This window comes from Semicossyphus pulcher, unplaced genomic scaffold (genome assembly GCF_022749685.1).
Source record: "Semicossyphus pulcher isolate SPU_LCO1_2020_fin unplaced genomic scaffold, fSemPul1.0.p SCAF_5, whole genome shotgun sequence".
NCBI lineage: Eukaryota > Metazoa > Chordata > Actinopteri > Labriformes > Labridae > Semicossyphus > Semicossyphus pulcher.
In genome coordinates, this window is record NW_027211726.1 from 1523536 (window position 1) to 1645431 (window position 121896).

Here is a 121896-nt window from a genome sequence, read left to right on the forward strand (position 1 = left end):
AACCAATCTCAGAATCAGCTACGATCTAACTACTATGACCTCTGGAAGCAACGGCCAACTTCTGAAGGCTTCCAGTGAAGCCAGAAGTTAGCGATAAAGGAATTCCAGCATAGATCAGTCCGATTGGAGTTTAGATACGACGTCCAACACGGACAATTAGCTACACTTGCATGAAGATGTCTGTTTATAGAAGGCTTAATTGTGGGTGATGACCACCGACAGGATCTAGAAGGCATTACGCCTGACTGGGTTTCCCCTTTTTTGCTCTCCGTACAGACAGCAGGCTGCGAGAAAAGACAAGGTGTTAGCAGGTCGTCTAATAATGATATTATTGGCCAGTTTATATAACGTCTTTAAAAAGTATGACAGTGAATTGTATCTGTGTTATCTTGGCACAGACGCAGCCATGATGATGGTCTGCTCTGAGAGCGTGTTGAGTAGTAACGAGTACGACTGATGAGGCTTCTCTTTGGGGGCTTTGATGTTGATTGTTGCCATAGCGAGGAGTTTGACTGACAGCCAGCCATCCAATCATGACAATCACATACCGGGGAGCTTTTTGAGTCGTCCAATCATGATTCCCAGTTTGCACTGCGTAAAGACTTAATTAGACAGAAACATTGAATTTTATCATTTTATATTTAACAGCTAACATTCAAACTTATGAACACAGCAAGTCATCCGAGTAATCATGCCTCAAGTCAAGTCAAGTCCCAAGTCATCAAAACAGTGACTCGAGTCCAAGTCACCAAGTCTCAAGTCCACATCTCTGGCTGATGGGCGATCAAATGTGTCCCTTTCACAGTCTTTTCAGTTGCGGATCAACCTGGTAGCGGTGAAAAGACAGTAATTAGTCACAGAATTTTATCTTCCTCCCGTCCCTGTCTTCATGCAGTGAAGTGCCACCTCCTCCTTTCTGTGGTTGGATTACACTGAATAAACATCTCAAACCTTTAAATCCTTAGAAACACCGCGTGTACGTTAAACTGTCCGTCCTCTCCCTCTGCAGTGAAGGAACCTGACGTCACCTCTGGTTCTGAGTGTGGGTAATGAGCGCCTGGCAGGATGGGATCAGGATGACACCATTTAGCCTTGGCACGGTTTCTCCCGCTATAAAAAGTAATGCCCACACCTATTAAAAAAGACACTGAGTCAACAGTTTGCATGACAGTGTTTTATTACAAATCCGACTAATGTTGGACACAAATCAAACACAGTGACTCTACTTCATATTTCATATAAAGAGGACTTTTATTTTATTTAATTCTTTATTATGGACGGTCTCTGTTCTGTAACTGAGTATTTCTCCTTCCTCAGTAAATAAAGCAGACGAAGTGACATTTAATGACCTTAAAACAACATCTCTCTGTCCGTGTTGAAGCTGTCAGACACCCGTCAACCTGCCAACACTGCACAACAAACCCATCAGTCCCAGTCTGCTTGTTAGCAGTCTGTCTGTAGCAGTCCTCTCTCCTGTCCGTGAGTTTTCATTCCCTCCATCCTCTCATATCTCTCGGTTTGTTCGTGTCAAAAGTTCCTCTGAGATCTCACCTGAAGTCAAAGATTCAGTCTCAGAGTGAACAGTTTGCTTTCAGGTACAGTTGCAACTAGCATCATTGCTGCAAAGCAACACAATAACGACAAACTGAAAGAGGTGCTTTTGTACGTTTTTAAGCAGAAAGAAAGACACATCAGCTGCAACAGTAACTTTCTCTATATTCACGTTAGCCTAGCTTAGCATAACAACAGAAAAAAGCAGAAAACTGCTTGCCCGTCTTTGTCAAAATGTCACAAATACGCCTACCAACACTAAGCTCGATTTTTACAACAGAAGTGACCATATTTGGACAAAAGGGTGGGGCTTGAATGGGGAATGAACTCTGAGCTAACGGCTAACTTCAGTAGCTTGGTTAGCATGCTGCAAGAAACTGTCATGTGGGATGCTAATTTTGGAATATAAATAAACTTTATGTACTTCAGAAAAGAACAGCAGACTCCTCTGAGTGTCTGTACCAAATTCTGATTGGTTCATGGATGGTACTTGTCAATCACAGGTAGCCCCGCCCTGAACCCTCCCCTCTTCCTGGTCTGTGTGACTCTAAATGGGAGCGTCAGTGACTAAATGAACATCATGCTGTGCTGAAGAAGACTTGAAACCAGAGACTGAGACCATAAACTCATGAGGAACATGTTTACTGAGGGAATACATCAGGAGAGGAGGAGGAGCATTTTCTCATAGACGTCTATAGAATCAGACTGGACATTAGAAAGACTGAGGTATAAGGCACTTCTGCATTAGCTCAACTATTTTCCATACAGTCAGTTGTTTAGTCGTCGCCTCATCACCTGGACAAACAGAAGCAGGAAACACTTTGAATTTCAAAATAAATCTCTGTTCATCGCCTCGTCCTACATTCAGATCGGCTCAGTAAACACTCTGACTCATCAGTCTGTCTGTTACTCACTCTGAGGAGGAAACGGAGGCCTGACAGCTCATTGTGGATTTGTACAAAGTACGTCAAGCCAAACCACTCTGACAATTGTCCTTACTTTATTGTGCTGCCAATAAAATCAAGGGGATTGTTGGTGAGACGGATTACAGCCTGAGGCGTGAATACTTCCCTGCACAAGAGAAAGAAAATAGAGGCCAGACATCAAGCTTTTTATTCCTCATAATCAAACCTGAAAGAGGAGAAAGAGAGATCCCCAAATTAAGCTAAACTGACAGCTTAAAAATGATGTTACATTATGATGAGAGTCTGAAGCTTTGAGGTCGAGCTTCCTGTTTATTTTTTAGCAGACTGGTGAGTTTTATGTGGGAAACGTCGGTACTATTTAATTATGTATTTTGAAATCCTCGCCTGAAGTGTAATTATTCTCCTTCAGCCTGGACTGTGCTGAACTGAGAGTATTCAAATGTGCTCAGTCTTTAAACTCAGCTCTGACATGAGAAAATCCAAAGACTGCAACAGTTTTGACGTGATTCTTTCAGTTTTCTAAAAACAAAAGATATTCTTAGATTTATATAATCAAGTTTAAAAAGCTCCATAGGGCATGTAAATAAAAGCTTCACCAGTTACTGAAAGGATGGACCCTTTTAAACCAGAAACAGCTGTTTCTCTCTTGAAAGCCACCAGACTCCATTCACAAAACCAGTAATTTTAACTTGAAGATCGCGGGTGTTTTCCAGGCTAATGCTGACTCGATCAGATAGTTTGTTTATTTTGTTATGTAACATGTTGTGTTTGTTATATGTTCTTTTATATCCAGTACAACAAAATAACACAAAAAACTAACCCTCTGATGCAGCAGGACACCAGCAACTCCAGCGTTCCATGAGGTAAAATGACTGTTTTTGTCAATGGAGTCTGGTGTCTTTGAAGAGAGCGATGTAGCATCTCTCTCTCTAACAAAATGGTCTGTCTGTGCAGGGGTCCTAATTTGATCGAGCACATTTGTCCCTAAAGAAGACATGAAACATAACGTAAAGAAAAGTAGGACACACGTTTAAACATATCTGACTTGTCCTTTAAATCCGTATCATTTGGAAACTTTGAGCTGTTGTACAGTGTCAGATATATTTAGTTTTATTTTTAAAAAATATGAGCCATTATGAAGTGCCCTGTTGAGAGTCCCTGTGCGTCTCTGCAGCGTATAAACACAACAGTGCTTTGATTGAATGCAGCCTCTGACAGGACTCTACATTAAGTCGTTTAATGCTGAGTTATTTAGATACATGGCTGAAGATAATTCAATTCATATAAGCAAATTTAGTCTCCGCGCACACACACACACACACACACACACACACGGCTCTCTACGGGATGAATGAGACGACACAGTTAATGTCTCAGCTGTATGTGGCCATAAAATTGGATGAGTCTTTACGGCTGTGTCATCCTATCACATAATAGTCCTTCAAGCTCCATTTTTCTCCTCCGAGCCGAACCGCAGCTCTTTCAATTTAGCCGATTCAGTCGTTTCAATCCTCTCTGTGGGAGGATGGGACGCAGAGAGAGAGAGGGACCTCCACCCCCCAACTCTCTGTGCTGTTAATATCAGTGGTTTATCCTCTGGGGGGTCATTTATCACAAACAGGGCACCAAACGTCACATCAGACAAGCTTGGACATGAAACAGATTTAACGACACAAAGCACTCGCCTTTATCTGGCATCTGTAGCAGAGTTAAATCACATGTTGCAGGGGGAGACAGGTGTGTAAAGGTGTTTAGGCTGCGCTTATGTGAGTGCATTAATGTCTGTAGCAGTTGGTTAACCCTCTTAAAGCCAACTTCATGCGAGCGACCAAGAGGGAGCTGTTATCAAATCCATCCATCCGTCATCTACCGCTTATCCTGTTCAGGGGCGCATGGGACAAGAGGCGATCTCAGCTGTCATTGAGCGAGAGGCGGGGTTACACCTGGACGGGTCGCCTGTCAATCACAAGGCTGACACAGAGACAGACAACACTCACGCCTACGGGCAATTTAGAGTCACCAATAAACGTAACGAGCATGTCTTTGGACTGTGGGAGGAAGCCGGCGTACCCGGAGGGAACCCACGCATGCACATGGAGAACCTCCACACAGAAAGGCCCACTACGCCTGAACCGGGATTCAAACCAGGAACCCTCCCGCTGTGAGGCGCCAGCGCTAACCACTGCACCTCCTGTTTAAAGGTTTTCTAAAGTTGTTTGCGCTCATGAGAAATGTGATGGAGTGTGTTTGCTGTACTGACTCGTTGAATAAATGTAACAGCTTCAGTAGTTCAAACCTTCGTGGACCCAGTTAGACAACAACATCGTTAGTGTGTGTGCAGAGGCCCTCAGTGTGCCGCTCTGTGTCTGCAGCTGCACACAGGTAAACACTGACCAGCTGCCACTCAACTTCATCCTCATGTTGAAGCTCATGTAGCAGGTGGGATTAGCGCTGACTTAGAGTAGTGTGTATAGAACAGAGATGCACAGAGGAGGTGTTTGTATGGGGCCCAGAGTGTGTGAACACAGAACAGGAGGCACAGGCATGTTTGTGTAAGATATATTGTACTGCAACTGTTTCAGATCAACATAAACACACACAGGAAGCCTCTTTTGTTCCAGGATAAATGTACAAAACTTCAGAGTGGGAAGAGAATCAGAGTTCAGTTAATTTCTACCAAACACTGTCAAAGGTAGGGACGCTCCTTTCATCTCTATAAACACACATCTTCATCTGGATGGAAGTCTGTGGGAGAGGGACTCGACCTTTGGTGTCTGAAGCAGGGCTGTCAAAGTCCGTCCGACCCGCAGGAAGGGACAGGCCGAAGTCGACTGTATGCGTGTCTGCTCCGCCCTCCGTCACACCTGCAGCTCTCATACAACAACGACACAGCGGATTGTTCTCAATCACAGAACGACACATGAAGACGTTTGTGACGTCCCTTTAACGTCTAATTAAATAACAGTGGTGTCTGTTGCAGAGAGACGGAGAGCAGAGCAGAGAGACGGCCATGTTTTCATGTAGTCCCGACCTGCAGACTGTTGGCTGAGCTCCTGCCCAGCGATGGACGTCCAGAAAACACAGCTGAAGGGCAGATCCTCTGCAGCTCACACTTCTCCTGGATCATTAGGAGGGAATATTTGGGTCTATACAGTAGTTTTGGGAAAAAAATCATTTTTTGTTCCTTGACTTTTATTTTAGTTGCCGTGGTAACAGACAGGTATTGAATATAGTTTTTTTATCGTATCAAAGTTTGAAATTCTGGTTTCGTGGGAACTCTATTCTGGAGTGTTCTGGTTTCCACTTGTAGTCCGAGTAGTGTTGACCAATCACTTTTGAGCGTGTCTTCAGTTGCGTGCAATCATCAGATGACAATTTGGCTCAACAAAGCAGACATATGAATTCAGTAAACCAGTTGTAGAAGTCCAACTCCGTTCTCTCTGCTCTACAAACAGTCTGGAGTCTTATGGAGGACCATTCTTGGTCCTGATATCTGGCATTTCTGAGTATGTTGGCTTTACACTGAAATAATGAACATTTTCAGAGGAAAATAAAACAGCCAAAGGATTTCTTCTCGTCGTGACATCAGATCAAGGACAGTCTGTCGTGTTACTCGCCTCCAGTCTGCTGCTCGTCTCATCTCAGACGTGACATTTCCTCCACAGGAAGTCTCTCAGTCTGGGCTCAGCTGAACCTCGTCCTGCCTCCCGGAGAGCGAGGTGTGATGATGCACCGCTCAGACAGGACGAGGAGGATTTCGTTTTTTAACCTGTGATATTTCTTACAGTGCAGGCGTTTGACAAAGACCCAGAGCTGGCAGAGACGGATGTGGGGATAATTTGCCATTAACAGCTTGATCTCGTGCACCAGCTGGTCTGGAGGAGCACCAAATCGCCGCCGTCTCGTCCTGACTCTCTGGCTGCGCCGCGCACAACAAACTGTTGAGAGGACGGCGGCCAAACGGCGCTCGACCAGGCGGCCTGCTGCTCGAATCATTCCACCACTCACACACACACTCACACACACACACGCACACACACACACGCACACACGCACACACGCACACTAATGATTGTCTGTGTTGTCATTCAGAACAGCTTTTAGTTTCTGCCCGTTCCTCTCGTCGGCTGAATTACAAACAGCATCACAGCTCAGCTCTGATGAGAAGTCACTTTGGATGTTAATGTGAGGAAAGTGTCTGTGCTCGTATGGAAACAGTTTATTATGTTGTCCTCTCGACTGTTTACAGCTTGTTTTTTACTTTAACTGTCGCAGTGCTTATCAATTTTAGACCGATCTCATCGCTGCGAGACATCCAGGTAAAGACTTAGAACTGAATGAAACGATCCATTTTCGGCACGTCAGCATGTAAACGGTAAACTATTGACATATTTGCAGAGTAAGTACATAAGAGCACCTGCAGTGGACACTCAGGACCTTTAACAATAAATATTACATCGTCCAACCATCGACTACAGCGGTGTCCCACTTAGGAGGCATCAAAGGACGTGGGCTTTTTCCACATCCAACAGGAGGAAGAGCACAGGTGTTAATCATAACTTTAACAATGGTTCTGTTCTATTCAGGTGTCTGAGAAAGCCATGGCAGGCAGGCAGCATGCACACTACCAGGAGCATGAAATTGAAGCAGCTAAATGGAATACAGCCATCATCAATTCTCCTATAAACACCTGTGCCTATTGAAGGTTGATGGCGTCACAGCGGCACGCCACGGTCTCATTTCGAAGGCTCCTTCAGATGCGGCCAACGATGCGTCCTCCGAAGGATCAGGTGCATCCTTCACGGCCTAGCGTATCCCAGGATTCATTGCGCTCCGATTCAAACAGGATGGCGGACTCTCAACCGCCCGAGGAGTACACTTTAAATGTAAACGTTTTTGGTTTCAACTCAATCGAAGAGCTCGCGACTGAAATGTTAAAATAAAATGAAGATGCCTTGAAACTAATGATCTTTAAAATAATAGGTTAAGTTACGTGACGCGAGCTATGTTAGCTAGTCTATCTGTTGCCAGGCAGGAAGCAAACAGTAAATCCTCCACAGACCAGACCGTCTCATTTCAGTTCAGCTTTAGCGTCACAGGCTATCCACGACTCGTCCTCGCCCCTGAAATGAGACACAGCTAATGTACATTCTCTGCTAGCAGCACCCTGTTGGTCTCTGCTGTCATAGAGTCGTAGTTTACCTGTTATTTCTTCTTCTGCTTCGCTGTAAAAAGGTAGTTTAGCTGTTCAGAAAATTCAGAAATAGCCCGGTTGCTAGCGGCAGCTATAATGATATCATGGCTGTTGCTGTGTAGATACAGTTGCGTTTCCGATGCTTGAATCAGTGTTGGAATAACTTTAATCTTTACATGTTTTCAGTCATATTCCTCCTTTAAACTGTTTCCTCCTCTTCACACCAACGTGTTGAATCTGGGAGCAGCTTGAGCTCCTCAGCCGCTGTGTGTCACAACAACGTGAGCGTCGACCAGCTCTCTCTTGGTACTGGTCCTCGTCCAGCTGTGATCAAATAACTGGAAGTTAGCGTCTCTCATCAATCCACGGCTAATGGGCTGTGGAAAGTGCAGCAGAGACCCTTATCACACCGGAGACGGAACTGGAGGATTTCTGGGCTCAAACCCAGGCATGGACGGCTATTTGGCTTCAATGTGCATCACCGTGTGCCCCCGTTCAACTGATGGCCAATGAGAGCTTCATTTTTCACCACAACAGGCTCAGAAATAGCAGAAAAAGTAGCTGAGAGCGACAGAACGATTCCCCCGTGAGCCTGAATTTACCCGGATCTGTGTTCTGTCATAAAACTTTTCACTTCTAACTTTAGAGGAGCTCGGCTCGCAGCCCGGTAGTGACTAACGTTCACTCCTAATGCATTCTAGGCCTGATTTCAACCACAGATTAGTCACCTCTGTGCTCAGCTACAAATTCAATTTTGGAAATGAAGCCAGAGCCGAAGAGAAACAGAGAAACAGAGAGTTAAAATAAGGACACCAGAGGGAGAGGCGATAAAGGAGCGGCAGGTAACTCACAGGTTAGAGAAGCTGGAAATGAGGAGGAACTTTTAATCCACACGAGAAGCAGAGATTACTGTGAGCAAGTTCAGCACCTTCGCTTAAAAAAAGAACTATGAAGAAGTCACATTTTAAATGAATTTTGAGACAAATCTGCAGCCAGTTTGTGACGTTTAATTTCTTACAAATGTAATCGAGGCAGGGTGATAGGTGGATCCATTAACTGGACAGATAATAAGATTTCTGCCATCAGAAGCTGCGTCATCTTCCGTTTTTAAAAGACACATTAAATGCTCCAATCCATCAGCGCAAAGCGACAACCTCCAGGGCTGAGGAAAGAAGCTGAAGCTGCAGTTCCTCTGGTGTCCACTTGAGGCTGTCTCCAGCAGTGAGTCAGTCCCCATAGAGCCCCATGTTAAACTTTACAGCAGAAATAAACATGTTTACAGCCTGGTACAAAAAACAGTTTGGGTCTCTATAGCTCATTTCTCTCTTCATGACAACTGTACGGGGAGAATCTTTATACAGCTCACCTGTTTACATTATATTAAGGCTTAAAGTGATGCAGTATTAGGGGCGGGGCCTCTTTGAGTGACAGGTGGGAGCTGCTAGCTGTCTGCTAGGTGTCCCCTCAGCTAACTCAGTCACTGAACGTAACCTCTGGGCCGTGTTTGTGCTGTTGGAGCCTTTTGGAGATTTGTTCATGTAAATATCAGACAGATAATCTTCTTCTTCTTCTTCACCCTAGTCTACCACTATTATTGGCATTGTAACCATCAGTATGTGTCTGTTGTTGTTCATGTAACAAGGACATATGTTGTTGTTGCTCTCTCTGTCTGTCTCTATCCTGCATCTCCTTCTGTCCCATGTTCGGCCCATCCAGTCTCTTCATATGTTCAACATGAGTCTGGTTCTGCTCGAGGTTTCTGCCTGTTAAAGGAAGTTTTTCTGCCAATGTGCCGAATGTTGCTAAGTGCTACTCATGGTGATTCATGTTGGGCCTCTCTTTAAATAACATAACAAAGAGTCGGTCTAGACCTGCTCTTTCTGTAAAGTGTCTCAAATAACTCTGGTTATGATTTGGCGCTATACAAATAAAATTTGATGATGATGGTGATGATGATAATCTGTGTGTGCGCTTTACTGGAGTAACAGACCGTGTTGGCTTTCCCCGCAGAGAAAACGGCGGGCTGTAGCATGCCTTTCATCGCCGCTCGCTCTGCCACATGTGTGCTACGTTCAACAAGGTCAGCTAGCTCCACAAATCAAAGCTCATCAATTAGCCACATCCACAGACTGTTTAGCTTTTATAACTTAGCCTTTGCTAACCCCTCCCTCCTCTCAAGCTCCACCCTCTTGTCCTAATATGGTCACTTCTGGCACCAGAAAACCAACATGGCGACCAACCAATGTGTGACGTCACGGTGGCCATGATCATTATTAATACAGTGAGTTTTTTCTGTGGTTTTGATATAATTAAAAATATATGAACACATTTTGTTCTCTCTTCACACTTGCTTCTGGTGCATCTCCATGGCAACATTCATTAACAGTCTGTGTAGCCTCTTGAAGTGAGCGTGAACATGCACACTGCTCGGCTGAAATCCCTCACAGTGACAAAGGTCAACAGCTGGAACACGATAAAACACGACCTCCTCTCCTCTTACTCTCCTCCTATCTCATCTTCCTCCTCTTATCTGCTAATGAAGGCTTGAAGAGGAGTGCCGAGTGAAGTCTTCATTAACACAATTATGCCTAAATAAACCGGTAGCTATGGATGTGTGTGCGTGTGAGCAGCGGACATCGGCCCGGATGCAGGGAGCATGTGGTGCACAGGCGGATGGATCCGTATGCAGGGAAACAGGCGAGCGGCGAACAGCTGCAGCAAAGAGACGAGCAGACAACAGAGGAGAGCCGTGATGCTGCAAACACAGAGAGCAGCACGCTCGTCAACAGGCGCTAAAAGGACAGAAACTAGATCCTTTGAATTCTGGGATAAAAACACACTTAAACATAAATAAGTGAAACTATTTTACTTCCTGCTGGGTTTTGTACAAATATTATATTTGGAGATATTTGTGTTGGGTGTTAAATTCACCCTGCTGAAGTGCTTTTCAGCAGCTTGTAGTCCTCTGACCTCTGTGTGACCTTTCAGAGGGAGACTTTAAAGCGGTGACAAACGTGTCGCTGATCTAATAAACCGCAGGAGGGGATGAGCGACGTTTACAGCCACGACGGGTCAGGACCTGCAGTAAAAACCAGGAACATGCAACATACACACATGCTAGTAAAGCAGGTTAATGGGCATCAAACACACAAACACACAGACCGTTTACAGGCTCCGGGCTTTAACATGACCTCACGTAAACCTGCTGTTTACTGTCTGTGTCTTTGTGTTTCAGGAGCACTGACACAAACGAAATGTAATACAGCCATGAAAACAACAAAATAAAACCGTGAGACATAAGATGTACTGATGTGTCCCTGTAGGGAAATTAGCTTTGGACTTTGTCCTGAAGTTTCTGCACGCTGTCTTTGAGCTTATTGTCAGGAGGTCAAGTGATGTGGTACGAAGAGCGTGGAAGTCCACTTGTGCTGGAGGTCGGGGAGTCGGATGAGTTGAACAAACACGAGATTCTCAGAGTCTGAAAATCAGATTTAAAGCAGAGAGAAGTTGACTTCTTTCTAAGTTACATCAGGTGTGTTATCTTTCAGAATCAATTTGACTCCGGTTTAACTTTGCTCTCTATGTACACTTAAACATGAAACTAGTATCTACCAGCCTACATACAAAGTTTAACATGAATGTTAAGTTTGCAGTTGTAGAGACGGCTGTTCTTATTCTTATCAGAACAATTACATGTCATCCATGTTTTCTGTTGGATTTTTTGCCGATATTCGATATTTTCCAATCCTTTGTGCCGATTGCTTTGATTTCGATACCAAAATGTGAGGCGCATGTTTTTTTCACCTAACTGCAGAGAACATCGAGTCTCTCCTGTAGTGGAGTTGATATCATGCCTGCTCTTAATGTAGAGGCCAAAAGCTGCCACACCGCAGACATCTTGCACCCTTCTTCACGCTTGACGGAAGAGGCGTTGTACAAAAGGTCACGTGTCTGATCACTCACGTCTACAGAGACATCAGTGATCGCAGACAGACTCTTCTTATCGTGTGTGCGTCCATGAATATGTGAGTTAGTTTTGCACTGATGTTTATGTTACTCTCTGTTAGCGTCGGCTTTGGCCGTGAGTGTATTTTCGACGTGTTTGTTAAGTCGGTAAAATGACGAGTGTGAGCTAACAGTGAGCTAGTTCAGAGCTGTGAAAGTTGTTTAACTTCTGATCATCAGCTCGAGTTTCTGTGACTTTTGAGATTTTATCTGAATGTTGTTGATAACTTTGCACAGGCAGTGCACATGCACTCGCGTTAATGTCGTAGCATTACGTCAAGCTGTTTGAGGGAATCATCGAGCGTATAGGCAGAATTACAGCGTTGTTTTATCGGCGTAAAATCTGCCGATGCCGATATGTCATTTGCAGGCCATAATCTGCAGATACCGATAACCTGCCGATAATATCGTGCAGCCTTACTATATTTTATAAGCTGAAGTTTCTTGACGAGTATTTAGGACTAGTTTCAAAACAAAGTCAATTCAAGTTATTTGTTTTTAAAGCAGGTTTTTTTGTTTTTTCAATTTCATGTGAGTGTACATGTTAATGTGAACGTGTTAATGTGAACGTGTTAGTGTGAATGTGTGTGTGTTTGGGCAGGTAGGGGCTAACAACTGTGATTCTACTCATTAGCTTTCATTGAGGGTTCTCTGATTGTATTACCCCCTGAATGCATCAGCTCGGGATACACATTCACAACACACACACACACACACTCACAGCTGTTGTTCAGGCAGTTTGATGGACAGCCGTGTGTTATCATCAGAGTTTAAAAAGGACCTCAGCATCACCACCGTGCTAATGGAGCAGCTGGGAGGGAACCAGTCGGGCTAATGCACGAGGAACAAAGAACACACAGGAGGACAAACGGAAAACCACATCACAGAGGATAAACACATGAACACAAACAACAAGAGAAAGAAAGGAGGGAACATCTACCGTCCCTGTTGTCTTGGTTGAGTTCATGTCTGAAGAACACTCTTAGTTTAGGTATCAGCTAAAGCTAGCTTGGTTAGCAACGTGTAGATGTGTCACATGCTAACCGTGATATTAATTTAGATGCAAATTTTGGCTCGAAGAAAACAGCATTTACACAATACATATGTGCTCACTGAAAACATGAGTCTACGTTCACTTTTTGTCCACACTCACCGATCCTGCACCTGGAGTCAGTCTGTGCACGCTCATGTGTTTGAAGAACACTGGATATAAAGATGGCCGCCGCGTCACCACCTCCTCTCGTTGTACAAACATGACGTTGCATCCAGAGCGTGTGCAGCAGAGATCGGCTGGTGGAGCCGCAGTATTAACGTCCCGCCCCTTCCTCTACCCGACACACACCTTTATCTTGTGTCCTTGGCGTGTTGGAGCCCTCAGGTGTCCTCGCCGTGTTGGAGCCCTCAGGTGTCCTTGGCGTGTTGGAGCCCTCAGGTGTCCTCGGCGTGTTGGAGCCCTCAGGTGTCCTTGGCGTGTTGGAGCCCTCAGGTGTCCTTGGCGTGTTGGAGCCCTCAGGTGTCCTTGGCGTGTTGGAGCCCTCAGGTGGGCTCAGTCTGCAGCAGAACAGCTTCTTGTGTCGGTCTGAAGCAGATATTCACGCTGATGGAAAGTTCACTGACTGTAGTGTTAGTGTTAGTTACGTCTCCTCTCGCCGTTCCTCCTCTACTCTGCTACTCGGGAACAGAACGCTGCAGGAGCCCCATTTGTCAACAGAGCTGTCAGTCAAGAGGCCACGCCCCCTTTTTATAGCATCAAATAACCAATTAAAAGTAAACTTGTCAGAAAAATGAACACTGTGACATAAATCAGCACGATAAGAACTAACTATAATGACAGAAACCATACGTGAGGTGTGTGTCACTTCAGTGTGTTTGTGTGTAATCTAACTTTTCCTCTTCTTGTCATTGTGAGTCGCTCTGCCCGGAGTGTTTCTTTCCTCCTTTTTATCATACAAACATTAGTTCTGTCCATAAATCTGCCGGCTGGATTTTCATGTGGAACCAAAGCTACAAGATTAAACTCTTCACACAGCTTTAATCTGCGCTGTGTAATGACCGTCACCTCTGCTCTCCTGATTTTAATAGAAAGATGATCTTCAAAGAGAAATCTGTCATGGCTGAAATGTGCAGCTGGCCGGAGGGAGTCACCACCTGCTCCTTGTGCAGCTTTAAAGAAAATATATATAAACCTCTGAGAACAAAAAGTCTTTCCTTCTTCAAACATCAAAGCGGAGAAACAAAGTGGAAGCTGGACACTGGAGTCAGAATCAGCGCTCCCCGGTCAGCTCCATGTGCTAATTACTTCATTACCTTCAGCTGCAGAGAGCCGGCGGTTCAAAGCAGGACAGAGTTTATCTTTCCTGTAATTTGGACGAGATTGAGAAAGAAATTGCTCTTTTGTTCTCTTTAATGCTGCTTCCTCCGACTCTCCTCTGAGCAGAGAGAGTCGCTGCTGGTAATCAGAAAAGTCTGAGTTCAGGGAAACGTTCACTGTACTCTCAACGATCGCTCCAAAACGTACAGTACCAAATAACAGTCAGACAAAAGAGCCGCTCACGTATACGTCAAGTATAAAATATAGCTATAGCGTGTAAGGGTTAATGCATTGAAGTGACTGTTCCTCCACCTTTCACTGTCAGTCCTTCAGCGTGCACGCCGCACGTCTGCACAGCTCAGAGAACCACAGTGTGTGTTGTTCTTTCAGGCACAGAAACCATTCAAATGTCAAAATGTGCGAGGACTCTTCAAGGCCGTGTGAGCTTGTGTTCGGAAGAATCTTAAAATCCTCTTCAACATGTTTCTCTTCCGCATACTTAAAAGGGTCACAAGACTCTAAACTACTCAAGTTTTAATTCAGCTTTTGGATTTTTCCCAGAATGATCACACGTCGAACACTGACAGAACCACAGTTTTTTAGCTCCTTAAGTTTGTGCCGTTCAGTTTTCATTTTCAGTCATGTTTTCAATGATTTCAGCTGCAGCAGAAAATGTACGACTGCTTTTCAGTCCTAAAGTTTTGTTTGAAAATCAGACATGTTGTCATGGAGGCATGGAGTTAGCTCAGTGGGTAGAGTGCCAGCTCCGTGTACTGGAGAGTGCACTTACATGCTGGTTCGATTCCCCCCTCTGCCAGACCATCAGTCATATCTGTATGGAGGTGCAGTGGTTAGCACTGTCGCCTCACAGCCAGACGGTTCCTGGTTTGAATCCTGGTTCAGGCGTAGCATGACGTGCATGCGTGGGTGTCCTCTGGGTACTCCGGTTTCCTCCCACAGTCCAAAGACATGCTCGTTAGGTTCATCTGTGACTCTATTGCCCGTAGGTGTGAATGTGAGCGTGAACGGTCACCTGTCTCTATTAACCCTTTCCCACCTAAATTTAGCGCGTTGACACAGGTTTTTCAGACCCGGGCAGATCCACTTATAAATGCGGATTGTCTTTTTTCCCATGGCCAGTGAAGTATCCTCCTGTCGGTCTCTTTTCTGCTGCGTCGCCGTCTGACGTCACAAACTTTTTGATTTCTATATTTCAAAGCATTTTAAGTGTTGCTTGTTTTCCTCTTGAATCTGTTTTTGTTTGCTCTGTATGAAGTTTTTCTTTTAACCTTTTTCTTGTGTTTTATCATTCAAACCTGTGACGTGTCAGAATGTTCTCTGTGACGGAGGCCAGAGCATCAGTGTACACCTTTATTACTGTAATCTGTGGTGTCAGTGATCCACTCTGTGCTTTGTGAGCTCCGGACTCACAGTTTGTTATTCAACTCACAGAACTAAACAGGGATTAAGATCCTCCTGCTCAAATCCCCCGAATGACCAGAGGAACACACTCGGTGTGTCAGCCTCACACTCGGTGTGTCAGCCTCACACTCGGTGTGTCAGCCTCACACTCAGGCTGAGACACACTCGGTGTGTCAGCCTCACACTCGGTGTGTCAGCCTCACACTCGGTGTGTCAGCCTCACACTCAGGCTGAGACACACTCAGTGTGTTAGCTTCACACTCAGTGTGTTAGCTTCACACTCAGTGTGTTAGCTTCCCACTCACACTCGTCGCTGCAGCTAATAAATAAAATCCAATCAACCTTTAAAAACGGAGCCGCCGGCTCAGAGCTGCTTTAAATAATGCTTCAGTGTTGAGGATGATTGATGGCCGTGTTAGGCTAAAGGATTTATTAAATCTATAACAGAGTTAATGTTGCGTCCATAATGAGCTCTCACTGCTTTTAAAAAAATAACAACATCACAGGGAGGAGGGGGAGGAGGGGGCGGGGCCACAGCTCACCCATCTGACCTTCTGCTGCGGCTCAGCCCCGCTCTAATCTGTTCATTTAACCTTTATTAGCTGCAGCTCCGACTGACACTGCTGTGTGTGTGTGTGTGTGTGTGTGTGTGCGTGTGTGTGTGTGTGTGTGTGAGTCTGTGTGTGTGTGTGTGTGTGTGTGTGTGTGTGTGTGTGAGTCTGTGTGTGTGTGTGAGTCTGTGTATGTGTGTGTATGTGTGTGTGTGTGTGTAAAAGCAGCTCAGGAGAATTACAGCCTGCTCTGTTTCAGCAGCATCAGAGAGCCAATAAACACGAGGAAACATTTTATTCTGACAAACCGAGCTGCTGCTGCGAACGCGGCGACATCCTCTCCTCCTACACAGCGTTTAACTCCAGCTGCAGGTTTCATGCTTCTAAGTTGGGAACATGTTTCAGCCTCCTTATCAGCACCAACAACATGTCACCCTGACAAACAAGCTGCACACGGAAAACTCAACATGTGTGCTTTCATGTTTAATCGCTAACATCCACAATCACAGTTTGTTTTAGAACAGCAGGTGAGTTTGTGTTCACGAGGCGCTCACTCGGTTCTAATATAGAACGTATGGATGTAAAATCTGTGAAATATATATAACTCTGAAATATAACATAGGATATTTATGAACACATGAGGCTATTAAAAGGATGCAGAACGTGTTGATTTGAATTAAAACAGAATTTCTGAACAGGTTTGTGTCCGAGTTGTCTGACGCTCAGAGCGCTCAGGAGCTCTGGTTACATTTTCCTGAGATGTTTGCAGCTTCCCGCCTGCACACAGTGACACGAGATGAATCACTGATTCCACCTGCAGCAGTTTCTGCAGTTTTGAACGGTGACGAAGCTCCACCTTTTCAATTATCCACCGTTCAGACATCCTCTGTGGCAGAACGGCCAGAATGCATGTCTACTCAGTTTATTCCAATGCTTAGCTACATCACACCGCTGTGGGCTCTGATTGGATATTGGAAAAGTAAGTGCAAAAACAAACTAGAATAAAATGACAAATTATTTCTGCATGACCTCCTCTCCTTCTCCATCTATCCCTCCATTTATCTGTTTGTTTATTAGTCATCTATTCATCTATCCATCCTTCTGTTTGTCTGATTATGTTTCATCTGTGCAGTCATTCAATCATCGTCTATTGTGCTGTAATTATGCTGTTATCCTCTCTCTCTCTCTCTCGCTCTCTCTCTTTCTCTCTCTCTATCGTGACGTTCCTATTGACGAAGCAGATGGTCGTTCACTGTTTGGCGAACCCATCCCTTTCTCTTTAACACACGCACACACACACACACGCACACACACACACACGCACACAGTCTGTGCTGTGTACGAGGTCACACAGACAGATGCTGCTAAATGTATTTCTACATTTGTGTGTGTGTGTGTGTGTGTGTGTGTGTGTGTGTGTGCGTGTGCGTGTGTCCTGACTGTCGAGGAAACTAGAAAACAAACATCTAAAGTGGATAAAGAGACGAACTGTAACGATGTGATGTTTTATAAAGAACTGACAGCATCATAATCTGCATCCTACATGCATTAACAGCAGAGCGCTGCTCACTGTTACGCCCCAGCTCGTAGGGAAAGTAAGCAACATAAACGCAGGTGTTTTTTATTAACATAGAAGTGATGTTTTGAAAAAGGGCCAGTGGCTGCTGCTCGAATCATTAAATACATGAAACAGAAAAAGAACTAAACAAAACCAAGTGAGCCAGCGCCCTGCTCCTGGTGTCAGTGTAGATGCTAACTCATCCAGGCTCAGTCCAGGTGGCAGGCTGTACCTGTAAGACACGAAAAACTCACGACTAGCTTGTGTAGCTTTGTTGAGTTCAGCGGTTAATCACGCATCACCTGTAGTGAGGCTACAGTCCTCGATGCAGCGGCCCCGGGTTTGACTCCCACCCTCGGCCCTTCGCCGTCTGTCGTCCCCACTCACTCGTCCCTCGTTTCTGACACTGTCCTCTCACTCCAAATACAGGCGTTAAAAAACACAGAGGCACAGTGGTGAGCTGATGGGAGTCAGGGAGTCTTGAAAGTGGAGTCGGTTATTTCTTGGGATCTCCAACACTCCAAAAACATGAAACCACACATGGGGAGTCGAGGCGGCAGCAGCAACATCACCCTTACACACTAACTCTGTTTCCACGGAGACGTGTCGACGGAGTGAGCGGTGATTTTGGCTCGTGACGTCACGCTGTGCGCCGTTTATCTCGACATTGCAGCCCACCAGGTCGTCTTCCAGCAGGACAGTTTTTCTCCAGTTTTTCTGACTTCTGATTGTCCGAGATTTTCTTTTTTTTCTTTGCATGACCGGGTTATATCGCCACCTGTTGGTGCGGCGTTCTCATGACAGCGTTTCTGTTGTGTTTTTGCGCTTTCGTTTGGACAGGGATTTCTTTAATAAGAAATACCCATGTACGTGTAGACGTGAGTTCCCCTCCGAGGACAGTCAGAGATCAGGTCCGAGTCCTCGTTGATCCACAGCGCTTGAACGCCTCACTGATGGCGGCTTCTGCGTCTGAGCTGTCAGACAGGCTGCTCGGTGTCGCTCCCCACGCTGCGGCCAACAACACAACTCATTAGAAATAACCTTGGAGAGCAGAAACGTCGTCTCTGAACTCTCCCTCTGTTTGTCGACAGGAAACATCAGAGTGGACAGTTTGATGATTTTTACCTTGACTAAACTCGGCAGCAGCAACAGAAGCAAAGACTGAGGGCCTCACAAAGGAAAGAGAAAAGCCTTGAAGCTGTTGGCACTGAAAGCGACGGGTAAAGCAAACGAACAAGGAGGAGGCTGGAAGATGAAGACCTCGTACTTTAAGAGAAAACGCTTCAAAAGCTGCAGGTTTGGCTGATTTTCACAGAAGGAAAGGGAAGCAGTAAGAAGAGAGAGAGCGAGAGGCTGCACAGGTGAAGATAAAGAAGGAATTTATCAAAGACTGCAGAAGACGGAAAAAGATGAAGACGAGAGTTAAAAGTGTAAATCAGCTTTCAGAGTTCAGAGGATAAAAACAGGCTGAGGATGAATGAGGAGGTCGCTGTCAACAGGTGGAAGAAGAGCATCGTATGTACAGTGTAAGCAGCTGATAGAGGCCGTGTGTGTGTGTGTGTGTGTGTGTGTGTGTGTGTGTGTGTGTGTGTGTATGAAGCAGCAGCTGATGGAGGAGGTGCAGCAGCTGAGTGAGGAGGTGCAGCTGATTGAGGAGGTGCAGCAGCTGAGTGAGGAGGTGCAGCTGATGGAGGAGGTACAGCTGATGGAGGAGGTGCAGCAGCTGAGTGAGGAGGTGCAGCTGATGGAGGAGGTGCAGCAGCTGAGTGAGGAGGTGCAGCTGATGGAGGAGGTGCAGCAGCTGAGTGAGGAGGTGCAGCTGAGTGAGGAGGTGCAGCTGATGGAGGAGGTGCAGCAGCTGAGTGAGGAGGTGCAGCTGAGTGAGGAGGTGCAGCTGATGGAGGAGGTGCAGCAGCTGAGTGAGGAGGTGCAGCTCTCACACTGAACAGACTATAAACAGTGAAACGAAGATTCTCTATTTTGTTCTTAATCCTCTAAAAGCTTCTGGAGGAGCGGCCAAGTTCTCTCTCTCTCTCTCTCTCTGTCTCTCTCTCTCTCCCTCTCTCTCTCTCTCTCTCTCTCTCTCTCTCTCTCTCTCTCTCTCTCTCTCTGTCTCTCTCTCTATCTCTCTCTCTCTCTTGCAGTATGCAAAATATAAATAAATAAAATATGCAACAGGATGAAACCTGTTGTCGGTCAGCGTGCTCACACAGCAGGGCTCTGAAGGTTCTGGAGTCATTTGAAAACGGGGCTGCTGATTTTCCCTGAGACTGGAGGCGAAGCCGACTCAACATCATTTCGCATCAATGTGCAAATCAAGACTGAATTTATGGTAAATGAACGGGACAATAACCAGAGAGGGACGGAGCGTGGAGAGGAGGCGTCTCGTGAATGTGATGTCTGTGAGCGTCGACATGAAAGTGAAGCAGCCAACATGGCCGACGAGCAGCAGCGAGATGTTCCCCATCAGACTGATTTACACACCACAGCAAAGTTAACGTTCATTGTTTTCACCGTCTTGTTCTTTGTTCTGAAGTTCCGATAATCGTCTCCAGATATGAGGTTAGCGTCAGTTAGCTTAGCACAGAAACAGGTGGAGACGTCCTTCAGAGGGAACCTTTGTTGTTCATACTGAGGACGTTTCAGCAGCTGCTGTCGTCCTTGTCGCCTCGCAGACTCTGAGAACCTCAGCTCAGCAAATATCAAGATATCTGCAGCTCACCTCTGCCAACAATCACTTCTTTACACCTGTGAGGTCATCCACTTCATGTTTGCAATGCATTGTGGGGCAACAGTCTTCATCCACTGTCCCTCCCAGCCAATCAGGGCTCCTGTGTGCAGCTCTGAAGCTGATGTCAGAGACACACAGCAGATTCTCATAACATCCTCTGATTTTACTCTTCAGGCCCGACAAAGTGACGTTCAGCTGCAGCTAAAAATAACTTCTTTGATCCGTCTTTTGTTCTTTAAAGAATAATGAAGCATGAAGTGTAAAACACGCAGGGCGGCCTGAGCGAGGCTTTGACGTCCTTCTCAGTGTGACTCAGACATTCTGGAGCTACTTCTTTATGTCCTAATGATCTCGGCCTGTCGTCTCAGCTCTGAAGAGAATAAAACACTAATAGTTTTGTGTATCATCTTGTTCCAGCTCTTCAGTGAAGCTTCATAACGTTTAAAGTGAGTTAAATATTCAGACTCTTATGTGAAGCTGCTGCAGCAGAGTGCAGACCTGCAGGGAACTCTGGGTAATGCTGCCCTCTGGTGTGCTCACCGTCACACTGCAGCTCATCAGTCATGTGACTCTCTCTGACTCCTGATGCCTGCTGATCTTCAGTTTACCGGCAAGAAATAATCCTGTTTCTCTGAAAGCAGTTTGATGCTTTTAATTTGCTAACCTCGAGTAACCACACGCTCTTATTTTGAAATAAAGGCAAAGCATGATCAGGATCCAGGTGAGTCTCATTTAATGTGTTCCTGCATATTTTGAGGTGTCATCTTGCTCAGACATGTTCCCTCAGTTTAAACAGTCAAACACTACGAGCGACAGAGTTCAGTCTACATGTGCTTCGTGGAGCACACTTCTGTGTCTCAGCAGCACGGAGGCTGTTACACCCTGAAAACACCACCAGGGGGCAGCAGACGACTACAATTCAGACTGACGAGCAGCAGCTCAAAAGAAAGGTGTTATTTAAAGGGAAGGAAGCTGTTTGACTTTTTTATCCTGCATTTAACCATCCAATCATTTCTCTTCAGCTCCCCCTGAGGCTCACATGTGCTGCAGCTAAGAGGTGCAAACGTGTGACATCAGAGATCATGAAATCAAACTTCCTTGTTTAATACGCTGAACAATCAGAAGAACAAAGTTTAACAACAGAATCAGTTTTATTGGCCAATGGGCACGTACAAGGAATTTAACTCCAGTTTGTCTTTACTCTCAATGTCCAGAATACAGACTGTATAAAAAGATGGCCGACATGTCAGCTCCCTTAAAGTGAAGCCAAACCCTCTCTATCGCCCCCTGCTGACTGGCTGCAGTATAGCTCATAAAGCCCGCCTCCTCCATGTTAACAGATGGGACATGAGTCAAACTATAAAATCAAAATACATTTTTCTCCAACATGGTTTCTGTCATTGTAGTTAGTTCTTATCATGCTGATTTATGTCCACGTGTTCATTTTTCTCACAAATTTACTTTTAATGAGTTATTTGATGCTGTCAAAATGATGATTGACAGCTCTGTTGACAAATACGGCTCCTGCAGCCGATCAGTTCCAGATTAGCAGAGTGGAGGACAAACGGTGAGAGGACTGCACTTCAGACACGGACAGGTTAGACAAGGTAACACACTTAGGCACTAAAAACTAAAACTATATACAGGCCTATGGATACAAATATATATATATCAAATTATTAATATATAAACAGTACATTATTAAAACACAACACTACTGAGACAATAGTGCGATGAACAGTGCGAAGGTGCAGAGATGTTGTTATGAGTCAGGTTGTTAGGAGGTCGATGTTGCCGTGTTTCTTCTGTGACCTTGTTGAAAAACTATTTTAACTTTTCTGCTCGGCTTCTTTTTATGACTCTGGTGACCCTCCCTGCTTTCTGACGTCTCAGCTGAGGTCCCACCCTGTGTGTGTGTGTCCTGGTGTGTGTGTGTGTGTGTGTCTCCTCTCACACCCTGTCGTGCCTCTCAGGTGTGTAACCAGCAGCAGGGCAGCTGAGGACGAGGTCACACAGATGGCTGGAGACACGCCTCCACCCACAGCTGCACACTTACCTGTGAAATATGACAAATATGTTCCATGAAGGTGTTCCTCAGAGAACAGGACATTCTGCAGGTCTATTTACAGCTGACAAACAGAAGTTACCACAAGATCAAAAGGAATGAAAAATAATTAGATTTTACTTCATTCTGTTCCACTTTGACCTTTGACCTCATTCAAGGACACGTTTTGTGTGACCTATTTTTTGTGTGACCAAATTACACAGATGACTTTGAAACCACAGCCTGGATGAATAAAGGACGTAGTCACCGTGACGCCACCTATCGGTTTCTCCACTGCGTAAATGAAGCCTGCAGTTCGGGATTTGTCCGCCATGTTGATTTTTTCTGGAGCCTGAGGTGACGGTGGAGCTGGGGAGGAGCGAGGGGTTAGCAAACGCTAAACGTCGTGGCTGATCCATTAGCTGGTGAATGAGCTGGTTTAACTTCGTGTTTCTCACAGAGGAGATTCTGTTTGTGCCGGAGACTGACTGCAGCTGTTTCTCAGACTTAAAAAGTAGCGGACTGGCTGCTCGCTCACACGGTGAATAACCAGCAAACAACTCCTGACTCCTATGCGCTGGCCGGCCGATAAATAAATGTTTGACAAACACTGATCAGGCTAACAGGCCAGCTATAGCGAGCACAGTGTACCTGCTACTTAGTGCTAAATTGTAACTCACCAAAAAGCTGGAGCGCAGACTTCTTGCACGGCCAGATAGTTCCATAAACACACAGAGAGACAGATTATTGTCTCTGTGTCCAACCCCTGGACCAAAGTGAATCATGTAGTTTAACATGGCAGCTGATCATTTAGCAACAGAGACAAGCTTCCGTATTATTTATTGCTTGTTTTTAAGGTTTTAAATCAGCTGCTGCATCAGCACACTCCAGCTAGAGCACGAAGGTCGACAAACCAGATGCTCCTGGATGTTCTCAGATCTGAACTAAAAAAACGTGGCAACCGAGCATTTCGCGGTGGCTGCCCCTATCATCTGGAACAGCTTACCTGCTCAGACCCCAGAAACCTTTAAGTCACAGCTGAAGACACACCTGTTCTCGTTGGCGTTCCACTCGAGTCGAGTCGAGTCTGACACCTTGTTTTTATTGTTCTTCTTTAATTCTCATCTGTTGTTTGTACTTTGTACAGATGAAGTTTGACTTGACTTCCATGCTGCTAATTAGCAGGTACTGTTCCAGGACATACGGACCATTATTGTTTATGCAAAGTGAACGTTTAAGTGCAGAAAGAAACCAACAGTTTGCATGAGACATTATTAATATGGGGGACAGGGGGGGGGCACAAGGAGAGAGCTTGGTGGCTTCCTCAGAGGGTTTACAGTTTTTTGGGACTGACCGGCTGGCAGGTCAAAGGTTACGTGTGCGAGGCCTGCCTGGGTTATCAAAGGAGAAGCTCAAACTGAAGGTGAAAAGAGGAGATTTCTGTTCAGCTTTGAAGGCCTCAAACGCAGCGTGCTGTCAGTGTGGAGGTTAGCAGAGGCAGGAGAAGAAAAGGCCTGCAGACTGCTGACTTCCTCTTTGCTCTGGAGACTGACAGGATGGTCGGGGTGGGAGATAAAATGAGATAGTTTAGAAGTGAACAGAACCTTTACATCTGATCTGACAGAGAAGTGACGTCAGAAGTTTCTATCTTCAGCTTGGATCCCTGCTGCAGCGTCGTGAACAGGAAGTAGATCTGTAGAATGAGCGCTTGATGAAACCACTCAGTAAATGTATTAAAGCAAAGCTCAGATTTCACACTTCATTAGGTTTGTTTAAAGAATCCTTTCACGTTAAAGTAAACACAGTTGTTGACACAGTTGTTCCTCGTGAAACATGCCGGAGAATAAACTGTCGCTGTCTCGTGTGGAGACGTCACATATCTGTGCGACAGCTGAACAAAAACCATCAGTGATGCTGGAGGAACAGAGTCTGCCAGGCATCAATTACAGCATTTATCCATTTAAGCAAAGCTCCTCTGAAAGCATGACCTGCAGATCCAGGTCACGGAACAAGGAAACCAGCCATCACAGCGCCGACGGCGAGAGCGAGTTGCACGTGTGGCCCAGACTACGACTTCAGGTTTCCACTTGTGGTGACGGATCGTTCAACAACATGCAGACATATTCTCTGTTGGCTCTATTCATCGTATCCATGCAGAAGCTTCCTCTGAACAATCAAGTCATCCAAGAGCTTTGAGAGCTTCTCATCAGTGTCTGAATCGATGACCTTTGACCCCCTCTCCCACTGGAGGTGGGATTCTGTATGTTTTGACTGTATACAAATAAAAGCTAAAGACCACTGAGCTTCTCTGTTCACGGCCTCACAATGAAGCTTAAAGCTCCAGGAAAACAGCGCGAGGTTTAAAATCCTCCCAATCTTCGCGAGATGCAGCAGAATCTGTGTGGGAAACACGATCCGAGTGTGCGAATGAACCAGTTTGTTTCTGCTTCAAAATGATCCAGTTAGGAACTTTTTCTAACAGCTAAAGTTAGTAAAAAAAATCGTACCTAAAAAGACCTTTTTGTTTATTCTGGCAGTGGCTGAGGAAGCACGAAGTTACCTCATAGACAAGATTCAGAATTAAGTCACAGAAATACATAAATATATTCCTAACATCATTTTTATTATCTCTGTAACTTCTTTAAAGAGTTTAATGAACAGTTCAGTGAACACAAACAAGAGGAAGCTGCTTCTCGGTTATTTTGTGTCACATGCATCCAGGAAAAGCTCCACGAGATCCTGCGGGACGGAAGAAGAGTCCACTGTGTTCGTCAGACTCTGCAGAATCCTCTCACTGAACATCGAATGAACTTTGCTCACTGGAGTTTGTTTACGAGTTCACAGATCAGATCAGAGCGGCCGACCTGAAAATGAATCCACTTATCCTGCAGAGACGCAGCGTGTAATTACAGCAATTATACAGAACAGTGAAGCTTCAAAGTGTTCCTCAGAGGAATGCAGCTCAGACGCAGCTCAGTGTCCAACCTGTGACACCTGTGGAAGGATTCCATTACACCTGAGCCCGGTCACACCTGAACATGTTTCCTCTGTGACACAGTTAGAGTGACTTTCTCCCCCCTCCAGCTGCAGCTCTTCATCTGCAGCAAAGTTTAACAGTGTGTAAATACAAGCAATGCTTTCACCTCCATGCACAAATGACAAAAAGAACTACAGAGGCACGCAGGACAAATACAGTTATGAAAAATGGCTGCAAGGAGAAACTAAATAACTACAAAAAAGATGCAAAACATCTCAAAACAGACATAAAACAACTACTTAGACATGCAAAACAAATACAAAGAAACTACGTCACTAAAAAGAGACAAAACAGACAAACATGAACAACAAAGAATTCAGAATTACTACAAAGAGACACCACGCCGCTGCAAAGGAACGCAAACAGCTACAAAGACACACACAGCAAATGCAAGGAAAATACTAAGACGCAAAGCCACCTGTTAGAGACACAAACAACAACAAGGTGCAAATCTACATGAAAGATGCCAAGGACCACAAAGAGACACCGTCTCATCACATCGCCTTCTCTGTCTCTGCTGTCGATCAGTGCAGCAGTGCGGTAAGAAGGACCGTGTACCGCATCACCTGCCTGCACGTTTGTCCTTGTGCACATGCGAACGAGATTAACCCTTAATTGACACCAGCCCCACTTCATTCACCCTGCCCAAACACCTCCTGAGCCTCATACGGGCCCTGTGTATTTACTGCAGTCACAAGGCCCTGAACCACCCACTGCACCACACCACCCGGCTCCCTGAGCATACAGACTCACAGGTCCCTGAACTACCTGTTGGCTCTGTGTGTTTCCTGATAACTGCCTGCACTCAAAGAGGGCTGAGGAACCTGCTGACTCTGGAAACCTTTCTCCCAGCTCTACAGAAAAACATCACGGTGTCTCTGTGTGGTTTCTAGTGATGCAAAACCCTCTGAGGTTGGAAGTGTCCAGACTCCAACGACCCCCAAACTAGTGTATTCACAAAAAACACTTTCTGGCCCCATCAGCTGTATGTAATTGCTGGGGACATTCCCCTCTCCCAGGCACCCTGAACTACTCACCCTGCCCTGTCCACAAGAAGCATGAAGCTGCACTCTGTCTTATTATGTCTGTAATGTGCTCAAGGCTGGGACCGGTGCCAGAGGCTTCTCTCTCGGCTCTGTTTGTGTCCATAAACATTTGCATACAATGACTTAAAAGCAAAACTCTTTAAGCTTCTGCTCGTCTGGAAAGATTAACCAAGCATGTCGCTCTTTTATTAGAAACAGATTGACACACTTTTACTTGGCAGGTCTCCAGGATTCGATGTTCTCTTGCTGCAGGGCTTCGTGTTGTCTGTGAGGCGCGCGGTCGGAAACAGCATTGTGCTAAAGAACGATCAGTGCTTTGGGACGATTCCTGTTATTGGACAAATCATTTTTAAAAAACAGCAAACAGGATGTCTGAACAAATCTTTAACAATCCAAGTAGAAGTTGTAAATGTGCAGAAAGCTTCAGGTGTGCAGGCCCAGAGGCTCAGGACGGCTCAGGACGGCTCAGAGGCTCAGAGCTTCAGAACGATCAGAAACGTTAACAAACAACTGCAAGAGACAAAAAAAATGCGATTAATTAAGACATGAAGCCTCCAACAAGAGACACGACATGGCTACAAGACAAACAACAACACAAAGCTGCAAAATGACAGCAGAGATGATAAACCACTGACTGAAAACTACAGACACAAAACAACTGGGTGATTTCAGACAACAACAACAAGGTACAGGAAAGCTACACAGCGACGTGAAACCACCACAAGGAGACACAACAGGACACAGATACAAACCAAACAATTACAGATGCAAAGCCACGAAGAACAAACAAAACCATTAACAACACAGCCGAGCAAAACATCAACAAAGAACACAAAAACATCAAAGACACAAACAACTACAAAAAACAACTAAAAAGGGAAACAAAGTAACTTTAAGAGACGTGCAAAACAATTACAAGTGGTGCAAATCACAAAACAACACCTCAGATAAATGTTTGTATGCATTCTGTATCACCTTCAGTCTGTAGTGGCCTCCGATCTCCAGCAGGATCATTAAAAAGGTCACACCCAGATACAGCTGAGGAGATAAATGTCTTTATTTGCGGTTTGATCTGTTGCTCCTCGTCTCTCTGATACGCGGTTGGAAACACGGCTTTAACGTGCCGAGTGTCAGTCAGAGTCGTGTATGACCATCACTCCTCCAGCAGAGCGCGCTGCTGCTCTTCACACTGCAGGATCATGTGATGAAGGAACCTGTCGACGTTTCAGGCGAGGCCCTAAAGTCCAGCAGCAGATGTGCGTGTGTGATTTATTGTTTGTTGTTGTCATTGCAGAGCAGATCTCACACACTGCCTTGGTGGTTTGGTTTGTTCCTTTAACATTTTATGTCATTAAAGAACTCTTTTTTTCCCCGTTCTATTGTCTATAAAACTGATTTGCACACCACAGTCCTGTAGGCCAAACATGTATACACCTCAACTACCCCCCCTCCATCTCATGAGGCGCTCTGTGTCCCTGGCTCTGATGTGAGTCGCCCCCTGCCTCCTCGCCTTCTCTCAGATATTTGAATAAGCAGTGTTTCCGAATTAAAGACAAGGACATGGTAAGTTTGCCCCCCCGAGTTTCCATTCAACACTAAAGTCAAGACTTTTATTTTGGCGGGCAAGATAAACCCAAAGACAAAAATGGTCGTTATCAAACTCTGACCACCATGTTATACAGATAATGTGTTCTTCTGTAAAATGTGTTTTAGTGTTCACATATATTTTAAGAACAGAAACAAGAAATTTTAATTCATTTTTTAAACCATCAATTTTGAAACACAAATGAAAAGAATGAAAAACTCAAACACCTTCCGGCTGTGCGTCGTTTGATTGGACTGAGAGGAGAAAGAGTGAGAATCAGGTTATTGGCGACAGAATATCTACCTGTTAGGTTCCTGAGGTCAGCGCTAACTCCGAGCAGTCACAGTGTTTGGGGTAATAACGGCAGCTAGCAACAGTTGCTGGACAACAACCCCACAGTCTGATGGAAGCAAACTGAAGAGAGAACGATCACCACGCCAACCGAAGTGAAAATAAACCAGAAACCAACCATGACAGCGTCCGACGGCTCAGAAGGACACACGTAAAAGCTCAGATGGCTCGGCATCTGAGAGAACATTCAGTTTTTTAAGGTCTTTATTAATCAATCAGTTTTTATTCATTTGGCGCCAAATCTTCTCCAAAGTTATCTCCAAACATTTGCAGAAGAGCAGGTCTAGACCGTACTCTTTGTTAATTAGGGAGGGACCCAACATGAATCCGCCATGAGCAGCACATTTGGCAACAGATCCCCCGGCAGTCTGAACCGATGGCAGCATACCTCTGGGCTGGTCCGAGCCTGAGCCAGCCCTAACTATAAGCTTTATCACAGAGGACTGAAAGTAGAGAGGGTGTCTGCCTCCCGGACGCTGACCGGTAGATTGTTCCAGAGGAGGGGGGCCTGATGGTTGAAGGCTCTACCTCCAACACTGCTCTTAGAGACTTTAGGTACCACAAGCAGGCCTGCATCCTGGGAGCGCAATGTTCTAGAGGGGTAATATGGCACTATGAGCTCTTTAAGATATGATGGTGAGTAAGAGCTTTGTAAGGAAGAAGAAGGATTTTAAATTCTATTCTAGATTTTACAGGAAGCCAGTGCAGAGAGGCTAATATGCTGCAGCATTTTGTTCCAGCTGCAGAGTCTTTAGTGACTTATTATGGCAGCCTGATAGTGAGGAATTTAAGTTATAGACCTAACGAATGCATGGACTAGTTTTTCTGCATCGTGTTGAGACAGGATGTGTCTGATTTTTATGGGAAGGTGAAAAAAGGCGGTGCTTGTCATCTGTTTTACGTGGGAATTAGAGGACACATCCCAGATTCCTAACGCTGGTTAACAAATATCAAATGAATTTCTGACAATTTCACATTGTAAAAACTTTATTGCTCCTTTTAAAAGTGATGCTGTGCTAATACACACAAAATATTGACATGACATCACAGGTTCCTCCCATCACAGACGTTTGGATCAATAATAAACACCTCCGGGATGGACAATCATCCACAGACACCATTCACACAAGCAACACAATAAATAACGTCATTAACTTATTTACAGCGTTCAAAACCATCATGCAAATCCTTCACGTTAACCATCCTTCCCTCTTCACGCTCTCAGCAGTATGAGCGCAGTACGTGTGTCAGCACAGCCACCACGGCTGACATGAGACTGATGTTGTGGACGAGGGCGGAGGAGGCGGCAGTGGTTGAAGCAGCTGTAGTTGGAGCAACTGCGACTGTAGTTGGAGTGGCTGCGACTGTAGTCGGAGCAGCTGTAGTCGGAGCAGCTGTAGTCGGAGCAGCTGTAGTTGGAGCGGCTGCGACTGTAGTCGGAGCAGCTGTAGTAGGAGCAGCTGCAGCTGTAGTCGGAGCAGCTGTAGTCGGAGCAGCTGCAGCTGTAGTCGGAGCAGCTGTAGTTGGAGCGGCTGCGACTGTAGTTGGAGCAGCTGTAGTAGGAGCAGCTGCAGCTGTAGTCGGAGCAGCTGTAGTCGGAGCAGCTGCAGCTGTAGTCGGAGCAGCTGTAGTCGAAGCAGCTGTAGTTGGAGCAACTGTTGTAGTTGGGGCGGCTGTAGTTGTAGTTGGGGCAAGTGTAGTTGTAGTTGGGGCAGCTGTTGTAGTTGGGGCGGCTGCAGTTGTAGTTGGGGCAGCTGCAGTTGTAGTTGGGGTAGCTGTTGTAGTTGGGGCCACTGTGGTTGTAGTTGGGGCCACTGTGGTTGTAGTTGGGGCAGCTGTAGTTGTAGTTGGGGCAGCTGCAGTTGTAGTTGGGGCAGCTGTGCTCGCTGTCTGAGCGTGCCCAGAGGCTGTTTGCAGAAAAAATGTTGGATCAGATTTAATCAAACATTTCAAACGTATTTTACGATATTTTGAAAGTTCAAAGTTTTCTTACCGAGACACAGAAGAAGAACGACACAAATCTTTGCAATCATGGTGACGCAGTTGTCGTTTCTCTTTTCTGCTTTCTGAAAAATAAAATTGGTGATTTTCATCAGATGAACAACAAGCTGAAAAAAAGTTATTAAAATATTAAACAGAAGAATATAAGCTGACTTTAAGAGTCCAATCTAAAACAAACAGTATGGCCGTATTCTTCATCTTATCACAGCCCATACTGGAGTTAGAAGGGGAAAGGCGGAGTTAGGTGACGTGGCTTATACAACATATAGTTGTCTGGGTTGCTGTCAGAGGCTGGTCAAACAAAACCGGACTATCCAAGAGCTCTAAAAAGTTCTTGTCACGTACACAGCTTAATTCTCCTACATGATTGATTTAACTTAATCAGGACGTTAAACCAAAGCTCATTTATTTTTCACTGTATTTTGGAGCTGATTTGTTAAAACCAAACCGGTGCGTCATGTTAGAAGGTACAAACGATCTATAAAGTTAATTGGTTTGAGGAATTGTAGTTCCAGAGCATCCGCCCTAAACTAATGGACATAATAAAAAATCATTCTAATCAGGACTTTGATAAACAGAACTATAAAACGCCTCTAATTGCGGTTGGTTCCGCCCCGTTAATGACAGGTGTGGAAATGACTATAATTTGACAATTGATTTATTACTTCATGTTTTTAAAACTGCGCCTTGAGCAGTTTCAAGACAACTTTTACAGAATAATAAAATCTGAATTGTTTTAAAAACGTAACATTGTAATATTAAAGAGTATTTTATTACACCGCGTGTTGAAACGAGTGCCAAAATAAAAGGAGTCTTCCTCTGACTCATTTATTTGGATATTCATGACACACGATTGTATAGAAATGCACATCAAATTATATAAAAACATTTAAAAACTATTAACAAAATCTTCTATGTGCTCGTTTACTTTTAAAGAAAGTAACGCCACTCGAATGTTTTTTGTGAAAATAATTGGACAATAAAAAGTTTGTTTGTGTTTCAAAATAAAATGTATAAAACAAAAATCTCCTTTGTGATAAAAAATCTAAACTGCATTACTTCATATTAAAGTAGAATAATAATTGACATGAGGTACTCACTGGTTTATATTCTCAGGTTGAATGTCGTCCCCTGTGCTGAATGAAGCTGTGGTGTTCTCTAACCTCACCTCCACTTTTATACGTGAGGAACGTGTCATGACAACAGGCAGTGGACACTGTGAGTAACACCGACTCCCGTCATTGTTTTGGGTGTGTGAAAGAACCCTAATTACAACCTTTCCCCCTGCATTTGTTCTACAGAAATAAAACAAATAAATAAACTGGTAAATGATGTCAGACATGTACTGTGACATTTTTCTGACACGACATGTTATTATTTTAATGCAGTGACAGTGGGCGGGGTTAAGGGCCCCTTTGTTTCTGCAGGACATGACTGAGGTCATTACACTATTACTCATGTAAAAATCTGCATATCATAATTTCTAAAACACAGAACTCACATGAAGGAATGTGTAAATAAAAACAGGATTATAGTTTCCACTTCCCTTCATCAGAAAACAGTGTCATGGTTTGGCAGAAAAACTGAATTTAATGTCAGTGCTCATATCTAAAATCTCAAATCAGATTAAAAATATTAAAGTATATCCTCCTTTGAGTCACATCTCAAGGCCTTCTTCAGCATTTCACAAGTTTATTTAAGTTTTAAACGTGAGTTTCAAGTCACCCTTTACGATCTATTTTCAAGGTACCCTTTAACGCCTGTTTTCTTGGTTCACTTAAGCATTTGTTTTTTGGTACCCCTTAAAATCTATTTTCTGGGAACACTTAACAATGAAACAGCTGATTCAAACACCCTTTTTTTCTGGGTGCTCTTAAGCATCTTTTCAAAGTTTGTTTCAAAGTTTTTTGGACAAACTTTGGCTTCTGTTTCAAGGTAGCCTTTCCTGTTTCATTTAAACCCCCTAGTGTCTATTTTGAGGCCTTGTACATTCCTGTCTAACAACCGTCGTGTTATATTTAGGCTGAGAATCTGGGAAACAAAATAAATGAATGTGGCTTTTTTTTCTTTTCACACGGGACTATCCGCATGGTATCTCTTGCTTCCCTCAAACAGCCACATCTGTGTTTTTACATCGTCAACAGACTCCCCACATGCTGGGTGGTTAATATTGCTGTGGATGGGTCCCAGTTTGGCTTACAGTTGCAGGTGTTATGTACAAATCAAGGTGCATGACTGAAGTTTAAGTGGAAAGAGTGAATGAAATTAATGCTAGTGCAAGTCAAAGGTTGATGATGTTTACTTCATGCCATGTGCATCTTTTTTTCTGCGACATGGACCCAGGAGAAAAAGAGAGACAGTAAAATGCTCTGGTGCTGGTGCATGTCTATGAGACAATGAGAGGCGAAAAGACCGAGGAGTTCACTGAGCAATCAAAAGACATAACAAGGAGATCAGTCCAACAAACAAATCCAAAGAACCAGGCAGGTATCCTCGACTGAAATCCCTGAAGCAGAATCAAAACAGGCAGATCGGGAGACAAACAGCAGAGAGCTTGGTGGAACACACGAGATAATCTGGCAAAGAGAAAGTGGACAGGTATATGAGGGACTGATGAGGGAATGAGCTGCAGGTGAGGAGAGGGAAACAAGGTGAGAGGAATGAGCTGATTGCAGGGGACTTTAACATACAGTATACTGATGGGTAACACAGTCAAAGCTGTCTTTTAAGCCTGTCTGTTTGTACAACCAAACACTGGACAAGGCCTTTTTCATGACACAGTGGTAGCTACTGGTCAGTCAGAGGTCGCCCCACCCTAAAGCATCCTCTGCTTTATGGTCCATTTGACCCAAAAAGGAGCATCATTTACACAATGTTCAATTTGTATGCAGTCTTCTATTTGTTTTTTTATTTTCACAGCCAGTGGAGTCTGCCCCCCTGCTGGCCATTACAAGGAATGCATGCTTAAGGCACTTCTGCTTTATTAGTTGTAGTTGAAAATGTGTCTCGTGATTCTTCTTGTTCTTACAAGGAAAGTCTTTGAATTGAATTGAACTGTGTGGAGAGTTATCTTAACTGAACTTCTCTAAGCACTGACAAACCTACTTTGTCCGATGTAAGACGGACATACAACTGAACAGGTTTTGGTTTTAGGGTTTTAATACCATGGAGACTCTTAACAGTCAGCTGACAGATGATCTGTTATAAGGAGGAATGCTGACTCATAGCTGTCTGTTCGTCACACCTGATAAGAATAATAGGCGACTGAACAGGAGGTGGTATTGACAGAACCACCATCTATTATCTTGAACCAGTTTATCCTGTTCAGGGTTGGTCGGATTGGTGCCCATCCCAGCATGCACTGGGCTCGGCATGCATGTATTGTTCCTCCCATGTATTTTTATAGCCACATCAGACAGCCTAGTATCTGTTTTCTTTGGTTTGGTTGTTTTTTTTGGAACGAGATGCATGTGGATCTTGTTTTTTAACAAATCAACAGAATTTCTTTTAACAGCACGTTTGGAGAACTTTCTAGAATCCTCAATGATTCTACCTGATGTACATTTTAATTGAGTGTACCCATTCTCAAATGTATTTGTGGTCCAGTTTGTTTCTCCTCAGGTGGACCTCTTCAGTTCAAATCGAGTGCAGTCTCAACTCTCTAGCATACGATAATATTTTAATCACTTTCTTTCATGTTTAATGGAACATTTTGTATTTGTCTAACATTTCACACAACAATGCCCATTAAAATAATTAGTAAAAGTAATTGTACTCTGTAATTTAAATCCAAGTTGGCACAGTTACTTCAGTCAAACTATTGAGAGTGTTTAAACTTCACACCACAACAAAAGATATAACTTCCTTGGCTCTCCACCAAACACAAATCATTCATTTTTTGGCCGAGGGCCCAGCACTCAATCTGATTCATTGATCTCTTGACACATCCTGCTTGACTAACACAACATAATGTACAACATAGACAAAACATAGCGGATGGTTATAACAGGGTGAACAATCTCATATAAGTCAAACATCTTCCTTGTGAAAGACATATGGTTTAAAGGGTTGAATAAACTGTCACGCTGTATACCTGCACATGAAATCAAGCGGTGCAAAGACTACCGAAGCCATTTTCAGTATGTTGCTGAGAAAACAGACACGCGACATGGCTCAGAAGCATTATTGTAACACAATCCTTTGTATTTATTTTGAACTCTCAGCTTCAACCTGTTCCTACGGCTATAAGTTTAGTGTCTGGTTTCTGATTGGTCAGTCACTGAGGCAACTGTAACCTGGAAAGCGGAGCAGCCAGGTGCATAACGGCCAGCCTTCCTTACATAAAGCCTTAGCAAAAGTTTGACAATTAAAGTTAGCTAAACCAGTGGGGATACATCAAGGCTTCATCTTTTTGTTAGTAATATATTCGTATATATTATTTATTTAATGTTATCATGGTGTTATGCTATGAAGCTTGCAGCGACATACGTCCCTAAGAGTCAGAATGAAAATGGTAACCATCCCATGATATAATTGGCTAACATTATCCTTTCTCATGCTGATATCTTGTGTTTTAGCAATTTACAGACATTTTGATATGCAACAGCACTTGGCATCGTGAAGTGGCTCCAATATTTTTCCCGTTGAGCGTGCTTGACAGCGTATGACACGAAATGATCTATCTACATTTACAATTGTAGTTAGGTGGCGACCACTAGTAGGTGGTACAAGAGAAGGTGGACTCCAGGTAAAGTAGTAAACGAGCGATAGAGTTCATTTTGGGTGGCGGTCTTGGGTGTTGGCTAGATCCAACAAAGAGGACTTTAACCCAGGAATCCAAAGTTTAAGTCCAGTGTGAAACCATTTCAGCGCTGACTTTTTTAAACATCATCTATATAAACTAAACCAACGCACGTCATTAAACCTATAAAGAGGCGTTCTTATTTAAACAAACTTAACAAAGTTTTGTTTCCTAAACCCTACCAAACTGTGACGGTTTCACGTTTCAACGTTACCAAAGTGTGAAAATGTACATGTGAGGACCTCTTATAGGAACGCTCATCTAGGAAACACTTCTGCTCGCGGCATAAGAGTTCACATGAAAACACAATTTGTGGTTGTATGGGTTGGAGGAGTTGTACAAAGGATGTACTGAAAGCTGGTTGATGTTATTGGTTTCATTAACAATTACTGTCATCCAAATGCTGATCCAAATAAAATCATTGGAGTTTAGAATGTGATTCTTCCTTCTTTAATAAATGATGTTGCCACTGGCACTCTGTGTTTGGAGTTCCCCTACCAATACCCTGCAGCGGCATATGCCCCTGGGGTGTGTTATGTGGAAGTGAAAAGGGAGTGACGTGCCATTTTGTAGTTCCATTTACCAGGCCAACAGCAGCGACATATCACTAGTGAGAGAGACATATTATAAACTAGCAGCATATGCCCCGAAAACAAGAGTGGCACACTACCGGTATATGCTGGGGAACAGTAAGAAGCTTTTTAAGATGCACAAAGTAAATGCATTTTATAATCAGCCGTTGAATGTGTACGTAAGTTTAATTACTTTTTAAGTTTTTGTTGTTTTTAGGTATCAAAGCTCCTGAGTCAGATTTTTTTAAATAGCATATGTGTATAATTTCCTTTACAACCCACGTATAGAGTTCTTCATAAAAATAAAAGTCCATAAAGTTTCTTCCAATAGAGTTTTCTTGCCTATTGTGCTATTTTGTGCAAAGTTTTCTGGTGCATTTGGGGATATTTGGAGTGTTTTTTTAATAGATAAAGAGTTTGTTTTCATGCCATAAAATAGGGAAAGTGGCAGCTTTCAACATCCATTTTCAATTGTCTCTTTACGTATGGGAGATGTTCATGTTGTGGTGACTGGTTCTGTGTAAATATTAAAAGCAGAAAGGACAAACTGTATTTAAAGAAGTCTTTAATTTAAAGAATATAGTTGTTATGAATTCACTCATCTGTGTTAAACTGTGGGTTACATCACAGTTTATTACTACTCAGAACTGATACATTTAGTAGAATGATTTATTATAAGAGCATGTTCTAACTAAACACATCTGGGTATACAAATGTGATAAACAAATGGATGAAATTATCTCTTTGAAGATTAAAAAAGTTATTATTACATACAGTGCCTAAAAGTTAGTGGTATTAAGTCCATTTCCTACTTACAAAAAAAGTGCTCTGACAACTGGGATGAGTAATAGGAGAGTTGTTTGGTTGATGACTGCAGAGGCGGCAGCAGCTGTTGGTGCTGGTGCTGCTTGTGGAGCTGCTGTAGCTTCTGCTACTGCTTCGTTCACTATTAATGTTGTCAATGACAGTGTTGCTTCTTTGGTTTTTGTTAGTGGAGCCGTGTTTTCTGTGGGAACAGTTTTGATAGTTGTTGCTGAAGATGTGGTGGTTGTTTGAGTAGGTATGGTTGATGTTTGGGCAATTTTGGATGTTCTAGCTGCAATTCTTGTTATTTTTGGGACAACCGTGGTTGGTTTTGGACCTTCTGTAGTTGCAGTTCTGGTTGTTGGGGGAGCTGTGGTTGTTATAAGGACAGCTGCAATTGTTAAAGCAACTTTCTCTGTTGTTTCACTTGCTGGACTTGCTGTTATTGTTTTAGCTGTGGTTGTTGTTGCACCAACGGTGGTAGTTGTTGGGCCAGCTTTGGTCATTGTTATGGCCCCTGTGATTGTTGTTGTGACAGCTGTTTTTGTGGTTAGGGCAGCTGTGGTTGTGGTTGGGGCAGCTGTGGTCACTGTAACGGCTGCTGTGGTTGTTGTTGTGTCGCCTGTGGTTGTTGTTGGGGCAGCTGTGGTTCTTGAAGCAGTGGCAGTTGTTGCAGCAGCAGCATTGGTTTGTTTTGGGGCAGCTGTGGTTGTTCTTGGGAGAGCTTTGGTTGTAGTTGTGGCACCTATGGTTGTGGTTGGGGCAGCTGTGGTTGTTGTTTGGGCAGCTGTTGTCGGTGCAGCTGTGGTCACTGTTACGGCTGCTGTGGTTGTTGTTGTTGTTGTTGTGTCGCCTGTGGTTGCTGTTGGTGCAGCTGTGGTTGTTCTTGGGAAAGCTTTGGTTGTTGTTGTGGCACCTGAGGTTCTTGTTGCAGAGGCTGTGGTTGGTCTTGGAGCAACTGTGGTTGTGGTTGCAGCTGCTTTACTTGTTATTGGAGCACCTGTGTTTGTTAAAGCAGCTGTGGTTGTGGTTGGGACAGCTGTAGTTGTTGTAGCAGCTGTGGTTGATGTTGTGGCAGTTGTGGTTGTTGTTGGGATAGCTGTATCTGTTGTTGGGGCAGCTGTGGTTGTTACGGCAGCCTTGGTTGTTGTTCGGGCAGTTGTGGTCGTTGTTGGGGCAGCTGTGGTGGTTCTGGTTGTTGGGGCAGGTGGGGTTGTTGTCAGAGCAACTGTGGTTGTAGTTGTGGCAACTGTAGTTGTTTTGACAGCTGTATTTCGGGCCGCTGAGGTTGTTATTGGGGCACCTGTCATTGTTGAGGCAGCTGTGGTTGTTGTTGGGGCAGTCATGGTTGTTGTTGCACCACCTTTGGCTGTTTTTGGAACAGCTGTTACTGTTGGTTGAGCAGCTATGGTTGTTCTTGTGGAAGCTGTGGTTGTTGTTGGGATAGATTTTAATGTTGTTAGGGTAGCTGTGGCAGTTGTTATTAAAGCTGTGGTTGTTGTTGAAGTAGCTGTTGTTATTGTTGCAGCAGCTAAGGTTGTCGGGGCAGCTGTTGTTGTTCTGGCAGCTGTGGTGGCAGCTGTGGGTGATGCCAGAGATGCTCTGCTTGTAGTTAAGGCACCAGTCGCTGTTGTTTGGGAGATAGCAGTTGTTAAGGCAGCAGTGGTTGTTGTTGAGTCAGCTGAGCTTGTTGTTACAACTGTTGTTGTGGTTGGAGCCACTGTTCCTTTTGTTAGGGAAGCTGTGGTGGTTGTTTTGGAAGCTGTGGTTGTTGTTCTTGTTGTTGCTGTGGTTTTTTGGGCAGCTGTTGTTGTTGTTGCATCAGCTGTGGTTTTGGTTGGGGCAGCTGTGGTTGTTGTTGAGACAGCTGTGTTTGTTGTTGAGAAAGCTGTGCTTGTTGTATTGGCAGCTGTGCTTGTGGTTTGGGCAGCTGTGGGTGATGTTGGAGATGCTCTGCTTGTAAGGAAGAAACCAGCCTCTGTTGTTTTTGATATTGTCGTTGTTGTGGCAGCTGTGGTTGTTGCGGCAACTGCAGTTGTTGTTGGGACAGCTGTGCTTGTTGTTGCAGCAGGTGTGGTGGTTGTTGGGGAAGCTGTGGTCATTGTTGCAAAAGCTGTTGTTGTTGGGGCGATTGTGGTTGTTGTTGGGTCAGCTGTGTTTTTTGTGGCAGCTGTGGTTGTTGTTGCAGCTATTGTTTTTGTAGCAGTTGTGGTTTTTGTTGGGACAGTTGTACCAGTTGTTGCTGCACCAGTTGTTGTTAAGACAGCCTTGGTTGATCTCGTGGAAGCTGTGGTTGTTAAGGAAGCCTTGTTTGTTAAAAGGACAGCTGTGGTTGTTGTTGGGACAGCTGCGGTTGTTGTTTTTGCAGCAGCTTTGGTTTTTGGGGCAGCTGTGGTTTTTGATGCAGAAGCTGTGGTGGTTTTTGCTGCAGTTGCAGTTGTTGTTGCGGCAGTCGTTGTTGTAGTGGCAGCTGTGGTTGGTGTTGCAGCTGTTGTTTTTGTTGTTGGAGAAGCTTTAGTTGTTGTTGTTGCAGCAGTTGTTGTTAGGGCAGCTGTGGTTTTTAATGCAACCTTGGTTGTTGTTTCCGCAGTTCTGGTTGTTGTTGGGACAGCTGTGTTTATTGTGGATCCTTTGGCTGTTGTTGGGGAAGCTGTGGTTGTTGTTGCAGCAGCTGTGGTTGTTGCAGCTGTTGTTGTTGTGGCAGTTGTGTCTGTTAAGGTACCCTTGGTTGTTGTAAGGACAGTTGTAGTTGTTTTTGGGACAGCTATGATTGTTGTTACAGTAGTTGTGGTTGTTGTTGGGGCAGCTGTTGTTGTTGTTGTTGGGGAAGCTGTGGTTGTTGATGTTGTTCTTGTTGTTGTTTCAGCAGCTGTGGTTGTTGTTGTTGCTGCATCTGTGGTTATTAAAGCAGTTATTGTTGATGTTGTTGGAGCAGTTGTGGTTGTTGTTGGGATGGTTGTATCTGTTGTTGGGGCAGCTGTAGTTGTTGTTGCTGCAGCAGACTTTATTGTTGTTGGGAAAGCTGTGAAGGCTATTTGAGAAGATGCAGTTATTCTTGTTTGGGCAGCAGTGTTTTTTGTTAAAGCAGCTTTGGTTGTGGAAGCTGTGGTTGCTTTTGGGACAGTTTTGCTTGTTGTTGGAGCAGCTGTGGTTGTTGTTAATGCAACCGTGGTTGTTGTTGTTGCAGCAGCTGTGTTTGTTGCAGCAGCTGTTGTAGTTGCAGGATTTGTGATTGTTGTTGGGCCAGTTGTGTCTGTTAAGGCAGCCTTGGTGGTTTTTGGGGAATCTGTAGTTGTTAAGGCAGCCTTAGTTGTTGTAAGGACATTTTTGCTTGTTTTTGGAGCAGCTTTGGGTGTTGTTAACGCAACTGTGGTTGTTATTGTTGCAGCAGCTGAGGTTGTTGCAGGAGTTGCGGTTGTTGTTGGGGCAGCTGTGGTTGTTGTTGCTGCAGCAGCTGAGGTTGTTGCTGGGGAAGCTGTGGTGGTTATTTGAGAAAATGCAGTTGTTGTTTGGGCAGGTAGGGTTGTTGCGGCAGAATTGTTTTTTGTTGTGGCAGCTGTGGTTGTTTTTAAGACAGTTTTGCTTGTTGGTGAAGCAGCTGTGGTTGTTGTTAATGCAACTGCGGTTGTTGTTGGGGAAGCTGTTGTTGTTGTTGGAGAAGCTGTGGTTTTTGTTGCATCGGCTGTGGTTGTTATTGCAGCAGTTGTGGTTGTTGTTGTGGCAATTGTGGCTGTTGTTGGGATAGCAATGTCTGTTGGGGCAGCTGTGGTTGTTGTTTGGACAGTTGTGGTTGTTGTTGGTACAGCTGTGCTTGTTGTGGCAGCTGTGGGTGTTGGGGCAGCTGTTGGTGAAGTTTTTGCTGCAGTTGTTGATGATTTTGGGGCAGTTGTGGTTGTTGTTGGGGCAGCTGTTTTTGTTGTTGTTGTTGGGCCAGCTGTGGTCGTTGTTTGGGAAGCTGTGGTTGTTGTTGGGGCAGCTGAGGCTGTTGTTCCAGCCTTGGTTGTTAAGTCAGCCTTGGTAGTTCTTGAGACAGGTGGGATTGTTGTCGTCTGAGCAGCTGTGGTTGTTGTTTGGGAGGCTGTGGTCATTTTTACAGTAGCTGTGGTTGTTGTTGCAGCAGCAGTTGTGATTGTTGTTGGGGAAGCTGTGGTCATTGTTAATGCTGCTGTTCTTGGGGCAGCTGTGCTTGTTGTCGAGACAGCTGTGCCTGTTGTTACAGCTGTGGATGTGGTTGGAGACTCTGTTTTTGTTGTTGCAGCAGTTGTGTTTGTTGAGGAATCTGTGGTTGTTGATGCAGCAGTTGTTGTTGTTACAGCAGCTGTGATTGTTGCATTTGAAACATCTCTGGGTGTTAGGGCAGCTGTTGTCGATGTTTTTGCATCAGTTGTTGCTGGTTTTGAGGCAGTTGTGGTTGTTCGGGCAGCAGGTGTGGTTGTTGCTGGGGTAGCTGTGGTTGTTATTTGAGAAGCTACATTTGTTGTTGTTTGGGCAGGTAGTGTTGTTGTGGCAGAAGTGTTTTTTGTTGCGACAGCTGTGGTTGTCGAAGCTGTGGTTGTTTTTGGGACAGTTTTGCTTGTTGTTGAAGCAGCTGTGGTTGTTGTTAATGCAAGTGTAGTTGTTGTTGAGGAAGCTCCTGTTGTTGTTGGAGAAGCTGTGGTTGTTGTTGCAGTGGCTGTGGTTGTTATTGCAGCAGTTGTGGTTGTTGTTGTTGTGACAATTGTGGTTGTTGTTGGTATAGCAGTGTCTATTGGGGCAGCTGTAGATGTTAAGACAGCCTTGATTGTTGATATTGGGACAGCTGTGCTTTTTGTGGCATCTGTGGTTGTTGTTGGGTAAGCTGTTGGTGGTGTTTTTGCAGCAGTTGTTGTTGCTGGTTTTAGGCCAGTTGTGGTTGTTGTTGGGGAAGCTGTGGTTGTTGTTGTTGGGGAAGCTGTGGTTGTTGTTGGAGCAGATTTGGTTGATGTTTCAGCAGCTTTGATTTTTGTTGGGAGAGCTGTGGATTTTGGGGCATTTGTTGTTGTTGTTGTTACAGCAGCTGTGGTTGTTGTTGGGGCAGCTGTTGTTGTTGTTGGAGCAGCTGTGGTTGTCCGAGCACCTGTGGTTGTTATCGGGGCAGCTGTGGTTTTTGCCGGGGCAGCTGTGGTTGTTGCCAGGGCAGCTGTGGTTGTTGCCAGGGCAGCTGTGGTTGTTGTAGCAGCGTTTTTTGTTGTCGGGGCAGCAGTGGTTGTTGGAGAAGCTGTGGTTGTTGTCGGGGCAACTGTGGTTGTTGGAGCAGCAGCTTTGGTTGATGTTTCAGCAGCTGTGGTTTCTACAGTAGCTTTGGTTGTTGTTGTGGAAGCTGTGGTTGTTGTTGTTGTGGCAGTTGTGGTTGTTGTTGGGACAGCGGTGGTTGTCGTTGTTGGGGCAGCTGTGGTTGTTGTTGTTTTTGGGACAGCTTTAGTTGTTGTTGGGGAAGCAGTGGTTGTTGGGGCAGCTGGAGTTGCTGGGGCAGCTGTGGTTGTTGGAGCAGCTGTGGTTGTTGTCGGGGAAGTTGTGGTTGTTGGAGCAGCAGCTTTGGTTGATGTTTCAGCAGCTGTGGTTTCTACAGTAGATTTGGTTGTTATTGGGGGAGCTGTGGTTGTTAAGAGATCTTTGGTTGTTCTTGAGAGAGGTGGCATTATTGTCGTTGGAGCGGCTGTGGTTGTTGTTGGGGCAGCTGTGGTTGTCGGAGTAGCTGTGGTTGTTGTTTGGGCAGCTGTGGTTGTTGTTGGGGCAGCTGTGGTAGTTGTGGGGGCAGCTGTGATTGTTGCTGGGACAGCTGTGGTTGTTGTTGCAGCAGCTGTAGTTCTTGTTGGAGCAGCTGTGGTTGTTGTTGGACCAGCCGTGGTTGTTGTTGGGACAGCCGTGGTTGTTGTTGGGGCAGCTGTGGTTGTTATTGGGGAAGCTGTTGTTGTTGTTGGAGCAACTGTGGTTGTTGTCGCGGCAGCTGTGGTTGTTATCGGGGAAGCTGTGGTTGTTGGAGCAGCTGTGGTTGTTGTCGGGGCAGCTGTAGTTGTTGGAGCAGCTGTGGTTGTTGTCAGGGCAGCTGTGGTTGTTGGAGCAGCTGTGGTTGTTGTTGGGGAAGCTGTGGTTGTTGTTGGGGCAGCTGTGGTTGTTGTCGGGGCAGCCGTGGTTGTTAGGACAGCCGATGTTGTTGTTGGGGCAGTTGTGGTTCTTGTTGGGGTAGCTGTGGTTGTTGTTGCGGCAGCTGTGGTTGTTGCTGGGACAGCTGTTGTTGTTGTTGGGACAGCTGTGGTAGTGTCAGCTGTGGTTGTTGTTGCAGCGATAGCTGTGGTTGTTGTAGCAGCATTTTTTGTTGTCGGGGCAGCAGTGGTTGTTGGGGAAGCTGTGGTTATTGTTGTAGCAGTTGTGCTTTTTGGGGCAGTTATGGTTGTTGTTGTTACAGCAGCTGTGGTTGATGTTTTTGCAGTTGTTGTCGGTTTTGTGGCAGCTGTGGTTGTTGTTGAGACAGCAGTGGTTGTCGTTTTTGGGACAGCTGTGGTTGTTGTTATTGTGGCAGTTGTGGTTTTTGTTGGGACAGCGGTGGTTGTCATTGTTGGGACAGCTGTGGTTGTTGTTGTTGTGGCAGTTGTGGTTGTTGTTGGGACAGCGGTGGTTGTCGTTGTTGGGGCAGCTGTGGTTGTTCTTGTTTGTGGGACAGCTTTAGTTGTTGTTGGGGCAGCTGTGGTTGTTGTTGGACCAGCCGTGGTTGTTGTTGGGACAGCCATGGTTGTTGGGACAGCCGATGTTGTTGGGGCAGTTGTGGTTGTTGTTGGGGCAGCTGTGGTTGTTGTTGGGGAAGCTGTTGTTGTTGTTGGAGCAGCTGTGGTTGTTGTCGCGGCAGCTGTGGTTGTTGGAGCAGCTGTGGCTGTTGTCGGGGCAGCTGTGGTTGTTGGAGCAGCTGTGGTTGTTGTCAGGGCAGCTGTGGTTGTTGGAGCAGCTGTGGTTGTTGTTGGGGCAGCTGTGGTTGTTGTTGGGGCAGCTGTGGTAGTTGTTGGGGCAGCTGTGGTTATTGTCGGGGCAGCCGTGGTTGTTGGGACAGCCGATGTTGTTGGGGCAGTTGTGGTTGTTGTTGGGGTAGCTGTGGTTGTTGTTGGGTCAGCTGTGGTTGCTGTTGCAGCAGCTGTGGTTGTTGCTGGGACAGCTGTGGTAGTGGCAGCTGTGGTTGTTGTTGCAGGGACAGCTGTGGTTGTTGTTGCAGCGTTTTTTCTTGTTGGGGCAGCTGTGGTTGTTGGAGAAGCTGTGGTTGTCGTCGGGGCAGCTGTGGTTGTTGGAGCAGCAGCTTTGGTTGATGTTTCAGCAGCTGTGGTTTCTACAGTAGCTTTGGTTGTTGTTGTGGAAGCTGTGGTTGTTGTTGTTGTGGCAGTTGTGGTTGTTGTTGGGACAGCGGTGGTTGTCGTTGTTGGGGCAGCTGTGGTTGTTGTTGTTTTTGGGACAGCTTTAGTTGTTGTTGGGGAAGCAGTGGTTGTTGGGGCAGCTGGAGTTGCTGGGGCAGCTGTGGTTGTTGGAGCAGCTGTGGTTGTTGTCAGGGCAGCTGTGGTTGTTGTAGCAGCTGTTTTTGTTGTCAAGGCAGCAGTGGTTGTTGGAGAAGCTGTGGTTGTTGTCGGGGAAGTTGTGGTTGATGTTTCAGCAGCTGTGGTTTTTACAGTAGATTTGGTTGTTATTGGGGGATCTGTGGTTGTTAAGAGATCTTTGGTTGTTCTTGAGACAGGTGGCATTATTGTCGTTGGAGCGGCTGTGGTTGTTGTTGGGGCAGCTGTGGTTGTTGGAGAAGCTGTGGTTGTTGTCGGGGCAACTGTGGTTGTTGGAGCAGCAGCTTTGGTTGATGTTTCAGCAGCTGTGGTTTCTACAGTAGCTTTGGTTGTTGTTGTGGAAGCTGTGGTTGTTGTTGTTGTGGCAGTTGTGGTTGTTGTTGGGACAGCGGTGGTTGTCGTTGTTGGGGCAGCTGTGGTTGTTGTTGTTTTTGGGACAGCTTTAGTTGTTGTTGGGGAAGCAGTGGTTGTTGGGGCAGCTGGAGTTGCTGGGGCAGCTGTGGTTGTTGGAGCAGCTGTGGTTGTTGTCGGGGAAGTTGTGGTTGTTGGAGCAGCAGCTTTGGTTGATGTTTCAGCAGCTGTGGTTTCTACAGTAGATTTGGTTGTTATTGGGGGAGCTGTGGTTGTTAAGAGATCTTTGGTTGTTCTTGAGAGAGGTGGCATTATTGTCGTTGGAGCGGCTGTGGTTGTTGTTGGGGCAGCTGTGGTTGTCGGAGTAGCTGTGGTTGTTGTTTGGGCAGCTGTGGTTGTTGTTGGGGCAGCTGTGGTAGTTGTGGGGGCAGCTGTGATTGTTGCTGGGACAGCTGTGGTTGTTGTTGCAGCAGCTGTAGTTGTTGTTGGAGCAGCTGTGGTTGTTGTTGGACCAGCCGTGGTTGTTGTTGGGACAGCCGTGGTTGTTGTTGGGGCAGCTGTGGTTGTTATTGGGGAAGCTGTTGTTGTTGTTGGAGCAACTGTGGTTGTTGTCGCGGCAGCTGTGGTTGTTGTCGGGGAAGCTGTGGTTGTTGGTGCAGCTGTGGTTGTTGTCGGGGCAGCTGTAGTTGTTGGAGCAGCTGTGGTTGTTGTCAGGGCAGCTGTGGTTGTTGGAGCAGCTGTGGTTGTTGTTGGGGAAGCTGTGGTTGTTGTTGGGGCAGCTGTGGTTGTTGTCGGGGCAGCCGTGGTTGTTAGGACAGCCGATGTTGTTGTTGGGGCAGTTGTGGTTCTTGTTGGGGTAGCTGTGGTTGTTGTTGCGGCAGCTGTGGTTGTTGCTGGGACAGCTGTTGTTGTTGTTGGGACAGCTGTGGTAGTGTCAGCTGTGGTTGTTGTTGCAGCGATAGCTGTGGTTGTTGTAGCAGCGTTTTTTGTTGTCGGGGCAGCTGTGGTTGTTGGAGCAGCTGTGGTTGTTGTTGGGGCAGCTGTGGTTGTTGTTGGGGCAGCTGTGGTAGTTGTTGGGGCAGCTGTGGTTATTGTCGGGGCAGCTGTGATTGTTGGGACAGCCGATGTTGTTGGGGCAGTTGTGGTTGTTGTTGGGGTAGCTGTGGTTGTTGTTGGGTCAGCTGTGGTTGCTGTTGCAGCAGCTGTGGTTGTTGCTGGGACAGCTGTGGTAGTGGCAGCTGTGGTTGTTGTTGCAGGGACAGCTGTGGTTGTTGTTGCAGCGTTTTTTCTTGTTGGGGCAGCTGTGGTTGTTGGAGAAGCTGTGGTTGTCATCGGGGCAGCTGTAGTTGTTGTTGGAGCAGCTGTGGTTGTTGTTGGGGCAGCTGTGGTTGTTGTTGGGGAAGCTGTTGTTGTTGTTGGAGCAGCTGTGGTTGTTGTCGCGGCAGCTGTGGTTGTTGGAGCAGCTGTGGTTGTTGTTGGGGCAGCTGTGGTTGTCGGAGTAGCTGTGGTTGTTGTTGGGGCAGCTGTGGTTGTTGTTGGGGCAGCTGTGGTAGTTGTGGGGGCAGCTGTGATTGTTGCTGGGACAGCTGTGGTTGTTGTTGCAGCAGCTGTAGTTGTTGTTGGAGCAGCTGTGGTTGTTGTTGGACCAGCCGTGGTTGTTGTTGGGACAGCCGTGGTTGTTGTTGGGGCAGCTGTGGTTGTTATTGGGGAAGCTGTTGTTGTTGTTGGAGCAACTGTGGTTGTTGTCGCGGCAGCTGTGGTTGTTGTCGGGGCAGCTGTGTTTGTTGGTGCAGCTGTGGTTGTTGTCGGGGCAGCTGTAGTTGTTGGAGCAGCTGTGGTTGTTGTCAGGGCAGCTGTGGTTGTTGGAGCAGCTGTGGTTGTTGTTGGGGAAGCTGTGGTTGTTGTTGGGGCAGCTGTGGTTGTTGTCGGGGCAGCCGTGGTTGTTAGGACAGCCGATGTTGTTGTTGGGGCAGTTGTGGTTCTTGTTGGGGTAGCTGTGGTTGTTGTGGCGGCAGCTGTGGTTGTTGCTGGGACAGCTGTTGTTGTTGTTGGGACAGCTGTGGTAGTGTCAGCTGTGGTTGTTGTTGCAGCGATAGCTGTGGTTGTTGTAGCAGCGTTTTTTGTTGTCGGGGCAGCAGTGGTTGTTGGGGAAGCTGTGGTTATTGTTGTAGCAGTTGTGCTTTTTGGGGCAGTTATGGTTGTTGTTGTTACAGCAGCTGTGGTTGATGTTTTTGCAGTTGTTGTCGGTTTTGTGGCAGCTGTGGTTGTTGTTGAGACAGCAGTGGTTGTCGTTTTTGGGACAGCTGTGGTTGTTGTTATTGTGGCAGTTGTGGTTTTTGTTGGGACAGCGGTGGTTGTCATTGTTGGGACAGCTGTGGTTGTTGTTGTTGTGGCAGTTGTGGTTGTTGTTGGGACAGCGGTGGTTGTCGTTGTTGGGGCAGCTGTGGTTGTTCTTGTTTGTGGGACAGCTTTAGTTGTTGTTGGGGCAGCTGTGGTTGTTGTTGGACCAGCCGTGGTTGTTGTTGGGACAGCCATGGTTGTTGGGACAGCCGATGTTGTTGGGGCAGTTGTGGTTGTTGTTGGGGCAGCTGTGGTTGTTGTCGCGGCAGCTGTGGTTGTTGGAGCAGCTGTGGCTGTTGTCGGGGCAGCTGTGGTTGTTGGAGCAGCTGTGGTTGTTGTCAGGGCAGCTGTGGTTGTTGGAGCAGCTGTGGTTGTTGTTGGGGCAGCTGTGGTTGTTGTTGGGGCAGCTGTGGTAGTTGTTGGGGCAGCTGTGGTTATTGTCGGGGCAGCCGTGATTGTTGGGACAGCCGATGTTGTTGGGGCAGTTGTGGTTGTTGTTGGGGTAGCTGTGGTTGTTGTTGGGTCAGCTGTGGTTGCTGTTGCAGCAGCTGTGGTTGTTGCTGGGACAGCTGTGGTAGTGGCAGCTGTGGTTGTTGTTGCAGGGACAGCTGTGGTTGTTGTTGCAGCGTTTTTTCTTGTTGGGGCAGCTGTGGTTGTTGGAGAAGCTGTGGTTGTTGTCGCGGCAGCTGTGGTTGTTGGAGCAGCTGTGGCTGTTGTCGGGGCAGCTGTGGTTGTTGGAGCAGCTGTGGTTGTTGTCAGGGCAGCTGTGGTTGTTGGAGCAGCTGTGGTTGTTGTTGGGGCAGCTGTGGTTGTTGTTGGGGCAGCTGTGGTAGTTGTTGGGGCAGCTGTGGTTATTGTCGGGGCAGCCGTGATTGTTGGGACAGCCGATGTTGTTGGGGCAGTTGTGGTTGTTGTTGGGGTAGCTGTGGTTGTTGTTGGGTCAGCTGTGGTTGCTGTTGCAGCAGCTGTGGTTGTTGCTGGGACAGCTGTGGTAGTGGCAGCTGTGGTTGTTGTTGCAGGGACAGCTGTGGTTGTTGTTGCAGCGTTTTTTCTTGTTGGGGCAGCTGTGGTTGTTGGAGAAGCTGTGGTTGTCGTCGGGGCAGCTGTGGTTGTTGGAGCAGCAGCTTTGGTTGATGTTTCAGCAGCTGTGGTTTCTACAGTAGCTTTGGTTGTTGTTGTGGAAGCTGTGGTTGTTGTTGTTGTGGCAGTTGTGGTTGTTGTTGGGACAGCGGTGGTTGTCGTTGTTGAGGCAGGTGTAGTTGTTGTTGTTTTTGGGACAGCTTTAGTTGTTGTTGGGGAAGCAGTGGTTGTTGGGGCAGATGGAGTTGCTGGGGCAGCTGTGGTTGTTGGAGCAGCTGTGGTTGTTGTCAGGGCAGCTGTGGTTGTTGTAGCAGCTGTTTTTGTTGTCAAGGCAGCAGTGGTTGTTGGAGAAGCTGTGGTTGTTGTCGGGGAAGTTGTGGTTGATGTTTCAGCAGCTGTGGTTTTTACAGTAGATTTGGTTGTTATTGGGGGATCTGTGGTTGTTAAGAGATCTTTGGTTGTTCTTGAGACAGGTGGCATTATTGTCGTTGGAGCGGCTGTGGTTGTTGTTGGGGCAGCTGTGGTTGTCGGAGTAGCTGTGGTTGTTGTTTGGGCAGCTGTGGTTGTTGTTGGGGCAGCCGTGGTTGTTGTTGGGGCAGCTGTGGTTGTTGGAGTAGCTGTGGTTGTTGTTGGGGCAGCTGTGGTAGTTGTGGGGGCAGCTGTGGTAGTTGTGTGGGCAGCTGTGGTTGTTGCTGGGACAGCTGTGGTTGTTGTTGCAGCAGCTGTAGTTGTTGTTGGAGCAGCTGTGGTTGTTGTTGGGGCAGCTGTGGTTGTTGTTGGGGAAGCTGTTGTTGTTGTTGGAGCAGCTGTGGTTGTTGTCGCGGCAGCTGTGGTTGTTGGAGCAGCTGTGGTTGTTGTCGGGGCAGCTGTGGTTGTTGGAGTAGCTGTGGTTGTTGTTGGGCCAGCTGTGGTAGTCGTGGGGGCAGCTGTGGTTGTTGGAGCAGCTGTGGTTGTTGTCGGGGCAGCTGTGGTTGTTGCAGCAGCTGTAGTTGTTGTTGGAGCAGCTGTGGTTGTTGTTGGACCAGCCGTGGTTGTTGTTGGGACAGCCGTGGTTGTTGTTGGGGCAGCTGTGGTTGTTGTTGGGGAAGCTGTTGTTGTTGTTGGAGCAGCTGTGGTTGTTGTTATTGTGGCAGTTGTGGTTATTGTTAGGACAGCGGTGGTTGTCGTTGTTGGGGCAGCTGTGGTTGTTGTTGGGTCAGCTGTGGTTGTTGTTGCGGCAGCTGTGGTTGTTGCTGGGACAGCTGTTGTTGTTGTTGGGACAGCTGTGGTAGTGTCAGCTGTGGTTGTTGTTGCAGCAGCTGTAGTTGTTGTTGGAGCAGCTGTGGTTGTTGTTGGACCAGCCGTGGTTGTTGTTGGGGCAGCTGCGGTTGTTGTTGGGGAAGCTGTTGTTGTTGTTGTTGCAGCAGCTGTAGTTGTTGTTGGAGCAGCTGTGGTTGTTGTTGGGACAGCCGTGGTTGTTGTTGAGACAGCCGTGGTTGTTGTTGGGGCAGCTGTGGTTGTTGTTGGGGAAGCTGTTGTTGTTGTTGGAGCAGCTGTGGTTGTGGTCGCGGCAGCTGTGGTTGTTGTCGGGGCAGCTGTGGTTGTTGGAGCAGCTGTGGTTGTTGTTGGGGCAGCTGTAGTTGTTGGAGCAGCTGTGGTTGTTGGAGCAGCTGTGGTAGTGTCAGCTGTGGTTGTTGTTGCAGCAGCTGTGGTTGTTGTTGGACCAGCCGTGGTTGTTGTTGGGGCAGCTGCGGTTGTTGTTGGGGAAGCTGTTGTTGTTGTTGTTGCAGCAGCTGTAGTTGTTGTTGGAGCAGCTGTGGTTGTTGTTGGACCAGCCGTGGTTGTTGTTGAGACAGCCGTGGTTGTTGTTGGGGCAGCTGTGGTTGTTGTTGGGGAAGCTGTTGTTGTTGTTGGAGCAGCTGTGGTTGTGGTCGCGGCAGCTGTGGTTGTTGTCGGGGCAGCTGTGGTTGTTGGAGCAGCTGTGGTTGTTGTTGGGGCAGCTGTAGTTGTTGGAGCAGCTGTGGTTGTTGGAGCAGCTGTGGTTGTTGGAGCAGCTGTGGTTGTTGTCGAGGCAGCTGTGGTTGTTGGAGCAGCTGTGGTTGTTGTTGGGGCAGCTATAGTTTTTGGAGCAGCTGTGGTTGTTGTCAGGGCAGCTGTGGTTGTTGAAGCAGCTGTGGTTGTTGTTGGGGCAGCTGTGGTAGTTGTTGGGGCAGCTGTGGTTATTGTCGGGGCAGCAGTGGTTTTTGGGACACCCGATGTTGTTGTAGGGGCAGTTGTGGTTGTTGTTGGGGTAGCTGTGGTTGTGGTAGTGGCAGCTGTGGTTGTTGCTGCAGCAACAGCTGTGGTTGTTGTAGCAGCGTTGGTTGTTGCTGCAGCAACAGCTGTGGTTGTTGGGGAAGCTGTGGTTATTGTTGTAGCAGCTGTGCTTTTTGGGGCAGTTATGGTTGTTGTTGTTACAGCTGCTGTGGTTGATGGTGCATTTGTTGTTGATGTTTTTGCAGTAGTTGTTGTCGGTTTTGTGGCAGCTGTGGTTGTTGTTGAGACAACAGTGGTTGTCGTTATTTTTTGGACAGCTGTGGTTGTTGTTGTGGCAGTTGTGGTTGTTGTTGGGACAGCGGTGGTTGTCGTTGTTGGGGCAGCTGTGGTTGTTGTTGTTTTTGGGACAGCTTTAGTTGTTGTTGGGGAAGCAGTGGTTGTTGGGGCAGCTGTGGTTGTTGGAGCAGCTGTGGTTGTTGTCAGGGCAGCTGTGGTTGTTGTGGCAGCTGTTTTTGTTGTCAAGGCAGCAGTGGTTGTTGGAGAAGCTGTGGTTGTTGTCGGGGAAGCAGTGGTTGTTGGGGCAGCTGGAGTTGCTGGGGCAGCCGTGGTTGTTGGAGCAGCTGTGGTTGTTCTCAGGGCGGCTGTGGTTGTTGTAGCAGCTGTGGTTGTTGTCAGGGCAGCTGTGGTTGTTGTAGCAGCTGTTTTTGTTGTCAAGGCAGAAGTGGTTGTTGGAGAAGCTGTGGTTGTTGTCGGTGAAGCTGTGGTTGTTGGAGCAGCAGCTTTGGTTGATTTTTCATCAGCTGTGGTTTCTACAGTAGCTTTGGTTGTTATTGGGGGAGCTGTGGTTATTAAGAGATCTTTGGTTGTTCTTGAGACAGGTGGCATTGTTGTCGTTGGAGCGGCTGTGGTTGTTGTTGGGGCAGCTGTGGTTGTTGTTTGGGCAGCTGTGGTTGTTGTCGGGGCAGCCGTGGTTGTTGTTGGGGCAGCTGTTGTTGTTGGAGTAGCTGTGGTTGTTGTCGGGGCAGCTGTGGTTGTTGGAGCAGCTGTGGTTGTTGTTGGGGCAGCTGTATTTGTTGGAGCAGCTGTGGTTGTTGTCAGGGCAGCTGTGGTTGTTGGAGCAGCTGTGGTTGTTGTTGGGGCAGCTGTGGTTGTTGTTGGGGCAGCTGTGGTAGTTGTTGGGGCAGCTGTGGTTGTTGGAGCCGTGGTTGTTGGGACAGCCGATGTTGTTGTTGGGGCAGTTGTGGTTGTTGTTGGGGTAGCTGTGGTTGTTGTTGCGGCAGCTGTGGTTGTTGCTGGGACAGCTGTTGTTGTTGTTGGGACAGCTGTGGTAGTGGCAGCTGGGCTTGTTGTTGCAGCGACAGCTGTGGTTGTTGTAGCAGCGTTTTTTGTTGTCGGGGCAGCAGTGGTTGTTGGGGAAGCTGTGGTTATTGTTGTAGCAGCTGTGCTTTTTGGGGCAGTTATGGTTGTTGTTGTTACAGCAGCTGTGGTTGATGGTGCATCTGTTGTTGATGTTTTTGCAGTAGTTGTTGTCGGTTTTGTGGCAGCTGTGGTTGTTGTTGAGACAGCAGTGGTTGTCGTTGTTTTTGGGACAGCTGTGGTTGTTGTTGTTGTGGCAGTTGTGGTTGTTGTTGGGACAGCGGTGGTTGTCGTTGTTGGGGCAGCTGTGGTTGTTGTTGTTTTTGGGACAGCTTTAGTTGTTGTTGGGGAAGCAGTGGTTGATGGGGCAGCTGGAGTTGCTGGGGCAGCGGTGGTTGTTGGAGCAGCTGTGGTTGTTGTCAGGGCAGCTGTGGTTGTTGTAGCAGCTGTTTTTGTTGTCAAAGCAGCAGTGGTTGTTGGAGCAGCTGTGGTTGTTGTCGGGGCAGCTGTGGTTGTTGGAGTAGCTGTGGTTGTTGTTGGGGCAGCTGTAGTTGTTGGAGCAGCTGTGGTTTTTGTCGCGGCAGCTGTGGTTGTTGGAGCAGCTGTGGTTGTTGTCGGGGCAGCTGTGGTTGTTGGAGCAGCTGTGGTTGTTGGAGCAGCTGTGGTTGTTTTCAGGGCAGCTGTGGTTGTTGGAGCAGCTGTGGTTGTTGTTGGGGCAGCTGTGGTTGTTGTTGGGGCAGCTGTGGTTGTTGTTGGGGTAGCTGTGGTTGTTGTTGCGGCAGCTGTGGTTGTTGCTGGGACAGCTGTTTTTGTTGTTGGGACAGCTGTCGTAGTGGCAGCTGTGGTTGTGTTTGCAGCGACAGCTGTGGTTGTTGTAGCAGCGTTTTTTGTTGTCGGGGCATCAGTGGTTGTTGGGGAAGCTGTGGTTATTGTTGTAGCAGCTGTGCTTTTTGGGGCAGTTATGGTTGTTGTTGTTACAGCTGCTGTGGTTGATGGTGCATCTGTTGTTGATGTTTTTGCAGTAGTTGTTGTAGGTTTTGTGGCCGCTGTGGTTGTTGTTGAAACAGCAGTGGTTGTCGTTGTTTTTGGGACAGCTGTGGTTGTTGTTGTTGTGGCAGTTGTGGTTGTTGTTGGGACAGCGGTGGTTGTCGTTGTTGGGGCAGCTGTGGTTGTTGTTGTTTTTGGGACAGCTTTAGTTGTTGTTGGGGAAGCAGTGGTTGTTGGGGCAGCTGGAGTTGCTGGGGCAGCTGTGGTTGTTGGAGCAGCTGTGGTTGTTGTCAGGGCAGCTGTGGTTGTTGTAGCAGCTGTTTTTGTTGCCAAGGCAGCAGTGGTTGTTGGAGAATCTGTGGTTGTTGTCGGGGAAGCTGTGGTTGTTGTTTCAGCAGCTGTGGTTTTTGGTGTTTTTGGGACAGCTTTAGTTGTTGTTGGGGAAGCAATGGTTGTTGGGACAGCTGGAGTTGCTGGGGCAGCTGTGGTTGTTGGAGCAGCTGTGGTTGTTGTTTGGGCAGCTGTGGTTGTTGTAGCAGCTGTTTTTGTTGTCAAGGCAGCAGTGGTTGTTGGAGAAGCTGTGGTTGTTGTCGGGGAAGCTGTGGTTGTTGGAGCAGCAGCTTTGGTTGATGTTTCAGCAGCTGTGGTTTCTACAGTAGCTTTGGTTGTTATTGGGGGAGCTGTGGTTGTTAAGAGATCTTTGGTTGTTCTTGAGACAGGTGGCATTGTTGTCGTTGGAGCGGCTGTGGTTGTTGTTTGGGCAGCTGTGGTTGTTGTCGGGGCAGCCGTGGTTGTTGTTGGGGCAGCTGTGGTTGTTGGAGTAGCTGTGGTTGTTGTTGGGGCAGCTGTGGTTGTTGTTGGGGCAGCTGTGGTAGTTGTGGGGGCAGCTGTGGTTGTTGCTGGGACAGCTGTGGTTATTGTCGGGGCAGCCGTGGTTGTTGGGACGGCCGATGTTGTTGTTGGGGCAGTTGTGGTTGTTGTTGGGGTAGCTGTGGTTGTTGTTGCGGCAGCTGTGGTTGTTGTAGCAGCTGTTTTTGTTGGTAAGGCAGCAGTGGTTGTTGGAGAAGCTGTGGTTGTTGTCGGGGAAGCTGTGGTTGTTGGAGCAGCAGCTTTGGTTGATGTTTCAGCAGCTTTGGTTTCTACAGTAGCTTTGGTTGTTATTGGGGGAGCTGTGGTTGTTAAGAGATCTTTGGTTGTTCTTGAGACAGGTGGCATTGTTGTCGTTGGAGCGGCTGTGGTTGTTGTCCGGGCAGCCGTGGTTGTTGTTGGGGCAGCTGTGGTTGTTGGAGTAGCTGTGGTTGTTGTTGGGGCAGCTGTGGTAGTTGTGGGGGCAGCTGTGGTTGTTGCTGGGACAGCTGTGGTTGTTGTTGCAGCAGCTGTAGTTGTTGTTGCAGCAGCTGTAGTTGTTGTTGGAGCAGCTGTGGTTGTTGTTGGACCAGCCGTGGTTGTTGTTGGGACAGCCGTGGTTGTTGTTGGGGCAGCTGTGGTTGTTGTTGGGGAAGCTGTGGTTGTTGTTGGAGCAGCTGTGGTTGTTGTCACGGCAGCTGTGGTTGTTGGAGCAGCTGTGGTTGTTGTCGGGGCTGCTGTGGTTGTTGGAGCAGCTGTGGTTGTTGTTGGGGCAGCTGTAGTTTTTGGAGCAGCTGTGGTTGTTGTCAGGGCAGCTGTGGTTGTCGGATCAGCTGTGGTTGTTGTTGGGGCAGCTGTGGTTATTGTCGGGGCAGCCGTGGTTGTTGGGACAGCCGATGTTGTTGTTGGGGCAGTTGTGGTTGTTGTTGGGGTAGCTGTGGTTGTTGTTGCGGCAGCTGTGGTTGTTGTAGCAGCTGTTTTTGTTGACAAGGCAGCAGTGGTTGTTGGAGAAGCTGTGGTTGTTGTCGGGGAAGCTGTGGTTGTTGGAGCAGCAGCTTTGGTTGATGTTTCAGCAGCTGTGGTTTCTACAGTAGCTTTGGTTGATGTTTCAGCAGCTGTGGTTTCTACAGTAGCTTTGGTTGTTATTGGGGGAGCTGTGGTTGTTAAGAGATCTTTGGTTGTTCTTGAGACAGGTGGCATTGTTGTTGTTGGAGCGGCTGTGGTTGTTGTTTCAGCAGCTGTGGTTGTCGGAGTAGCTTTGGTTCTTGTTTGGGCAGCTGTGGTTGTTGGAGTTGCTGTGGTTGTTGTTCGGGCAGCTGTGGTAGTTGTGGGGGCAGCTGTGGTTGTTGCTGGGACAGCTGTCGTTGTTGTTGCAGCAGCTGTAGTTGTTGTTGGAGCAGCTGTGGTTGTTGTCGGACCAGCCGTGGTTGTTGTTGTGGCAACCGTGGTTGTTGTTGGGGCAGCTGTGGTTGTTGTTGGGGAAGCTGTTGTTGTTGTTGGAGCAGCTGTGGTTGTTGTCGTGGCAGCTGTGGTTGTTGGACCAGCTGTGGTTGTTGTTGGGGCAGCTGTAGTTGTTGGAGCAGCTGTGGTTGTTGTCAAGGCAGCTGTGGTTGTTGGAGCAGCTGTGGTTGTTGTTAGGGCAGCTGTGGTTGTTGTTGGGGCAGCTGTGGTAGTTGTTGGGGCAGCTGTGGTTATTGTCGGGGTAGCCGTGGGTGTTGGGACAGCCGTGGTTGTTGTTGGGGCAGTTGTGGTTGTTGTTGGGGTAGCTGTGGTTGTTGTTGGGTCAGCTGTGGTTGTTGTTGCGGCAGCTTTGATTGTTGCTTGGACAGCTGTTGTTGTTGTTGGGACAGCTGTGGTATTGGCAGCTGTTGTTGTTGTTGCAGCGACAGCTGTGGTTGTTGTAGCAGCGTTTTTTGTTGTCGGGGCAGCAGTGGTTGTTGGGGAAGCTGTGGTTATTGTTGTATCAGCTGTGCTTTTTGGGGCAGTTGTGGTTGTTATTGGGGTAGCTGTGGTTGTTGTTGGGTCAGCTGTGGTTGTTGTTGCGGCAGCTTTGATTGTTGCTTGGACAGCTGTTGTTGTTGTTGGGACAGCTGTGGTATTGGCAGCTGTTGTTGTTGTTGCAGCGACAGCTGTGGTTGTTGTAGCAGCGTTTTTTGTTGTCGGGGCAGCAGTGGTTGTTGGGGAAGCTGTGGTTATTGTTGTATCAGCTGTGCTTTTTGGGGCAGTTGTGGTTGTTGTTGTTACAGCAGCTGTGGTTGATGGTGCATCTGTTTTTGCAGTAGTTGTCGGTTTTGTGGCAGCTGTGGTTGTTGTTGAGACAGCAGTGGTTGTCGTTGTTTTTGGGACAGCTGTGGTTGTTGGGGCAGGTGGAGTTGCTGGGGCAGCTGTGGTTGTTGTTGTTGGGGCAGCTGTGATTATTGGTGGGGAAGCTGTGGTTGTTGTTGTTGTGGCAGCTGTGGTTGTTGTTGCAGCAGCTTTGGTTGATGATTCAGCGGCTGTGGTTGCTACGGTAGCTTTGGTTGTTGTTTGGGGAGCTGTTGTTGTAAAGACAGCCTTGATTGTCCTTGAGACAGGTGGCATTGTTGTCGTTGGAGCAGCTGTGGTTGTTGTTGTGGAAGCTGTGGTTGTTGTTGTTGTGGCAGTTGTGGTTGTTGGTGGGGAAGCTGTAGTTGTTGTTTTTGTGGCAGCTGTGGTTGTTGTTGCAGCAGCTTCTGTTGATGTTTCAGCAGCTGTGGTTGCTACGGTAGCTTTGGTTGTTGTTTGGGGAGCTGTGGTACTTAAGACAGCCTTGGTTGTTCTTGAGGCAGGTGGCATTGTTGTCGTTGGAGCCGCTGTGGTTGTTGTTGTGGAAGCTGTGGTTGTTATGGCAGTTGTGGTTGTTGTTGCAGCAGCTTTGGTCGATGTTTCAGCAGCTGTGGTTGCTACAGTAGCTTTGTTTGTTGTTGTCGGAGCTGTGGTCTTTAAGACAGCCTTGGTTGTTCTTGAGACAGGTGGCATTGTTGTAGATTGAGCTGCTTTGGTTGTTGTTGTTGTTGTGGAAGCTGTTGTTGTTGATGGGGAAGCTGTGGTTGCTTTTGCAGCAGCTGTGATTGTTGTTGAAGCGGGAGTTGCTTGGGCAGCTGTGGTTGTCATTGTTTGAGCAGCTGTGGTTGTTGTTGGGGAAGCTGTGGTTGTTGATGTGGCAGCTGTGGTTATTGTTGGGGCAGCTGTGGTTGTTGTTGCAGCAGATTTGGTTGATGTTTCAGCAGCTGTGGTTGCTACGGTAGCTTTGGTTGTTGTTGTTGTTGGGAGAGCTGTGGTTTTTAAGACAGTCTTGGTTGTTATTGAGACAGGTAGCATTGTTGTCGTTGGAGCAGCTGTGGTCGTTTTTGCAGCAGCTGTGGTTGTTGTTGCGGAAGCTATGCTCATTGTTACAGCAGTTGTTCTTGGGGCAGCTTTGGTTGTTGTTGAGACAGCTCTGCTTGTTGTTGGGTCAGCCGAGGTTGTTGCTGCTACAGCTGTGGTTGTTGGGGCAGCTGTTGTTGTTGTTGATGATGCAGCAGTTTTAATTGCGGTTGTTATGGTAACTGTAGTTGTTGCGACAGCTTTAACTGGGGTAGTTAAGGTTGTTATTGGGGCTGCTGTTGTTGTTAAGGCAGCTATGGTTGTTGTTGGGGCAGCTGTGGTTATTTTTGTAACAGCTGTCACTTTTGTTGTAGCAGCTGTGGTTGTTATTGGGGAAGCTGTGGCTTTTGTCAGGGCGGCTGCGGTTGTTGCGCCAAATGTAGTTGTTGTTCGAGAAGCTGTGGTTGTCTCAGCAGCTGTGGTTGTTGTTGCAAGAGCTGTGGATTTTGGGGCAGCTGTTGTTGTTTGTATTAGGACAGCTCTTGTTGTTGTAGCAGCTTGTGTAGTTTTCTTTACAGTTTGTGCAGCAGTGGTTGTTTCTGAATCTGTTGGAATCTTTGCCTCAGCTGTCGTTCCATGCTCAACTAATGTTGCTGGAGCAGTTGTGGTTCTTGACTCTCCGTTGCTTGAGGCTGTTTTACATAAAATGATGGGTAAGTATCAATTTTAGATCACTCCAACCCCAACTTTTCATATATCTAATATATATCCTTGGGAAATAAATATTTCAACTCACCAAAAAACAAAAGAATTACGACGCAGATCTTTGCCATAGCTTCAGACGTAGTTTCTTTTCATCTACAACACAATTCATAATCTTTTTTTTATTAAAAAGATCCATACAGTTCTACTAAAAAGTTTGTAACTATGGGTTTATAATCAACATTTGATTTAAGTTTAAACGAATTTTTTAAGGGCTTACTCAAATAAACAGGCATTATGGTACGTTAATTAATCAATCATTTTTTACTTTGCTTTGAATAAGTTAAGTATTGCAAGTAATTCAACAGGGATATAACAACAAGTATGATTAATTGAAGCAGAGGCACAGAGAAAGAGACTGACCTCTTAATTGAAGTCACTGGCACTCAGGCTAAAAACTGAGTTGTAATGAAAGACTTATTCTTGTTTTTTGATGCCCTCGTCATTTGAAAAGTTCTCTTGGTGTTTCCTTGAGTCCGGTTTAAGATCCACAGTAAAGCTGATTTTATTTAGACTTGCACCTTTCCCTGTCTTTAACTGTCATCTCTTTTTTCATTTCAATTTACTTCATTTAATTTATTAAATGGTAATGTAATGGACTATATAATATATAGCGCTTTTCTTTCTGCGAGCACTCAAAGCTGCTTTTACACTACATGTCACATTCACCCATTCACACAGACTTACACTGATGGCAGAGGCTGCTACGTAAAGTGCCCAACTGTCAATCAGTTATCACATTCATACTCGTTGGCTATCGCATCGGGAGGAATTTGGGGTTCAGTGTCTTGCCCAAGGACACTTCGACATGTAGCCTGAGGGAGCTGGGGATCGAACCTCCGACTTTCCGATTGAAGGACGACCGACTCTACCACTGAGCCACAGCTGCCCGTGTAACTTTTGTATTTAAACTCATGTTTGTTATGATGAGTCATTTGATGAGTTATTCAGCACTTGTAAGTTACATGTATGACTTTAATCAGAAAGTGGCCTGCCTTCTACCTTTATGGCCTAGTCTTTTAAAATGAGGATATCTGTCTTCTTTGTGACTCTCGTGCAGAGATTTATTTCTTTTAGATCTACAATCAGAATCAGAATCGGGGTTTATTGCCAAGTAGGTTTACACATCCAAGGAATTTGTTTTGGTGGTTTTGGTGCAGAACAATTAACACAGAACTAGAATAAAAACATGTAAAAGACTTAAATAGCCAAGACGAATAAAAATATGAAAAGCAATACGTATAATACAAAATATGTACATCAGGTGTAATTAAAAAAATAATTTAAAAAATACTTTACGACAACAATACTTTGTCATCTAATTGTAAATGCACACTTGTACAATTAATTTTAAGAAAGACATCTGTATCACAATGAGTGATTACAAAATTCAGTCATTCACTCATATCATTTAGGGATGAGTTTGGAAGCTCACATTTATTTTTATTTTTTCCTCTCGTTTTTCAGAATTCAGATGATGCATGTTAAACACATAAAAATGCATTTTAAAAACTATTCACTTTAATTTAAGGACAAATAACACAAGAGAAATATGATACAATTCAAACACTTACTAATATGTCCTCAGCTTTCACTCCATCGACTGTAGTGTTTGAAGTTGTGATGCTCTTTGATTCCACCTGCTATCCTGCACTGTTTGCTTAGTGGTGTCCTCCTGTGACAATAAAGCAGGTTTTCTATCACCACAACACAAGCTAGATGACATCAGAGACTATAAAGACAGAACAAAAATCTATGAATATGCCTTTAATGTCAATTGAAGGTGTGGCCAACCACATAATCTCTTATTCATGCATCTTTTTATTTGGGGAATACTTTTACAAAATACTGAAACTTGTTCAGTGACATTTCTTTAGAAGTGACGTTGGATATAACATTTTTATGAGTGAATATGATACTGTTATTGTTATATGCTATGTAAAACCTTCCATGGTGCTTTGTATTATTACTTAATGGCGCAGTATGTTAAGTATTATGTCCTTCATATGTGGTAGGAGATAGATTTATTTTAGTCTGAGGGTCTAAACAGAGGGAGGGAGTTTAACGGCTGTGACCACTTCTAAAGTTTTGACCGTGGTGGAGACACACAGATTAATTGTAAGTGACTACTTTTCACAGACAAACAGCAAAAGATTTATATTATTCTTCACTGTCAATAATTTTTTATGCTAAATAAATTAGAATGTGTATTATTTTGTATCTTACCAAAAAAACACCATCTGCCCATTCTCAAGCTAAAATATTGCTCTTTTCTTTAATTCCACACTCACTAAAGTTTGAATATTCTGAATACATGATGTTAAGTAATAAATATCACATTGTCCCCATCACATAGTTGTCCAACCAGCTTTTTTATTTACTTAATCAAATTTATTTGGTTTGCTTACACATTATGTTGGGAAAAACATAATCAATTTTGGTTGCATACATATCTCTCTACTAGATATATACCGTATCAGTTGATGGTAAACTTGATTATCTGTTTGTATTTCGACCGCTGTTTAGTTGTAAGCGATAACTGTTTTTAATGCTTTAATATTATATTGTATTTGGTGTAATGTTTTTTGAATACTTTAGGATTCTTTGTATTATATTTTGGCTTAATGATGAACTTAAAATATGTTTTGTCTATTTTGAGATGTAGACCTTAAACAGCTTTACCACACACTACTTGAATATAACTAAATATTAGTGTGGAGCTTTAAAAAAATCCAACAAAACAATGGTTCTTTGCATTTCAAGCTTTAATAGTTAATAAATAACAAGAGTATAATCACAACAGTATAATGCCCAAACAGTAAGTCCATACAGTGTAATGTATTAATAATTATATTAGACAGGAAAACTGTTCATGTTGCTGTGTCTGCTTACCGTATGTGGCTCATTAGGTGTTTCTAGTTAATAGCAGGTAGTAAAAGTTGTATCTTGTCTTAGGCATAAATTAAAGTGAAGGTGATAAAACAAGTTTGTCAGTGGAATCATAAATGCATGACATACGATCTGCGTTCATATGATTAATTTTAGTTGTGGAAAAAACACACATTACAATACAATTACAAATTTAAGACCTACAGGACAGGAAGTTTAGACAGTATAAATAAGAATAAATTACTGCGAATCCTTTCGGCTCTTTGGAAAATACATTCTTAAATAATGAAGTGTAAAAAGTTAATAACATTAAGTTCTTTGTTCAAGTCCAGTTCTTAATTCCAAAGGATTGCTGTAAGAACTGCTACAACTAAAAGGAAACTAGTTTTGTTGATGACTGCAGAGGAGGCAGCAGTTGTTGGTGTGCCTGTGTTCACTGTGGTGGCTCCAGGAGCAACTTCTACTGGTGGTGCTGCTGTAGCTACTGCAACTGTCTCATCCACAATTGGTGCTCTTGTAGTTGTTGAAGTAGTTCCAGCTTGGACAGCTGTGGTTGCTCCTGGGGCTGTATTGGTTGCTCCAGACACAGCTGTGGTTGCTCCCGGAACAACCGTAGTTACTCCTGGGGCTACTAAGGTTGTTCCTATTGACACTGTAGTTGTTTCTCTTCTTGCAGTGGTTGTTGTTGGGGCAGGGGTAGTTGATGTGGAAATAACTGTGGTTGTGGCAGCAGCTGTGGTTGTTGTAGAAGCTGTGGTGGTGGCAGCTTTGGTTGTTGTTGGGATGGCTGTAGTTGTTGGGAAAGCTGTGGTTGCTGTTGTGACAGCTATAGTTGTTGCGGTAGCTATGGTTGGAGCCACTGTGGTTGTGGTTGGGGAAGCTGTTGTTGAAGTTGGAGCAGCTGTGGTTGTTTTTACAGCAGCTGTTGTTGTTCTTAGGGCAGCTGTGGTTGTTCTTAGGGCAGCTGTGGTTGTTCTTAGGGCAGCTGTGGTCATTGCGCCGGCTGTTGTTCTTGTTGGGGACGCTGTGGTTGTTGTTGCAGCAGCCGTGGTTGTTGTTCGGGAACCTGTGGTTTTTGATGCAACAGCTGTGGTTGCTGTTGTGACAGCTTTAGTTGTTGGGGCAGCTGTGGTTGTGGCTGGAGCCACTGTTGTTGGTCTTTGGGCAGCTGTTGCTGTAACTGGGGCAACTGTGGTTGTTGTTTGGGCAGCTGTGGTTGTGGTTAGGCTAACAGTGGATGTTGTTCCGGAAGGTGTAGTTGTTGTTGGGGCAGCTGTGGCTGTTAGGGCAGCTGTAGTTGTTAGGGCAGCTGTTGTTCTTGCGGTGGCTGTTGTTGCTGCAGTTGTGGTTGTTGGGGCAGCTGTGGATGTTGCAGCAGCGTTGGTTGTTGTTGGGACAACTGTGGTTGTTATGGGGGTAGCTGTGGTCGTTGATCTTGCAGCTGTGGTTGTTGTTGTTGTTGAAGCCGTGGTTTTTGATGCAGCAGCTGTGGTTGCTGTTGTGACAGCTGAAGATGTTGCGGCAGATTTGGTTGTGGTTGGAGCCACTGTGGTTGTTGTTTGGGCAGCTATGGTTGTTGCAGGGCCAACTTTGGCTGTTGTTTGAGCAGCTGTTCTTGTGGTTGGGGTAACTATGGTTGTTGTTACGGTAGCTACGGGTGTTGTTGGGACAGCTGTTGTTGTTGTTGTGGCAGCTGTGGTTATTTTTGAGGCAGTAGTGGTTATTGTTCCGGTATCTGTGGTTGTTGTTGGGGCAGCTGTGGTTGTGGTTCCGACAGCTGTTGTTGTTGTTGGGACAGCTGTGGTTGTGGTTCCGGCAGCTGTGGTTGTTGTTGCTGCAGCTGTTGTTGTTGTTGGGGCAGCTGTGGTTGTTGTTGCTGCAGCTGTTGTTGTTGTTGGGGTAGCTGTCGTTGTTGTTGGACCAGCTGTGGTTGTTGTTGCAGCCACTGTTGTTGTGGCAGCTTTGGTTGTTGTCGGGGCAACCGTGGTTGTTGTTGGGGCAGCTGTGGTTGTTGGTGCAGCTGTGGTTGTTGTTGGGGTAGCTGTGGTTGTTGCTGGGGCAGCTGTGGTTGTTGTTGGGGCAGCTGTGGTTGTTGTTGCAGCAACTGTAGTTGTTGTTGGAGCAGCTGTGGTTGTTGTTGGACCAGCCGTGGTTGTTGTTGGGACAGCTGTGGTTGTTGTTGCAGCCGCTGTTGTTGTGGCAGCTGTGGTTGTTGTCGGGGCAGCCGTGGTTGTTGTTGGGGCAGCTGTGGTTGTTGGTGCAGCTGTGGTCGTTGTTGGGACAGCTGTGGTTGTCGTTGCGGCAGCTGTGGTTGTTGTTGGAGCAGCTGTGGTAGTTGTTGGAGCAGCAGTGGTTGTTGTTGCTGCAGCTGTTGTTGTTGTTGGAGTAGCTGTCGTTGTTGTTGGGGCAGCTGTGGTTGTTGTTGCAGCAGCTGTAGTTGTTGTTGGAGCAGCTGTGGTTGTTGTTGGACCAGCCGTGGTTGTTGTTGGGACAGCTGTGGTTGTTGTTGCAGCAGCTGTTGTTGTGGCAGCTGTGGTTGTTGTCGGGGCAGACGTGGTTGTTGTTGGGGCAGCTGTGGTTGTTGGTGCAGCTGTGGTTGTTGTTGGGGTAGCTGTGGTTGTTGTTGCGGCAGCTGTGGTTGTTGCTAGGGCAGCTGTGGTTGTTGTTGCAGCAGCTGTAGTTGTTGTTGGAGCAGCTGTGGTTGTTGTTGGACCAGCCGTGGTTGTTGTTGGGGCAGCTGTGGTTGTTGGTGCAGCTGTGGTTGTTGTTGGGGCAGCTGTGGTTGTTGGTGAAGCTGTCGTTGTTGTTGGGGCAGCTGTGGTTGTTGTTAGAGCAGCTGTGGTTGTTGTTGGACCAGCCGTGGTTGTTGTTGGGACAGCTGTGGTTGTTGTTGCAGCCGCTGTTGTTGTGGCAGCTGTGGTTGTTGTCGGGGCAGCCGTGGTTGTTGTTGGGGCAGCTGTGGTTGTTGGTGCAGCTGTGGTTGTTGTTGGGACAGCTGTGGTTGTTGTTGCGGCAGCTGTGGTTGTTGTCGTGGCAGCTGTGGTTGTTGTTTGGGCGGCTGTGGTTGTCGTTGGAGCAGCAGTGGTTGTTGTTGCTGCAGCTGTTGTTGTTGTTGGGGTAGCTGTCGTTGTTGTTGGGGCAGCTGTGGTTGTTACTGGGGCAGCTGTGGTTGTTGTTGCAGCAGCTGTAGTTGTTGTTGGAGCAGCTGTGGTTGTTGTTGGACCAGCCGTGGTTGTTGTTGGGACAGCTGTGGTTGTTGTTGCAGCCGCTGTTGTTGTGGCAGCTGTGGTTGTTGTTGGGACAGCTGTGGTTGTCGTTGCGGCAGCTGTGGTTGTTGTTGTGGCAGCTGTGGTTGTTGTTGGGGCGGCTGTGGTTGTTGTTGGAGCAGCTGTGGTTGTGATTGGAGCAGCAGTGTTTGTTGTTGCTGCAGCTGTTGTTGTTGTTGGGGTAGCTGTCGTTGTTGTTGGGGCAGCTGTGGTTGTTGTTCTGGCAGCTGTGGTTGTTGTTGAGGCAGCTGTGGTTGTTGCTGGGGCGGCTGTGGTTGTTTTTGGAACAGCTGTGGTTGTCGTTGGAGCAGAAGTGGTTGTTGTTGCTGCAGCTGTTGTTGTTGTTGGGGTAGCTGTGGTTGTTGTTGGGGCAGCTGTGGTTGTTGCTGGGGCAGCTGTGGTTGTTGTTGCAGCAGCTATAGTTGTTGTTGGACCAGCTGTGGTTGTTGTTGGGACAGCTGTGGTTGTTGTTGCAGCCACTGTTGTTGTGGCAGCTTTGGTTGTTGTCGGGGCAACCGTGGTTGTTGTTGGGGCAGCTGTGGTTGTTGGTGCAGCTGTGGTTGTTGTTGGGGTAGCTGTGGTTGTTGCTGGGGCAGCTGTGGTGGTTGTTGGGGAAGCTGTGGTTGTTGTTGCAGCAACTGTAGTTGTTGTTAGAGCAGCTGTGGTTGTTGTTGGACCAGCCGTGGTTGTTGTTGGGACAGCTGTGGTTGTTGTTGCAGCCGCTGTTGTTGTGGCAGCTGTGGTTGTTGTCGGGGCAGCCGTGGTTGTTGTTGGGGCAGCTGTGGTTGTTGGTGCAGCTGTGGTCGTTGTTGGGACAGCTGTGGTTGTCGTTGCGGCAGCTGTGGTTGTTGTTGTGGCAGCTGTGGTTGTTGTTGGGGCGGCTGTGGTTGTTGCTGGGGCAGCTGTGGTTGTTGTTGCAGCAGCTGTAGTTGTTGTTGGAGCAGCTGTGGTTGTTGTTGGACCAGCCGTGGTTGTTGTTGGGACAGCTGTGGTTGTTGTCGGGGCAGCCGTGGTTGTTGTTGGGGCAGCTGTGGTTGTTGTTGGGACAGCTGTGGTTGTCGTTGCGGCAGCTGTGGTTGTTGTTGTGGCAGCTGTGGATGTTGTTGGGGCGGCTGTGGTTGTTGTTGGAGCAGCTGTGGTTGTCGTTGGAGCAGCAGTGGTTGTTGTTGCTGCAGCTGTTGTTGTTGTTGGGGTAGCTGTCGTTGTTGTTGGGGTAGCTGTGGTTGTTGTTGCGGCAATTGTGGTTGTTGTTGGGGCAGCTGTGGTTGTTGCTGGGGCGGCTGTGGTTGTTGTTGGAGCAGCTGTGGTTGTCGTTGGAGCAGCAGTGGTTGTTGTTGCTGCAGCTGTTGTTGTTGTTGGGGCAGCTGTCGTTGTTGTTGGGGCAGCTGTGGTTGTTGCTGGGGCAGCTGTGGTTGTTGTTGCAGCAGCTGTGGTTGTTGTTGGAGCAGCTGTGGTTGTCGTTGGAGCAGAAGTGGTTGTTGTTGCTGCAGCTGTTGTTGTTGTTGGGGCAGCTGTGGTTGTTGCTGGGGCAGCTGTGGTTGTTGTTGCAGCATCTATAGTTGTTGTTGGACCAGCCGTGGTTGTTGTTGGGACAGCTGTGGTTGTTGTTGCAGCCACTGTTGTTGTGGCAGCAGTGGTTGTTGTCGGGGCAACCGTGGTTGTTGTTGGGGCAGCTGTGGTTGTTGTTGGGGTAGCTGTGGTTGTTGCTGGGGCAGCTGTGGTTGTTGTTGGGGCAGCTGTGGTTGTTGTTGGGGTAGCTGTGGTTGTTGTCGGGGCAGCCGTGGTTGTTGTTGGGGCAGCTGTGGTTGTTGGTGCAGCTGTGGTCGTTGTTGGGACAGCTGTGGTTGTTGTTGCAGCCGCTGTTGTTGTGGCAGCTGTGGTTGTTGTCGGGGCAGCCGTGGTTGTTGTTGGGGCAGCTGTGGTTGTTGGTGCAGCTGTGGTCGTTGTTGGGACAGCTGTGGTTGTCGTTGCGGCAGCTGTGGTTGTTGTTGTGGAGGCTGTGGTTGTTGTTGGGGCGGCTGTGGTTGTTGCTGGGGCAGCTGTGGTTGTTGTTGCAGCAGCTGTAGTTGTTGTTGGAGCAGCTGTGGTTGTTGTTGGACCAGCCGTGGTTGTTGTTGGGACAGCTGTGGTTGTTGTCGGGGCAGCCGTGGTTGTTGTTGGGGCAGCTGTGGTTGTTGTTGGGACAGCTGTGGTTGTCGTTGCGGCAGCTGTGGTTGTTGTTGTGGCAGCTGTGGATGTTGTTGGGGCGGCTGTGGTTGTTGTTGGAGCAGCTGTGGTTGTCGTTGGAGCAGCAGTGGTTGTTGTTGCTGCAGCTGTTGTTGTTGTTGGGGTAGCTGTCGTTGTTGTTGGGGTAGCTGTGGTTGTTGTTGCGGCAATTGTGGTTGTTGTTGGGGCAGCTGTGGTTGTTGCTGGGGCGGCTGTGGTTGTTGTTGGAGCAGCTGTTGTTGTTGTTGGGGCAGCTGTGGTTGTTGCTGGGGCAGCTGTGGTTGTTGTTGCAGCATCTATAGTTGTTGTTGGACCAGCCGTGGTTGTTGTTGGGACAGCTGTGGTTGTTGTTGCAGCCACTGTTGTTGTGGCAGCTGTGGTTGTTGTCGGGGAAACCGTGGTTGTTGTTGAGGCAGCTGTGGTTGTTGTTGGGGTAGCTGTGGTTGTTGCTGGGGCAGCTGTGGTTGTTGTTGGGGCAGCTGTGGTTGTTGTTGGGGTAGCTGTGGTTGTTGTTGCGGCAGCTGTGGTTGTTACTAGGGCAGCTGTGGTTGTTGTTGCAGCAGCTGTAGTTGTTGTTGGAGCAGCTGTGGTTGTTGTTGGACCAGCCGTGGTTGTTGTTGGGGCAGCTGTGGTTGTTGGTGAAGCTGTCGTTGTTTTTGGGGCAGCTGTGGTTGTTGTTAGAGCAGCTGTGGTTGTTGTTGGAGCATTTGTGGTTGTTGTTGGAGCAGCTGTGGTTGTTGTTGGACCAGCCGTGGTTGTTGTTGGGGCAGCTGTGGTTGTTGGTGAAGCTGTCGTTGTTTTTGGGGCAGCTGTGGTTGTTGTTAGAGCAGCTGTGGTTGTTGTTGGACCAGCCGTGGTTGTTGTTGCTGCAGCTGTTGTTGTTGTTGGGGCAGCTGTGGTTGTTTCTGGGGCGGCTGTGGTTGTTGTTGGAACAGCTGTGGTTGTCGTTGGAGTAGAAGTGGTTGTTGTTGCTGTAGCTGTTGTTGTTGTTGGGGTAGCTGTCGTTGTTGTTGGGGCAGCTGTGGTTGTTGCTGGGGCAGCTGTGGTTGTTGTTGCAGCAGCTATAGTTGTTGTTGGACCAGCCGTGGTTGTTGTTGGGGCAGCTGTGGTTGTTGTTGCAGCAACTGTAGTTGTTGTTGGAGCAGCTGTGGTTGTTGTTGGACCAGCCGTGGTTGTTGTTGGGACAGCTGTGGTTGTTGTTGCAGCCGCTGTTGTTGTGGCAGCTGTGGTTGTTGTCGGGGCAGCCGTGGTTGTTGTTGGGGCAGCTGTGGTTGTTGGTGCAGCTGTGGTCGTTGTTGGGACAGCTGTGGTTGTCGTTGCGGCAGCTGTGGTTGTTGTTGTGGCAGCTGTGGTTGTTGTTGCGGCGGCTGTGGTTGTTGCTGGGGCAGCTGTGGTTGTTGTTGCAGCAGCTGTAGTTGTTGTTGGAGCAGCTGTGGTTGTTGTCGGACCAGCCATGGTTGTTGTTGGGACAGCTGTGGTTGTTGTTGCAGCCGCTGTTGTTATGGCAGCTGTGGTTGTTGTCGGGGCAGCTGTGGTTGTTGTTGTGGCAGCAGTGGTTGTTGTTGGGACAGCTGTGGTTGTCGTTGCGGCAGCTGTGGTTGTTGTTGGAGCAGCTGTGGTTGTCGTTGGAGCAGCAGTGGTTGTTGTTGCTGCAGCTGTTGTTGTTGTTGGGGTAGCTGTCGTTGTTGTTGGGGCAGCTGTGGTTGTTGTTGCGGCAGTTGTGGTTGTCGTTGGGGCAGCTGTGGTTGTTGTTGGAGCAGCTGTGGTTGTCGTTGGAGCAGCAGTGGTTGTTGTTGCTGCAGCTGTTGTTGTTGTTGGGGTAGCTGTGGTTGTCGTTGGAGCAGCAGTGGTTGTTGTTGCTGCAGCTGTGGTTGTTGTTGGGGCAGCTGTCGTTGTTGTTGGGGCAGCTGTGGTTGTTGCTGGGGCAGCTGTGGTTGTTGTTGCAGCAGATGTAGTTGTTGTTGGAGCAGCTGTGGTTGTTGTTGGACCAGCCGTGGTTGTTGTTGGGACAGCTGTGGTTGTTGTTGCAGCCGCTGTTGTTGTGGCAGCTGTGGTTGTTGTTGGGGCAGCTGTGGTTGTTGTTGCAGCCGCTGTTGTTGTGGCAGCTGTGGTTGTTGTCGGGGCAGCCGTGGTTGTTGTTGGGGCAGCTGTGGTTGTTGGTGCAGCTGTGGTTGTTGTTGCGGCAGCTTTGGTTGTTGTTGTGGCAGCTGTGGTTGTTGTTTGGGCGGCTGTGGTTGTTGTTGGGGCGGCTGTGGTTGTTGCTGGGGCAGCTGTGGTTGTTGTTGCAGCAGCTGTAGTTGTTGTTGGAGCAGCTGTGGTTGTTGTTGGACCAGCCGTGGTTGTTGTTGGGACAGCTGTGGTTGTTGTCGGGGCAGCCGTGGTTGTTGTTGGGGCAGCTGTGGTTGTTGTTGGGACAGCTGTGGTTGTCGTTGCGGCAGCTGTGGTTGTTGTTGTGGCAGCTGTGGATGTTGTTGGGGCGGCTGTGGTTGTTGTTGGAGCAGCTGTGGTTGTCGTTGGAGCAGCAGTGGTTGTTGTTGCTGCAGCTGTTGTTGTTGTTGGGGTAGCTGTCGTTGTTGTTGGGGTAGCTGTGGTTGTTGTTGCGGCAATTGTGGTTGTTGTTGGGGCAGCTGTGGTTGTTTCTGGGGCGGCTGTGGTTGTTGTTGGAGCAGCTGTGGTTGTCGTTGGAGCAGCAGTGGTTGTTGTTGCTGCAGCTGTTGTTGTTGTTGGGGCAGCTGTCGTTGTTGTTGGGGCAGCTGTGGTTGTTGCTGGGGCAGCTGTGGTTGTTGTTGCAGCAGCTGTGGTTGTTGTTGGAGCAGCTGTGGTTGTCGTTGGAGCAGAAGTGGTTGTTGTTGCTGCAGCTGTTGTTGTTGTTGGGGCAGCTGTGGTTGTTAATGGGGCAGCTGTGGTTGTTGTTGCAGCATCTATAGTTGTTGTTGGACCAGCCGTGGTTGTTGTTGGGACAGCTGTGGTTGTTGTTGCAGCCACTGTTGTTGTGGCAGCTGTGGTTGTTGTCGGGGAAACCGTGGTTGTTGTTGAGGCAGCTGTGGTTGTTGTTGGGGTAGCTGTGGTTGTTGCTGGGGCAGCTGTGGTTGTTGTTGGGGCAGCTGTGGTTGTTGTTGGGGTAGCTGTGGTTGTTGTTGCGGCAGCTGTGGTTGTTACTAGGGCAGCTGTGGTTGTTGTTGCAGCAGCTGTAGTTGTTGTTGGAGCAGCTGTGGTTGTTGTTGGACCAGCCGTGGTTGTTGTTGGGGCAGCTGTGGTTGTTGGTGAAGCTGTCGTTGTTTTTGGGGCAGCTGTGGTTGTTGTTAGAGCAGCTGTGGTTGTTGTTGGACCAGCCGTGGTTGTTGTTGCTGCAGCTGTTGTTGTTGTTGGGGCAGCTGTGGTTGTTTCTGGGGCGGCTGTGGTTGTTGTTGGAACAGCTGTGGTTGTCGTTGGAGTAGAAGTGGTTGTTGTTGCTGTAGCTGTTGTTGTTGTTGGGGTAGCTGTCGTTGTTGTTGGGGCAGCTGTGGTTGTTGCTGGGGCAGCTGTGGTTGTTGTTGCAGCAGCTATAGTTGTTGTTGGACCAGCCGTGGTTGTTGTTGGGGCAGCTGTGGTTGTTGTTGCAGCAACTGTAGTTGTTGTTGGAGCAGCTGTGGTTGTTGTTGGACCAGCCGTGGTTGTTGTTGGGACAGCTGTGGTTGTTGTTGCAGCCGCTGTTGTTGTGGCAGCTGTGGTTGTTGTCGGGGCAGCCGTGGTTGTTGTTGGGGCAGCTGTGGTTGTTGGTGCAGCTGTGGTCGTTGTTGGGACAGCTGTGGTTGTCGTTGCGGCAGCTGTGGTTGTTGTTGTGGCAGCTGTGGTTGTTGTTGCGGCGGCTGTGGTTGTTGCTGGGGCAGCTGTGGTTGTTGTTGCAGCAGCTGTAGTTGTTGTTGGAGCAGCTGTGGTTGTTGTTGGACCAGCCGTGGTTGTTGTTGGGACAGCTGTGGTTGTTGTTGCAGCCGCTGTTGTTGTGGCAGCTGTGGTTGTTGTTGGGGCAGCTGTGGTTGTTGTTGCAGCCGCTGTTGTTGTGGCAGCTGTGGTTGTTGTCGGGGCAGCCGTGGTTGTTGTTGGGGCAGCTGTGGTTGTTGGTGCAGCTGTGGTTGTTGTTGCGGCAGCTGTGGTTGTTGTTGTGGCAGCTGTGGTTGTTGTTTGGGCGGCTGTGGTTGTTGTTGGAGCAGCTGTGGTTGTCGTTGGAGCAGCAGTGGTTGTTGTTGCTGCAGCTGTTGTTGTTGTTGGGGTAGCTGTGGTTGTCGTTGCGGCAGCTGTGGTTGTTGTTGTGGCAGCTGTGGTTGTTGTTGGGGCGGCTGTGGTTGTTGTTGGAGCAGCTGTGGTTGTCGTTGGAGCAGCAGTGGTTGTTGTTGCTGCAGCTGTTGTTGTTGTTGGTGTAGCTGTCGTTGTTGTTGGGGCAGCTGTGGTTGTTGTCGGGGCAGCCGTGGTTGTCGTTGCGGCAGCTGTGGTTGTTGTTGTGGCAGCTGTGGTTGTTGTTGGGGCAGCTGTGGTTGTTGTTGGGGTAGCTGTCGTTGTTGTTGGGGCAGCTGTGGTTGTTGTTGCTGCAGCTGTTGTTGTTGTTGGGTCAGCTGTGGTTGTTGCTGGGGCAGCTGTCGTTGTTGTTGGGGCAGCTGTGGTTGTTGTTGGGGTAGCTGTGGTTGTTGTTGGGGCAGCTGTGGTTGTTGTTGGAGCAGCTGTGGTTGTTGTTGGACCAGCCGTGGTTGTTGTTGGGGCAGCTGTGGTTGTTGGTGCAGCTGTGGTTGTTGTTGGGGTAGCTATCGTTGTTGTTGGGGCAGCTGTGGTTGTTGTTGGAGCAGCTGTGGTTGTTGTTGGACTAGCCGTGGTTGTTGTTGGGACAGCTGTGGTTGTCGTTGCAGCCGCTGTTGTTGTGGCAGCTGTGGTTGTTGTCGGGGCAGCCGTGGTTGTTGTTGGGGCAGCTGTGGTTGTTGGTGCAGCTGTGGTTGTTGTTGCGGCAGCTGTGGTTGTTGTTGTGGCAGCTGTGGTTGTTGTTTGGGCGGCTGTGGTTGTTGTTGGAGCAGCTGTGGTTGTCGTTGGAGCAGCAGTGGTTGTTGTTGCTGCAGCTGTTGTTGTTGTTGGGGTAGCTGTGGTTGTCGTTGCGGCAGCTGTGGTTGTTGTTGTGGCAGCTGTGGTTGTTGTTGGGGCGGCTGTGGTTGTTGTTGGAGCAGCTGTGGTTGTCGTTGGAGCAGCAGTGGTTGTTGTTGCTGCAGCTGTTGTTGTTGTTGGTGTAGCTGTCGTTGTTGTTGGGGCAGCTGTGGTTGTTGTCGGGGCAGCCGTGGTTGTCGTTGCGGCAGCTGTGGTTGTTGTTGTGGCAGCTGTGGTTGTTGTTGGGGCAGCTGTGGTTGTTGTTGGGGTAGCTGTCGTTGTTGTTGGGGCAGCTGTGGTTGTTGTTGCTGCAGCTGTTGTTGTTGTTGGGTCAGCTGTGGTTGTTGCTGGGGCAGCTGTCGTTGTTGTTGGAGCAGCTGTGGTTGTTGTTGCAGCAACAGTCGTAGAACTTTGTCCATTGCCTGAGGCTGTTGGATGAAGACATGGTTGGTTAATATAACATTCGCTGTCTGACTGAATATTTTAAACTCTTTTATTTAACATATTTTCTTGAGAACTAGTTACTTAAACTCACCAACGAACAGTAGAAAGACGACACAGATCCTCATCTTCATTGTGGTGGATTTTCTTCACTGTTAATTTTAAACAACATCATTAACTTTTGTTCGATCAAATGTCTTCATGACAATTGGATTGCGTTGATAATTATTACTTAAATGACTGAAGTTAACATTTCATATTGTAAATTACGATTTCATAATTTGCTGACACTTTTATGAATATGTAGACAATATTTGTATTTCTTTATTACATTATCTGTTGCAAAGATTTATCTATAAATGCAACTAGGAAAAATAAATTTAGTAGTACTGTCATACGGTACCAGATATCTACATTATTTCTTGAATTAAATAAGGTTAGTCTTATAAATAGATAAAACTTTAACATTAAAAACATCTCATAAATCTAATATAAATAAAATCTATACAGTTTTTACTGAAGAAGCACAGATAAGCATGGGAAAATAATTTTTTTCAAAAATGTTCTTTTTCTTAAATAAAATGTCAAACTATGAGCAAAAAAATTCCATCATTTTAAAGCTCAAGTAAGTCTAACACCAAAGATAAAGAACCAATGTCTAAAACGAAAAATAACAAAAATAGTGGTGAAAATGAGTTAATTGCAATTGGACAAATATCCATAATTAAAATACTCACAGATTCTGTCTGTCTGTCTTTACTGCAGTGCCTGAAGTGCTGATGCTCTCTGATTCCACCTGTTCTGGTTCCTTTGCTGTTTGCTTGTTGATGTCCTCCACTGAACACACAGAAGCTTTATATATCCACACAAAGCAGGTAAGATGACGTATGTTGTTCAAAGACATAAATAATCTGTGTGACTAATGTTTTCTTCCCTTTGTTAGGTGTGGCTCTCCCTAATACTTCTTTTATTTGGTTAATTTGTTTAATGAGTAAAGAAAATAGTTGAGTAGTGATGAATGTCAGTCAGAATTTTTGCCTGGTTGTTTGTTATGTCACATTTGTTTATCGTCCTCATAAGAAGGCGTCAATGTCTTTGCGCAACCAATGTCCTGTTAAGTGTTGTTTAAAATTGAGAATGTGAAGTATGCAAGACAGCAAGTACCCCACCTTAAGGAATACAATCACTGAACTCTGATGACAGCAACAAGACTTTGAAAAGGTTTGATCACTTTCCTTTACAACAGAATAAAATTATTATTTAGGTTTTAATATTCTTATTGCAAACAGCAAAGAACTCATATCCTTTATTCCAAGACTTTATCTGTCTTTGCTGGTGGTCAGGGTTCTGTTGGTTTCTCTGTATTCCTCTGGTTTATTGAAACTCATTCAGTGTTCTTTAAAATTCAGCTGTGGTCAATCAATGACGCAGCTCTGTCATGTGAGGCTTACAGTTTTTGGCTGTAGAATTCACGTGTTCACAGATATAAAAAAAGAAAAAGCCCATAGCCCGAAAGAATTAACCATCACCAATAAATCCACACAGCAAATTGAGAAGACTTAAATTTCTGGTGTTGATAAATTTGAGCAAAAGTATAGTTAATTATACTCCGGACAAACTCAAATCCCTTGTTTTACTCTCAGTTGACAAATAGTTGGTGTCAAAGCTGAGTGTCAAAACGAAGTGTCTTCATGTCAAAACTCTAAGTGTCGTTGCAGTAACATTAACTCTGAAGGTTTTACTCTGAAAATCCGAATCTGTGACACTTGTGTACATTAACCCCGCCTACATCGTCGCACACACCGACTGAAGCCTCGGACTGTGCTTTTGACCTTTAACTTGAAATTGTTCAGTGAGTAAATTAGTGTACTTTCTGTTAACATTATGTTTTGAAATTAATATTCCTCTTTTGGCACCTGGTCTTTTTCAGTGGTGAGCCATCATGTATGCTGCCACACTGTTACTAGCCAACCTAACCCGTGATAACTTTAGTAGCTTATTCATAAATTTTAGTTAGCTTAAACTTTACATTAGATGGTAAAGACTGTTTTCCTATTGAGCTATTGACTAAGCTACGTTGCTAAGCTATCGCTAACTGAAGCAGTGTTTTTGTTGTGGGTCAAAAATCCTCTTCATTCATAAACGTTCAGCTCGTCACAACGTGTTTAAAAAAGAACTTATTTTCTTCTCTTCTTTATTTGATCTAACTTAATTTTCCAGGTAATTCTGTGTAATTCAGATGAGCTATATTTACACCCTACAGTGTTAATATGAGGGTAACACTGGTATAGTTAACAAACCATTCTGTCAGAGAGTTAATATCTAACACTAAATACAAGTGTTGAGGAAAAACTAACACTGGTTAGTATTAAAAAGTGTTAAATTTTCACTCCTAAAAGAGTCAATAATTACACTATATTAGTGTTGAGGTACCAAAAACTAAACAGTTAAATTTACACTCTGTGCTGTGGACCTTTATAGACACTTCAAAAGAGTTGGAATCAATTGTGACAGTGTTAATACGGGTATGCTGATTTTAATGTGCAGAATAAAAAGGTTTAAGAGCTGCGTGCTGACCGTCGATGATTCAAATCATCAGTTAAGAATAGACTCACTCTTTAGGTGTGGCACTCAAATATATTTCGGACTTCTCTTATTAGAATAATAGGTTCAGTGAGTAATGAGCCTGTTGAGTGACGTATGTCAGTCGTAAGACTGGATTGAATATTTTTGGCGGAGAGAATTGCCCTTGTCATTGTGAAGATGTCCTGTTACCTGCTATTGTTTAAATTTGAGAATGTGAAGTATGAAGAATGACTGGAAGAACCGCACCTTAATGAGAGAGTGATTGAACTCTAATGACAGTAACTAGACTTTAAAAAGAGGCTGTTAAAACCTAAACAGACCCAAACAATTGATTTAATTCTGTGGTAAGTAAAAGCGATAACACTTTTACAGCAACAAACTCAGTCATGTGGACACCAACACTTTTTTAGAGAACTAGAGGACTCACTTTAACAAGTCTTTAATTTCAAGACTTTGTCTGGGTTGTGTTGGTTTCTCTGTTTTCCTCTGGTTTACAGAAACTCGTTTAGTGTTGAGGCAGCACGGTCATTTCTGGCTAAAACACTTTGTGGTTGTGGAACTCATGTGTTATCTTGAAAGATAAAAAGCAATAGCATAGCCCTTATCCTGAAAAAAAAAATACTCCAACCCTTATACAATGATAGAGAATTGAAAAGCCTCCGAGAGGTGAGTGATTCAAATCATAGGTGGAGAAGACCCCAAGTAGACTGACCTTTTCATTCAGTCATTCAACCTTCTTTTAAATCTCGAGGAATCATTAAGGACGTGCCCTAATTTTTAATGTTGAGAGTCCAACAAAGCAGAATAAATGTGCACAAACAGAATAAATACAAAGAATGGCAACAACACAATTAAAACCAGTAACATACAAAGGCAGAGTAGTTCGTGACCATGGTTTTAATTTGACCCGTTGGTACAAATGTGTGAAGTTTTAAGGTTAAGCAGAGAAGCTACAAGTAGTTTGGGTTAGGGTGTGGCAGGTGTGTGTCCGTGGGACTTCAGCATCAGCCAATTGCTGGGACGTGTTATGTATTGACGATGAGACCAGTTCAATAAGGAGGTGAGGTATGTGTGTCTGTCTCCGTGTCCTAAAACCCTTTGCAGGATCCAAAATCAAAGCCATTACTCACTTCGTCTACATGTGATGAGGGGAGACAGAAAAGGTACATTAATTATAACATGTGAGTGCACACACATAATCCATGACCTCCCCCACCAACAGAAAGTTATAACTGTCACATACAAAATTCAATTTGCGACAAATTTCACGTTTGCTGACTATTCAGTCTTGGTCACAGCGCCACCTAGTGGTAAGAAGCAGTACGCCTAGTGTGACAAATATCATCAAAATTTCATGAATTGTTCATCTTGTCTACAATTCATTTAAATCACTAAAATGCTTTGTGTACTGTCAAAATCACTTGACAATTGTATGTACTGCAGCACAACCAGCGGCAGTGACACACCCCAGTGTGCACAAAGGAGTAAAGGTCCATTCATTGCTGCTTGCAGCTAGAATTTCTGTTGATTTTTTTTTTGCTTTGATCATCTGCTTTCTCTTCTTTTCCATTTTGAGCCATTTGTTAATTCAAGGAAAGACACAGAAATAGTTTGTCAAGTTTATTTCTTTATTAACCAAATTATTTCATGAACGGAACAGTGAATAAGAAATTGCCAGAAGTTGAAAATATTCCTCATATTGCGTTATATATTACTGTTTTTCTTTCATGTTTAAGATATTGTTAGCGTTGTTTGATCAATTTTTTGAGATTTTGACAGTGCATGGTTTTACAGACTACAGGAAGAGTACAACATTAGTATGAAGCTGAATCATTCAAAAATGTTAAGAAAAGCTTTAATATTAAACAAATAATCATGAGTCAAATTCTTAGTTCCAAAGAATTACTGTAAGAGCTGCAATGACCAAAAGGAAACTTGTTTTGTTGATGACTGCAGAGGAGGCAGCAGTTGGTGCTGCTGCTGTAGCTGCTGCTGAAGTTGCTGCTGTAGTTGCTCCTGGGGCATTATTGGTGGCTCCTGAGGCAGCTGGGGCTGCAGAAGATTGGGTTGTTTTTGAGGCAGCAGTGGTTGCTGTCTGGGCAGCTGTGGTTGTTGTTAGGGCAGGTGTGGTTGTTGTAGGGGCAGCTGTGGTTGTTGTAGGGGCAGCTGTGGTTGTTGTTGGTGCAGCTATGGTTGTTGTTGGGGCAGCTGTAGTAGTCGTTGGGGCAGCTGTGGTTGTTGTCGGAGCAGCTGGGGTTGTTGTTGGGGCAGCTGTGGTTGTTGCAGCAGCTGTGGTTGTTGTCAGGGTTGCTGTGGTTGTTGTTGCCGCAGCAGTGGTTGCTGTCTGGGCAACTGTATTTATTGTTTGAGCAGCTGTGGTTGTTGTTGGAGCAGCTGTGGTTGTTGCAGCAGCTGTGGTTGTTGTCGGGGTTGCTGTGGTTGTTGTTGCGGCAGCAGTGGTTGTTGTCGGAGCAGCTGGGGTTGTTGTTGGGGCAGCTGTTGTTGGGGCAGCTGTGGTTGTTGTTGCGGCAGCAGTGGTTGCTGTCTGGGCAACTGTTGTTATTGTTTGAGCAGCTGTGGTTGTTGTTGGGGCAGCTGTGGTTGTTGTCGGGGTTGCTGTGGTTGTTGTTGGGGCAGCTGTGGTAGTTGTCGGTGCAGCTGTGGTTGTTGTTGGGGCAGCTGTAGTAGTCGTTGGGGCAGCTGTGGTTGTTGCAGCAGCTGTGGTTGTTGTCGGGGTTGCTGTGGTTGTTGTTGCTGCAGCAGTGGTTGTTGCCGGAGCAGCTGGGGTTGTTGTTGGGGCAGCTGTGGTTGTTGTTGGGGCAGCTGTTGTTGTTGTTGGGGCAGCTGTGGTTGTTGTTGCGGCAGCAGTGTTTGCTGTCTGGGCAACTGTAGTTATTGTTTGAGCAGCTGTGGTTGTTGTCGGAGCAGCTGGGGTTGTTGTTGGGGCAGCTGTGGTTGTTGTTGGGGCAGCTGTTGTTGTTGTTGCGGCAGCTGTGGTTGTTGTTGCGGCAGCAGTGTTTGCTGTCTGGGCAACTGTAGTTATTGTTTGAGTAGCTGTGGTTGTTGTCAGAGCAGCGGGGGTTGTTGTTGCTGCAGCTGTGGTTGTTGTTGGAGGTGCTGTGTGTGTTGTCGGGGTAGCTGTGGTTGTCGTCGGGGCAGCTGTGGTTGTTGTCGGTGCAGCTGTGGTTGTTGTTGGGGCAGCTGTAGTAGTCGTTGGGGCAGCTTTGGTTGTTGTCGGAGCAGCTGGGGTTGTTTTTGGGACAGCTGTGGTTGTTGTTGCGGCAGCAGTGGTTGCTGTCTGGGCAACTGTAGTTATTGTTTGAGCAGCTGTAGTTATTGTTGGAGCAGCTGTGGTTGTTGTTGGGGCAGCTGTGGTTGTTGCAGCAACTGTGGTTGTTGTCGGGGTTGCTGTGGTTGTTGTTGCGGCAGCAGTGGTTGTTGTCGGAGCAGCTGGGGTTGTTGTTGGGGCTGCTGTGGTTGTTGTTGGGGCAGCTGTTGTTGTTGGGGCAGCTGTGGTTGTTGTTGGGGCAGCTGTTGTTGTTGCCGGGGCAGCTGTGGTTGTTGGGGCACATGGATGATCATTTTAATATTCACTCTCTGAACCAAAATTTAAAACTAGTTTATTTAGCATATTTTCTTGAGAACTAGTTTCTCATACTCACCAAATAACAAGAGAAATATGACACAGATCGTCATCGTCATCGTGATGGAGGTCTTTCACTGTTCATTTTAAACAAAGTAATTTATTCATGTTGGATTGACTTTATTCATACCAACTGGTTAACTTACAAAACATACATTTGTATTTTTATTGATATTAACAGTTAATATTGTAAGATGCTTTATCGAAATTTGTTAAAACTTGTGGAATATGTAGAATGTATATTCCTATTCTTTTTAATCACACTGTCTGTTGCGACTTTTAAGAGTTATCTGTAAATTCAAACTGGGATAGGAAAAAACATTTTGCTTCTATGAAGTAGTACTGTCATTGTGGTACAGTTAATATTTACATGACTTACTTTTTTCAGAAGCATAGGTCAATATCAGCACAAAACGCATAAGATATAATAAACATTGTTTCGGGAAATATATATAGATTAAACTGAAACTGAAGAAGCACAGAGAAGAATGAATTTTTTTTTTTATCTCTTTTTTCTTTCAGAAGAAATCTATGAGCACAAAGGTAGCTCTAAACCTAAAGTTTGCAAACACCATTGATAAAGAACCAAAGTCTACATTGTTCATATATTATTTTAACAAATACAAAAATTGCATTTATTGCAACTGGACAAATATCCATCATAAAAATACTCACAGATCCCGTCTGCTGTCGACTTGTCTTTACTGCAGTGCCTGAAGTGGTAATGCTCTCTGATTCCACCTGTTCTGTATCCTCTGCTGTTTGCTTGTTGATGTCATCCACTTATCAGACAGCAGCTTATATATTTACACAAAGCAGGTATGACATGGGGCTGTGAACAAAGATGTAATGTACTCTGTGTGTCTATTGTTTTTTTCTGGATGGATGGAGTTTTATTTATCCCAGAGGGGAAATTACATAACCCATAATAACACACACATTAGTTTATCTTTTTAATCTGAAAGGCCCATTCATTGGAGGGGGAGGGGGGGGGAAGCTTATTAAGTTCATGTACTGTCAAGTTTGGGTGTAAATATGACCTAAAAATATTGAATTGTATTTTTTTAGATGTCGGCCCTGCATGGTTTTACCGACTACAGGAAGAGTCAAATATTAGTATGAAGCTGAATCATTGAAAAATATAACAAAACAAAGTAAAATCTGGTTCTTTGCATTTCAATCTTTTTTATTTAATAAATAATCCATTTCAAAAGTAGACAACAGAACATTCAATACAGTTTGCTACACAAAATTACCATACAGTAAATTCCTTACAGTGTAATGCATTAGTAATTATATTAGACAGCAAAGCTGTTCATGTTTCTGTGTCTGCTTACTGTATGTGGCTCATATGGTTGTTTCTCTAGTTCACAGCAGGTAGTAAAATATGTATCTTTGATTGTCTTATGTGTAAATAATAAATAAATAAATAAAGCAAGTTTGTCAGTGGAATAAATTAGTGCATGACATTAGATCTGTTATCATGAAAATCATTTTGTGTTTGGAAAAACAGCAGTCACAGTAACATATTCAAACCTCAGATATACAGTAAGGAAGTTTAGACAGGATACATAAGAATGAATGACAGCAAGTCCTTTGGTCTCTTTGTGAAAAATACATTCTGAAAGAATAAAGTGTCATTTTTTGGGTTGTATTGTAAGTTCTTTGTTCAAGTCCAGTTCTTAGTGCCAAAGAATTACTGTAAGAGCTGCGATGACCAAAAGGAGACTTGTTTTGTTGACGACTGCAGAGGAGGCAGCAGTTGTTGTTGTTGGTGCTGTTGTTGCTCCTGCAGCTACAGTGGTTGCTCCTGACACAGCTGTGGTTGCTCCAGGGACTGCATTGGTTGCTCCTGACACAGCTGTGGTTGCTCCAGGGACTGCATTAGTTGCTCCTGAGGCAGCTGTGGTTGCTCCAGGGGCTGCATTGGTTGCTCCTGAGGCAGCTGTGGTTGCTCCAGGGGCTGCATTGGTTGCTCCTGAGGCAGCTGTGGTTGCTCCAGGGGCTGCATTGGTTGCTCCTGAGGCAGCTGTGGTTGCTCCAGGGGCTGCATTGGTTGCTCCAGAGGCAGCTGTGGTTGCTCCAGGGGCTGCACTGGTTGCTCCTGAGGCAGCTGTGGTTGCTCCAGGGGCTGCACTGGTTGCTCCTGAGGCAGCTGTGGTTGCTCCTGGGGAATTGTTGGTTGCTCCTGAGGCAGCTGTGGTTGCTCCTGGGGCAGTTGTTGCAACCACTGTTGTTGGGGCAGCTGTGGTTGTTGTTGGGGCAGCTGTGGTTGTTGTTGAGGCAGCTGTGGTTGTTGGGGCAGCTGTGGTTGTTGTTGGGGATGCTGTGGTTGTTGTTGGAGCAGCTGTGGTTGTTGTCGGGGATGCTGTGGTTGTTGGGGATGCTGTGGTTGTTGTTGGAGCAGCTGTGGTTGTTGTCGGGGATGCTGTGGTTGTTGGGGCAGCTGTGGTTGTTGCTGCAGCTGTGGTTGTTGTTGGGGCAGCTGTGGTTGTTGGGGCAGCTGTGGTTGTTGTTGGGGCAGCTGTGGTTGTTGTCGGGGATGCTGTGGTTGTTGTTGCTGCAGCTGTGGTCGTTGTTGGAGCAGCTGTGGTCGTTGTTGGGGCAGCTGTGGTTGTTGTTGGGGCAGCTGTGGTTGTTGGTGGGGCAGCTGTGGTCGTTGTTGGGGCAGCTGTGGTTGTTGTTGGGGATGCTGTGGTTGTTGTTGGGGCAGCTGTGGTTGTTGTTGGGGCAGCTGTGGTTGTTGTTGCTGCAGCTGTGGTTGTTGTTGTGGCAGCTGTAGTTGTTGTTGAAGCAGCTGTAGTTGTTGTTGAAGCAGCTGTGGTTGTTGTTGCTGCAGCTGTGGTTGTTGTTGGGGCAGCTGTAGTTGTTGTTGAAGCAGCTGTGGTTGTTGTTGGGGCAGCTGCGGTTGTTGTTGAGGCAACTGTGGTTGTAGGAGCAGCTGTGGTTGTTGTTGAGGCAGCAGTGGTTGTTAGGGTTTGTCCGTTGCCTGAGGCTGTTGGACAATGGAGTTGATCATCAGTATAACATTCACATTTTGATTCCTCATTTTAATATAAAGAAAATATGCTGAACAAACACGTTTCAGTCACTGAAACTCACCAACTAACAGAAGCAAGATGACACAGATCCTCATCATCATTGTGGTGGAGGTTCTTCTCTGTTGGGAAATAATAACATTCATTTAGGTTACATTGAGCTCAGTAACAACTGATTAATGTTCACATTTTGGACAAAAACAACATTATTTTAACTTCTCACATTTACTTATTGATAAAGATACAGTTACACATTCAGAATGCTGAAATTAATTGTATAAGTTTTATTTTATTATCCTTTGCATCTTTAAGATTGTTAAATATTAGAATAGAATAGAATACGATACAATAGTTAAAGCATTAAAATTACAATTTAACACTTTCCAAAGTATCTGTTTTGTTTTTCAATCAAAATAACACTATAAGCACAGATAACACTGTTAACACAAAGTTACTAAATCATTTCATAATAATTAAAGAAAGAAGAGAAATACATTTTGAATTAATTGCAATTGGACAAATATCCATCATTAAATTACTCACAGATTCTGTCTGTAGTTGACTCGTCTTTACTGCAGTGCCTGAAGTGCTGATGCTCTCTGATTCCACCTGTTCTGTATCCTTTGCTGTTTGCTTGTTGATGTCCTCCACTGAACACACAGCAGCTTATATATCCACACAAAGCAGGTAAGATGACATCAGGCTGTTCAACAAAGACGTAAATAATCTGTGTGACTAATATTTTTTTCCTCTGTGTAAGGTGTGGCTCTGCTTCATAATTCTCACTTCTTTTATTTGGCTGATATGTTCAGTGAGTAAAGAAACTGGTTGAGTGACGTATGTCAGTCATGACGTTGGATTGAATATTGTTGGCAGGATATTTCTGATGTCACTGTACACATTTGTTTGTCTTACTTATAAGACTGCACCAATCTCCTTCGTCAGTGTGCAACTAATGTTATGTTTCCTGTTGTCGTTTAAATTTGAGCATGTGAAGTATGACAGACTGAGGAGTGAATAATTGAACTCTATTGACAGCAACAAGACTTCCTTTACAACAGTTACTTATATTAACACACTTGATTGACTATTTTTGGCAGGTATAATTATGGTTGTCGTCGTGCAGCTGATGTCCTGTTACTTGTTGGCTTAGTATGTGTAGTATGTGAAGTATGAAAGACTGGGAGTAGGCGACTGCACCTTGAGGAGGGATGTGTTGTCTGTGAATGTCCTCAGCCATCCAGGTACAAGTAGTTCAAGGTTTACTCCAAAAGACATGGTTGAAGTTCTTGAAGTCGTTTGCTCCTCATCCAAAGGCTTCTTCAGTTCTAAGAGTCAGTTTTCACTGTCACTTTCTCTCTTTTAATCTGGCTTGTTCACAGAGGTTACTCATGCTGCACACCTGACCAGCTGTGAAGGAGGTTATGTTAAGATTTTCAGATTGAAATCAGCTTTAAAGCACATCCCTTTCAATAACTGATTTTATGTCTCTGCTATGTTTTCTACAGAGATATAGATTCTTTATTACAAAGGAGACTAAAAAACAATATTACACAAAGATTATATGTTCATCAATGTTATAAGTGTGTTGGCTGATGGGTGAGTGGATGATATGATGTGTTTATTTGGTTGATATGTCCGGTAAGTAAAGAAACTGGTTGAGTGACGTTGTATGTCAGTCATGATGTTTATTTTTGGCTCGATGTTTGTGATGTCGCTGTACACATTTGTTTATCTTTAGATTGCACCAGTCTGTTTAGTCATTGTGCAACTAATGTCCTGTTACCTGTTGTTGTGAAGTATGACAGACCGGAAGTACCTCACCTCAAGAAGAGAATGATTGACCTCTAATGACAGCGACAAGACGTATCGACTTACTTCTCGAGTCAGTTCAGGTTTTAACAACCTTATTCCAACCTACAAGAACTTATCAAACAGCAATCATTATGTATAAGGCAAAAAACAGACAATTACCAGAAAATATACAAAATGTATTTAGGAATCGGGAGGGAGGTTATCAATTAAGAGGGGAACATAACTTCAAAAGCCTAAACAGACGAACAACCTTGAAAAGTTTCTGTATATCTATTTCCGGTGTCAAGTTATGGAACAATCTAAGTGAGGAACTCAAGCAAAGTCCAAATATCAAACAGTTCAAGAAAGAAGTTATTTAGCGGGTACAATGGATAATGGTCATTAGTGATTATTGGTGATTATTATTTATTAATTGATGTGGCATGGTGATGAGAGGTAGAGAATGTGAATGTGTATATGTATGTATGTATATATATGGGTATATATGTGTATGTGTATATGTGTATGTATGTATATATATGCATGTATATGTGTGTGTGTGTGTGTGTGTGTGTGTGTGTGTGTGTATGTATTTATATATATATGAGCTCAATTTAGACAAAGGGGTGAGAGCTAACAAGCTATGCTTTTTCTCTCTCCTTTTCGAATATGTCATTTATTTATTTTTTTCTGTTTCATTATTTTGCTTCATCAAAATCTTCATTTCTTTATTATGATGTGCAAACAATTTGTTAAACAGCAATCAGGAAGCCTTGTACTATTTGCATATTCGAATTAAAATAAATAATAATAAAATAAATGTTTTTAACTCATTGTCATATGTACGCCAATAGTTTTTAGTCGAACATTCTTCTTTCTAGTGACTCACTTTAACTAATCCTTTATTTCAAGACTTTATCTTTTGTGGCAGTCAGGTTTGTGTTTCTCTGTTTTGGCCAAAGAATTCATTTGTTACCTTTACAGATAAAAGAGAAAGCATGTTCTTTACCTGAAACAAATATTCCACCTCTTTTAAAAACAAGTTTTTAAGAACTGTCCCCTACAAGTCAGGGATTCGAATCATAACTATTCCACACTAAACTAGAAGACTCACATTTTCTGTATACATAGCAAGGCAGAACAAGGCAGGCTGTTAACTTTATGAAAAAGTCTCTCCACGATGCTTCATTCTGTGTTTTTTACAGGTCTAAAAGGAGCACAGTTATCAGCAGCGACTTGTCTTCTCCAAAACAAAAGGAACTGGTGATTAAAACTGGTTAAAACACTGAATCAGGCCGTTTCACATTAAAACATCTGTGTCTCCCTCAAGCTCTTAAGCAGGGCCTCAGAGGCTCACAAGCTGGATATGTTTCAATATCTTGCCAGCTCATAAATCTGATTGGCCACCCCACTGCCACCCAATAATCCTGAACTATGATTGGCTATCTCTCAAGTCAGAGATGAGACGTAAGTTTAAATCAAATTATTTGGCTCTGTTGTACATTTTTTAAAAGCTTTTGTGTCATTTCAAAGAAGCACATTTTCTTTGTTTTTACCTTTTACTGTGACTTTTGAAGATAAATCTTTTTGGGTTAAAATATAATATGGAATATTTTTGTGGTGCCCCTCTGTTGTGCAGTTCATACATTTAAAACCTATACACATGAATATAAGAACTGTTTGATAGATTAGTGTAAGTAGTTAAAGTAGATATGATAAGTGGAGACAGAAAATTAATGATATTCGGACGTGTTGCGCACACAAACTTAATGCCACCCCTAACAACAAGAAGTTGTTACAACTCTCAAATACAAAGTTCAATCTGCTCCAAATTTCACACGTTTGCTGACAGGCCCGGCTGTAACAGATCAACATCTTTGTCAAAGCGCCACCTAGTGGTAAGAAGCAGAACACGTCGCGTGACAAACATCTGAATTCATGACATGTATGCAGTGTGGGCTTCATTCATCTACATCACTATAATGCATGATTACTGCGTGTCTGCTTCTGCCACTGTGCGGTCACAGGTAATTACATGTAACTCCTTTGTGCACTGTCCAAACCACATGACGATTCTTGTGTGTCCATTGCAACAAACCCTGATTGCAGCTTAAGTTTCTATTTATTTATTTGTTTCTTCTTGGATTTTTTCCATAGTTTTTTTCCATTTTGAACTATTTGTATATTTTAGGCAAGGGAGAGAGAGAGAGAAATAAAGTTAAATCATTATCAAGTATGCCAAAGTATTTTATTCACACAGCTTTATTTAAGGAAAAATGCCAAGAAGTTAAAAAATGCCTCATATTGCGTTGTAAATAAAGGCTTCAAACTAATTACATATATTTTAAAGAAAGGTCACACAAGAGTTTGACTCGGTTTTGGTAGCTGTTCAGTTTTTTAGTTTTTAGCAACACAGTCCTGTTTGTTAATGCCCATATGCTCTACTTTGTTTAATGTTTATGATATTGTTCACATTGTTTTCTTCATCCGATTTTTGGGTGTGAATATGACCTAAAAATATTGAATTGTATTTTTTTAGATGTCGGCCCTGCATGGTTTTACCGACTACAGGAAGAGTCAAATATTAGTATGAAGCTGAATCATTGAAAAATATAACAAAACAAAGTAAAATCTGGTTCTTTGCATTTCAATCTTTTTTATTTAATAAATAATCCATTTCAAAAGTAGACAACAGAACATTCAATACAGTTTGCTACACAAAATTACCATACAGTAAATTCCTTACAGTGTAATGCATTAGTAATTATATTAGACAGCAAAGCTGTTCATGTTTCTGTGTCTGCTTACTGTATGTGGCTCATATGGTTGTTTCTCTAGTTCACAGCAGGTAGTAAAATATGTATCTTTGATTGTCTTATGTGTAAATAATAAATAAATAAATAAAGCAAGTTTGTCAGTGGAATAAATTAGTGCATGACATTAGATCTGTTATCATGAAAATCATTTTGTGTTTGGAAAAACAGCAGTCACAGTAACATATTCAAACCTCAGATATACAGTAAGGAAGTTTAGACAGGATCAATAAGAATGAATGACAGCAAGTCCTTTGGTCTCTTTGTGAAAAATACATTCTGAAAGAATAAAGTGTCATTTTTTGGGTTGTATTGTAAGTTCTTTGTTCAAGTCCAGTTCTTAGTGCCAAAGAATTACTGTAAGAGCTGCGATGACCAAAAGGAGACTTGTTTTGTTGACGACTGCAGAGGAGGCAGCAGTTGTTGTTGGTGCTGTTGTTGCTCCTGCAGCTACAGTGGTTGCTCCTGACACAGCTGTGGTTGCTCCAGGGACTGCATTAGTTGCTCCTGAGGCAGCTGTGGTTGCTCCAGGGGCTGCACTGGTTGCTCCTGAGGCAGCTGTGGTTGCTCCAGGGGCTGCACTGGTTGCTCCTGAGGCAGCTGTGGTTGCTCCAGGGGCTGCACTTGTTGCTCCTGAGGTGGCTGGGGCAGTTGTTGTAGCCGTTATTGTTGTTGTTGTTGGAGCAGCTGTTGATGAGGCAGCTGTGGTTGTTGTTGGGGCAGCTGTGGTTGTTGGAGTAGCTGTGGTTGTTGTTGGAGCAGCTGTGGTTGTTGTTGGGGCAGCTGTGGTTGTTGGAGCAGCTGTGGTTGTTGTTGGAGCAGCTGTGGTTGTTGTTGGGGCAGCTGTGGTTGTTGGAGCAGCTGTGGTTGTTGTTGGGGCAGCTGTGGTTGTTGTTGGGGCAGCTGTGGTTGTTGGTGGGGCAGCTGTGGTTGTTGGGGTTTGTCCGTTGCCTGAGGCTGTTGCACAATGGAGTTGATCATCAGTATAACATTCACATTTTGATTCCTCATTTTAATATAAAGAAAATATGCTGAACAAACACGTTTCAGTCACTGAAACTCACCAACTAACAGAAGCAAGATGACACAGATCCTCATCATCATTGTGGTGGAGGTTCTTCTCTGTTGGGAAATAATAACATTCATTTAGGTTACATTGAGCTCAGTAATAACAACAGAATAATGTTCCCATTTGGACAAGAAAAAAAGATTTTTATCGTCTTAAATATACAGATACTTTTGGAGTGTGATGAATCTGAACATAGAGAAGTCTAAAGAAACCTGAAATTAATAATGTAACCTTCATGAGTTTACCCATTACATCTTTAAGACGCTTTAAAGAATTAGTTGTAAATGCAAACTGCTACCTCTTAAGAGAACAGAATGAATCCTAGGTTTAACAAATTGTTTTTTTTCATTGTGGTGCCTTTTACAGCTTCACTGTTTCTTCATTGAATCCGGCTTTGTTTAATGTATTGTATACAATGTTTTTTAAAGCCCTTAAAATATCTTAGCAGCAGAAATAAAGCATTAAAATTACAAGTTCACAACACTGTCCAAAATCTCTGTTTAGTCTTTCAGAAAAAATAACACCATAAGCACAGATAACACTGTTAACACAAAGTTACTAAATCATTTCATAATAATTAAAGAAAGAAGAGAAATACATTTTGAATTAATTGCAATTGGACAAATATCCATCATTAAATTACTCACAGATTCTGTCTGTAGTTGACTCGTCTTTACTGCAGTGCCTGAAGTGCTGATGCTCTCTGATTCCACCTGTTCTGTATCCTTTGCTGTTTGCTTGTTGATGTCCTCCACTGAACACACAGCAGCTTATATATCCACACAAAGCAGGTAAGATGACATCAGGCTGTTCAACAAAGACGTAAATAATCTGTGTGACTAATATTTTTTTCCTCTGTGTAAGGTGTGGCTCTGCTTCATAATTCTCACTTCTTTTATTTGGCTGATATGTTCAGTGAGTAAAGAAACTGGTTGAGTGACGTATGTCAGTCATGACGTTGGATTGAATATTGTTGGCAGGATATTTCTGATGTCACTGTACACGTTTGTTTGTCTTACTGATGAGACTGCACCAATCTCCTTCGTCAGTGTGCAACTAATGTTATGTTTCCTGTTGTCGTTTAAATTTGAGCATGTGAAGTATGACAGACTGAGGAGTGAATAATTGAACTCTATTGACAGCAACAAGACTTCCTTTACAACAGTTACTTATATTAACACACTTGATTGACTATTTTTGGCCGGTATAATTATGGTTGTCGTCGTGCAGCTGATGTCCTGTTACTTGTTGGCTTAGTATGTGTAGTATGTGAAGTATGAAAGACTGGGAGTAGGCGACTGCACCTTGAGGAGGGATGTGTTGTCTGTGAATGTCCTCAGCCATCCAGGTACAAGTAGTTCAAGGTTTACTCCAAAAGACATGGTTGAAGTTCTTGAAGTCGTTTGCTCCTCATCCAAAGGCTTCTTCAGTTCTAAGAGTCAGTTTTCACTGTCACTTTCTCTCTTTTAATCTGGCTTGTTCACAGAGGTTACTCATGCTGCACACCTGACCAGCTGTGAAGGAGGTTATGTTAAGATTTTCAGATTGAAATCAGCTTTAAAGCACATCCCTTTCAATAACTGATTTTATGTCTCTGCTATGTTTTCTACAGAGATATAGATTCTTTATTACAAAGGAGACTAAAAAACAATATTACACAAAGATTATATGTTCATCAATGTTATAAGTGTGTTGGCTGATGGGTGAGTGGATGATATGATGTGTTTATTTGGTTGATATGTCCGGTAAGTAAAGAAACTGGTTGAGTGACGTTGTATGTCAGTCATGATGTTTATTTTTGGCTCGATGTTTGTGATGTCGCTGTACACATTTGTTTATCTTTAGATTGCACCAGTCTGTTTAGTCATTGTGCAACTAATGTCCTGTTACCTGTTGTTGTGAAGTATGACAGACCGGAAGTACCTCACCTCAAGAAGAGAATGATTGACCTCTAATGACAGCGACAAGACGTATCGACTTACTTCTCGAGTCAGTTCAGGTTTTAACAACCTTATTCCAACCTACAAGAACTTATCAAACAGCAATCATTATGTATAAGGCAAAAAACAGACAATTACCAGAAAATATACAAAATGTATTTAGGAATCGGGAGGGAGGTTATCAATTAAGAGGGGAACATAACTTCAAAAGCCTAAACAGACGAACAACCTTGAAAAGTTTCTGTATATCTATTTCCGGTGTCAAGTTATGGAACAATCTAAGTGAGGAACTCAAGCAAAGTCCAAATATCAAACAGTTCAAGAAAGAAGTTATTTAGCGGGTACAATGGATAATGGTCATTAGTGATTATTGGTGATTATTATTCATTAATTGATGTGGCATGGTGATGAGAGGTAGAGAATGTGAATGTGTATATGTATGTATGTATATATATGGGTATATATGTGTATGTGTATATGTGTATGTATGTATATATATGCATGTATATGTGTGTGTGTGTGTGTGTGTGTGTGTGTGTGTGTGTGTGTGTGTGTGTGTGTGTGTGTGTGTGTGTGTATGTATTTATATATATATTAGCTCAATTTAGACAAAGGGGTGAGAGCTAACAAGCTATGCTTTTTCTCACTCCTTTTCGAATATGTCATTTACTTTTTTTTTTTCTGTGTTTCATTATTTTGCTTCATCAAAATCTTCATTTCTTTATTATGTTGTGCAAACAATTTGTTAAACAGCAATCAGGAAGCCTTGTACTATTTGCATATTCGAATTAAAATAAATAATAATAAAAAAAATGTTTTTAACTCATTGTCATATGTACGCCAATAGTTTTTAGTCGAACATTCTTCTTTCTTGTGACTCACTTTAACTAATCCTTTATTTCAAGACTTTATCTTTTGTGGCAGTCAGGTTTGTGTTTCTCTGTTTTGGCCAAAGAATTCATTTGTTACCTTTACAGATAAAAGAGAAAGCATGTTCTTTACCTGAAACAAATATTCCACCTCTTTTAAAAACAAGTTTTTAAGAACTGTCCCCTACAAGTCAGGGATTCGAATCATAACTAGTCCACACCAAACTAGAAGACTCACATTTTTTTGTATACATAGCAAGGCAGAACAAGGCAGGCTGTTAACTTTATGAAAAAGTCTCTCCACGATGCTTCATTCTGTGTTTTTTACAGGTCTAAAAGGAGCACAGTTATCAGCAGCGACTTGTCTTCTCCAAAACAAAAGGAACTGGTGATTAAAACTGGTTAAAACACTGAATCAGGCCGTTTCACATTAAAACATCTGTGTCTCCCTCAAGCTCTTAAGCAGGGCCTCAGAGGCTCACAAGCTGGACATGTTTCAGTATCTTGCCAGCTCATAAATCTGATTGGCCACCCCACTGCCACCCAATAATCCTGAACTATGATTGGCTATCTCTCAAGTCAGAGATGAGACGTAAGTTTAAATCAAATTATTTGGCTCTGTTGTACATTTTTTAAAAGCTTTTGTGTCATTTCAAAGAAGCACATTTTCTTTGTTTTTACCTTTTACTGTGACTTTTGAAGATAAATCTTTTTGGGTTAAAATATAATATGGAATATTTTTGTGGTGCCCCTCTGTTGTGCAGTTCATACATTTAAAACCTATACACATGAATATAAGAACTGTTTGATAGATTAGTGTAAGTAGTTAAAGTAGATATGATAAGTGGAGACAGAAAATTAATGATATTCGGACGTGTTGCGCACACAAACTTAATGCCACCCCTAACAACAGGAAGTTGTTACAACTCTCAAATACAAAGTTCAATCTGCTCCAAATTTCACACGTTTGCTGACAGGCCCGGCTGTAACAGATCAACATCTTTGTCAAAGCGCCACCTAGTGGTAAGAAGCAGAACACGTCGCGTGACAAACATCTGAATTCATGACATGTATGCAGTGTGGGCTTCATTCATCTACATCACTATAATGCATGATTACTGCGTGTCTGCTTCTGCCACTGTGTGGTCACAGGTAATTACATGTAACTCCTTTGTGCACTGTCCAAACCACATGACGATTCTTGTGTGTCCATTGCAACAAACCCTGATTGCAGCTTAAGTTTCTATTTATTTATTTGTTTCTTCTTGGATTTTTTCCATAGTTTTTTTCCATTTTGAACTATTTGTAGATTTTAGGCAAGGGAGAGAGAGAGAGAAATAAAGTTAAATCATTATCAAGTGTGCCAAAGTATTTTATTCACACAGCTTTATTTAAGGAAAAATGCCAAGAAGTTAAAAAATGCCTCATATTGCGTTGTAAATAAAGGCTTCAAACTAATTACATATATTTTAAAGAAAGGTCACACAAGAGTTTGACTCGGTTTTGGTAGCTGTTCAGTTTTTTAGTTTTTAGCCACACAGTCCTGTTTGTTAATGCCCATATGCTCTACTTTGTTTAATGTTTATGATATTGTTCACATTGTTTTCTTCATCCGATTTTTGGGTGTGAATATGACCTAAAATTATTGAATTGTATTTTTTTAGATGTCGGCCCTGCATGGTTTTACCGACTACAGGAAGAGTCAAATATTAGTATGAAGCTGAATCATTGAAAAATATAACAAAACAAAGTAAAATCTGGTTCTTTGCATTTCAATCTTTTTTATTTAATAAATAATCCATTTCAAAAGTAGACAACAGAACATTCAATACAGTTTGCTACACAAAATTACCATACAGTAAATTCCTTACAGTGTAATGCATTAGTAATTATATTAGACAGCAAAGCTGTTCATGTTTCTGTGTCTGCTTACTGTATGTGGCTCATATGGTTGTTTCTCTAGTTCACAGCAGGTAGTAAAATATGTATCTTTGATTGTCTTATGTGTAAATAATAAATAAATAAATAAAGCAAGTTTGTCAGTGGAATAAATTAGTGCATGACATTAGATCTGTTATCATGAAAATCATTTTGTGTTTGGAAAAACAGCAGTCACAGTAACATATTCAAACCTCAGATATACAGTAAGGAAGTTTAGACAGGATACATAAGAATGAATGACAGCAAGTCCTTTGGTCTCTTTGTGAAAAATACATTCTGAAAGAATAAAGTGTCATTTTTTGGGTTGTATTGTAAGTTCTTTGTTCAAGTCCAGTTCTTAGTGCCAAAGAATTACTGTAAGAGCTGCGATGACCAAAAGGAGACTTGTTTTGTTGACGACTGCAGAGGAGGCAGCAGTTGTTGTTAGTGCTGTTGTTGCTCCTGCAGCTACAGTGGTTGCTCCTGACACAGCTGTGGTTGCTCCAGGGGCTGCATTGGTTGCTCCTGAGGCAGCTGTGGTTGCTCCAGGGGCTGCATTGGTTGCTCCTGAGGCAGCTGTGGTTGCTCCAGGGGCTGCATTGGTTGCTCCTGAGGCAGCTGTGGTTGCTCCAGGGGCTGCATTGGTTGCTCCAGAGGCAGCTGTGGTTGCTCCAGGGGCTGCACTGGTTGCTCCTGAGGCAGCTGTGGTTGCTCCAGGGGCTGCACTGGTTGCTCCTGAGGCAGCTGTGGTTGCTCCTGGGGAATTGTTGGTTGCTCCTGAGGCAGCTGTGGTTGCTCCTGGGGCAGTTGTTGCAACCACTGTTGTTGGGGCAGCTGTGGTTGTTGTTGGGGCAGCTGTGGTTGTTGTTGGGGCAGCTGTGGTTGTTGTTGAAACAGCTGTGGTTGTTGGGGCAGCTGTGGTTGTTGTTGAGGCAGCTGTGGTTGTTGTTGAGGCAGCTGTGGTTGTTGTTGCTGTAGCTGTGGTTGTTGCGGCAGCTGTGGTTGTTGTTGGGGCAGCTGTGGTTGTTGTTGCTGCAGCTGTGGTTGTTTGGGCAGCTGTGGTTGTTGTTGGGGCAGCTGTGGTTGTTGTTGAGGCAGCTGTGGTTGTTGGAGTAGCTGTGGTTGTTGTTGGGGCAACTGTGGTTGTTGTTGAGACAGCTGTGGTTGTTGGGGCAGCTGTGGTTGTTGTTGAGGCAGCTGTGGTTGTTGGAGTAGCTGTGGTTGTTCCAGCAGCAGCGATTGTGGTTGCGGCAGCAGTGGTTGTTGTTGGGGCAGCTGTGGTTGTTGTCAGGGCAACTGTGGTTGTGGTTGCAGCAGCTGTGGTTGTTGGAGTAGCTGTGGTTGTTGCAGCAGCAGCGGTTGTGGTTGCGGCAGCAGTGGTTGTTGTTGCTGCAGCTGTGGTTGTTGTCAGGGCAACTGTGGTTGTGGTTGCAGCAGCTGTGGTTGTTGTTGGGGCAGCTGTGGTTGTTGTTGCTGCAGTTGTGGTTGTTGTTGGGGCAGCTGTGGTTGTTGGGGCAGCTGTGGTTGTTGTTGGGGCAGCTGTGGTTGTTGTTGGGGCAGCTGTGGTTGTTGTTGAGGCAGCTGTGGTTGTTGTTGGGGCAGCTGTGGTTGTTGTTGAGGCAGCTGTGGTTGTTGGAGTAGCTGTGGTTGTTGCAGCAGCAGCGGTTGTGGATGCGGCAGCAGTGGTTGTTGTTTGGGCAGCTGTGGTTGTTGTTGCTGCAGCTGTGGTTGTTGTTGGGGCAGCTGTGGTTGTTGTTGGTGCAGCTGTGGTTGTTTGGGCAGCTGTGGTTGTTGTTGGGGCAGCTGTGGTTGTGGTTGCCGCAGCAGTGGTTGTTGTTGCTGCAGCTGTGGTTGTTTGGGCAGCTGTGGTTGTTGTTGAGGCAGCTGTGGTTGTTGGGGCAATTGTGGTTGTTGTTGAGGCAGCTGTGGTTGTGGTTGCAGATGCAGTGGTTGTGGTTGCGGCAGCTGTGGTTGTTGTTGCTGCTGCTGTGGTTGTTGATGGGGATGCTGTGGTTGTTGTTGGAGCAGCTGTGGTTGTTGTCGGGGATGCTGTGGTTGTTGGGGATGCTGTGGTTGTTGTTGGAGCAGCTGTGGTTGTTGTCGGGGATGCTGTGGTTGTTGGGGCAGCTGTGGTTGTTGCTGCAGCTGTGGTTGTTGTTGGGGCAGCTGTGGTTGTTGGGGCAGCTGTGGTTGTTGTTGGGGCAGCTGTGGTTGTTGTCGGGGATGCTGTGGTTGTTGTTGCTGCAGCTGTGGTCGTTGTTGGAGCAGCTGTGGTCGTTGTTGGGGCAGCTGTGGTTGTTGTTGGGGCAGCTGTGGTTGTTGGTGGGGCAGCTGTGGTTGTTGTTGAGGCAGCTGTGGTTGTTTGGGCAGCTGTGGTTGCTGTTGAGGCAGCAGTGGTTGTTAGGGTTTGTCCGTTGCCTGAGGCTGTTGGACAATGGAGTTGATCATCAGTATAACATTCACATTTTGATTCCTCATTTTAATATAAAGAAAATATGCTGAACAAACACGTTTCAGTCACTGAAACTCACCAACTAACAGAAGCAAGATGACACAGATCCTCATCATCATTGTGGTGGAGGTTCTTCTCTGTTGGGAAATAATAACATTCATTTAGGTTACATTGAGCTCAGTAACAACTGATTAATGTTCACATTTTGGACAAAAACAACATTATTTTAACTTCTCACATTTACTTATTGATAAAGATACAGTTACACATTCAGAATGCTGAAATTAATTGTATAAGTTTTATTTTATTATCCTTTGCATCTTTAAGATTGTTAAATATTAGAATAGAATAGAATACGATACAATAGTTAAAGCATTAAAATTACAATTTAACACTTTCCAAAGTATCTGTTTTGTTTTTCAATCAAAATAACACTATAAGCACAGATAACACTGTTAACACAAAGTTACTAAATCATTTCATAATAATTAAAGAAAGAAGAGAAATACATTTTGAATTAATTGCAATTGGACAAATATCCATCATTAAATTACTCACAGATTCTGTCTGTAGTTGACTCGTCTTTACTGCAGTGCCTGAAGTGCTGATGCTCTCTGATTCCACCTGTTCTGTATCCTTTGCTGTTTGCTTGTTGATGTCCTCCACTGAACACACAGCAGCTTATATATCCACACAAAGCAGGTAAGATGACATCAGGCTGTTCAACAAAGACGTAAATAATCTGTGTGACTAATATTTTTTTCCTCTGTGTAAGGTGTGGCTCTGCTTCATAATTCTCACTTCTTTTATTTGGCTGATATGTTCAGTGAGTAAAGAAACTGGTTGAGTGACGTATGTCAGTCATGACGTTGGATTGAATATTGTTGGCAGGATATTTCTGATGTCACTGTACACATTTGTTTGTCTTACTTATAAGACTGCACCAATCTCCTTCGTCAGTGTGCAACTAATGTTATGTTTCCTGTTGTCGTTTAAATTTGAGCATGTGAAGTATGACAGACTGAGGAGTGAATAATTGAACTCTATTGACAGCAACAAGACTTCCTTTACAACAGTTACTTATATTAACACACTTGATTGACTATTTTTGGCAGGTATAATTATGGTTGTCGTCGTGCAGCTGATGTCCTGTTACTTGTTGGCTTAGTATGTGTAGTATGTGAAGTATGAAAGACTGGGAGTAGGCGACTGCACCTTGAGGAGGGATGTGTTGTCTGTGAATGTCCTCAGCCATCCAGGTACAAGTAGTTCAAGGTTTACTCCAAAAGACATGGTTGAAGTTCTTGAAGTCGTTTGCTCCTCATCCAAAGGCTTCTTCAGTTCTAAGAGTCAGTTTTCACTGTCACTTTCTCTCTTTTAATCTGGCTTGTTCACAGAGGTTACTCATGCTGCACACCTGACCAGCTGTGAAGGAGGTTATGTTAAGATTTTCAGATTGAAATCAGCTTTAAAGCACATCCCTTTCAATAACTGATTTTATGTCTCTGCTATGTTTTCTACAGAGATATAGATTCTTTATTACAAAGGAGACTAAAAAACAATATTACACAAAGATTATATGTTCATCAATGTTATAAGTGTGTTGGCTGATGGGTGAGTGGATGATATGATGTGTTTATTTGGTTGATATGTCCGGTAAGTAAAGAAACTGGTTGAGTGACGTTGTATGTCAGTCATGATGTTTATTTTTGGCTCGATGTTTGTGATGTCGCTGTACACATTTGTTTATCTTTAGATTGCACCAGTCTGTTTAGTCATTGTGCAACTAATGTCCTGTTACCTGTTGTTGTGAAGTATGACAGACCGGAAGTACCTCACCTCAAGAAGAGAATGATTGACCTCTAATGACAGCGACAAGACGTATCGACTTACTTCTCGAGTCAGTTCAGGTTTTAACAACCTTATTCCAACCTACAAGAACTTATCAAACAGCAATCATTATGTATAAGGCAAAAAACAGACAATTACCAGAAAATATACAAAATGTATTTAGGAATCGGGAGGGAGGTTATCAATTAAGAGGGGAACATAACTTCAAAAGCCTAAACAGACGAACAACCTTGAAAAGTTTCTGTATATCTATTTCCGGTGTCAAGTTATGGAACAATCTAAGTGAGGAACTCAAGCAAAGTCCAAATATCAAACAGTTCAAGAAAGAAGTTATTTAGCGGGTACAATGGATAATGGTCATTAGTGATTATTGGTGATTATTATTTATTAATTGATGTGGCATGGTGATGAGAGGTAGAGAATGTGAATGTGTATATGTATGTATGTATATATATGGGTATATATGTGTATGTGTATATGTGTATGTATGTATATATATGCATGTATATGTGTGTGTGTGTGTGTGTGTGTGTGTGTGTGTGTGTATGTATTTATATATATATGAGCTCAATTTAGACAAAGGGGTGAGAGCTAACAAGCTATGCTTTTTCTCTCTCCTTTTCGAATATGTCATTTATTTATTTTTTTCTGTTTCATTATTTTGCTTCATCAAAATCTTCATTTCTTTATTATGATGTGCAAACAATTTGTTAAACAGCAATCAGGAAGCCTTGTACTATTTGCATATTCGAATTAAAATAAATAATAATAAAATAAATGTTTTTAACTCATTGTCATATGTACGCCAATAGTTTTTAGTCGAACATTCTTCTTTCTTGTGACTCACTTTAACTAATCCTTTATTTCAAGACTTTATCTTTTGTGGCAGTCAGGTTTGTGTTTCTCTGTTTTGGCCAAAGAATTCATTTGTTACCTTTACAGATAAAAGAGAAAGCATGTTCTTTACCTGAAACAAATATTCCACCTCTTTTAAAAACAAGTTTTTAAGAGCTGTCCCCTACAAGTCAGGGATTCGAATCATAACTATTCCACACTAAACTAGAAGACTCACATTTTCTGTATACATAGCAAGGCAGAACAAGGCAGGCTGTTAACTTTATGAAAAAGTCTCTCCACGATGCTTCATTCTGTGTTTTTTACAGGTCTAAAAGGAGCACAGTTATCAGCAGCGACTTGTCTTCTCCAAAACAAAAGGAACTGGTGATTAAAACTGGTTAAAACACTGAATCAGGCCGTTTCACATTAAAACATCTGTGTCTCCCTCAAGCTCTTAAGCAGGGCCTCAGAGGCTCACAAGCTGGATATGTTTCAATATCTTGCCAGCTCATAAATCTGATTGGCCACCCCACTGCCACCCAATAATCCTGAACTATGATTGGCTATCTCTCAAGTCAGAGATGAGACGTAAGTTTAAATCAAATTATTTGGCTCTGTTGTACATTTTTTAAAAGCTTTTGTGTCATTTCAAAGAAGCACATTTTCTTTGTTTTTACCTTTTACTGTGACTTTTGAAGATAAATCTTTTTGGGTTAAAATATAATATGGAATATTTTTGTGGTGCCCCTCTGTTGTGCAGTTCATACATTTAAAACCTATACACATGAATATAAGAACTGTTTGATAGATTAGTGTAAGTAGTTAAAGTAGATATGATAAGTGGAGACAGAAAATTAATGATATTCGGACGTGTTGCGCACACAAACTTAATGCCACCCCTAACAACAGGAAGTTGTTACAACTCTCAAATACAAAGTTCAATCTGCTCCAAATTTCACACGTTTGCTGACAGGCCCGGCTGTAACAGATCAACATCTTTGTCAAAGCGCCACCTAGTGGTAAGAAGCAGAACACGTCGCGTGACAAACATCTGAATTCATGACATGTATGCAGTGTGGGCTTCATTCATCTACATCACTATAATGCATGATTACTGCGTGTCTGCTTCTGCCACTGTGCGGTCACAGGTAATTACATGTAACTCCTTTGTGCACTGTCCAAACCACATGACGATTCTTGTGTGTCCATTGCAACAAACCCTGATTGCAGCTTAAGTTTCTATTTATTTATTTGTTTCTTCTTGGATTTTTTCCATAGTTTTTTTCCATTTTGAACTATTTGTATATTTTAGGCAAGGGAGAGAGAGAGAGAAATAAAGTTAAATCATTATCAAGTATGCCAAAGTATTTTATTCACACAGCTTTATTTAAGGAAAAATGCCAAGAAGTTAAAAAATGCCTCATATTGCGTTGTAAATAAAGGCTTCAAACTAATTACATATATTTTAAAGAAAGGTCACACAAGAGTTTGACTCGGTTTTGGTAGCTGTTCAGTTTTTTAGTTTTTAGCCACACAGTCCTGTTTGTTAATGCCCATATGCTCTACTTTGTTTAATGTTTATGATATTGTTCACATTGTTTTCTTCATCCGATTTTTGGGTGTGAATATGACCTAAAAATATTGAATTGTATTTTTTTAGATGTCGGCCCTGCATGGTTTTACCGACTACAGGAAGAGTCAAATATTAGTATGAAGCTGAATCATTGAAAAATATAACAAAACAAAGTAAAATCTGGTTCTTTGCATTTCAATCTTTTTTATTTAATAAATAATCCATTTCAAAAGTAGACAACAGAACATTCAATACAGTTTGCTACACAAAATTACCATACAGTAAATTCCTTACAGTGTAATGCATTAGTAATTATATTAGACAGCAAAGCTGTTCATGTTTCTGTGTCTGCTTACTGTATGTGGCTCATATGGTTGTTTCTCTAGTTCACAGCAGGTAGTAAAATATGTATCTTTGATTGTCTTATGTGTAAATAATAAATAAATAAATAAAGCAAGTTTGTCAGTGGAATAAATTAGTGCATGACATTAGATCTGTTATCATGAAAATCATTTTGTGTTTGGAAAAACAGCAGTCACAGTAACATATTCAAACCTCAGATATACAGTAAGGAAGTTTAGACAGGATCAATAAGAATGAATGACAGCAAGTCCTTTGGTCTCTTTGTGAAAAATACATTCTGAAAGAATAAAGTGTCATTTTTTGGGTTGTATTGTAAGTTCTTTGTTCAAGTCCAGTTCTTAGTGCCAAAGAATTACTGTAAGAGCTGCGATGACCAAAAGGAGACTTGTTTTGTTGACGACTGCAGAGGAGGCAGCAGTTGTTGTTGGTGCTGTTGTTGCTCCTGCAGCTACAGTGGTTGCTCCTGACACAGCTGTGGTTGCTCCAGGGACTGCATTAGTTGCTCCTGAGGCAGCTGTGGTTGCTCCAGGGGCTGCACTGGTTGCTCCTGAGGCAGCTGTGGTTGCTCCAGGGGCTGCACTGGTTGCTCCTGAGGCAGCTGTGGTTGCTCCAGGGGCTGCACTTGTTGCTCCTGAGGTGGCTGGGGCAGTTGTTGTAGCCGTTATTGTTGTTGTTGTTGGAGCAGCTGTTGATGAGGCAGCTGTGGTTGTTGTTGGGGCAGCTGTGGTTGTTGGAGTAGCTGTGGTTGTTGTTGGAGCAGCTGTGGTTGTTGTTGGGGCAGCTGTGGTTGTTGGAGCAGCTGTGGTTGTTGTTGGAGCAGCTGTGGTTGTTGTTGGGGCAGCTGTGGTTGTTGGAGCAGCTGTGGTTGTTGTTGGGGCAGCTGTGGTTGTTGTTGGGGCAGCTGTGGTTGTTGGTGGGGCAGCTGTGGTTGTTGGGGTTTGTCCGTTGCCTGAGGCTGTTGCACAATGGAGTTGATCATCAGTATAACATTCACATTTTGATTCCTCATTTTAATATAAAGAAAATATGCTGAACAAACACGTTTCAGTCACTGAAACTCACCAACTAACAGAAGCAAGATGACACAGATCCTCATCATCATTGTGGTGGAGGTTCTTCTCTGTTGGGAAATAATAACATTCATTTAGGTTACATTGAGCTCAGTAATAACAACAGAATAATGTTCCCATTTGGACAAGAAAAAAAGATTTTTATCGTCTTAAATATACAGATACTTTTGGAGTGTGATGAATCTGAACATAGAGAAGTCTAAAGAAACCTGAAATTAATAATGTAACCTTCATGAGTTTACCCATTACATCTTTAAGACGCTTTAAAGAATTAGTTGTAAATGCAAACTGCTACCTCTTAAGAGAACAGAATGAATCCTAGGTTTAACAAATTGTTTTTTTTCATTGTGGTGCCTTTTACAGCTTCACTGTTTCTTCATTGAATCCGGCTTTGTTTAATGTATTGTATACAATGTTTTTTAAAGCCCTTAAAATATCTTAGCAGCAGAAATAAAGCATTAAAATTACAAGTTCACAACACTGTCCAAAATCTCTGTTTAGTCTTTCAGAAAAAATAACACCATAAGCACAGATAACACTGTTAACACAAAGTTACTAAATCATTTCATAATAATTAAAGAAAGAAGAGAAATACATTTTGAATTAATTGCAATTGGACAAATATCCATCATTAAATTACTCACAGATTCTGTCTGTAGTTGACTCGTCTTTACTGCAGTGCCTGAAGTGCTGATGCTCTCTGATTCCACCTGTTCTGTATCCTTTGCTGTTTGCTTGTTGATGTCCTCCACTGAACACACAGCAGCTTATATATCCACACAAAGCAGGTAAGATGACATCAGGCTGTTCAACAAAGACGTAAATAATCTGTGTGACTAATATTTTTTTCCTCTGTGTAAGGTGTGGCTCTGCTTCATAATTCTCACTTCTTTTATTTGGCTGATATGTTCAGTGAGTAAAGAAACTGGTTGAGTGACGTATGTCAGTCATGACGTTGGATTGAATATTGTTGGCAGGATATTTCTGATGTCACTGTACACGTTTGTTTGTCTTACTGATGAGACTGCACCAATCTCCTTCGTCAGTGTGCAACTAATGTTATGTTTCCTGTTGTCGTTTAAATTTGAGCATGTGAAGTATGACAGACTGAGGAGTGAATAATTGAACTCTATTGACAGCAACAAGACTTCCTTTACAACAGTTACTTATATTAACACACTTGATTGACTATTTTTGGCCGGTATAATTATGGTTGTCGTCGTGCAGCTGATGTCCTGTTACTTGTTGGCTTAGTATGTGTAGTATGTGAAGTATGAAAGACTGGGAGTAGGCGACTGCACCTTGAGGAGGGATGTGTTGTCTGTGAATGTTCTCAGCCATCCAGGTACAAGTAGTTCAAGGTTTACTCCAAAAGACATGGTTGAAGTTCTTGAAGTCGTTTGCTCCTCATCCAAAGGCTTCTTCAGTTCTAAGAGTCAGTTTTCACTGTCACTTTCTCTCTTTTAATCTGGCTTGTTCACAGAGGTTACTCATGCTGCACACCTGACCAGCTGTGAAGGAGGTTATGTTAAGATTTTCAGATTGAAATCAGCTTTAAAGCACATCCCTTTCAATAACTGATTTTATGTCTCTGCTATGTTTTCCACAGAGATATAGATTCTTTATTACAAAGGAGACTAAAAAACAATATTACACAAAGATTATATGTTCATCAATGTTATAAGTGTGTTGGCTGATGGGTGAGTGGATGATATGATGTGTTTATTTGGTTGATATGTCCGGTAAGTAAAGAAACTGGTTGAGTGACGTTGTATGTCAGTCATGATGTTTATTTTTGGCTCGATGTTTGTGATGTCGCTGTACACATTTGTTTATCTTTAGATTGCACCAGTCTGTTTAGTCATTGTGCAACTAATGTCCTGTTACCTGTTGTTGTGAAGTATGACAGACCGGAAGTACCTCACCTCAAGAAGAGAATGATTGACCTCTAATGACAGCGACAAGACGTATCGACTTACTTCTCGAGTCAGTTCAGGTTTTAACAACCTTATTCCAACCTACAAGAACTTATCAAACAGCAATCATTATGTATAAGGCAAAAAACAGACAATTACCAGAAAATATACAAAATGTATTTAGGAATCGGGAGGGAGGTTATCAATTAAGAGGGGAACATAACTTCAAAAGCCTAAACAGACGAACAACCTTGAAAAGTTTCTGTATATCTATTTCCGGTGTCAAGTTATGGAACAATCTAAGTGAGGAACTCAAGCAAAGTCCAAATATCAAACAGTTCAAGAAAGAAGTTATTTAGCGGGTACAATGGATAATGGTCATTAGTGATTATTGGTGATTATTATTCATTAATTGATGTGGCATGGTGATGAGAGGTAGAGAATGTGAATGTGTATATGTATGTATGTATATATATGGGTATATATGTGTATGTGTATATGTGTATGTATGTATATATATGCATGTATATGTGTGTGTGTGTGTGTGTGTGTGTGTGTGTGTGTGTGTGTGTGTGTGTGTGTGTGTGTGTGTGTGTGTATGTATTTATATATATATTAGCTCAATTTAGACAAAGGGGTGAGAGCTAACAAGCTATGCTTTTTCTCACTCCTTTTCGAATATGTCATTTACTTTTTTTTTTTCTGTGTTTCATTATTTTGCTTCATCAAAATCTTCATTTCTTTATTATGTTGTGCAAACAATTTGTTAAACAGCAATCAGGAAGCCTTGTACTATTTGCATATTCGAATTAAAATAAATAATAATAAAATAAATGTTTTTAACTCATTGTCATATGTACGCCAATAGTTTTTAGTCGAACATTCTTCTTTCTTGTGACTCACTTTAACTAATCCTTTATTTCAAGACTTTATCTTTTGTGGCAGTCAGGTTTGTGTTTCTCTGTTTTGGCCAAAGAATTCATTTGTTACCTTTACAGATAAAAGAGAAAGCATGTTCTTTACCTGAAACAAATATTCCACCTCTTTTAAAAACAAGTTTTTAAGAGCTGTCCCCTACAAGTCAGGGATTCGAATCATAACTAGTCCACACCAAACTAGAAGACTCACATTTTTTTGTATACATAGCAAGGCAGAACAAGGCAGGCTGTTAACTTTATGAAAAAGTCTCTCCACGATGCTTCATTCTGTGTTTTTTACAGGTCTAAAAGGAGCACAGTTATCAGCAGCGACTTGTCTTCTCCAAAACAAAAGGAACTGGTGATTAAAACTGGTTAAAACACTGAATCAGGCCGTTTCACATTAAAACATCTGTGTCTCCCTCAAGCTCTTAAGCAGGGCCTCAGAGGCTCACAAGCTGGACATGTTTCAGTATCTTGCCAGCTCATAAATCTGATTGGCCACCCCACTGCCACCCAATAATCCTGAACTATGATTGGCTATCTCTCAAGTCAGAGATGAGACGTAAGTTTAAATCAAATTATTTGGCTCTGTTGTACATTTTTTAAAAGCTTTTGTGTCATTTCAAAGAAGCACATTTTCTTTGTTTTTACCTTTTACTGTGACTTTTGAAGATAAATCTTTTTGGGTTAAAATATAATATGGAATATTTTTGTGGTGCCCCTCTGTTGTGCAGTTCATACATTTAAAACCTATACACATGAATATAAGAACTGTTTGATAGATTAGTGTAAGTAGTTAAAGTAGATATGATAAGTGGAGACAGAAAATTAATGATATTCGGACGTGTTGCGCACACAAACTTAATGCCACCCCTAACAACAGGAAGTTGTTACAACTCTCAAATACAAAGTTCAATCTGCTCCAAATTTCACACGTTTGCTGACAGGCCCGGCTGTAACAGATCAACATCTTTGTCAAAGCGCCACCTAGTGGTAAGAAGCAGAACACGTCGCGTGACAAACATCTGAATTCATGACATGTATGCAGTGTGGGCTTCATTCATCTACATCACTATAATGCATGATTACTGCGTGTCTGCTTCTGCCACTGTGTGGTCACAGGTAATTACATGTAACTCCTTTGTGCACTGTCCAAACCACATGACGATTCTTGTGTGTCCATTGCAACAAACCCTGATTGCAGCTTAAGTTTCTATTTATTTATTTGTTTCTTCTTGGATTTTTTCCATAGTTTTTTTCCATTTTGAACTATTTGTAGATTTTAGGCAAGGGAGAGAGAGAGAGAAATAAAGTTAAATCATTATCAAGTGTGCCAAAGTATTTTATTCACACAGCTTTATTTAAGGAAAAATGCCAAGAAGTTAAAAAATGCCTCATATTGCGTTGTAAATAAAGGCTTCAAACTAATTACATATATTTTAAAGAAAGGTCACACAAGAGTTTGACTCGGTTTTGGTAGCTGTTCAGTTTTTTAGTTTTTAGCCACACAGTCCTGTTTGTTAATGCCCATATGCTCTACTTTGTTTAATGTTTATGATATTGTTCACATTGTTTTCTTCATCCGATTTTTGGGTGTGAATATGACCTAAAATTATTGAATTGTATTTTTTTAGATGTCGGCCCTGCATGGTTTTACCGACTACAGGAAGAGTCAAATATTAGTATGAAGCTGAATCATTGAAAAATATAACAAAACAAAGTAAAATCTGGTTCTTTGCATTTCAATCTTTTTTATTTAATAAATAATCCATTTCAAAAGTAGACAACAGAACATTCAATACAGTTTGCTACACAAAATTACCATACAGTAAATTCCTTACAGTGTAATGCATTAGTAATTATATTAGACAGCAAAGCTGTTCATGTTTCTGTGTCTGCTTACTGTATGTGGCTCATATGGTTGTTTCTCTAGTTCACAGCAGGTAGTAAAATATGTATCTTTGATTGTCTTATGTGTAAATAATAAATAAATAAATAAAGCAAGTTTGTCAGTGGAATAAATTAGTGCATGACATTAGATCTGTTATCATGAAAATCATTTTGTGTTTGGAAAAACAGCAGTCACAGTAACATATTCAAACCTCAGATATACAGTAAGGAAGTTTAGACAGGATACATAAGAATGAATGACAGCAAGTCCTTTGGTCTCTTTGTGAAAAATACATTCTGAAAGAATAAAGTGTCATTTTTTGGGTTGTATTGTAAGTTCTTTGTTCAAGTCCAGTTCTTAGTGCCAAAGAATTACTGTAAGAGCTGCGATGACCAAAAGGAGACTTGTTTTGTTGACGACTGCAGAGGAGGCAGCAGTTGTTGTTAGTGCTGTTGTTGCTCCTGCAGCTACAGTGGTTGCTCCTGACACAGCTGTGGTTGCTCCAGGGGCTGCATTGGTTGCTCCTGAGGCAGCTGTGGTTGCTCCAGGGGCTGCATTGGTTGCTCCTGAGGCAGCTGTGGTTGCTCCAGGGGCTGCATTGGTTGCTCCTGAGGCAGCTGTGGTTGCTCCAGGGGCTGCATTGGTTGCTCCAGAGGCAGCTGTGGTTGCTCCAGGGGCTGCACTGGTTGCTCCTGAGGCAGCTGTGGTTGCTCCAGGGGCTGCACTGGTTGCTCCTGAGGCAGCTGTGGTTGCTCCTGGGGAATTGTTGGTTGCTCCTGAGGCAGCTGTGGTTGCTCCTGGGGCAGTTGTTGCAACCACTGTTGTTGGGGCAGCTGTGGTTGTTGTTGGGGCAGCTGTGGTTGTTGTTGGGGCAGCTGTGGTTGTTGTTGAAACAGCTGTGGTTGTTGGGGCAGCTGTGGTTGTTGTTGAGGCAGCTGTGGTTGTTGTTGAGGCAGCTGTGGTTGTTGTTGCTGTAGCTGTGGTTGTTGCGGCAGCTGTGGTTGTTGTTGGGGCAGCTGTGGTTGTTGTTGCTGCAGCTGTGGTTGTTTGGGCAGCTGTGGTTGTTGTTGGGGCAGCTGTGGTTGTTGTTGAGGCAGCTGTGGTTGTTGGAGTAGCTGTGGTTGTTGTTGGGGCAACTGTGGTTGTTGTTGAGACAGCTGTGGTTGTTGGGGCAGCTGTGGTTGTTGTTGAGGCAGCTGTGGTTGTTGGAGTAGCTGTGGTTGTTCCAGCAGCAGCGATTGTGGTTGCGGCAGCAGTGGTTGTTGTTGGGGCAGCTGTGGTTGTTGTCAGGGCAACTGTGGTTGTGGTTGCAGCAGCTGTGGTTGTTGGAGTAGCTGTGGTTGTTGCAGCAGCAGCGGTTGTGGTTGCGGCAGCAGTGGTTGTTGTTGCTGCAGCTGTGGTTGTTGTCAGGGCAACTGTGGTTGTGGTTGCAGCAGCTGTGGTTGTTGTTGGGGCAGCTGTGGTTGTTGTTGCTGCAGTTGTGGTTGTTGTTGGGGCAGCTGTGGTTGTTGGGGCAGCTGTGGTTGTTGTTGGGGCAGCTGTGGTTGTTGTTGGGGCAGCTGTGGTTGTTGTTGAGGCAGCTGTGGTTGTTGTTGGGGCAGCTGTGGTTGTTGTTGAGGCAGCTGTGGTTGTTGGAGTAGCTGTGGTTGTTGCAGCAGCAGCGGTTGTGGATGCGGCAGCAGTGGTTGTTGTTTGGGCAGCTGTGGTTGTTGTTGCTGCAGCTGTGGTTGTTGTTGGGGCAGCTGTGGTTGTTGTTGGTGCAGCTGTGGTTGTTTGGGCAGCTGTGGTTGTTGTTGGGGCAGCTGTGGTTGTGGTTGCCGCAGCAGTGGTTGTTGTTGCTGCAGCTGTGGTTGTTTGGGCAGCTGTGGTTGTTGTTGAGGCAGCTGTGGTTGTGGTTGCAGATGCAGTGGCTGTGGTTGCGGCAGCTGTGGTTGTTGTTGCTGCTGCTGTGGTTGTTGATGGGGATGCTGTGGTTGTTGTTGGAGCAGCTGTGGTTGTTGTCGGGGATGCTGTGGTTGTTGGGGATGCTGTGGTTGTTGTTGGAGCAGCTGTGGTTGTTGTCGGGGATGCTGTGGTTGTTGGGGCAGCTGTGGTTGTTGCTGCAGCTGTGGTTGTTGTTGGGGCAGCTGTGGTTGTTGGGGCAGCTGTGGTTGTTGTTGGGGCAGCTGTGGTTGTTGTCGGGGATGCTGTGGTTGTTGTTGCTGCAGCTGTGGTCGTTGTTGGAGCAGCTGTGGTCGTTGTTGGGGCAGCTGTGGTTGTTGTTGGGGCAGCTGTGGTTGTTGGTGGGGCAGCTGTGGTTGTTGTTGAGGCAGCTGTGGTTGTTTGGGCAGCTGTGGTTGCTGTTGAGGCAGCAGTGGTTGTTAGGGTTTGTCCGTTGCCTGAGGCTGTTGGACAATGGAGTTGATCATCAGTATAACATTCACATTTTGATTCCTCATTTTAATATAAAGAAAATATGCTGAACAAACACGTTTCAGTCACTGAAACTCACCAACTAACAGAAGCAAGATGACACAGATCCTCATCATCATTGTGGTGGAGGTTCTTCTCTGTTGGGAAATAATAACATTCATTTAGGTTACATTGAGCTCAGTAACAACTGATTAATGTTCACATTTTGGACAAAAACAACATTATTTTAACTTCTCACATTTACTTATTGATAAAGATACAGTTACACATTCAGAATGCTGAAATTAATTGTATAAGTTTTATTTTATTATCCTTTGCATCTTTAAGATTGTTAAATATTAGAATAGAATAGAATACGATACAATAGTTAAAGCATTAAAATTACAATTTAACACTTTCCAAAGTATCCGTTTTGTTTTTCAATCAAAATAACACTATAAGCACAGATAACACTGTTAACACAAAGTTACTAAATCATTTCATAATAATTAAAGAAAGAAGAGAAATACATTTTGAATTAATTGCAATTGGACAAATATCCATCATTAAATTACTCACAGATTCTGTCTGTAGTTGACTCGTCTTTACTGCAGTGCCTGAAGTGCTGATGCTCTCTGATTCCACCTGTTCTGTATCCTTTGCTGTTTGCTTGTTGATGTCCTCCACTGAACACACAGCAGCTTATATATCCACACAAAGCAGGTAAGATGACATCAGGCTGTTCAACAAAGACGTAAATAATCTGTGTGACTAATATTTTTTTCCTCTGTGTAAGGTGTGGCTCTGCTTCATAATTCTCACTTCTTTTATTTGGCTGATATGTTCAGTGAGTAAAGAAACTGGTTGAGTGACGTATGTCAGTCATGACGTTGGATTGAATATTGTTGGCAGGATATTTCTGATGTCACTGTACACGTTTGTTTGTCTTACTGATGAGACTGCACCAATCTCCTTCGTCAGTGTGCAACTAATGTTATGTTTCCTGTTGTCGTTTAAATTTGAGCATGTGAAGTATGACAGACTGAGGAGTGAATAATTGAACTCTATTGACAGCAACAAGACTTCCTTTACAACAGTTACTTATATTAACACACTTGATTGACTATTTTTGGCCGGTATAATTATGGTTGTCATCGTGCAGCTGATGTCCTGTTACTTGTTGGCTTAGTATGTGTAGTATGTGAAGTATGAAAGACTGGGAGTAGGCGACTGCACCTTGAGGAGGGATGTGTTGTCTGTGAATGTCCTCAGCCATCCAGGTACAAGTAGTTCAAGGTTTACTCCAAAAGACATGGTTGAAGTTCTTGAAGTCGTTTGCTCCTCATCCAAAGGCTTCTTCAGTTCTAAGAGTCAGTTTTCACTGTCACTTTCTCTCTTTTAATCTGGCTTGTTCACAGAGGTTACTCATGCTGCACACCTGACCAGCTGTGAAGGAGGTTATGTTAAGATTTTCAGATTGAAATCAGCTTTAAAGCACATCCCTTTCAATAACTGATTTTATGTCTCTGCTATGTTTTCTACAGAGATATAGATTCTTTATTACAAAGGAGACTAAAAAACAATATTACACAAAGATTATATGTTCATCAATGTTATAAGTGTGTTGGCTGATGGGTGAGTGGATGATATGATGTGTTTATTTGGTTGATATGTCCGGTAAGTAAAGAAACTGGTTGAGTGACGTTGTATGTCAGTCATGATGTTTATTTTTGGCTCGATGTTTGTGATGTCGTTGTACACATTTGTTTATCTTTAGATTGCACCAGTCTGTTTAGTCATTGTGCAACTAATGTCCTGTTACCTGTTGTTGTGAAGTATGACAGACCGGAAGTACCTCACCTCAAGAAGAGAATGATTGACCTCTAATGACAGCGACAAGACGTATCGACTTACTTCTCGAGTCAGTTCAGGTTTTAACAACCTTATTCCAACCTACAAGAACTTATCAAACAGCAATCATTATGTATAAGGCAAAAAACAGACAATTACCAGAAAATATACAAAATGTATTTAGGAATCGGGAGGGAGGTTATCAATTAAGAGGGGAACATAACTTCAAAAGCCTAAACAGACGAACAACCTTGAAAAGTTTCTGTATATCTATTTCCGGTGTCAAGTTATGGAACAATCTAAGTGAGGAACTCAAGCAAAGTCCAAATATCAAACAGTTCAAGAAAGAAGTTATTTAGCGGGTACAATGGATAATGGTCATTAGTGATTATTGGTGATTATTATTTATTAATTGATGTGGCATGGTGATGAGAGGTAGAGAATGTGAATGTGTATATGTATGTATGTATATATATGGGTATATATGTGTATGTGTATATGTGTATGTATGTATATATATGCATGTATATGTGTGTGTGTGTGTGTGTGTGTGTGTGTGTGTGTGTGTGTATGTATTTATATATATATTAGCTCAATTTAGACAAAGGGGTGAGAGCTAACAAGCTATGCTTTTTCTCTCTCCTTTTCGAATATGTCATTTATTTATTTTTTTCTGTTTCATTATTTTGCTTCATCAAAATCTTCATTTCTTTATTATGTTGTGCAAACAATTTGTTAAACAGCAATCAGGAAGCCTTGGACTATTTGCATATTCGAATTAAAATAAATAATAATAAAATAAATGTTTTTAACTCATTGTCATATGTACGCCAATAGTTTTTAGTCGAACATTCTTCTTTCTTGTGACTCACTTTAACTAATCCTTTATTTCAAGACTTTATCTTTTGTGGCAGTCAGGTTTGTGTTTCTCTGTTTTGGCCAAAGAATTCATTTGTTACCTTTACAGATAAAAGAGAAAGCATGTTCTTTACCTGAAACAAATATTCCACCTCTTTTAAAAACAAGTTTTTAAGAGCTGTCCCCTACAAGTCAGGGATTCGAATCATAACTAGTCCACACCAAACTAGAAGACTCACATTTTTTTGTATACATAGCAAGGCAGAACAAGGCAGGCTGTTAACTTTATGAAAAAGTCTCTCCACGATGCTTCATTCTGTGTTTTTTACAGGTCTAAAAGGAGCACAGTTATCAGCAGCGACTTGTCTTCTCCAAAACAAAAGGAACTGGTGATTAAAACTGGTTAAAACACTGAATCAGGCCGTTTCACATTAAAACATCTGTGTCTCCCTCAAGCTCTTAAGCAGGGCCTCAGAGGCTCACAAGTTGGACATGTTTCAGTATCTTGCCAGCTCATAAATCTGATTGGCCACCCCACTGCCACCCAATAATCCTGAACTATGATTGGCTATCTCTCAAGTCAGAGATGAGACGTAAGTTTAAATCAAATTATTTGGCTCTGTTGTACATTTTTTAAAAGCTTTTGTGTCATTTCAAAGAAGCACATTTTCTTTGTTTTTACCTTTTACTGTGACTTTTGAAGATAAATCTTTTTGGGTTAAAATATAATATGGAATATTTTTGTGGTGCCCCTCTGTTGTGCAGTTCATACATTTAAAACCTATACACATGAATATAAGAACTGTTTGATAGATTAGTGTAAGTAGTTAAAGTAGATATGATAAGTGGAGACAGAAAATTAATGATATTCGGACGTGTTGCGCACACAAACTTAATGCCACCCCTAACAACAGGAAGTTGTTACAACTCTCAAATACAAAGTTCAATCTGCTCCAAATTTCACACGTTTGCTGACAGGCCCGGCTGTAACAGATCAACATCTTTGTCAAAGCGCCACCTAGTGGTAAGAAGCAGAACGCGTCGCATGACAAACATCTGAATTCATGACATGTATGCAGTGTGGGCTTCATTCATCTACATCACTATAATGCATGATTACTGCGTGTCTGCTTCTGCCACTGTGTGGTCACAGGTAATTACATGTAACTCCTTTGTGCACTGTCCAAACCACATGACGATTCTTGTGTGTCCATTGCAACAAACCCTGATTGCAGCTTAAGTTTCTATTTATTTGTTTGTTTCTTCTTGGATTTTTTCCATAGTTTTTTTCCATTTTGAACTATTTGTAGATTTTAGGCAAGGGAGAGAGAGAGAGAAATAAAGTTAAATCATTATCAAGTATGCCAAAGTATTTTATTCACACAGCTTTATTTAAGGAAAAATGCCAAGAAGTTAAAAAATGCCTCATATTGCGTTGTAAATAAAGGCTTCAAACTAATTACATATATTTTAAAGAAAGGTCACACAAGAGTTTGACTCGGTTTTGGTAGCTGTTCAGTTTTTTAGTTTTTAGCAACACAGTCCTGTTTGTTAATGCCCATATGCTCTACTTTGTTTAATGTTTATGATATTGTTCACATTGTTTTTCTTCATCCGATTTTTGGGTGTGAATATGACCTAAAATTATTGAATTGTATTTTTTTAGATGTCGGCCCTGCATGGTTTTACCGACTACAGGAAGAGTCAAATATTAGTATGAAGCTGAATCATTGAAAAATATAACAAAACAAAGTAAAATCTGGTTCTTTGCATTTCAATCTATTTTATTTAATAAATAATCCATTTCAAAAGTAGACAACAGAACATTCAATACAGTTTGCTACACAAAATTACCATACAGTAAATTCCTTACAGTGTAATGCATTAGTAATTATATTAGACAGCAAAGCTGTTCATGTTTCTGTGTCTGCTTACTGTATGTGGCTCATATGGTTGTTTCTCTAGTTCACAGCAGGTAGTAAAATATGTATCTTTGATTGTCTTATGTGTAAATAATAAATAAATAAATAAAGCAAGTTTGTCAGTGGAATAAATTAGTGCATGACATTAGATCTGTTATCATGAAAATCATTTTGTGTTTGGAAAAACAGCAGTCACAGTAACATATTCAAACCTCAGATATACAGTAAGGAAGTTTAGACAGGATCAATAAGAATGAATGACAGCAAGTCCTTTGGTCTCTTTGTGAAAAATACATTCTGAAAGAATAAAGTGTCATTTTTTGGGTTGTATTGTAAGTTCTTTGTTCAAGTCCAGTTCTTAGTGCCAAAGAATTACTGTAAGAGCTGCGATGACCAAAAGGAGACTTGTTTTGTTGACGACTGCAGAGGAGGCAGCAGTTGTTGTTGGTGCTGTTGTTGCTCCTGCAGCTACAGTGGTTGCTCCTGACACAGCTGTGGTTGCTCCAGGGACTGCATTAGTTGCTCCTGAGGCAGCTGTGGTTGCTCCAGGGGCTGCACTGGTTGCTCCTGAGGCAGCTGTGGTTGCTCCAGGGGCTGCATTGGTTGCTCCTGAGGCAGCTGTGGTTGCTCCAGGGGCTGCACTGGTTGCTCCTGAGGCAGCTGTGGTTGCTCCAGGGGCTGCACTTGTTGCTCCTGAGGTGGCTGGGGCAGTTGTTGTAGCCGTTATTGTTGTTGTTGCTGGAGCAGCTGTTGATGAGGCAGCTGTGGTTGTTGTTGGGGCAGCTGTGGTTGTTGGAGTAGCTGTGGTTGTTGTTGGAGCAGCTGTGGTTGTTGTTGGGGCAGCTGTGGTTGTTGGAGCAGCTGTGGTTGTTGTTGGAGCAGCTGTGGTTGTTGTTGGGGCAGCTGTGGTTGTTGGAGCAGCTGTGGTTGTTGTTGGAGCAGCTGTGGTTGTTGTTGGGGCAGCTGTGGTTGTTGGAGCAGCTGTGGTTGTTGTTGGGGCAGCTGTGGTTGTTGTTGGGGCAGCTGTGGTGGTAATTTGTCCGTTGCCTGAGGCTGATGGACAATGGAGTTGATCATCAGTATAACATTCACATTTTGATTCCTCATTTTAATATAAAGAAAATATGCTGAACAAACACGTTTCAGTCACTGAAACTCACCAACTAACAGAAGCAAGATGACACAGATCCTCATCATCATTGTGGTGGAGGTTCTTCTCTGTTGGGAAATAATAACATTCATTTAGGTTACATTGAGCTCAGTAATAACAACAGAATAATGTTCCCATTTGGACAAGAAAAAAAGATTTTTATCGTCTTAAATATACAGATACTTTTGGAGTGTGATGAATCTGAACATAGAGAAGTCTAAAGAAACCTGAAATTAATAATGTAACCTTCATGAGTTTACCCATTACATCTTTAAGACGCTTTAAAGAATTAGTTGTAAATGCAAACTGCTACCTCTTAAGAGAACAGAATGAATCCTAGGTTTAACAAATTGTTTTTTTTCATTGTGGTGCCTTTTACAGCTTCACTGTTTCTTCATTGAATCCGGCTTTGTTTAATGTATTGTATACAATGTTTTTTAAAGCCCTTAAAATATCTTAGCAGCAGAAATAAAGCATTAAAATTACAAGTTCACAACACTGTCCAAAATCTCTGTTTAGTCTTTCAGAAAAAATAACACCATAAGCACAGATAACACTGTTAACACAAAGTTACTAAATCATTTCATAATAATTAAAGAAAGAAAAGAAATACATTTTGAATTAATTGCAATTGGACAAATATCCATCATTAAATTACTCACAGATTCTGTCTGTAGTTGACTCGTCTTTACTGCAGTGCCTGAAGTGCTGATGCTCTCTGATTCCACCTGTTCTGTATCCTTTGCTGTTTGCTTGTTGATGTCCTCCACTGAACACACAGCAGCTTATATATCCACACAAAGCAGGTAAGATGACATCAGGCTGTTCAACAAAGACGTAAATAATCTGTGTGACTAATATTTTTTTCCTCTGTGTAAGGTGTGGCTCTGCTTCATAATTCTCACTTCTTTTATTTGGCTGATATGTTCAGTGAGTAAAGAAACTGGTTGAGTGACGTATGTCAGTCATGACGTTGGATTGAATATTGTTGGCAGGATATTTCTGATGTCACTGTACACATTTGTTTGTCTTACTGATGAGACTGCACCAATCTCCTTCGTCAGTGTGCAACTAATGTTATGTTTCCTGTTGTCGTTTAAATTTGAGCATGTGAAGTATGACAGACTGAGGAGTGAATAATTGAACTCTATTGACAGCAACAAGACTTCCTTTACAACAGTTACTTATATTAACACACTTGATTGACTATTTTTGGCCGGTATAATTATGGTTGTCGTCGTGCAGCTGATGTCCTGTTACTTGTTGGCTTAGTATGTGTAGTATGTGAAGTATGAAAGACTGGGAGTAGGCGACTGCACCTTGAGGAGGGATGTGTTGTCTGTGAATGTTCTCAGCCATCCAGGTACAAGTAGTTCAAGGTTTACTCCAAAAGACATGGTTGAAGTTCTTGAAGTCGTTTGCTCCTCATCCAAAGGCTTCTTCAGTTCTAAGAGTCAGTTTTCACTGTCACTTTCTCTCTTTTAATCTGGCTTGTTCACAGAGGTTACTCATGCTGCACACCTGACCAGCTGTGAAGGAGGTTATGTTAAGATTTTCAGATTGAAATCAGCTTTAAAGCACATCCCTTTCAATAACTGATTTTATGTCTCTGCTATGTTTTCCACAGAGATATAGATTCTTTATTACAAAGGAGACTAAAAAACAATATTACACAAAGATTATATGTTCATCAATGTTATAAGTGTGTTGGCTGATGGGTGAGTGGATGATATGATGTGTTTATTTGGTTGATATGTCCGGTAAGTAAAGAAACTGGTTGAGTGACGTTGTATGTCAGTCATGATGTTTATTTTTGGCTCGATGTTTGTGATGTCGCTGTACACATTTGTTTATCTTTAGATTGCACCAGTCTGTTTAGTCATTGTGCAACTAATGTCCTGTTACCTGTTGTTGTGAAGTATGACAGACCGGAAGTACCTCACCTCAAGAAGAGAATGATTGACCTCTAATGACAGCGACAAGACGTATCGACTTACTTCTCGAGTCAGTTCAGGTTTTAACAACCTTATTCCAACCTACAAGAACTTATCAAACAGCAATCATTATGTATAAGGCAAAAAACAGACAATTACCAGAAAATATACAAAATGTATTTAGGAATCGGGAGGGAGGTTATCAATTAAGAGGGGAACATAACTTCAAAAGCCTAAACAGACGAACAACCTTGAAAAGTTTCTGTATATCTATTTCCGGTGTCAAGTTATGGAACAATCTAAGTGAGGAACTCAAGCAAAGTCCAAATATCAAACAGTTCAAGAAAGAAGTTATTTAGCGGGTACAATGGATAATGGTCATTAGTGATTATTGGTGATTATTATTTATTAATTGATGTGGCATGGTGATGAGAGGTAGAGAATGTGAATGTGTATATGTATGTATGTATATATATGGGTATATATGTGTATGTGTATATGTGTATGTATGTATATATATGCATGTATATGTGTGTGTGTGTGTGTGTGTGTGTGTGTGTGTGTATGTATTTATATATATATGAGCTCAATTTAGACAAAGGGGTGAGAGCTAACAAGCTATGCTTTTTCTCTCTCCTTTTCGAATATGTCATTTATTTATTTTTTTCTGTTTCATTATTTTGCTTCATCAAAATCTTCATTTCTTTATTATGTTGTGCAAACAATTTGTTAAACAGCAATCAGGAAGCCTTGGACTATTTGCATATTCGAATTAAAATAAATAATAATAAAATAAATGTTTTTAACTCATTGTCATATGTACGCCAATAGTTTTTAGTCGAACATTCTTCTTTCTTGTGACTCACTTTAACTAATCCTTTATTTCAAGACTTTATCTTTTGTGGCAGTCAGGTTTGTGTTTCTCTGTTTTGGCCAAAGAATTCATTTGTTACCTTTACAGATAAAAGAGAAAGCATGTTCTTTACCTGAAACAAATATTCCACCTCTTTTAAAAACAAGTTTTTAAGAGCTGTCCCCTACAAGTCAGGGATTCGAATCATAACTAGTCCACACCAAACTAGAAGACTCACATTTTCTGTATACATAGCAAGGCAGAACAAGGCAGGCTGTTAACTTTATGAAAAAGTCTCTCCACGATGCTTCATTCTGTGTTTTTTACAGGTCTAAAAGGAGCACAGTTATCAGCAGCGACTTGTCTTCTCCAAAACAAAAGGAACTGGTGATTAAAACTGGTTAAAACACTGAATCAGGCCGTTTCACATTAAAACATCTGTGTCTCCCTCAAGCTCTTAAGCAGGGCCTCAGAGGCTCACAAGCTGGATATGTTTCAATATCTTGCCAGCTCATAAATCTGATTGGCCACCCCACTGCCACCCAATAATCCTGAACTATGATTGGCTATCTCTCAAGTCAGAGATGAGACGTAAGTTTAAATCAAATTATTTGGCTCTGTTGTACATTTTTTAAAAGCTTTTGTGTCATTTCAAAGAAGCACATTTTCTTTGTTTTTACCTTTTACTGTGACTTTTGAAGATAAATCTTTTTGGGTTAAAATATAATATGGAATATTTTTGTGGTGCCCCTCTGTTGTGCAGTTCATACATTTAAAACCTATACACATGAATATAAGAACTGTTTGATAGATTAGTGTAAGTAGTTAAAGTAGATATGATAAGTGGAGACAGAAAATTAATGATATTCGGACGTGTTGCGCACACAAACTTGATGCCACCCCTAACAACAGGAAGTTGTTACAACTCTCAAATACAAAGTTCAATCTGCTCCAAATTTCACACGTTTGCTGACAGGCCCGGCTGTAACAGATCAACATCTTTGTCAAAGCGCCACCTAGTGGTAAGAAGCAGAACACGTCGCGTGACAAACATCTGAATTCATGACATGCATGCAGTGTGGGCTTCATTCATCTACATCACTATAATGCATGATTACTGCGTGTCTGCTTCTGCCACTGTGTGGTCACAGGTAATTACATGTAACTCCTTTGTGCACTGTCCAAACCACATGACGATTCTTGTGTGTCCATTGCAACAAACCCTGATTGCAGCTTAAGTTTCTATTTATTTGTTTGTTTCTTCTTGGATTTTTTCCATAGTTTTTTTCCATTTTGAACTATTTGTAGATTTTAGGCAAGGGAGAGAGAGAGAGAAATAAAGTTAAATCATTATCAAGTGTGCCAAAGTATTTTATTCACACAGCTTTATTTAAGGAAAAATGCCAAGAAGTTAAAAAATGCCTCATATTGCGTTGTAAATAAAGGCTTCAAACTAATTACATATATTTTAAAGAAAGGTCACACAAGAGTTTGACTCGGTTTTGGTAGCTGTTCAGTTTTTTAGTTTTTAGCAACACAGTCCTGTTTGTTAATGCCCATATGCTCTACTTTGTTTAATGTTCATGATATTGTTCACATTGTTTTCTTCATCCGATTTTTGGGTGTGAATATGACCTAAAAATATTGAATTGTATTTTTTTAGATGTCGGCCCTGCATGGTTTTACCGACTACAGGAAGAGTCAGATATTAGTATGAAGCTGAATCATTGAAAAATATAACAAAACAAAGTAAAATCTGGTTCTTTGCATTTCAATCTTTTTTATTTAATAAATAATCCATTTCAAAAGTAGACAACAGAACATTCAATACAGTTTGCTACACAAAATTACCATACAGTAAATTCCTTACAGTGTAATGCATTAGTAATTATATTAGACAGCAAAGCTGTTCATGTTTCTGTGTCTGCTTACTGTATGTGGCTCATATGGTTGTTTCTCTAGTTCACAGCAGGTAGTAAAATATGTATCTTTGATTGTCTTATGTGTAAATAATAAATAAATAAATAAAGCAAGTTTGTCAGTGGAATAAATTAGTGCATGACATTAGATCTGTTATCATGAAAATCATTTTGTGTTTGGAAAAACAGCAGTCACAGTAACATATTCAAACCTCAGATATACAGTAAGGAAGTTTAGACAGGATCAATAAGAATGAATGACAGCAAGTCCTTTGGTCTCTTTGTGAAAAATACATTCTGAAAGAATAAAGTGTCATTTTTTGGGTTGTATTGTAAGTTCTTTGTTCAAGTCCAGTTCTTAGTGCCAAAGAATTACTGTAAGAGCTGCGATGACCAAAAGGAGACTTGTTTTGTTGACGACTGCAGAGGAGGCAGCAGTTGTTGTTGGTGCTGCTGTTGCTCCTGCAGCTACAGTGGTTGCTCCTGACACAGCTGTGGTTGCTCCAGGGACTGCATTAGTTGCTCCTGAGGCAGCTGTGGTTGCTCCAGGGGCTGCATTGGTTGCTCCTGAGGCAGCTGTGGTTGCTCCAGGGGCTGCATTGGTTGCTCCTGAGGCAGCTGTGGTTGCTCCAGGGGCTGCATTGGTTGCTCCAGAGGCAGCTGTGGTTGCTCCAGGGGCTGCACTGGTTGCTCCTGAGGCAGCTGTGGTTGCTCCAGGGGCTGCACTGGTTGCTCCTGAGGCAGCTGTGGTTGCTCCAGGGACTGCATTAGTTGCTCCTGAGGCAGCTGTGGTTGCTCCAGGGACTGCATTAGTTGCTCCTGAGGCAGCTGTGGTTGCTCCAGGGGCTGCATTAGTTGCTCCAGGGGCTGCATTGGTTGCTCCTGAGGCAGCTGTGGTTGCTCCAGGGGCTGCATTGGTTGCTCCTGATGCAGCTGTGGTTGCTCCAGGGGCTGCATTGGTTGCTCCTGACGCAGCTGTGGTTGCTCCAGGGGCTGCATTGGTTGCTCCTGACGCAGCTGTGGTTGCTCCAGGGGCTGCACTGGTTGCTCCTGAGGCAGCTGTGGTTGCTCCTGGGGAATTGTTTGTTGCTCCTGAGGCAGCTGTAGTTGCTCCTGGGGCAGTTGTTGCAACCACTGTTGTTGGGGCAGCTGTGGTTGTTGTTGGAGCAGCTGTGTTTGTTGTTGCTGCAGCTGTGGTTGTTGTCAGGGCAACTGTGGTTGTTGTTGCGGCAGCTGTGGTTGTTGTTGGGGCAGCTGTGGTTGTTGGGGCAGCTGTGGTTATTGTTGCTACAGCTGTGGTTGTTTGGGCAGCTGTGGTTGTTGGGGCAGCTGTGGTTGTTGTTGAGGCAGCTGTGGTTGTTGGGGCAATTGTGGTTGTTGTTGAGGCAGCTGTGGTTGTTGGAGCAGCTGTGGTTGTGGTTGCAGATGCAGTGGTTGTGGTTGCGGCAGCTGTGGTTGTTGTTGCTGCTGCTGTGGTTGTTGATGGGGATGCTGTGGTTGTTGGGGCAGCTGTGGTTGTTGTTGGGGCAGCTGTTGTTGTTGTCTGGGCAACTGTGGTTGTTGTTGCGGCAGCTGTGGTTGTTGTTGGGGCAGCTGTGGTTGTTGTTGCTGCAGCTGTGGTTGTTGGGGCAGCTGTGGTTGTTGTTGCGGCAGCTGTGGTTGTTTGGGCAGCTGTGGTTGTTGTTGAGGCAGCTGTGGTTGTTGGAGCAGCTGTGGTTGTGGTTGCAGATGCAGTGGTTGTGGTTGCGGCAGCTGTGGTTGTTGTTGCTGCTGCTGTGGTTGTTGTTGGGGCAGCTGTGGTTGTTGTCAGGGCAACTGTGGTTGTTGTTGCTGCAGCTGTGGTTGTTGCGGCAGCTGTGGTTGTTGTTGGGGCAGCTGTGGCTGTTGTTGGGGCAGCTGTGGTTGTTGTTGGGGCAGCTGTGGTTGGTGTTGCTGCAGCTGTGGTTGTTTGGGCAGCTGTGGTTGTTGTTGGGGTAGCTGTGGTTGTTGTTGGGGCACCTGTGGTTGTTGCGGCAGCTGTGGTTGTGGTCAGGGCAACTGTGGTTGTTGTTGGGGATGCTGTGGTTGTTGTTGGGGCAGCTGTGGTTGGTGTTGCTGCAGCTGTGGTTGTTGGGGCAGCTGTGGTTGGTGTTGCTGCAGCTGTGGTTGTTGTTGGGGATGCTGTGGTTGTTGTTGGGGCAGCTGTGGTTGGTGTTGCTGCAGCTGTGGTTGTTGTAGGGGCAGCTGTGGTTGGTGTTGCTGCAGCTGTGGTTGTTGGGGCAGCTGTGGTTGTTGTTGGGGCAGCTGTGGTTGTTGCGGCAGCTGTGGTTGTTATTGGGGCAGCTGTGGTTGTTGTTGGGGCAGCTGTGGTTGGTGTTGCTGCAGCTGTGGTTGTTGGGGCAGCTGTGGTTGTTGTTGCGGCAGCTGTTGTTGTTGTTGGGGCAGCTGTGGTTGTTGTTGAGGCAGCTGTGGTTGTGGTTGCGGCAGCAGTGGTTGTTGTTGCTGCAGCTGTGGTTGTTGTTGGGGCAGCTGCAGTTGTTGTTGAGGCAGCTGCGGTTGTTTGGGCAGCTGTGGTTGTTGGAGCAGCTGTCGTTGTTGTTGAGGCAGCAGTGGTTGTTGTTGGGGCAGCAGTGGTTGTTTGGGCAGCTGTGGTTGTTGTTGAGGCAGCTGTGGTTGTTGGGGCAGCTGTGGTTGTTGTTGAGGCAGCTGTGGTTGTTGTTGCTGTAGCTGTGGTTGTTGCGGCAGCTGTGGTTGTTGTTGGGGCAGCTGTGGTTGTTGTTGCTGCAGCTGTGGTTGTTTGGGCAGCTGTGGTTGTTGTTGGGGCAGCTGTAGTTGTTGTTGAAGCAGCTGTGGTTGTTGTTGAGGCAGCTGTGGTTGTTGTTGCGGCAGCTGTGGTTGTTGGGGCAGCTGTGGTTGTTGTTGCTGCAGCTGTGGTTGTTGTTGGGGCAGCTGTAGTTGTTGTTGAAGCAGCTGTGGTTGTTGTTGAGGCAGCTGTGGTTGTTGTTGCGGCAGCTGTGGTTGTTGGAGTAGCTGTGGTTGTTGTTGGGGCAGCTGTGGTTGTTGTTGAGACAGCTGTGGTTGTTGGGGCAGCTGTGGTTGTTGTTGAGGCAGCTGTGGTTGTTGGAGCAGCTGTGGTTGTTGCAGCAGCAGCGGTTGCGGCAGCAGTGGTTGTTGTTGGGGCAGCTGTGGTTGTTGTTGCTGCAGCTGTGGTTGTTGTTGGGGCAGCTGTGGTGGTTGTTGGTGCAGCTGTGGTTGTTGGGGCAGCTGTGGTTGTTGTTGCTGCAGCTGTGGTTGATGTTGGGGCAGCTGTAGTTGTTGTTGGTACAGCTGTTGTTGTTGGGGCAGCTGTGGTTGTTGTTGGGGCAGCTGTGGTTGTTGTTGAGGCAGCTGTGGTTGTTGGGGCAGCTGTGGTTGTTGTTGGGGATGCTGTGGTTGTTGGGGATCCTGTGGTTGTTGTTGGGGATGCTGTGGTTGTTGGAGCAGCTGTGGTTGTTGTTGGGGATGCTGTGGTTGTTGGGGCAGCTGTTGTTGTTGTGGCAGCTGTGGTTGTTGTTGAGGCAGCTGTGGTTGTTGGGGCAGCTGTGGTCGTTGTTGGGGATGCTGTGGTTGTTGGAGCAGCTGTGGTTGTTGTTGGGGATGCTGTGGTTGTTGTCGGGGATGCTGTGGTTGTTGGGGCAGCTGTGGTTGTTGCTGCAGCTGTGGTTGTTGTTGGGGCAGCTGTGGTTGTTGTTGGAGCAGCTGTGGTTGTTGTTGAGGCAGCTGTGGTCGTTGTTGGGGCAGCTGTGGTTGTTGTTGGAGCAGCTGTGGTTGTTGTTGAGGCAGCTGTGGTCGTTGTTGCTGCAGCTGTGGTTGTTGTTGGGGCAGCTGTGGTTGTTGTTGGAGCAGCTGTGGTTGTTGTTGAGGCAGCTGTGGTCGTTGTTGGGGCAGCTGTGGTCGTTGTTGGAGCAGCTGTGGTTGTTGTTGAGGCAGCTGTGGTCGTTGTTGGGGCAGCTGTGGTCGTTGTTTGGGCAGCTGTGGTTGTTGTTGGGGCAGCTGTGGTTGTTGGGGTTTGTCCGTTGCCTGAGGCTGTTGGACAATGGAGTTGATCATCAGTATAACATTCACATTTTGATTCCTCATTTTAATATAAAGAAAATATGCTGAACAAACACGTTTCAGTCACTGAAACTCACCAACTAACAGAAGCAAGATGACACAGATCCTCATCATCATTGTGGTGGAGGTTCTTCTCTGTTGGGAAATAATAACATTCATTTAGGTTACATTGAGCTCAGTAACAACTGATTAATGTTCACATTTTGGACAAAAACAACATTATTTTAACTTCTCACATTTACTTATTGATAAAGATACAGTTACACATTCAGAATGCTGAAATTAATTGTATAAGTTTTATTTTATTATCCTTTGCATCTTTTAGATTGTTAAATATTAGAATAGAATAGAATACGATACAATAGTTAAAGCATTAAAATTACAATTTAACACTTTCCAAAGTATCCGTTTTGTTTTTCAATCAAAATAACACTATAAGCACAGATAACACTGTTAACACAAAGTTACTAAATCATTTCATAATAATTAAAGAAAGAAAAGAAATATATTTTGAATTAATTGCAATTGGACAAATATCCATCATTAAATTACTCACAGATTCTGTCTGTAGTTGACTCGTCTTTACTGCAGTGCCTGAAGTGCTGATGCTCTCTGATTCCACCTGTTCTGTATCCTTTGCTGTTTGCTTGTTGATGTCCTCCACTGAACACACAGCAGCTTATATATCCACACAAAGCAGGTAAGATGACATCAGGCTGTTCAACAAAGACGTAAATAATCTGTGTGACTAATATTTTTTTCCTCTGTGTAAGGTGTGGCTCTGCTTCATAATTCTCACTTCTTTTATTTGGCTGATATGTTCAGTGAGTAAAGAAACTGGTTGAGTGACGTATGTCAGTCATGACGTTGGATTGAATATTGTTGGCAGGATATTTCTGATGTCACTGTACACGTTTGTTTGTCTTACTGATGAGACTGCACCAATCTCCTTCGTCAGTGTGCAACTAATGTTATGTTTCCTGTTGTCGTTTAAATTTGAGCATGTGAAGTATGACAGACTGAGGAGTGAATAATTGAACTCTATTGACAGCAACAAGACTTCCTTTACAACAGTTATTTATATTAACACACTTGATTGACTATTTTTGGCCGGTATAATTATGGTTGTCGTCGTGCAGCTGATGTCCTGTTACTTGTTGGCTTAGTATGTGTA

General features: G+C 44.1%; 1 protein-coding gene and 6 long non-coding RNA genes across 7 annotated transcripts; all 7 read right to left on the reverse strand.

Moving 5' to 3' along the window:
• Positions 1–60705: 60705 nt before the first annotated feature.
• On the reverse strand, positions 60706–71229 carry LOC138608597 (GATA zinc finger domain-containing protein 14-like). Its single transcript, XM_069681188.1, has 5 exons — positions 71207–71229; positions 68909–69307; positions 66284–66826; positions 61439–62008; positions 60706–61318 (listed from the first exon to the last, which is right to left on the reverse strand). Exons 1-5 carry the CDS (start codon positions 71227–71229, stop codon positions 60706–60708), a joined length of 2148 nt encoding a protein of 715 aa, XP_069537289.1.
• A 9201-nt stretch (positions 71230–80430) lies between these two features.
• On the reverse strand, positions 80431–81121 carry LOC138608525 (uncharacterized). Its single transcript, XR_011309451.1, has 3 exons — positions 81036–81121; positions 80557–80614; positions 80431–80449 (listed from the first exon to the last, which is right to left on the reverse strand). It is a non-coding gene; the product is annotated as an uncharacterized lncRNA (long non-coding RNA).
• A 4831-nt stretch (positions 81122–85952) lies between these two features.
• Positions 85953–86901, reverse strand: LOC138608522 (uncharacterized). Its single transcript, XR_011309449.1, has 3 exons — positions 86816–86901; positions 86164–86221; positions 85953–86056 (listed from the first exon to the last, which is right to left on the reverse strand). It is a non-coding gene; the product is annotated as an uncharacterized lncRNA (long non-coding RNA).
• Positions 86902–93302: 6401 nt separating this feature from the next.
• On the reverse strand, positions 93303–93993 carry LOC138608526 (uncharacterized). The gene is made up of 3 exons (XR_011309452.1): positions 93908–93993; positions 93429–93486; positions 93303–93321 (listed from the first exon to the last, which is right to left on the reverse strand). It is a non-coding gene; the product is annotated as an uncharacterized lncRNA (long non-coding RNA).
• A 4831-nt stretch (positions 93994–98824) lies between these two features.
• Positions 98825–99773, reverse strand: LOC138608524 (uncharacterized). The gene is made up of 3 exons (XR_011309450.1): positions 99688–99773; positions 99036–99093; positions 98825–98928 (listed from the first exon to the last, which is right to left on the reverse strand). It is a non-coding gene; the product is annotated as an uncharacterized lncRNA (long non-coding RNA).
• A 6362-nt stretch (positions 99774–106135) lies between these two features.
• On the reverse strand, positions 106136–106826 carry LOC138608527 (uncharacterized). The gene is made up of 3 exons (XR_011309453.1): positions 106741–106826; positions 106262–106319; positions 106136–106154 (listed from the first exon to the last, which is right to left on the reverse strand). It is a non-coding gene; the product is annotated as an uncharacterized lncRNA (long non-coding RNA).
• Positions 106827–120622: 13796 nt separating this feature from the next.
• LOC138608392 (uncharacterized) lies at positions 120623–121364 on the reverse strand. Its single transcript, XR_011309439.1, has 3 exons — positions 121279–121364; positions 120800–120857; positions 120623–120692 (listed from the first exon to the last, which is right to left on the reverse strand). It is a non-coding gene; the product is annotated as an uncharacterized lncRNA (long non-coding RNA).
• Positions 121365–121896: the final 532 nt, after the last annotated feature.

Coding starts and splice junctions, on each gene's coding strand:
- LOC138608597 (XM_069681188.1), bottom strand. CDS start 71,229: ATGTCTTCATCCAACAGCCTCAG. Junction 69,308..71,206: donor TCTTCATCCAACAGCCTCAG/GCAATGGACAAA, acceptor CAACAACCACAG/CTGCTCCAACAACAACTACA. Junction 62,009..66,283: donor CCCAACAACAACCACGGCTG/GTCCAACAACAA, acceptor CCACAACCACAG/CTGTCCCAACAACAACAACA.